General features: G+C 42.2%; 4 protein-coding genes across 5 annotated transcripts in view; all 4 read right to left on the bottom strand.

Moving 5' to 3' along the window:
• e2f2 (E2F transcription factor 2) overlaps positions 1-11,232 on the bottom strand; it is a 16,543-nt gene extending 5,311 nt beyond the window's left edge. For both annotated transcript variants that reach the window (XM_061743982.1, XM_061743983.1), the window contains exons 1-5: positions 11,045-11,232; positions 10,564-10,837; positions 3,597-3,696; positions 1,738-1,957; positions 68-229 (exon numbers count right to left, since the gene is read on the bottom strand). In XM_061743982.1, the coding sequence (XP_061599966.1) occupies positions 68-229; positions 1,738-1,957; positions 3,597-3,696; positions 10,564-10,824 (743 nt within the window). In that variant the 5' untranslated portion in view covers positions 10,825-10,837; positions 11,045-11,232. The remainder of the gene's footprint in view (positions 1-67; positions 230-1,737; positions 1,958-3,596; positions 3,697-10,563; positions 10,838-11,044) is intronic.
• Positions 11,233-16,049: 4,817 nt separating this feature from the next.
• id3 (inhibitor of DNA binding 3) lies at positions 16,050-17,892 on the bottom strand. The gene is made up of 3 exons (XM_061742928.1): positions 17,510-17,892; positions 17,180-17,253; positions 16,050-16,770 (listed from the first exon to the last, which is right to left on the bottom strand). The coding sequence occupies exons 1-2, from the start codon at positions 17,807-17,809 to the stop codon at positions 17,200-17,202; spliced, it is 354 nt and encodes a 117-aa protein (XP_061598912.1). The 5' UTR covers positions 17,810-17,892; the 3' UTR covers positions 16,050-16,770; positions 17,180-17,199.
• Positions 17,893-48,080: 30,188 nt separating this feature from the next.
• On the bottom strand, positions 48,081-92,756 carry msrab (methionine sulfoxide reductase Ab). The gene is made up of 6 exons (XM_061743281.1): positions 92,594-92,756; positions 80,130-80,198; positions 79,852-79,971; positions 73,247-73,351; positions 59,922-60,028; positions 48,081-48,594 (listed from the first exon to the last, which is right to left on the bottom strand). Exons 1-6 carry the CDS (start codon positions 92,754-92,756, stop codon positions 48,421-48,423), a joined length of 738 nt encoding a protein of 245 aa, XP_061599265.1. The 3' UTR covers positions 48,081-48,420.
• Positions 92,757-120,595: 27,839 nt separating this feature from the next.
• ythdf2 (YTH N6-methyladenosine RNA binding protein F2) lies at positions 120,596-129,765 on the bottom strand. The gene is made up of 6 exons (XM_061743042.1): positions 129,565-129,765; positions 129,345-129,369; positions 125,833-125,912; positions 123,156-124,847; positions 121,846-121,911; positions 120,596-121,630 (listed from the first exon to the last, which is right to left on the bottom strand). Exons 1-6 carry the CDS (start codon positions 129,589-129,591, stop codon positions 121,607-121,609), a joined length of 1,914 nt encoding a protein of 637 aa, XP_061599026.1. The 5' UTR covers positions 129,592-129,765; the 3' UTR covers positions 120,596-121,606.
• Between the last annotated feature and the right edge of the window lie 14,414 nt (positions 129,766-144,179).

The raw sequence follows: 144,179 nt of genomic DNA, 5'->3' as shown, positions 1-144,179 counted from the left end.
GAACTGTGTGTGTACTTGTTTGACGAAACGCAGAAGACAGGCAGAAAAGCGTGTGTGTAAAGGATATCTTTGGTTGTCCTTGTACTCTGTGAGCTGTTTGAGCTGAGCGGTGCTGGATTGAATCAGGTCATCCAGAGACCTCTCTGCTCGTTCCAGCTCTCCCAGCTCTCTCCTCAGGGCACAGGCCTTCTCTCCTCCGCTGGAACCTCCTTCAAACACATCTCCCACCCTGCAGAAACACAATTACAACAATGCTTTGGACTGCTTGAACTCGTCCACGTCCAAATATAAACCCTAGACTGTATTGACGAACAACTTGAAACATCTCCGTAAAAGAATATAAGAAAGAAAGGCATTTTAAAAGAATGCAAGTGTCTACATTTTCTAAAGCCATCCAATATTGAATCTCTTAACTCAAATTTTTATTGTTTCTGGTGTAATATCAGACTACAGTGGAGCTGAAATGAAATACTTTATACCAGAAATAAAACTCCATATTTGTGAATGTACTGCATTTCTCTTAATGTATTGCAATAAAGATTTAAAAACCGAGCAAAATACATGAGAGACCGACACAGATCCTGTGATGTTCGGCCCTGCAGCAGGAAGCCCATGCAAGTTTACCCAGATTCACATCTTCATGCCAACAAAGTGGCAATTACTGAAGGGATGTTCAGTCATTTTTTGAAAACTTTTTAAAATTTTTCCAGTGCTCTGTCCTGAAAGGGTTACACTTCCGCTATCTTTAAAATACCCCGTATCAATGCTCTTTTGGATACGAGTTAGGCAACATACTTGACTAGTTCATAGTTGTAACATTTGTCACAGCTAGAAATACTTGAGATGTATTCTTACTTTTTAAATGTCTTGACCTCATCATGTCCCATTCTTTGAATACCGGTACAATAAATACGCATTTCTTTACTCTTTAAAATAAAAAAGAAGTCGCTTGATACTGTGTATAAAAGAGGAAGCACTTTTTTCACTCCTAGCTGCTGAGATTATGCAATTGTACTTCCCAACATCCAATATTTCACAGAAACTGTGAAAGAAATCTGAGAATTAGACTCTGTGCCAACTCTAAAGTTCTTGGCACAGTTTCTGGAGTTAAATTGTGCAAGTATTGTCTTTCTGGTCATTTGTAGTAGGATTGCCTGATCCATGCTGCATAGACTTGGTCTGCGCCTCTAAATTACTACATATTAGATTAGTACATATTTATTTATGTACTTTTGCTGGTGGTTGTCTATTATGTTCCTCTGGTTTATCTGGCGGTGCTCCATAATCCAATAATGAAAGTTTCTCAACTCAGACATGCCAGTAACCGTCATGTAGAGTCAAGATGTGCATTTGTGCAAGATTTGATAGTAAATCAAATAAGTCATATTACCTAAGAATTTGTAGTGTTACAGTTTGTTTTTCACATTGTGTCGTAATATTTCAGATCATTATGACTTATGTACAGTAGTTAGTCTAAAGAAAACAACAAAAAATCATTGCAATGGTGTATGGAAAATGGAAAGTGTGACTTTTCATTTTTAAAGCTGCTGAGCAGGAGTATGGTAAAACCTGATGACCACCATACTGCTATACTTCACTGAGTCCCTATAAAGCTTTCGCTTATTAAAATCTAACTTTCGGGTCACTTAAACCTTTATGTTTACATTTTTCACAGACCTCTTCCCAAAATGACCTAATTTCCTAACACTTCCTTGATAGGTCTGTATTGGGACTTACAGCCACTGGATGTTGTTCTTGGACTTCTTCCGAATGAGCTGCACTCCCTCCAGGACGTTTGTGATGTCATAGATGCGTCGCTTCTGGACTTCCAGGATTTCAGTGGCCCAGTTCAGATCCAGAACTCCGTCGGGAGACTCGGCAATCAGTCCCACAAATTTCTTTGTCAACAGGCCCAGCGAGGTGTCGTACCGCGTCCTCTCGCCGGGAGACTTTGGAGCTGAGAGCAACGATACAAACAATTAGCTCATAAAGACAGAAGAAAACCATATAGACCTGCGCTTCATGCACACAGTTCTCATTTTTATGCATTCGTTTTCATATTCATTCAGCTTATCATCTGATATTGACAAACACTTCTTGAACTAGTCATCCAGGCTGTTGACAAGCGTCTAATACCAAAACAAAATGATGCAGTACGTCGCATTGACAGTTATTTGTACCTGAATGTGAGTAATACTGTATTTTACAATTGACACTTGAATCGCAATATCCAACTAATCTTTCAAGCACTGATATTATTTCCTCTCGATATCAAATCTACAGTACGACGGAGTATTAGGGCCAAACTAAGACAAAAAAAAATTGGAAATTACGAGAATAAAGTCGTAAAATTACGAGAATGAAGTCATAATGTTGCGAGAATAAAGTCGTAATATTACGAGAATAAAGTCGTAACATTACGAGAATAAAGTCGTAATTTATGAGAATAAAGTAATATTACAAGAATAAAGTGGTAATTTATGAGAACTCTAACAGGAACAGTGTGTTAAAATGTTGAATATTGAGCATCTTGTGAAGTTATATTTATATATTTATAATATATGTAATATTACGACTTTATTCTCGTAATGTTATGACTTTATTCTCGTAATGTTTCGACTTTATTCTCGTAATGTTACAACTTTATTCTCGTAATGTTACGACTTTATTCTCGTAATGTTTCGACTTTATTCTCGTAATGCTACGACTTTATTCTCATAATGTTTCGACTTTATTCTCGTAATGTTACAACTTTATTCTCGTAATGTTTCGACTTTATTCTCGTAATGCTACGACTTTATTCTCGTAATGTTTCGACTTTATTCTCGTAATGTTACAACTTTATTCTCGTAATGTTACGACTTTATTCTCGTAATGTTGCGACTTTATTCTCGTAATGTTACGACTTTATTCTCGTAATGTTGCGACTTTATTCTCGTAATGTTTCGACTTTATTCTCGTAATGTTACAACTTTATTCTCGTAATGTTACGACTTTATTCTCGTAATGTTTCGACTTTATTCTCGTAATGTTTCGACTTTATTCTCGCAACATTATTACTTTATTCTCGCAACATTATGACTTTATTCTCGTAATTTTACGACTTTATTCTCGTAATTTCCTTTTTTTTTTTTTGTCTTAGTTTGGCCCTAATACTCCGTCGTACTACAGATATAGATCAAGGTATTTTAAATCTCAAAGCAGTTATAGTCCTGCCAGCAATGTCCAGAGCATTCGTGACAACAACAACAGATTTCTGAAACATTCACTCACTGCTTTCCTCTCTGGGACTGGGACCTACACTGGACAGCCTTTAAAGACACCTTGCAACCTTCTGTAATCTTATTCCACTGAGGAATCCTCCACACGGCTCTATCATATCACCTGAATACACCTGACCTGGACTTCACCTCCCCGTGGCTCACTATTATGGGTCAATACCACTAATTTTAGCTTTTTCTTTTTCTGCACCGCGGTCCCTCTGAAGTTGGAGCAAGTGCAGCCCTAACCTTGACTGTATTGTACTCACCTCTACTACCAGTGAAACTCACAACAATAATCATTCTCCCCACCCTTGATGTAGGAAGCCTACTCACTCAGGGGGCTGGGTATCCTCGCTGCAAGGCTGCCTTTGCCTTTAGGTGTGCGGAACTCCGGCAGGTACAGAGGGTCTTCTAGATCCAGCTTCCTTTTGGCCTGGAGAACAAACGTTTTGGGTAAATCAGAACAGAGGCATGTCTCATAGTCTCATAGTCTCATATCCGCTGTGGAGTTAGCCTCCTTTTCATCCAAGTGAAACGCTGCGTGGTCCTACCTATCCAGCCCATCCATTTGATTTGTTCAAAACGTATTGTGAAGGACAAGCCAAGGCCGTGAAACAAATGCTGGCAAAGTGGAGTGAATAGGGGTTTGTTGAAGCCTCCCGTGTCGTAAATGTGCCAACAATCCTCAAGTGCAGGAACAAAGCACCCCCCTCACACTTTCCCAAGCACTCAAAGAGGGGCTTGATTGTGTGTGGGCGAACAGGAGTGGAGGCTGATTGGTTCTCGGCCCGCTGCCTGCCAAGCGTCAGGAAGTCCCTGAAATCACTCAATGACCTCTCCTCCCCCTCTCAAGCCGTCCATCTCTTTGCCTCTTTCGTTCCACAGCTTAGCACTCGAGTCCTCCAAACAAGCCCAGGATTACCTGGCTGTAGCTGTAATGCATCATGCGCTTCTAAGCGGGATCTTTGAATCATAGTCACACGCATGACCTTTGGACTGCAAGACGAATTAACAGTGCACCATTACTTTCTTGTTTTTTTTTTTTTTTTTTAAATGGCCCAAATGGCAAAAGCGAAAGTCACAAGACTGGAGAAAACACCTAATTGTTGTGCAAATTGGAAGCCCCCTTGAATTCCTACCAGAGAATCAAGACACACAAATCCTCACAGACGAGGAGAAGGCTTGTCAATCCTTCCTCTCACAATCCTGCCTCACCAAAACCCTGTGTTGTGAAAGGTAACAAGGTGTGAGATTTCAACCCGATCCTTGATTTTACTGGGTAATCTGTTCCGTCTGGTCGCGACCTCACCTCTCGGTGTAGTCTCACACCCTCCTTCTTTGGGCCACAAACACTTTGGCAACAAAGAGCTCTTTGTTGCACAGGCACACATGAGGCTAGTGAGCTGATTTAGCTAACAGGTTTAGGCAACTGACTTCTTCACAGATTAGAAAAGTTTTGAATTCAATTGACCACGTGTGGATGTGCTAATGTGAGAGAAGGCACTCAAGAATGCTGCCATTGTCCCCATGTGCTGCATGACACGTCCACCTGTTGACCGGCGACATCTGCAGCGGTGCTGTCAGTGTGTGCGCTCTTGGTGGATGGATTTTATTCTCTACAGATATACCAAGACACGGAGGCACACATAAAAGGACTTGAGTCACAAAATACTTTCCAGAAGCAGTCACTAAGGTTTCTCGAAAGGCTAAATGTGCAGTGAAAAGATACACCAATCACTTAGTTTGTGACTAGAATCACGTTATTTTTGAGGTTCACCAGCTTTGACTAGTGGTTAGCAGATTGTAAACAGAGGTTTTCTAGTCAGTAAATGCATCGTGACACTGCAAGTTCAAAATATCCAATGGTAGTAATCTGAAGAAGCTGACAAAAGCTAAGGAGGCAAAAGAGAAAGTTAATAAATTATGTGGGACAATTGTGATGATCACTCATTTACTTTGGTTGGGGACAACGGTTTCAGAAAAATGACCATAGCCCAAATATATAGAATATACAGATGGAGAACCTCCTCTAAGGTTGCTTCATCAGAACGTTTGAAGTTTTGTGCCGCACAATCAACCGGTTCAAAGTCAGAACCATCACAGGAATCGTTTTTAAAAAGAGACGTTTGAACTTCTATCGTCACCTTGATGTTAAAGTTAAGTCTGACTGCAGTTTTTACTGTTGGTTGCACCGTTTTTCATGTCCTAAACTACAAGTAAAATACTCAAGTTTACTTTTTTTTTAATTCTCTTCTCTGATTCAATAAAAAAAAATCTTGCTTTAATTAATTTTTTATGGGATTATGAACAAATACTTTTATCCAGCAAACTTAGAACACTGTTTTATTTAAATATCCACTGAGTGAGTGAATATCTTTTGACATACTGCTGCTTTGGAGAGAATGCAAAAGCAATTATGGTGAAAAGCTGAATCAGACCAGATTACTGCAGTTGGTGCAGCTCTGGACCGACAGTAGCTGTCACACACCAGCAGCCGCACCGAGGGCTCAGATGTTTGCTGGCGTGTCTCCAGGCAGTGACAGCTGTGCGTTAAACAGAGGGGAGATCTATGGGGCACCAGTTGACTTTCCAGTCTTGGGGGGGGGTGTCAATGCATTAAAAAAAAGCATTAAATACATGTACAAAATGTACAAAAAAACACCTGAATGTACAAAAAAAGCTGCACCAGGTTGACCTTTTCAAAATGATACATGTATAATTTGAGTCAGAGCCACAAGCAGGTGAGACGTTGTAAGAAAAGCAACAACGGTTTCACGGTGCAGCTGTATGAGTTAGGGTGGGGGTTTGGCTTCTCCATTTTTTGCATGAGGGATTTTTCTGGTGAGTCAACCATATTACACAAACGTGGCTTCATCTACAGGAAACAACCAGTCTGTCTTTCTTCCAAATCACTCAGAATAAACTGCAACTCTTAACAAATTTGAACTGCATTCCCCATTGGCTCTCTATCTCCAAGACTCCAGTATCAATTCACTCTTGTTGCATGTAACCTCACCTTGTTTGCTCACCTATTTACACCCAAAGCACTGCACGCAGCTTCCTGGGTGTGCTGTTCATTCTTTCACTAATTCCCCCCACCTTTGCTGCTATGTGAAATCTCCTCATTGGCACTTCACACACAGTCACGTGAAGGATTTATGCAGCTGGGCCTCTCCTCAAACCAACACGCCCTGCAAGTTAGGCCGCAGAGCATTCAGATTCCATGTAAGTCAAGGGCATGTTACAGTGTGCCTACAAATACCTGCGATTCTGTGCAGAATACCTTTGAGCACCGAAAGGTGAAAACGAGCCGCACCGCATTGCTGATTATCAACACGTCTCTCAAGCCAATGGTGGGCTGCTAATGGGGTAGGGGGCAATGAAATAATAAACTGTCACTAGGACATACAGCTCCTAAACTAGAACTGGTAGGAATAAAACAAGCATGCGTACAGGTGGCAGTATGACCGGGGCAACACCCAAGCGTCAGCGTGAAGGAGGGGTCGACCACAGGAGCTGAAAGGAAGTGGTTCATGGCATCATCAGAGGAATAGGAAACCTCATGGTAGAACTGCACTTTCCCACCAACTCCAAAGGCCGATGACAGTAACCAACGCTGGTGTTGGAGCAGTTGTAGTAGATTATCCACACTCCATCAATGCACATGTGTTTAAACCAGCGATATGTGAGACTGCACTGTTTCTGGTAAGCAGCCAAACTGCCATTTGGTAGTTAGAAACCCTGCTGATGGCATCTTAAACAGACCCATACATTCATCTTTGATACGGCAGAGTACTGGCTTTTATCTGAAGCAGTCATTACAAATGTTATTAAAAAAGGGATTTCCTGGACTTTGAATGGAGGCCCGAATGCTGTAACACATTTACATCACTGTCAAGCCTGAAGGAAACAGTGTGTCACAACATTATCATCGACCCACACACCCTGGTTAAAATGTACATACTCATCTCTGATATGCTGTCTTTTTATGATGCTTAATGTAAGATATCTGCAGCTGACAGTAACATCAACTGCACTGTGGTTTAAAAAGCTGCTGCTTCAGACTTAAAATTAAGCTTCTGGTTTACAATGAGAAAAAAACATGCTATGGAGTGGTAGTTTTAGTGTTAAGTCAAAGGAAGAGAGCCGTATGTGAGAAAGGTTGAATTCTGGATTAGGTTCTAGGTTAGTTAAATTCTGGAATGATGCCAACATAAATTTAAAAACATGTCATTCTATTGTTGTGCTATTTTTGAAGTTATAAGTGCAATTGACCATCTGTGAAAGTTTCTTTGCTTTTCTATTGTTTCTTTGCCTTTTGTTTTTTCTTTGCTTTTCTATTCTCTTTTTGGTTTTCTGGAGGTCGGTAGCCAAAAATAGAAAAGTTGGTACTATAGGATAGGCTTTTATAAGCATTTTGCTTCAGCCTATGCCTTTTCAGTTATTGTTCAACACATTTTTTTGGTTTTGTATGAAATGTTAATGCTGTGTACAATGTTTTTTTGGTGTTTTTTTGTGTTGCAATGACTGAATAAACTTCATTCATTCATTCATTCATTCAAAGGGCAACCCTTTCCTGTAAACATAAAATATAATACTGAACATGCACCAAAGCTGCTGTGACACCAAGCCCATGACGAATACCCCACTATAAGATAAGCCATGTAAATGTGAATGTAAATAGTCAGCAGCCTGCAGAGCTGCCTGGAGAAAGCCTGAGTAACTCTTCATTTACCTTTTTTATGGTCAATTTAAACATATTCATTATTAAAACATGATCCCATCTAATGTTATGGTTTGTGTTGCAAACGTCAGGCAAACCGGCCCATTACAAATCGTGATCTTGATGGAGAAATAATATCTTTTTTAATTCTATGATAAGGATAGTGTACTTACTGTATCTTATGCACTGGAATCAAAAAGGATTCGGAGGCAGGTTTTTGCTTTCTTTTTGGACACAAATAAAACAGACAACATAATTCAGTCCATGAGCTATATCTTGCATAATATTAGTTAGTTTCATTTAAGGTGGCATCTTTCCTTTGTGAAACTTACTAAAACGTATTTGCTTCCCTCTGAATCCCTTAAAAACAGAAATGAATGGGATGGCAACAGATCCAACCACACGACTACGGCACAGGGAGCACACAGACCCCAACACTATCAGTGTGAGAGCAATGAAAGTAGAACTGGGCCAATCTGATCCCTGTAAAAGTCTGGCCTGGCTGTATTACAGCTCCTGTCACATGATGTGGTTTTAATAGTGTATAAGGCGGGAATAACAGCTTCATGCCTGAATAAAAAGTCCCAATTTTACTTAGTGACATGTCCAAATCCAAGAGTACGTATAGACTTGATTAGTGCGTTCACCTTAGCATCTGATAAGCCAGGTGGTAGCCTCGTTCTAACTGCCCAAGTAATCCTCTTGAAAGGCCTATTAGTGGACATGCTCTGAGGGCAGGGGGTTAACGTGAGATTTGGAAACCCTGCACACAGTCCCATAACACCTTTAGTCCTAATGGATAACAATTAAGGAAACTTGAAAGGGCTGTCATTACAAAGCCAACGAGGGATATTTTCACTGAAATGCTCAGGAAGAGGAAGCATGCCGTTGACACAAACATGTATAGCATTTTCTTACTCATGCATGATGTTTTTGTAATTTGCAAAACAGTAAAGGTCTTTTGGAAACACAGCAGTTGTGTGGTGATGACCTCCGACCTGCAGCTCCTTCCTACAGTTGTAGGAACAGGTTACACAGGTCCTCCGCTGGTTAATGACAGGTGCAGATAGAGCAGCTGCCTGCCTGGGTGTAATCATCAAATGCGACTGTTAAAGAAATGATGTGTCTGCACTTTTCCAACCAGCCTGGTCATGTCCTGCATTATCTGCTTGCGTATGAGCGATCCTTACTGCACTGTGGGGGCACCCATCCTACTTTTTCACAGGAGAAGGGGCCCCAATCACTATCTACTGCCCCCATTGTGCCCTCATCTAAACCATCAATGCACACATGGCGTCTGCTGTTCTCCAGCTACAGCTGGACTGCGGGAAAAGATGTCACAGATATTCACAGAGGGGGGGGAGAAAAAAAGAGCCCAGCATTCATGCAAGAGCTGCTACAGCTAGGGTTGCCACCCGTCCGGTAAAATACGGAATTGTCCTTTATTTGAGAAAAAAATGTTGCGTCCCGTATTGAACTAATACGGGACGCGATTTGTCCTGTATTTTCATTAACGCCCCATACACACGTCTGTCACACACACATCAACACTACATTTACCAATACTGAACAAAATAAAAACACAGGAAACATTAAGGCCAGCAAAATCTTTGTGGCAGGACAACAGGACCTGCTGCGCTCTGTATATTATAGTTGAATTATTGAAATAAATGAACTTTTACACCATATTCTAGTTGAATTATTGAAATAAATTAACTTTTACACCATATTCTAGTTGAGATATTGAAATAAATTAACTTTTACACTATTTGCTAGTTGAATTATTGAAATAAATGAACTTTTACACCATATTCTAGTTGAGTTATTGAAATAAATGAACTTTTACACCATATTCTAGTTGAGTTATTGAAATAAATGAACTTTTACACAGTATTCTAGTTGAATTATTGAAATAAATGAACTTTTACACCATATTCTAGTTGAGTTATTGAAATAAATGAACTTTTACACAGTATTATAGTTGAATTATTGAAATAAATGAACTTTTACACAGTATTCTAGTTGAATTATTGAAATAAATGAACTTTTACACCATATTCTAGTTGAATTATTGAAATAAATTAACTTTTACACCATATTCTTCACCTGTAGGCTATATTATAAATCTGGGCTGATGTGGACATACAGAGCATAGGAGGATATTTCAGTTGCTAAATGGTTGTCTCAACTTGTCTGTCTGTACAGTCATGCAAGTTCAATGCTTTTAAAGCACTTTAAACTTTAAATTAAAGCATTTAGTTTTTTCATATAAAATAAACACTTTTTTATGCAATTTAGAAGTTTTGGGGCTTTTTTTGGCTCCTGCGCTGCTGAAATCGGGTGTCCCTTATTTCTATTTCTGAAAGGTTCAACCCTAGCTACAGCAGCAGCAGCAGCAGCAGCAGCCACAGTGGCCCCACTGTGGCTTATCACGTCAAAACATATTTGTATGCGCCCTGCTAGAACATGCATACCAATGGAAATCAAGAATTATTCCACCCACATCACACACACACAACAGCCCCCTTATGCTGGCTGTAAAACAGCAGTGTTGTGCAGCAGTGTGTGCGTCCTTACCGGCAGCCTCCCGGAGGATGATCTGACGGGCTTAGCCTCGGGTCCGTGGGGGGTCGAGTACAGGCTGTTGCAGGCTCTTTGTTCGGCGGCTGCGGTGTTGCAGATCTGGGTGAAGTATCCGGCCGGTACCGTGTGCATCGGCGGGCTGGACATGCCGGGGAACGGCTCGCTCTTGGCCGCTGCTGCTCCGGACAGCAGCCGCATCTTGTGCGGGGGGCAGGAGGACAGCCCCGCCGGAGAGACGCCCTTCATCCGCATCATCTTCCTCTGCAAACTGCAGAATAATACCGGATTGGTCAAAGAAACAAAGAAACAAAGGGAAGCACGTAAAGCTAGAAAAAAAATGACATATTACATCCCAAAACATGGGTGCTTTTGTCTGATAAATAAATAAAGTTGGTTAATACATTCACTATAACAAGACTACTTCATGTTATCTTTTGTTATTTTTTTAGAAAACTGTCGAGGAAACCTGCCTTACCAGTTAAAAGCAAATGTCGTTTAAATAAATAAGCACACTATTGTGAAAGTCCAGCACTTTAAAGTCCAACCCTGCGGGTTTTCCAGGTGTGTGTGGGGTCGGGTTCCGGTGTGCTGTGGACTCCGGCCTCCTCACTGCTCTCTCTCCACACAAGAGACACAAGAGCTGGGGAAGAACTGTCTTTTTAGCGCCAAACTTCCTCCCGCGAAATTTAGATCTCCCGCGGTTGGAGGTCGCCTCTGATTGGCTGCCGGCACGCTCGGCTTGTCATATTTACATAAAACAGTTGTAGCGGGCGGGACTTGTCTTCTTAAAGGGACAGTGCACTCATTCTGGTGGAGACAATAAAGCCTTAAGCAGCACAAACTATGTAATAACTATACACATTATAGAGCTGTAACTCTGTTGTTACCTCATTTCTTCTGTGTTTAGATGCTTTGTATTTGAAACTTTCTAAACTTTAGTTACATGCCTGTCATTTAACTATTAACTAACTCATGATGTGTAGAAATAAATGACCAAGACATTGATTATAACTGACAGCAACACTATGCAACACTTGTTTTATATTTGAATATTTAACTCAATGTTTATTAAAATTTGTTATAAAAATAATGTGTTTACTGTACAAGTTAGAATATGACACTAGGGGAAGTCTGATGTGCATTTAGGGATTTAGTCATTAAAAAAATGTGTTTTTATATGGATAAGAAAACCATAATGTATATGTTAAGACGTTTTCCTGGAACAGCTCCACTCAGTAGGAAGTATTCCTTCTTTAAATTGTGATCCATATTTTCTTGTTATATTTTCTTGTTATTAAAGCATATTGAAGTCTGCAACAAGGTGTTGTCTGTCTGTAAATGAAAATTGGATTCACCACACTTGCTTATTGGCTCACGAGAGATATTGAAAGAAAACACCCCCTCCCCCATCTGGGCGACCAAACCCAAGCCATATGACCTGACCCCCATTGGACAAGACACAAGACAAAGTAGACTACAGCCGTCGCCGGCCTGTTGTTCCTCAATCTGAATTATATTTCAAATGAAATCAGTCAAAATGTTCTAAGGTTTTCATAAATAATTGTGCTTCTTAATAGCTTCTAATTATAGACATGCCATTGAATGTTTAATAGCAGGAGGGTGAGGGGAATAGCTGACACAGTCGTTTGCTTATTACTCTGGATTAGACGAGAAGATAATTCTTGTATGTCAGTTATTAAGAATGACTGACTTTGCTTCTAACATATTATTACTACAGTAAAGACAAGTTGGCAACAATAAATATTAAGTGTGATTAGATCCTTAATTCTCTCCACCCTCCATGTTTCTTCCTGTTTCATACTGCAGTCTGCTGAAGAGATCATTTCTTGTTTTATATAACTCAGAATAAAGGGCTTTCAGATGCGTGTTTTCTTCAGATTGTAAAACCAGGATGTTGCACTTCTCTCAGTTAGTCACGGTGTACAGTTTGTTGTGAATAACAGTCTTGGCTTCTTCCCTCTTTGTGTTCTTTTGAATACGTTTCCCATGTTGTCATTCCTACAGATCGTGGGCTGATTGAGGATACGGTTAGATACAGAAAACACAATGATATGTTTGGGTTATACAAATGAACTTGACTTGGCGTATAATTATAATACTCCAGGGGCATAACTTTGCGGACCACATGTTTCATAGTTTTACTTTTCATTCAACACTGTTTTCTAAACTGAACCAAAACTCACAGTGTAGCGTTGTCATAGTCAAGTCACAACTATATCCTGTTGTCACATTAAAAGTGCTAATTATGACCACAAGGGAATGCTGTGAGGAAGAAGGCACAGCCAAACCCGTTTATTATTATTTGGTTTTATGCACACATCCTTCCCTTTGACTTATTATTTGACATGAAACGACCAAAGACTATTACATAAAACATAACTGTGTGAATGTGTGTGTCTACACACTGCAGTACCAGGGAAACATCAAGAGAGCTGTCACACCAAGATGTTCATAATATAAGATTCTATTGGATTTGTTTGTTTTTGGTATCCAACTCCAATTTGAAGTCAGTAACATGTAACCCGTGTGACTGATTATGTCCTAACAGAATTCTTTTATTGCATTAAAAAGTGACATATTGGCCAGGATATCTTCTTTCAAAAACAGTAATTTCCTTCAAAATACAGCTTGAACAGTTCAGTGGGTTCCTTTGCACTTCCCCTGCAGGAATTTATTCCAGCCTTTAAAGCAATGACCTTATCTTGTGTTTAATGGGTTTGCATTCCTGAGACGTCAGTGTAACATATTTGGCGTATTCTCATCCAACACCCCCATCTTGTGGTGAACACAGAAATGCAATCGTTTTTACTTGGGTCTGAAGAATTTGTTTTGGCTTAAAACCTGTGAAGCAGTAAGTGCAAGTGTGATACTGTTTAAATCTCACCACCCACTTTCAGTTACATAAACATTTACCACCTTCTACAAGGATACTGTCAAATTTCTTTCATCATAGTCTCCATTTTTCAACCACATAAATAGAGAATTTTTTTTCTCCTTAAGGGCATGGAAGGTATAAAGCACTCGATCACATGATTGTGCAAAATGCAGTTAATTCGGGGTAGCTGGGAAAACCTGCAGAGGATTGCAAGGCCTGGATCCCCCATACACATGCTAAAAACAGCAAAAACAGTCCTGGTCAGAATCATTGGTACCTCTGAAATTTAGGCTAGTCAAAATATGTTCAAAAATACATGTTGTTGACAGTTCTGCATCATTCAAATATTTAAATACCATATCAAAGGATTGTGGAAAAAAATGGTACACTTTACTCCATTAAGCCAATACTTACTTTCTGAATGCAACTGACAACTTGTATTTTTTGTCAATTTGCTATGTGTTTAAGCTCCACTTGTGCAGGGAACCTGGTTTACTTCAAACCAACTGTCATTTTTTGACACTGAGTGCTACATTTCGGTCTTAAATGTCAACATCAGAAATCAGACTCTGTGTGTGAGAGGTTTTCTTGCTTCTTTGAACAAAAAGACCTGGGATAGGCTCCAGCAGATCCCTGGGACTCTAAAGCAATAAGCAGATACAGATGATAGATGCTTTATTTTTCCACAGCAGTTGCAATGGTTAAGAACAATTATAATACAAAGACTGCGACCGATCCATCTTTTTCTTCTTATTGTAAGTTTCTCACTGTCTCACTGACCTTCACTCTTGAATACTATTTTTGGTTTGACTCCTCCGGGTCAGTCTGAAGTTCTGGAGCTCTCTTTGCAACAAACTTTGATTACTTTTTTTTCCCCAAGTGTTTTATTTTTGACAGATTCTAGAAGCATCTTTACTTGAACAAACTTTGAAAGAAGAAAATATATAAATGTATGTATATAAACTCCACCCTTGCCCATCCCTCTGTGTGCTCTGTGTGGTTTCCCTCAGGTCCTCTAGGCCTGGGAGCTTGAGGGATCTTTGCAATGCTTTTACTGTTCCTAGTATTGCACACTTCTGGACCGAAATCTCTGATTTATTCCTGGGATCTGCTGATATAGAGACACTCTCCCAATTAGGGAACACTCCTACTTCCACATCTTCCCCATCCCATCCCTTCCTTTACCTTTGATATTAATCCAATTTCTCTTCTTCTTTCTTCTGGATATTGCTGTTGCTTGGGACTGCTTCAGAAACCAACACTTTTCTCTCCTGAAGTTTGTCAACCAGCACATTGTCTAGTTGGTTAGCCATCACAAGTTTGTCAGTCTGGATCTGAAAGTCCATTAGGATATTTGCTCTTTCATTCTTCCCCACCCCTGGAGGTATCTCTCACCTTCACTTTGGGACTTCCAATCCATACTCAGAGCAGATGTTCCTGTACACTATTTCACCTAGCTAGTTGTGGCATTCCTGCCAGCATCTAGTATACTGCTAATATGTGTTGGATTTGCCTCTGAGGCAGCTGGGGTCTTGTCTGGTGTGGTAGACCCTGACCTCTAGCACTCTTGTGCTCAAGGCCTGTTTAATGATTAATGCCTCGTGCTGTCCTTCAGACCAGCTTTTTCCTGCCGCTGGCAGGAATTCTCAATGTCAGCCGCTTCCTCAATCAGTTGATGGTGCATGCAGTGTATTGACTTCTCCTTCAATGATGGTTCTTCCACCAAATCATCTTCCTCCTCCCTGGATTTCTGGTTGATTTCTGATGTATGTATACTTACCTGTACAGGGTTCACCCTGCACATGCAGTATAAAGTTGCACCGAATGACTGTGGTCGTTACTTCTTTTGGCCACTAGATGGTGCTGCAATTCTATTATTACCCAATACTCTGCTAGAACTGGGTCTACTTTTTTCTTCTGCGTTCAGAAGAATGAACTTTGTATTTGTTGGCTCCCTTTTACTTTTAGAAGTCATTAAAAAAAGAGCAGTAAGACCAAACACTTCTTCAAGGTAGCTAATATCTAATATCCAGAATTATATGGCAAATAATGTCTCCTCTTTTTGGGATGATGATTTGAAGACTACTGTCATGTGTTATTTATTTCCAATGTGTTTTTGGATCATTGATTCTAAACTTAATGTAAAAACCTTGAAACTTACACTCTTTTGAAAAAAAGGTTCTCACAGGTAGTTTTTCTTTTCTGTGCCATTCTGAGATGATGTTAATCAGCCTGTGAGGTCAGGGTCATGTCAGATTAATGCTGATCTCTGGCATAATTCATAACAACAGAATTTGTGAATGATCAGATAGGTTGCTTTATGTTTCTTTTTTCACCAGGAAAAGGAAGTTCAACCGCTTAATAGATACTTTTGCAATGGAAAACTAGACGAACTTACAAGAAACTCCCTTGGTGTGATTTCCAGCCACACAACCTCAAGATCATTCTGAATACATCCTGTTGTATCAGCATTTAGTTGTCATCCAAAGCCGAAGTCACGTCAGCATCAATCCAATCCTCAGAAGAACACTCATTCATTATTTCATACGAAAAAAAAAAACCCAACAAAAAAACTCCACAGCTGTCAAACTGTCACATAACCTTTTATTTCTTTACATAACATACATACAAAGCAAACTTTATTATAAGGAGTTTATGAAACTCATAGCATTCTGTCTGTAGAAATTACACAATCCCCGCAAACATTTATAATTAACTCTAGTATAGAGTTTGGATTATACCAAAAAAAAACTCCCATTAAAAAAAAATTACATACATCCAAACTGACTCGCACCATACATACACACAGCAGATAGATGCACATGTCTTTAGGTTTTAACACATTCCAGATCACTCGAAAACATTGTTTAAGGGGTGATAATTATGCGATACAAGACTTTGTGAAGGGTGGGGATCAGTTTGTGAAAACTGTGTGTGGAATGTTCAACAAAAATGAAATAAAATAAAAAGGACAATGTAGGAATGTTTTTACTTCTATCTATGAGGAATCCCAGCGTTGCGAGGAAGACATACACAGTTGGTTGCTTTCAGTTCAGTGCATTCCTGGCCTTTGCTTTGGTGTGTTGATTTGTCTGTCCAGGAGCCAAAAGAATGAGTCTCTGTTTTCTTGTTCATGCACTACTGTTGATCCCCACTCATCTAGGAAACAGACGGCGTTTTCCTCTTTCTTTAAAAATTGCACCTCCTCCTCTGTCTTCTCCTTTTTTCCCAAATACCTATCCCACCCTTTCTGCCCCTCTTGTCCTCTTGCCCGGAGTGAAGTGGAGACATGTGTTTCCCTGCACCTGCATGGAGAGAAAGGAAGAAAAGTGAAGTCAGATCTCTCCCTCTCACCCTCCCTCCTCCTCCCTGCAGCAGGGAGCAGACAGACTGGCGCCTACCATGGAACTTTCATTAACCCCAGGCAGATAGCAATGAATCCGCTTCACAATCACTTGCCTGTCTAATTGGCAGTACTAAGAAAGTGGAGCAAAGGGGGAAGCCTTTTCTTTCATTTTTTTTTTAAACAAATAAGGTTTATTTTGTATTTATTTTACTTTAAAAGTCAAAACCACACTAAACAGCCAATTTCACAACAATGTCTGTCAGATGTGGGTTTCCTTCAGGCAGATTTGCTCAGATGGACACTTATTGATATATTCAACATGAAAACTTTTACATCAGTGAGATCAGAATTGATGGACAAATACGTACCACAATGTGTCATCCTCGTCCTAATGGCACAACCGCCCATCTTCTGTGGAGAAAGTCCGAGTAATGTCCGAAGTCTGAACAAAAAACAGAAAAAAAACTATTAGTAGCTGGAAATGACAGCCCTCTTATTGATATAAATACCATAGGACATAGGAAGTGTAATATCAGATCATTATCAGCTACCACAAAAGTGTAAAAACAGAAACACCGGTTGATCGAGGTTGTAGGAAACAAACTTTTACCAGCCTGACATGAACTTCAGTTCAACTAGAATATGATCTGCTATGGATAAAGGTGCGTGTCTGCACAAGCGCACATCTCCAACCTCACCTTTATTGACAAAACCATCTCCGGCGTGGCTGTGTCCTCCGTCTCCAGAGCGATCTGCAGGTCAAAGATGTAGTCGATGACGTGCTGCAGGATCTCCACCTGACTGACGGACTTGTTCTGCGGGATGCTGGGCACCAGCTCCTTGAGTTTGGAGTAGCAGTCGTTCATGTCGCACAGGGCGCCCACGGGCTCCTCCAGACACGAGTGTTTATTCCGGCTGATGGCGAGACTCTGCTCCGAGATGCAGCACACGGCCTTGTAGCAGCTCCTCACCGAGCGGACAGGACTGATGGCTTTCATGGTATGAAATCACGAGCGGAAAGACGGCAAAGCGACGCGACTTGTCGGTTAAATTCAAAAAAACACACTTATCGTGAGCAGCAGCAGCGCTGTGACAGCTCCGTACGGTTTTACACGTTTTATACGCTGCGCGCCTGGACACGCCCCCTTTTTCGCATCGCACTCTGATTGGCTGATATCAAATACAGGTCCGCTCTCATTGGCCGATGTCACCTTACTGAAGGGCTGGAAAGAATGATGAAATTAGAATGAGATGCCGAAGGGGAATGTCAATCAACTATCCAGCTATCTTTCTCAGGTAATGGTATTTAAATTAGGGCACTATAAAAGTTTAAAAGTAAAAGAGGCTTACATTGTTAATGTTGTTCACTGGAAAAACAGCAAGGAGAGTGATATATATTACTTTCTTCTATCCAACTTTGACTAATTTCTGTGAAAGTTGCTAAGACAAGCTTCAATACATATCTCGAAAATACTATATCATAGATATAGATATATTTATTTTCCATTTTCTTTAAGATACATGTCACTTCCTATGTAATGGTGTTATGACAGGGTGATGACTGCACTGATATGAAGGTAATTGAATGTCTAGTTGGTTGTTTCAAACATGAGCATTTGTTATGTTGAAAAAATACTGTCTGTTTATGTTTACATCTAAAAAATATAAATAAAAACTTGAATGACAAAAAAAAGATACATGTCACTGAACTACATTATATGTAAAGTTTGCTAAATTACAGGTAAGGGCACAGTTTTTCAACATACTCATAGAAAACATAACAAAAAGCTCTGCTTTTATAACAATGAGTCTTTTTGTTGGTATTAAGTATACTTTGACTTTTCATTCAGCCTCATTTTATTGTATGTAGATATAATACCCAAACTAAGTGAGCTGAACCCGATAATGGGTGTTTGCTGCTAAAATCTAAACTCTTCTGCGTGAAACTGTCACAAAAGTTACATTTTAACAATCCAACTGTTGCTCCCTTTTAGTTTACATGAAAGCACGTCCCGTTCTGCTCCTATTTGGGTCTTATTTTCCCCTTTTCTCACAATCCTGTTTTGTGGAGGAATGCAGGCCCTAGCCAGCTGTGTGTCCTATCCCGGCCCAGCTGTGTTGATCTAACGCGCCAGTCCCAGACTTGCTGGCGCCAGCCTCCCGACGTCATCCATTCACCCCAACTCGCACTCCCCTCTCTGGCAGACGGCCCTCCCTCCCCCGTGGACCGGCAGAGGGAGAGAAGCAGAGGCGCTCACACTTCTGATTGGCTCACGAGTCGTGTCGGTCATGTGGAAAGCCTGAATTATGGTTCTGCGTTAAATCGACGCAGAGGCTACGCCGTAGGGTACGCGGCGACGCGCGCCGTACGGCGTAGGCTCTGCGTTGGTGTAACGCGGAACCATAAATCTGCCTTAAAAAGGCTCTGCCCCTCCTCACTGCTTTTCGTCTTAGGTCTGCAGTTGTACTCAGTAGAATTAAGAGGAAAAACTTTCCAAATAGTCCACAACTTTAGCAATGATGAATCCACTCAAACTCGTTTTTGAACACTTAAGAAAAAATAAATGTAGGATAACTTGTCGGTGTAGACTGAATACAGTAGCACAGTTGTGTGGTTGCACAAGAGGTTGCCCGATTACAGACAGTTTTAAATGTTGCAACCACCTTGACAGTCTCATTCACTCAGAAATGAGGGCGTGAACTATTCGTCTTTATTGTGAAATGCTTGTTTTTAATATGGCGAAACTATCAGCCAATTTAAATGAACACCCTCACAGGTAGAAGTAAAAGATGGAATATAATACAATGTAAGCTCTGTGCAAATACAAATGCACTGTATTCTTATCTTCGGCCTGTTCACATGTGTGCGTAAAAGCGCACGGCTGGATATATCCTCCTAATTATGCAAAAGTTAAACAGATGTTGGAGCCACAACTGTGGCAGCTCCCCCTCCTCCTCACAACCACTGACCCCGTGTGACAAGTCACTCAGCGACCTCACTTTAAAACAAACCATATTATTGAACTGTGAGACGGGACTTCGATCCAGCGCTGTTTTAAAGATATATTATGTGAGTGGCGCCAAGTATCCAAACAAGACTTTGACCTTAAATAGCTTTCTTAAATTTGTCAAGAGGAGGGCAATTATTGCTTCACTTTTTATCTTTTTTCCCAGATCTGGTGGGAAAATAATCACACTTCTGGCTTTACTGACGAAACTATAATGGAGAGGAGGCACAGAGAGGACAACGACTTGGGATTACAAATTACTCGTAATCCCAAATCGAAGTAACTTGTGTTTGATGCCTAACAAAAAGGCTGCTCACAAACTGTCTGAGTACTGTATTATGAGCCATTTCTATAAGAAATGTGTCCAACAGAGTATTTTGCTGTGGTAGCTTCCCCACTACCAGCGCCTGTGTACAGATTCCAGAGTTCCCAGTGTGAAACACACACGCGCTAGTGTGTCTGGGCAGGGATCAGGTGCTTGTCGGAAAGGCCCCGGACACAATCGGCTCTCTCTTTCAATGGATGGGAGAATTCGAAGGCCGGCGTCAGTGAGTCTGCCTCTCTCCCCGCCCTCCCTCTCCCTCTCCCTGCTCCTCCGTGCAGCTGGACGCAGACAATCAAGCCATCAACAATCGTCACGCATAAGTAGCAACACCCCTCTCTTTGCTCTCCCCCCTCCCTCTCACTCAATTAAATTTCAACCCTCTACATTTTATCTGCAAGCACTTAACTTCCAAACGGGAAAATGCTATTCCAGGATGATAATAACATAATAATAATAATGATAATAATCCCGAACATCAGCTCATGAATCATGAGTATTTCCCTTATATTTTCACCTCCTCTACTCATCTATGTGTTTCAAACACTTTGTTTCAATCTAAACAAACTATATCTTTATTTCTGGTAACTGATCTTGTGAGCTGAGATGGAGCCAGACTGTCATGGGGAGAGCCTGCGATGAAAACAGAAGAGTATTTGCAAGCCCATCATGGGGGGGATAATTAAGTAGCAAGAAACACAGTGAAACTTAATTCGTTGAATGCCGGGTGGATGTGTGTCAAGCAGGGTTCCTCCTCCTCCTCTACTCAGTGTTTTCACTCATTCTCTTCATCAAAGACGCTTCAGTCTTCTCTGTCAGCTTTGAACAGCCTACAGACCCCGAGCTTTTGTTCCATGTGACCCGAGGAGGAACACAACATTTTATGCACATTGTTGTTCTGTAGTGGGTCCTTGTTATTTTTGTTAGGGATTCTTGTTCAAGCATGCACATGATTATTTTGCTGGGTTTTTAGATGAGATAACTATCAACAAATTAGCTGACACATGTGTTACTGATCACTTGCACACTATGGGCCTTCTGTGGCTGTGAGGCAATGCAAACTTTACACATTAGGATCACTGTTTTGCATCTATCCTGCAGGTTTTCAACAACTTATACACTGATTACATAAAGTGACTGTAAGACTATGTTGACATATGGGAATCAAAACAAAAAATCTAATATGATAAAGAGATATTCTCTCAAGAGTATGCATGTCTTGATTTACTTCTGTTTCTCTTCTGTGTATCTTATATTAACTGTTTGTGTAAAAATACCACTTGCACCAGTACACAGAATACAAATGATCCTCATATCCAGTGATAAGAAATTGCAGAGTAAACATACACTGGCAGAAGTACAGCAGTAACATTTTACAGTTTAGAAACAAAAATCAGTTACAAGGTGACTGTATTACAGTACTTGGCGCTGCCCATTCTGGGAACTGTGTTGTTGATGCTATCACGTGTTCAGGTGGCCCTGTGCATGTCCTTGAGTGAGAGGATTTGACTGTTCTCTCCATGCAGGACAAAAACGAGGCTGTGGAGCTGTACAGCAGGTGGGGCGCAGCCCACAGAAGGACATAAAACCCACGGTCGCCACATAGGGGCAAAACAAGCCGAGTGCAGTGTTCAGCGTGATTAGACTGAGAGGGAGGCTGCCAGGTGCTGGTCACACTTTTGTTTTGTCGTTTTTGTCAAGTGACTGGAACAGATGGTTTATGCTGTACCCATCCAATGAGGATAAACATCTGGTTTTGTGTAAGCAAGGCCAGACTTGGTGACTGCGGTCGGGGCCGGTTGGTGGCGGCAAGTGTGATCTGTTTAGTCACAACACCTTCCATCATTTCTCTTAAGCAGCCCAGAACTGGTTTTTATATTCAAGTGTAATTTAGTGATTTTGATTTTTTTTTTTAAAAGGAAAAAGAATGCTGCCTTGCGTAGCCTCACACCCAACTGACTCTCGAGAAGACAGATCTGGGAAAAAATATTTACAGACACGATTGGGTGACCAGTAACAGAACGTAAGGCCCAAATCAACCTTAGTGATCTACAAAACTACAAAACAAGTGTCTGCAGACCAGAAGACGACCAAGTAATGATTATTACAAATGCTCTTTTGTAAATGCAGCATCTCTCGCTGTTTTGCACGCATTTGTGCCTTTGTGGTGAATTTGAGTCACTTGAAGAAGAGTTTTTGACCTTGCATTTAAGGACACGGCCTGTGTAGATCTATGCTTTGCAAGATCCCACACAGAATGGCTTGTAAATAAAGAGTCTTTGAAAGCGGGATCCAGATCCGGTCCGGTACACTTCAAACCTCAGCTTCCAAAGTGCAGCTGGTTTCGCTCATTTAAAGACATCCAAGTTGGAGGAGAAGCCAACAAGTCGCGGTTTGAAGAGGAGACTCAAATGAAGATAAACCGGTCTCAACATATTTGATCAGACAGAATAGTGTATAATGTCACGGTTAAAGAAGTCAAGTGAATGTTTGGAGACAAGTTTGAGTGATCAAGCCCAAACATGTCTCTTTTTTTTCTTCTTCCCACAGACCTAAATATAAAATAATAATTCATGCATGAACTTCTGTGAAAAAGAGACAGGGACTGTACGAAAAAGATGGAGAGATAAAAGCAGGAAATTGGTTTGGATGATCAGGAAGCGGAGCCCAACGAGGAGAACAGAAACAGAGAAAAGTGGAGAAAAGTGAGGAGGAAAATGACTGAGGGTAAGACTTGAGGGGACGTGACAGAAAGGAGAAAGAGACACTCAGACTGGGGAAAAAAAGGGAAGGATTGAGAGAAAGAAAGATGCAAAGAGGTCTCACACTATGGTGGCTGCTGCAGGGGTTCAGCTGGTCCAGCTTCACAGAGACGCAGGGGCCGTTAGGTCCTTGGTGAGTATCTTTGCACCTGTGTGTGTGTGTGTGTGTGTGTGTGTGTGTGTGTGTGTGTGTGTGTGTGTGTGTGTGTGTGTGTGTGTGTGTGTGTGTGTGTGTGTGTGTGTGTGTGTGTGTGTGTGTCACTTGTTTCTAGGTCAAGAGGGTCCCAGAAATCTAGTGATTTTCTCCGTCTGTCACTGACGTATTCTTCTTTTCTCTGCCCCTGGCATCTCCCAACACACACACACACACACACACACACACACACACACACACACACACGCACACACACACACACACACACACGCACACACATGCACGCTCGCCACCCCTCCTTGTCTCTCTTGTGTCTTTTCCTTTTGCTGCTAATGAACTGAAACAGTGCGGATGAGGCATGATACACAGCTAATACACCCCCCCTCCGTACAAACACACACACTTACCCTTTCCTAATTTGGGTCACTGATGTCCCTCTTGGTCACCCCTGGCAGAGCACTTCAGACAGAGGGGGCACAGTGGGAGAAGAGGGGTCTGGGCTCGCTGTGACCTGATTAAAAGCACTTCTATACACTTCTGAGCTCTATAACTGGACTATTTTACTCTAAATGTCAAATACATAGATGTAATGTATGCACTGACCCCCTCCCCAATCCAAAACGTCAACATGGCATGTTCCTTCAGAGTGACTTTATTCAGGATGCTGTGATGCGAACACCATCTGGTCGGCTCTGATTATTGTTATAGTCACACATGAAGGAGTAAATGCACTTTGCGTGTGAAAGCATCACAAAAAAATATCCCCTTTTCAAGTTTAAAACATTCCAGTCCATCTCAAACTCACGATGTGGGATTTTTAAACTTATCATTGGTTTTGTCTGTGAACCATTTCGAGAGTGCACCCTCCCACTCTGTGACCCTTTGCACCTCCACTACTGTTCTTCTAACCGCACAGAAACCAAAAAATGCTTTCAAATCTTTACTGTCTTTTATTGCTGAGAATAAAGGCTGAAGCAACACAAGCACGGGTGACTTCCAAAGAGAGCAACACTACCAGGAAATTCCTATATCTGTTTAGCCGTGCCTGGCCTGTGTGTATTGTGTTATGGACGTTTCCTGCTAACATTCCCTGGTTACTGTGTAATTACTGAAAATATCCTTGGTCCACTAAGTTAAGAGCCTCCCCGAAGTGGACGATGCAAGCCACTCAAGATTTCTAAAAATGCTGCTTCCTCTGATCTCCCAAGATGGCCAAAAGAGGAAAATGGCATTTGGGAGCAAGCTCTCGCAAACTTGAAGCTCTTAAGTTTAAAAAGAAGGAGCAGCAAAAAGAATGATATTTACATTCTGTATTAAAAAAAAACGTGATGGCAAATTTATTTGAGTAGGATATTTCATCACACATAAACTCACCATGTTTTACACAGATACAGTACATTAATATCAACTAAACATGAGACACACCCCACACTAAATATAAATGTCAATATTCTGATTCTGGGCTGGGGAAGATGACCTTCATGATCTGAGAGTCTTGATGAACTTACAGAAACTGTTTAAAGATGCTGCGCGAGTCAGAGACGTAGTGGAAGGCCAGACCATGAAGTACGTTTTGCTATATCAGGATTATGAGGGTGATTCTTTATTGAATTGGAGCAAGTAAAGTGACTTCAGTGCAGGAGTAATATGATCAAATTACTGTTTGTATGTGTGAGCCAGAGCTGTCCCACTGATTGTTTGGATAATCCTGCATTTAGAGTGTTACAGAGGTCCAGCCTGCTGGAGTTGCATGCATGCACCAATGTCTGGGAACCTGTTTGGAAAATCCTCTCAATGATGAAAAGGTGTGGAGAGACTGTATAAGAAGAACTGGACAAAGCGTCTGTGATTACACCTATCGGTGTTCAGTGGAGTGTTTTTAACCCTTTAATGCCTGACATATGGAATAACATCCCCACAATGTTTTAAAATGTTTTATTTGAAGTGTTGATTATATATTGAAATGAAAAACCCTTCCAATTTTGTATTTAACAATTTTTAAATAATAATTTTTCCTATCATTATGAATAAGTTAGGTACGTTTATGTACTTTTTATTTAGTTGTTTATATTTATTATTTATTCTTTTTGGTTTGTATAATTTTCTTTTCCTTTTTTTTTTGATTATGGAGGTGGTTCAGAGGTCTCAAATATGATACATCTATTGAGTCAATTTTGATCAAATCTGTCCATCTGTCCTAATATTCGATGTTGCTCCTGAAAAACATCTGAATCAAGGACTGCTGGAGCTCTGACCGAGCTTTGCCAGGACCCTTGATGAGCACATTAAGAGCCTGGTGAGATCTGATCTGAGTCCTTGCAGGGCCCAATTCAGTTAGTGAACGTGGAAGGGTGCAGACCAACCTGGAAGGTGACTCAGCTCCAGGCTGCTCTGCGGTTACCAGGATCCTTAGGCCTTTGGTCTGGGGCGAAGCCAGCTACTGCTAGCTGCTTAAGCCTGAATTAAGGTTCTGCGTTACACCAACGCAGAGCATACGCCGTTGCCGTGACGCTGTCGTGACGCTGTCGTGAACCCTTCAGACTTCTCCGTCACTCCATTTCGCCGCGGTGCAATATCCCCCGAGAGCGCTAGTTGATACTTTGTTTAGCTTCCGTTTTTTTCCGGTCACAGTGAATCAAAGAGATAAGGACAACTATTGTGCAAAAAACCAAAACAACCCAAAAAAAAAATAATCACACACACACACGAAGAAAAGAGCGCTGAAAGTTCATTACTGCTTCACGAACCGAAACCGGAAATGCGTTGCTACCAAGCAAACCAATCACAGCCCTCTCGGTCTGCGTTGGGTCCGCGTTGCCGCAACGCATATTTACATTTTTTGGGAGGTGCACGTCAGACTACGGCGCAGGCTACGGAGAGCCTCCCGCGTAGCCGCGTACCCTACGGCGTAGGCTCTGCATTGATTTAACGCGGAACCATAATTCAGGCTTTAGCCTTCAACCAAAGACCCTTCCAGACGCTCATTGTGGTCTCTTAGTACAATTATCAGCACAGCGAGCCATATAATCTTTAAAATAATATGCTGTTAGGTCTCGGCCAGCTAGGGTTTCCCCACAACCCGATCACGCTGCAGAAGTAGTGTCAGCGCAGCGCGCAGCCAGAGATCTGCACGCCCGGCGCCGCGCCTGGAGATGCGGCCGAGCCGACGCTGGAACGCGCCTTGACACAGCTGCATCAGATCAATCCAGGACAGATAAAAGGGTCAGAACTGCCCGGTGACTCTTTGTGAGTTCGTTGTCATCACTAGTGTGCATGGTCGTGGTTTCTTTTGGAGTACTATTGTGGATTTTTTTGGTTGAGGACTTTTTTCCTGTAATACTTTACAGTAAGTTTACTTTTCCCCTGCTATTTAAAGGAGGCAGTTTTTTCTTTGGAGATAATTAACTACGCCTTTTTTGGGGCTAAGTCTTAAACCTGTCTGGTGTCGTGCGCTTGGGTCCGAGGAAAATAATTCCTAACATATGTTCTGTTATGTGTTTGTTCATGGCTCAGGAATGAAAACTGAATTCACTAAGTTGCTAAGTAGGTAAAGTGACAACTAGTCATTTGACATTTTAGACTTCAATCCAGCAGTCACTTAAAAACCTAATTATGGCTAATTATGCATACATTTGTGGCTTTAAATAATTTAACCTTACTAAATAGATAAAAATGAATCCCCAGTTGTAAAACAAATTGTCTGTATTATTAATGTTAATAGGTTTATTTCTGCTAAAAGGTTGGATATTTTATATTCAGAGCCTACCCCTACTGGTCATTCAACAAACTGCAATTTTCTCGGCTTCTGCACACATGTCAACTCTGAAATGTGGATGTTGCCCTTTGGGTGTAAAAGGCCTTTCAGGTGATTTACAAAACTAAGATCCGAATCAAGGCCAACACAGATGTTTCTGACTTGTGTGAATAGATTTCTGTCTTGCTGGTGACTTTTCCAACAAACCTGATTATCTATATAAGGGTTAGCTGATTTTTTTCCCCCCAAGTTTTCTTATATTGGTCTCAGATATCGTAATTCACTCAAGTAAGACTGAAAATAATGAAATTCAGTTTGTGTTGCTCACTGCAAAAATGTTTCTTTCAAAAACATGATCAATTCTTGTTGATGCAGCACGTTTTCAACAACTCTCTCAAAAGACTATGAGCAATAGATGCTGTTGATGTAGATTGCTCAGTTATCTTTTTGTGGCGCTCGTGGCCTTTATTGAGAAAGTAGGTAGAGAGGAAATGGGTAGACGGGGGTAGACATGGCAGTACAGATCGACAGGCCGGGACTTGAACCTGCGCTGCCCACACGAGGACTACAGCCTCCACAAATGGCGCCCGCTCAACCCACTGAGCTATCCAGGGCCTGCTCAGTTGTCTTTTAATTGTCTGTAAATCCAATCTAGCAAATATATCTTGGGAGTTGGAGATATGAAGAAAAGAAAGTGAGAGGGATTCCTTAAGGTTGCATTCAAGATGGTCATACACATTTATTCAGTACTAAGACTCTTTTTTTCATTTGTGGAGAAAAATCCAAAACAGGCTTTGCACCAGACATTTATGTGCAAGTTCACATTCCTGATATATAACCATAATCCTGTAGTTTTATCGCTGCATGTGTTAATCACGCATCACATCATTTTAAAGCAAGTATAAAATTGTACATTTTAAAAGCCTTCTCCTGACATATTTTTTACTTAAACTGGCCGCCCTCGATCCGATTTCATATTCTATTGGGCGCCCAGTAGCAACACACTGAGAACATTGCAGCTACTTGCCTTTTTTGAAGTCGCAGTGCTATTTTCAGTTTTAACAACCACACAACATCTAGAATGTTCCTAGTTCAGTTTGGTCATAAAATTCAAAGAGAGGCAGGAAACCTTGTCACGTGCCATCATCATCTAATCTTTCTCACTGGTTCCATATGTTTCCTATCATCCTATCAAAGTGGAGGTAGAAACACCACAGGGCGTTAAAACACAGAAGTGTTTTAAAACTACTGCAATATGGGTGAATGAACCCTTTAAATACAGAAGGTTCAGGCCCCCAGTGAAGGCATTTCACTGTGGGTCCATCACATGACCTCAACACAGTGCAGTCTGATAAGGACGAGCACTTCAAACACCACGGATAAGCTTCTCTGTGAAGAGCACAGAGCAGCTCTTTGGGTCAAAACAAGAGATAGGCCTTACAAAGCACAGTTTATAATGGGCGAGTGGTGGAGCCAGTGGTGCACCCACGTCTCCACTTTGTATTCAAAAGAAGGCAAAGCGTGTAATGTCATCTGTTCAATGTGACCTGCATAGGACAGAAATGTGGAGATTTCAGACCGATGGGACATCTCCTTTATCTAATCAGTGTTAAAAACAGTCAACAGCGGCATTTTGTGACTGAATAGGCCTCTGCCTAATGTGACAGACAAGGTAAGGACAAAGTTAGAGGTCACTCAGTGTGTGTGTGCATTCACATCGCAACAGCCCTATAATGACTGTTTAACAACTGGAGTAGTGCTCACCTGTGTCAACGTGTTGAGTGACTGAGTTAATTATTGGCCTCCAGACGTCTGCAAGGCCTCGGAGAGACAGAGAGATTACAGGAGACAAACTGAAGATTAGATAAACGGAGAAGCTGCCTTTCTTTTCAGCGCCACAACAAAACAATCTTAAGGCTGAAGCGCCGTTCTGCTGCTTAAATAATCAGCGATAAGCAGTGGCATCGACGTTGTCATCCACACTTCTTCCAGATAATGCTCATAAATTGCTTTTCTGTTCACGCCAGATGTGTGCCCCTCCTGTTAGGAAGGCAGATGATTCCACCCTCCCCGACCAAAAACAACACTCCAGTGTTAGGCTAACCTCCCGGTGACTCAACCGCAGCATCTGGCAAACGTTAGGCTTCACCTGAACCCCCCGTTTATGGTGTAACCTGAGCAGCGCTCTTACAGATGCGTCTCCGGTAGGGGAAACCTCGGCGCGTGCATTCTGCGAGTGCGTGATCATGCGTGTGCTCCCCGGGTTCAGCCGGGCTCACAGAGCCGTGAAAGACAATTGCCTGGTTCAGGCCAGGATGCGAAAAAGCCGGAGCAGGCGCAGCAGGGCGCAAAAGGCAGCAGTGACAGGGTGCTGTGCACGTGGCTGAGACGATGTGTCCTTTTGTTAGAGGTGACTGATGGACAAAAAAAAAAGAGGAGCAAAAACAGACAAAACCTAATAGACAATAATCCCACACTCCCTGCACAGCTGGCATATTTTCTGAGAAGCTATTTCCTGTAAAAATTCTGACACGGGAATAATGATGGCTTTGATTGGGCCCCAGCTAACGGGAGGCACTTCCTGTCCCTTTGTATTGGTTTCATTGTGAAGCGATGGGATGGGAGGGGGAGGAGTGGGCGAGGCAGGGTTTGAGGGAAACAGCTGCTGGAGATGACACAGTCAAGAACATCCCTGTGACCTCCCACCCCTGCACACACACACACACACACACACACACACACACACACACACACACACACACACACACACACACACACACACACACACACACACACACACACACACACACACACACACACACACACACACACACTGCCACCTCTCTCACTGACAGATCTGCAAATTTGGGTTTAATTCTCCAACAGCTGACCTAGTTAAATATAACTAGCAGTGTAAGTTGAGTCAGTTAGGGCTCATTAGAAAGTCGGGGCGTAACTGTGAAACATTAAGTCGCAAATCACAGGAGAACCCGTTCCCAGAGCTTTCCGGCCATCACGGCGTGTTGAAGTTCAAAAACATGACACATTAGTCTCCGGAAGCTGTCATCTCTTGTCTCTTTACTAAATGATAATGACTGTATCAGTACATGCATGTGTCTTTGCTCTCATTTATAACCAGGGGTTATCGCTACTGCACACAGTTCACAAGACATCTGGGCCAGGGTGAATTTTTAAATAATTCTAGGGATTTTTTTTTTGAATCCACCAGAGTTGGTATGTTTTATATCAACGAGACCTCTCAGAACCTTTGTCATACTGGTGATATCAATGTTTCCTGTGACTGCTGTGACATTGGAGCAGCTGCTGTATAGTCTCATGTGTCACCAATTTGGCCTTTCAGTAGTGTATAAAAACAATATTAAGTCAGTATGACCTAGATTTCAATATTTTTCAGCAGTTGCGATAATTTTTTTTTTCTTTTTAAAATACAGCTCCATTGTTAGTAAGAGGGTTCTAGTTTTTTTTTTTTTCGTGCTTAGAAAAGCTGCCACTAAATGTTATTTAAAGGTTAGGGTTTGCAATCAAGCTGGTGTTGTTTTCACATTTCTAAGGGAAGTCTCACTTGTTATCTGTAAAGGAAAGACTGCGGTTCTCGAGTTAATTGCAGCGACTGCAGCTGTACTTTGCATTTATTCTTATTTTGGAAGGCCTAACAAAAGCACGGACTGTGTAGTCTTTGAGAATAATTATACTTTTGAGAAACTATGTCCTCCAGTCATGTGAGGAACACACACGTCTTAACACACACTTGTGCTTCATGCAAACACTCACGCATTTTCTATCTGAGAGGTTTCCCATTAGTGTTTTTGCAGAGATCACAAGTTGTTCTGTTTCCTGCCACACTGAGTGTTTCGCCACAGAAGCTAACCAGCTTTCATGTGCTCTTTGCTCTGCAGTGAAGATGATCACTGGAAAATCATCAGCAAAACACACAGACACACACCTGCCACAGACACAGTTGCATGAGCACAAACACAGTAACTGTTCAACCCGGTTTGGTTTTTATGTTTAATTTGGAATGGATACATTTCTAGTCGCTTATTCAGTGTAAAATAAACCATAATCCTGTAATGAATAATTACATTCTTGGTTTGCTTTGCCCATTTTTTTTTCTTTTCTTTTATAGTCATTTCCTTTCCCTGCTTTTTTTTAAATTTTACTTTCTCCAGCAGTGGCAGCATCTGCAGAGAGTTGATGTGAGCCCCAGATGTTGAAGTAGACTAACTGGAGACAGCGAGGGCACTGGGTGATTCCATGCATCCCCCTTTCCTTGCGCCTATATTTGTCACTACATATGTTCAGTTGGTATTTTTGTTGGTCTTTACATTAATGTTGACGCATGTTTCAACTTAAATCCTCTTTCTAAACTATCAGTGGGATCTGAGACATCACACATTTAAATCCCTTGAGTCTTTTTTTAGTTTCAGAAAACACTCATTGTGGCAAATAGAAAGAAGAATATGTTACTTTGAATAGCAAAGGGAGAAAAGTAAAAGCACCTTGTTTGAGTTTGTTTCCCTTGTCAGCATCGGCACTGCAGATCATTGTATTCTGATATGATCTGACCAGGGACTTCCTTCAGGTTAAAACAATGTTTAAACTTTTTAAATATGATTTGTATACGTCCAGAGTAAATAAAAGAAAGAAATGTAAGCTTTCAGATAGCTTTCATAAATGGATCAGGCTGTGAGGGATTCAGATGGCACAGTTGTCCGGAAAGGAAAGGTGATACAAACTGTATCTTTTTACAGCAGCTGTGTCAGCTGATTGGTGACTAGTCATAAACAGAGAGTACATTAATTCCCCATTCCTGTATGTTGTGTAAATACAACCAGAGAGGAAGCCTATGAATGCTGTCCTTTCAGGAAACTACTTCAGAGAGATTGCATTGATTGAACATTAAAAAAAAAAAAAAAAAGTCCAGGAGAACCGTTGGTACAAAGTCAAATCAAAATCCTTGTCTCCATCTTCAGGAAGCTGCACATATGGGAGAGTCTTTAGAGGAAAACCTTTCCTATGTCTTCACCAAAACGCCAGTACTTTCAAATGAACATGGATACAAATCAGAAGTATTTTTAGGGAACAAACCTGTGAACTGATTGACTGTGAAGTTGAAATCGACCTTTGTGGGTGCAAATTGTAAAAGTATGTTGGAAGAAGCTGTGGAGTTTTATTTAGGAATACCTCCCCAACCTCTCCAACTAATGAGCGTAAGAGGTTTGTGGTGCCAACACTGGGACTGGGGACAAGGACAAATGGGTTCACTTAAGAAAATTGTGGAAGCAACCTCATGCTGCCTGCACAGATGATGACGATGGAAAGAGGCCGTCGTTTAGAGAAGTGTCTCTAACTGCCTTTTGGACAACATGGAGTCAGAATACTGAAAATAGAGCTGCAAGAACCAAACAGGGGAGGCTTCTGTGCTTTTTATCAACATATGAAGTAATCCTGGATATATTTCAGTAAAGGGGTGTTTCTGAAATCCACATGTGTTCACGTGTGTTCCCTGCTGATGCTACATGTGACATTGTTAATTCATCTTTTGTTGCTAGGCTACAAACACAACTTTCTTGATGCATTCATGGCAATCTTTGGAAATTTCACACCTCTGACTCTACACTCCCAAGTTTCCAACAGTTTGGAGGCGCATTATTTTCTACTTGCCTACCATGGACTTCCCTCATATAAACTTTTACCCAAACAGAACTGGAACAAGCTCCAGCAGACCCCCATGAACCCAAATAGGTTTTTTTTAAGGCCATAGCCCTGCATGTTTGATAATTGATGGATGGATTTTTCTACTTAATTTTTCTCAGATTATATGGAAACAATATACATTTTTTACCTCATAAAGAGTTTTTGACTTCAGTTCAGTTTGATTCAATTCATTGCAGTTCAATTCAATTCACTTCAGTTTGATACAATAATCAATTCATTTGATATGACCCTAAACATACATCAAACTTTACTGTGGCTCTCTACAAAACGAACAAGATTAAGGTTTTGCTTCGAATATGATATTGTTAGCAAATACATCACAGCGTAGATTGCTGTAAATTTATGAGAAGTGCATTTAGTTAAAAAAAACAACAAATCATCAGCTTTTATATTTGTATTGTATTGCACCAATCACCACAACAAATTCCTTGTGTTTAACAAACTTGGCAATAAACCCTTTTCTGATTCTGATTCTGATTGAAGTTCTTGTCTTCCCTTAAGGCCTTATTGCTTAGGTCAGAGGTCATATTTTAGATATGGTGTCACCTCCATATCCACGAGGAAGCATTCTACACCTTTCCTCCTCCCCCTCCTCTTCCGATTCCCAGCTGCGCTTTCACCCACTTGGATCCTGCGGTGGCTCATCCCCTCTCTCGATCTCCTGACTGGTTTTACTGCGTGTCCGTGAAGCGACAAGGATCACACATTGGAATTAGGCTGCATGCCGAGGCTTATTGAACTCGGGGTCACCAGCGTGCACCACTGACCATGCACGTGAGTTAGCACATCTAAGTGTCCTGATAAGATCAATTGTGTGTGTGTGTTGCAGGTAATTTGATGTAAAATAACAAATCGTTTGAGAGGGAAGCTCTCAGACAAGAAATTGAGAGTTAAGTGTTACTGCTTTAGACTGCGTGAAAAGCCATTATTTGCAGCCATTCAAAGGCAGCGTTTACGGTTTGCTGCCATAAAAATCACTGAAACATGATGATTTGATTTACTGAAACAACAAACCACAATTGCCTGGCTGCTGCTGGTAATAGCACAAGAGGTTTGAAATTGGATGCTGCACGTCAGTAAACAAACCATGCATATACTGTACATATGAAGGGCATACAAATGTAAACTCGTAGGGGATTTTTACTCTATTCCTGTGAAGAAAGCATGAAGACTTGTATATCATTTCATGAAACGACTTCGAGACTGCTCTAGATTCTTTCTCCCTGCTGTCATAGATGTTATACACGTATAAGAGAGCCACAGGTTTTCTATAATTCAATTTAATTTACCCCTCAGAATAGAAAAGCCATCAGTAACAAACTCACATATACATGCAAACGTCTAACTATTTAAAGGTCGCATTAAGTTTTGACTGAACTTTTAGAAATAGCTGCTAAATCCACTTTGCTGTAATTAGAGCACTAACTAGAAGACCAACTTGTAGCGCATTAGTCGAGTCACCTCTATGTAATTAAGATACCTCATTTCACCTGCTGTTCCCCGACGCCTCCTGAATGTTGCTGAAAGACAGCTATTCTTTTGATTCAAGTGGGGGAAAAAAAAAAAGCCCAGGGATAGCAGCTCATTATCCACTATGTACCAAAAAAAAAACAAACAGAAAAAAAAGAGTTGAAATGAGATGATTAGATTTTTGTTGAACAGCTGCCACACTGGCTGTGAGCGAGAATGAATTAAAATAACAGGATGATATAAATGGTACAAAATTGAGGTGGATTAACAGTTATAAATGTACAAAACAATCACCTTATTGAGTTGAACCTTTTCTATGCTGGTCAGAGCCCTGTTAACCCTGACTTTTGTGGGCAATGGCAAAGTGTTTCAACCCATTTCAAATGAAACTGCAGTAGCGGTGGTAGCTAATACTGAGATTCTGAGCTGAAGCTACACATTTCAATTTATAGAAACACATATTTACCTACCATTAAGGCCCAATCCAAAGACACCCCCTACTTTCTACCACTAGCCCTCCCTCACTACCACTACCCCTAAAAAAGAAGGGACAGATTTGAGGGCACTTGAAATCTTCCCTGTCCCAATACTCCCCCTAATCCTACTTCCACCCCTAAAATCAGGAAGCTGAGAGCCAAAAGCTGTTTTGATTTCAGCTGTAGCTGTTAATATGCCACTTTATTAAGTTTTAATATTTTTTCAGGCGTAAAAGTAACCATTGCGATCCCCAACCTGGGCTCAGTAATTTGACCCAATGTTTTCGGAGATGAAAAGAGCCGCCGGTCCGGGGAGCAGCAGCAGCTCACGTACAGACGTGATCGCCAGGTCAACCTGCGCCGTCGTCCCGGGGTAGAAACCTGCAGCTCTGTTGAGAATTACCGCTGGCTAAAATAAATCATTTAGGAAGATAAATGTTGGTTTAATAGATGAAATCTAACAGTTGTAGCTACGCCTGTTAAGAAATTTGCTCCGAAAATTTCGAGATTTCTGCCTGCCGGCTCCGGAGCTGATTTATGGGTCTGCGTTCAATCGACGCAGAGCCTACGGCGTAAGGTACGGCGCGCGACGCGCGGTGCGGCGCGCGTTACGTAACCTACGCCGTAGGCTCTGCGTTGGTGTAACGCAGAACCATAAATCAGCCTTTATTCTGGCGTGATCTTCGCAACAACGGGCAAACGAGTGATTATGTACATTCACTGAGGGAATATTATGAAAGTAAAATATATATTTCTCGCTAGAAATGTAATCAAAACACATTTTTATGCAGAAACTAACTCAAAATATTGATTTTATTCACTAAAAAATAAGAAATTTCCGCCATGTTTTTTTTTTTGATTCAGTCCGCAAATGACGACGAAAAGCATTCTGGGAAATTTTTATGGCCCTAGATTTACTAGTGAGCATCGGAAATCCCTCGATCCGTAGGGACAGATTCATAGCCACTACACTAGTTTTCTTCACTACCCCTAGGTGGAAAGAGGAATTGGGACACCACTACCCTCACGGGAATGCTCAAAATTTAGGGATAGGGCTGAAAACTATAGGGGTAGTGGTAGTATTGGGACAGGGCCTAAGTCTCAAGTGGAGGCTCTGAAATTATACAAATAATTACAGACAAAATAAGACAAAAATGTATCATTTTATGCATCAGCATGATGACTGTTAGTTCCATCTCATCCTGCTGTCTAGGATTACTTCCTGGGGACAATCAACAATAATAACCATGACCGATTATCTCAGAAATATGTTTTTATCTGAACTGTAAGTCCACTACTAGTCCCTCATGGAACTGGAAAAAAAGTTTAAAAATACTACTTTTGCAAATCAATCACCTCACTATTGTACAGTATATTTACATATTAGCCACCATGTGCTAAACTTAACAATGCAGTGAACTCAAGGAAAATGATATATTTTTAGGTATTTTTGGGCAGCACGGTGTCTTGGTGGTCAGCACTGTTGCCTCACAGCAAGAAGGTTCCCGGTTCAACTCCCTGGCCCGGCGGGGGTCTTTCTGTGTGGAGTTTGCATGTTCTCCCTGTGCTTCCGTGGGTTCCCTCTGGGTACTCTGGCTTCCTCCAACAGACCAAACACATGTGTAGTAGGTTAATTTATGATTCTAAATTGCCCGTAAGTGTGGATGTGTCTGGTTGTTTGTCTGAATGTGGCCCTGCGATAGACTGGCGACTTGTCCAGGGTGAACTCTTGCCTATTGCCTGTAATTAACTGGGATAGCAAAGGATAAAATGTTTTTTTTTGTAGAAATTCTAATATTTTACAAAGGATGTTTCTTCCCTGGAGTCTACGTTAAAGCAACACTATGGAAAATTACAGCTTTGGTCCAGCGCTGTAGTAAATGCAAGTTACAAACTGATCCCTGCACGCAGACAGTGGTTCATATAGATTTGTTTACTAGCTGAATATCAGTACAATTGGCAAAGATAGCAAAACCTACAGAGCCAACATACACTAAAGAAGAAGTACTTAAGTTCACAACAGCAACCTCAATTTTCAACGCAGCAATATGGTTAACTGTAGTTTAGCAACAATTAGATATGCATCCTCTGAATTTTTTTCGTTGCTTTGCGGCCGAAGTGCAGAAGTCATAATAGCTTTGATTCTATCAAAGGACGGCTGGTCAACTAAAGTTACTTCAAAAATAAAGAAATATCTCACATAAAGTGAACAGTGCTTGGCACTTACACAGCTCGACGCGACACAGAAAGCAATTTGAGTTGAACACGATGTTAATCTGAGTGCAATGTAGCATGTTTGCGAGATGGCGAATGATAGAAGAAATGGGCAAAAACAAAACTACAGCGTGGACAACTTAACCTGCACATCAACACAAGAGATCACAGAAACGAAGCACTGCAAGCCGCCAATGTTACAAGTCCAGGGAGGGGAAAGCGTGTTTAGCGTTGATCTTGCACCCTATTTCGTCTCATAGCTCTCGACGACTAGCACACTGTCAGAGATTTACACTTGCACTGTCTCTTGCGTGATCATGCCCTCTTTTACTTTTGTAAATTCTTGCTTCCTTCGAGACTTCTGCCACGGTGAATGCACTGAGAACAGTTTGCTGCTTAGCTACTTATAGCTGTGCAGAGGTGTAGATGTTGGTGTGTGAAATGTTGCCGTAATGCGATACGGACCGCAAACATACATAGTGCAGGTGAGTGGGGGAGGGCTCCTACTCACGCTTATTTAAGTCGATGACACGAGAGCAGGCGTTTGAAATTTGGAGGTAAAAAAGTTACACAGTGTTGCTTGTTAATACTACTACTACACATGTAAGTTTGTTTTCAGAAATGAATAAATCAGGTGTTGGCTTCAGGGCATTTCATTCAAAGCTGTCGTTAAAACACCCTTAATGTTGCCAGTGTGTAATCTGAGCTAATAAAAATGGATGTCCGGATTAGTTTCTCATCAAACTGACAAAGGGAGTGATGGACTGGGAGTCTTGTTTTATGTGTGTCTCTATAGGATGTGCTTGACGTCCCCGCGCTTCTCTTTCCTCTGTTGTCGTTTTCTGTGGCTTGACCTTTGACTCGACCATTTGGCCCCTTCCAGCGCTGAGCGCTCCTTGGTCATCCAGCTGTGAAAGGGACTGAAACTGCACCGGCACATCTGCACCCTGGTTGCATCCTGAAGAAGTTCTGCATTACATAAAAAAAAAGTCCTGACAAGCACATTTTGTTTGTTTCCTCATTGTGTGGGTTCCTTGGTGGTTTCCTCTCGTATCATCATCTTATTTGTTCATGCTGTCAGTCTACAAGGTAAAGCCTGTTGCTCTTGCTGCTCCTTCAAACTGTTTTTTTTTTTCTTTTTCCTCCCGATTCCTTGCCCCCTCTGCAGAGGACCACGGGAACTACATTCATGTGTAGACCGAGACAGTTTCAAGTGGTGCCGTGGAGGCTGGGTGAAGGGAGGAAACCAGATCTGTGTCATTTAACCAAACCATAATAAAGCTTTTCATGCTGATTATTTAAAGATGATAACCAACTTAATGAAAAGCTGTGCAGGTAAAACTTAGTGTTTCTTTTTTTAAATGTATTAATCATCTTCTCTTGCAGGAGGGAATGTTTCAGACGGTGATACTCGTGTAGGAGTGACACATATGCGCAGCTGATAATTAGCAGAATTAGTTAGGTGTTTGGATAACTGTAAAAGTTTTACCGGAGACAGGAAACAGGGCACGCTGAGCACAATTACACCGGTGATGCAGAACTTTCTCATTCAAATTTCACTGGAATAGACTGGATCCTAATAAAATTACATCAAATTTTAGAGGCATTTCATTAAAATTTGAGCCAAGATTTTACAGTGCGAGTCTCTGTGATCTGAGACACTGTCGCAGCCTCTATTTCTCCTCATGTCTCCTATTTTATCGAACTTGTCGGGTCCCCAGTACAGCACACAGGGTCCCCTTTTCGTCTCCTCCCATCCCATCTTTTCTCTCCTTCTATCTCTCTCTTTCTCTGTCTCCCCCCTGCTAAGATCCCCACAGCTGCGCGGACCAGGTGCGTTCCGCCCCGACACACACACACACACACACACACACACACACACACACACACACACACACACACACACACACACACACACACACACACACACACACACACACACACACACTTTACACCCGCCAACGGACGCAGCAGGAAATGCCTAATACCAGTTTTAGAATGATGCCACTATGCTGGTTTGACAGGGAGGCTGCAGGATCTGTCACTAGAGACGGAGACAGAGAAAGTGAGACAGATGGAGTCAACAATTTCTTGCAGAAAGAGATGAAAGAATGAAACAACAGATTTGGATAGTTTAAAATTTAAGACAGTTGACAAAATCTGAATTTTATTTGATATTTTTGCCACAACAGCATCCAAGCACCGGTCCGTTTCCATTTACACGAGTCTTTCTTGGATGGCTGAAATGTATCCAGCGATGTGCATCTCCTGGGATCTTCACGTGACAAAAAAAAAGGGACCTCTGTGCACGCGGGTGTCTGTGTGAGGCAGCGACACTTGTGTGACTTTGTGTGTGGGTGGATGCACATGTTTTTATAAAAAAGTACCAGTTATTTTGGTCTGTGGCTCACCACAGCTCACTCTCCTCTGTATCGTACTCATCTCATAAGGCCCCAAGTGAGGGGGGTGGTGAGAAGTCAATATGCAAGACAAAGGCAGATCAGGATATGCAAAAAAGATGGGAAAGGAAAGTTGAGGAGGATCATAGAAACATACATTTAGGACTTCTTCAGTGTGCTGCATAACTGGAAAATGCTGAAACTGGGTCATTTCCGCCATTATTTCCTTAAGACATGCGATTGATTATTGGTAATAATGATGAATTGAATGGTTGAGCAACACACTTCCTACTTTTAGGCAGAAACTAATCAAACATATCTCCTTCTGTACTGCGTTAATTATTGGAAACACATGGAACTGACGTTACTTCAGTCCTAGGAATCAACAACAAAAGCCCCATTTCAGACTGGCACTGCCGTCTGCTAGTCTGAGGGTGTGGGTGTAATATCTGAATGACTTTTCTGACGCTTTCCTCAAGCTTTTGCAATGCTAATCTGATTTGATCAGAACTAGGAACATATGTACATGTTCTTCAGCATGACACGAGTCTCCAGATGCAAACACAAGTTGATTTGTCTTCGGATCAGCTGTTCAAAGGAAGTCGACAGACCATATAAGGAAATATATAACAGCAGTTTTCAAACCTTTCATGTCTTCATTTTTTTTAATCAGGTTTTTGGGAAAGGGGTAACTGCTTAAAAGTATTTGCGCTACAGATATAGCTTCCTGCTCTGAATGAATAGTGATCAGTGTTTCTGACTTTTCCTACTTTTTCTTCTTTTTACTAACTCCAAAACTAATAAAACATAGGTCAACCTTGAAACTTTCTTTTGGACCTCCTACACATCTAATTAAAGCAACACAAAATATTAAAATATGGCTTTCAACTTCATTTGAAGGAAGATTTGATTATGTTAAGGACGCGTCATGTTGCTCTCCTGGTTTCCCGTCCCGCTGCCATCAGCTTGCGTCTCGTCTCTTGTCACAACTGCACATCTCTTTACTATGTCACACATCAACAACGATGGATCTGGTTCACAGAGCGACAGCAGAGGTGAAATACCGCACCGAGCCGACTCAGTCATGTCATCCACCCTTCCCACCTTTATCTCCACCTGTCATCTACATCTACAGCTTCACATTGTGCTGGATTTGCTGAAATTCTGGATTACTTCTGTAATGCTTTTTGCTTTAGAAAGTTCTGCTGCAGACTGTGGAGAAGTGGAGCTCCACGGAAGCCCGGAAACACGTGACCCCTGCAAAGTTCCTTACCCTGGTCGATAGTGGAGGTCATGTGTTTCCGGTCTAGAGCTGAGATTCACTTTTTCCACATTCAAAAGCCAGATCTTCTTGTTTCTGCTTTGCTCTCAACAGCAAATTCCCATTAGAAATGATGTACTTTCCCGTAACATTCAAACGATCCTTTTTTTTTTAGATCTTAACAAGAAAATCTGATTTCTACGGAAGAGTATTAGGGCCAGGCAGGAGAAAAAATATTTGAGAAGGGAAAATTTTCTTTTATTGTGCACTTCGAGAAAAAAGTCGAAATTTCGTGAATAAAGTCGAAATTTTGCCATTTTTCTCAACATTTCAACTTTATTCACGAATTTTGACTTTTTTCTCAACATTTCAACTTTTTTCTCGACATTTCAACTTTTTTCTTGAAATTGTACTTCAACATTAATCTCGACTTTTCGACTTTTTTCTCAACATTTCAAAATTTTTTCTCGAAATTCTACTTCAACATTAATCTCGACATTTCGACTTTTTTCTCGACATTTCGACTTTTTTCTCGAAGTGCATAATGAAAAAAAAATCTTCCTCCTCTAAAATATTATTTGTATTTTTCTCCTGCCTGGCCTTAATACTCTTCCGTAGATTTCTGATTGGTGTTTTTTCAAATTTTTCAGAATAGGGAAACTAACATAATAGCAAAAATATTTCTGCAATTACAAGAATAACTGTGCAAGCCTTGGTGAAAGATGGTAACATGAGTGAAAGTTTGTAACAGTAGCCTAAAGAAGTATCAGAGAGGGCTGGAGTTTATTGAGCCTGTAACTGATGGGACAAACTGTAATGTATAATCATAGCAGACACATCTGGGCTATTTTTGGCATTGCAGCTCTGGCAGGTGCTGTGCGGGCCAGGTGTGCCCCAAAGTTCAAGAACTGGGCCAAACTTGGGTTTTGGCACGTCTATTATGAGCCACCTTTGGCCCAAATTGTACAGGCTACTTTTGACATCGGGTACAGCAAGCGCTGCAAGGGCGGTGCGTGGCCCGAACGCCTAAAGAAAAGTGTTTCGGTGAAAGTTCAAGCAGCATTTACAGTGTCAAGGCCAAACGTGAGCGGATATGTAGATACGGGCCAGGTTTGGGCCAAACATCCTTTCTTATCTGGGATGGATGTTACACTCATTCAATCTTCTATTTACAGTGTGATGAAAATAAAATGAACATCTAATCAGTTTTGGTTGTGAGAGCACCGTTCTCAGCGCAGGTTCTGTTTCCTCTCTCATACGGCGCTGTCAGGGACGATCGAGTGTAATCCCAGTTCACTACCTTTGCATAGTATCTTGATAAGGCACATCCCACGGAAGACTGGGTGGAGAAATCCTCTGAAACCAGCTGTGTTTCTGTCGCAGTATTTTGACCAAAGCCTTTCCCAGACATCTCATTAAGACCTCAGTAAAATCAATCGACATGCTTCTGGGTTTGTTTCATCAAAATGTTATAAGAACACTGTAACTATCAGAGGTGGACAGAGTACTCGACCCCAGTACTTGAGTAAGAGTACAAATACTACTGGTCAAAATTTACTCCGTTACAAGTAAAAGTAGCTCAGTCAAAATATTACTCGAGTAAGAGTAGAAAAGTACTTGCTTTTAAAGGTACTTAAGTATCCAAAAGTAAATGCTTTTAAATGTACTTTAAGTAAAAGTAAGAGTAAGAGTAAATTTCTTATTTTCCACATCAGTAAATTACTATATTTTTTATAAATTAATTTAAGGATCTTTTAACTCTTGTTTCTGAGAATTCGATGTTGAGTTGTTGAAAGTAGAGAGGTAGTTCTGCTTCGGCAGACACAATAAACATTTGAAAATAAATGTCTGTGGTTTGTTTGTGCCCTCGTTTTTTACTCGGTCGAACTCAAACATCGAGTTAAGATACGGCCAAGGATTTTGTGAAAGTCCCTGCTCCGAGTCCGGCTCATTATCAGACTCAGACGACTCAGCAGATTGTCTTTCTTCTCCTGACGCAGGCGTAGCCATTGTTGCAGCTCTGTCTTGACTTGTTGCGGCTCTGTCTCGACAAACGCAGGCTACTTTGGCGGTATCGTTTTGAGGAGGCTTGACGTATTTCCGCTTTACGTACATCCCAGTGGAGAGCGTGCACTGTGATAGGTCTCCTCCTTTGACAAAAACAGCTTGTGTCCAATAGGATTTTAGGGAAGAAGAAAAAAGAGCAGACCTGAAAGTAACGAGTACTTTTCAGCCTTCCTAGAAATTTACTCGAGTAAAAGTAAAAATATTTGTCTTGGAAATGTATTCAAGTAAGAGTAATAAGTACCAAAGAAATCTTATACTCAAGTAAAGTACAAATCCTCTGGATATGTACTTAAGTACAGTACTCAAGTAAATTTACTCCGTTACTGTCCACCACTGGTAACTATATGTGGGCTTGTAGAGCTTGAAGTTCCCATTTCTTAAACTGCAGTGTTGCGACATGCTGTAAATAAGTCTAATCATGAAAGAAATGGGATGTTTTCTGTTACGACCACTACCATACTCTTACACATCCGCTGCACGCTTGAGATGATTATTTAAACTGTTAAACAGAAGGCTGTATCATTAAAATGCGGGATTTTAATCACAAGCCCTGCCATCTGATCTGTCCAGATTTTGATTTCATTCAAATAAAGGCAATTTAACTTGATGTGGCATGATTATAATCTAATGATCCATCAGCCAGTTTAGGTTCTGAACGGTCTCATCATGACGGGAAGAGGCTCGTGCTCAGCGCCTTGCACCAGCAGCATGTGGAGGAACATGCAAGAGACATCCCTGCAGCAATCATAGTATATTAATCCAATTTGGAGTCTCATTTTTTGGATATATCCATATATTTATATACACATTAAGACCTTCACTGCCACTGTTGTCTTTATGGAAATTGAAAGTGCGTTTTAGTTGAGTTAAGTTTCTTGAATTTATTTAAAATCAGAAACAAAGCCTGCGCTTTCAGAGGCACCGGTCTTATGACTCAGAAATAACGTCACTGATAAAACATTCAATTTCACTTTAATTCAATTTGCATTAAATATTATTGAATTATATGGGCAAATTGAGATGTCATCAAGAATCTGCAACATGTTTCACTATATTTAATCTTAAGATTTCGTCACATTGCTGACACGGGCACAGAATCTGGGCACAGAATAATATTTAGCACTTCATATCAAGACTCATGTCTCGTTTGCAGAGTACAATGCTACTTTGAAATCGGGCGGGACATTTTAGAAGGCTGTCTGGATGTTCAGAGGTCATCGTGAACAATGGTGCAACAAAATGCATCAGTTAAAACTGCGATGTGGTTCATGAACCCAGTTCTCTCAACATTTCATTGTACTGGAAACTTAGAAAGCCCGCCACACACGCACATTCAGCACATAAACAATCGCACACCCTGCTGACACTTCACTGCGGCCACATTCTCACCTCAAACCTTTCCATTCACTGAATGACGGGCCAGTGTTTCCACCAGCGGATGTTTTTTGAGGGCAGGGTTTTGTTTGAAAAGAAACAGAGGGCCCCAACCTGGCAGGAGTACGCTGCATCTTCATCAGGATACCTGAAGATCTACTTTTAGTCAAAACAACGCGGTCAACTGTATATTATGGTAGAAAATTAAAAAAGTTAAAAAAAACTCCTGCTGAATGGGAAAAATACAAGTTTGACTTTCGTTGATTGGAAATAAAACACCAAATGCATACCACAAAAAGTGAGCTCTCTCTGTCAGACACTCGTACACACACATGCACACACATGCACACACACTCCAACAGGAAGAGTGTGGGTGTTTGGGAGCAGCTGCATGGAGAGGCATCAGACCCAGCTTCCTCCTGGTGCAGCAAGCACCATCTCTCTTCCCTTCTTCTTTTTTATCCCCTCGATCTACTCATTTCCATCACATTTAATTAGTCTCTTCCTTTCTAATTTTCTGTCTTCCTTTCACACAGTCAGAAAGAGAGACAATATCAGAGAGCCGAAAGCGAGTTTCAATCTGCACCGCTGATAGGGATTAGCTGGTGTGGCAAGTGCGCGGAAAATACAATTTGTACACGCTGCAATACAAACACCGTGCGTGCTGTGTCCTGTTTGTGTCCTCTTCGCTTGTAATGGTGAAACATCGACACATGACCACTTGAAAGCCTTGAAGTTGTGCAACATTTTCCTGCGCAGAGCTCTAATCGAGGTCTCGGTAGTTGCGTTAGAGTTTTACTTCACTTGCACAGCTGTGGGAGGTGATGCTGAGATGACTCGAGAGGCAGATGGACAGCGCAGATAAAGCTGGAAAACGAACATAAGAAGAAGCCGTTTTACGGCTCTGCTATCGATGCCTGAGATCGTCTTTGAAAATGACAAACGGGGTAACGTGCCGTGGCAAGCATGTAAATATGAATAGTTCTGCACCGTTTGAATCAGGCCTGGCGAAATCTCCCTGCACAGGTGCAAGAGCCTCAACAGCTTGCTGTTTCACTTTCCTTTCCTGTTCTCTAATCTGACTACCTAATGTTACTACACACCATTCCAGCCAATACTCCTGCTAGCTTCTTTCTTTTAACCCCGTCTCCGCAGCCCCTCTGCGTCAGCCCCCACTCTCCCCTCCAGCACACGGTGACAGCGCTGAAGACACTGAGCAGTTATTTCTGTGTTTCCTGTGTGTCATGTGGTGGTAGGTTGAGCTAGCTAGCATGGCTGACAACACACAGGGTCCCAGGTGCAGGATGTCACAGATTGGGCCGTCAGCCAGAAAGCCTGTGGACCAGTTAGCAGTCAACCGGGCCTTGCAGAACGAACGTGCTGCTCTTCATCCCCACCTCTTAAGGCTAATTTCATTCCCAAAGGAAAATAGAAACAATCTTCTGATATTTCTACTTTGTGTATTTTCTGTTTAACCTAGAAACGGCTGAAAGACGGTAGCATCTCCGGTTGTGTGCAGATCTACTGTGTTTGCCGAAGTGCATGTGCCTCCCCCTCGGAGTTAAAGGGTCAGGCTGCGCTGACAGAGCAGATCTCGCGTAAAAAAAAGCGGCATGCAGGGGCACCAGGGTTTGCCCTCTTCCCCCAGCTCGCCCCCAGGCCGCAGATGCACCGGCCGAGACAAGGCTGCGCTTCTCTGGGCAGCACAGAGAGACTGCTGTGCTCTGGTTCCTGGAGCCCTGACGCTCTGATTGAGACCCTGCGCCCCTGCAGGAACCAGAGGGAGGGGAAGAGAGAGCACGGGAGGGGATGCGAACACATCTGGCATCTGCAAAAAACCCTGCACACAACCTCTCATATCACCATGAGATAAATGTACAAGCCCCATAGAAAAGTGACGCTCTGTTTTCACTTGCGCTGCCAACGCACACGCAGAAAACACACACAAATATACCTAATGTGAGTATTCCCGCGCCGCAATCTTGAAAGGTAATTATGTAGCCTAGGGAGAAAGACAAGAAGGCACAGCCATTCTCCAGCTGGTAGGATAGCACCACTCTGTGCTATTGTTCTATTTATAAAGCTCACCAAACAATGCCACTTGGTTTCTAAAGCAACAAATTATGTGCTGCATAGCATCCTAACAGGCAATGTTAGGGGGGGAAAGAAAGAGAAAGACTCCTACTTTCACTGATGTAAACATACACAGTACTATATATAAATACGTTAAAGTGTGATGAAGCTGCTAAATGAAAAGATGTGAAAGGAGGATACAATAGAGAGCATATCAGTGCAAAAAAAATGCGTGGGTGCACGACTCTGCAAGGTGTCTTGTTTCTTTTGCGTGGGCGGCCTTTTGCATTAGGCGGCAGTACAGGACGGAGTTTGGGTTAGTGGTTCAGAAGTGTGTTTATGCGAAGGTGTGTACACGTGTGGGTAAGAGTGCACGGTACCTCGGATAAACAACCAACACCTTTATCTCCTGCCATTCCACCGGTGCCACCCGTTTTCAGGAACCCCAACTTCTGTTTCACATATCAGGGGAAGACGTCTCCTCGATGAGTTCATGTGCTCCCGACTTTTAGATAAGGATGAGCATTAAAATGTAAAGACGGTGCCCTGGTGAGCATGCAAACTGCCTCCTCTCGCCAGCCAACTGAGTATAAGCCAGTGAGAGGCATAGCAGCGAACTGGAGCGGTACGCCAGCTGTGGGGCCATTAAAGGCCCATCTGCAGACAATAGGCTCTGTCTGAAGGGCAAACACAGCCTGGTTCCTGTCCTGCTTTGCTTCACTGTGTTTGTGTATGGATGCATATATGAGAGTACCATGCATTCCCATGCCCCATTTTAATCTATTACAAAGGAATACACAGAAAGCATACACTCACTTGTGCAGATAATCTAAATGTCACTCATCTTTACATGAACAGCGTTAAACGCTGACATTTTCCACAGCATATCTCTTTGCACTTATTATCAGCTCATAACCTCAGAGTGTGATAACGCCTTCTCTGTTGTGTGGCAGAAATAATCATTGGTTTACCGAGGTCTCTCTTGTTCGAGTCGGCCATCGGCGCAGGTGGCGGCTAACTAATCTAACTGTGCGATTAAAGCCTTATTGCCAACCTCTCATCAAAGCTGGGGGAAATTAAGATCGGTGTATTAAAAGGTTATCTACTCTAACACACTTGAAAAACAAAGCAGAATGCAAAGTACAGGCAGGCACTGGAAAACAGCTTGCCGGCCCAACCGCATACCACTCAGAGCAGTTCGATCAAGCAAGCCACAGCTTCACATGCCTCGACACACACACACACACACACACGCACACACACACCAACACGGCTGCTGCATGCAGACACATGCAAAAATATCTGCCCCAATACTAAAATAGGCCCGGAGAGGTTGCACCTGCACCTGTGCCCTGGTCCACACCTACACACAGGTGTCAGGATGTGACACATACACACAGGCAGAGAAAGATAGAAGAGAAGGAGGGGGAAAACAAGAGCGGGTTGAATCACACTACTGCGGTCGAACCAAAAAGCTTTTTCTAGATATCATCTCTGTATCTGGAGTATAACCATGAATGTGATTTTCATTTTTAAATACTGTAACAACAGTGTGTTTCATTTTAAAAAGTACCGCACAGAATACTTCCTCTGAATGCCAGTAATTATACGATGGATAATAAGGCTTTTCTTTTTAATTGTGGGTTTGTAAAGTGTCGTGGGCTAAAGTGTACATCATATAATACCCATGAGTGCCTTAGGTTTGTCATACTTCTGTTCACAATGAGTGGGTTTTGAACGTGCATCTGACTCATACCCGTTTTCCCACTCGAGTTGCGGTCCCGTCTGAAATGTCCCTTTAGACACGGGCAGAAAAAGACACACTAACACACATACACTCACATTTATATTGAAACAACAGCTGAAAAGCTGGCACATACTCACACAAACACACCAAAGTCTGAAAGAGTCAAGTTTTATTGTTTCAAAAGTGATACATCATTAAAATAAAGTGCTTATAGTAAAACCATAGGAATAACAATAGTATTGATCACATCAAAATCTTCATTTAAGTCTCAAATAAAGATTTGAACATAGTTTTATTGGCATGTATTTTGATTTTTACTCTGCTTAAACATTAAGATGTATCAAAAATATTCACTTGAGCTTTGAAATGAAAGCAAAAAGGATGTGGGTTTGTAAAAACATATAGATGTGCTTATTTCTTCCAGTTTACCAACTTCACCCAGCCAACTTTGTCATGTTAAAAAAAAAAACCAAGCCGCTGGAGGTGCTGGGAAATGTGGATTGCTGTGAGAAATGTCGCCACCACGTGAACGATGACAGTAACTGCAGTCCAAAAGAAATGGCTGGACGGCAACTTCATTTTTTAAATGAATGTACCTAGTTTTACTTCACATTTGAAGTAAAATTATTTTATATCTTATTTACGCATAATATCTAATTGCATACATATATATTGTATACATAATTTCAGTTATCTCCAAATACACCGGAGAAGTACAAAAAAGCTTTGAAAAGTATTATACAAGTCAGAAAACAACGGTAGTGTCTTCTCTTTCTCACCCTGCATCCTTCACAGTTCCTCCTTGTCGGCTCCGATGGGACAAGCGACCCCAGTGCCTTTGAGGCCACAGTAGCCTTTGGGCACCTTCTTCAGGTACTGCTGGTGGTAATCCTCAGCGTAGTAAAACTGCTGCCCCTCCACAATCTCAGTTGTGATGGGACCATAACCTTTCTTCTCCAGCTCCTAGGGAAGACATTCAAACACAAAGTGCTCCAGTTAAAACGTAAAATTTGCTTCCAAAAAAACTGTACGCAGGAAACAGAAAAAGGTTGATTTTCTCTAGTGAGCTGGGATTCTGTTTGGGATTCTCAGGAGAAGAATCTCAGTAGTCAAGTCATTTTTCTGCACACTTATCTGGGACCGAGCAGCAGGGCCAACAAAGATCCCAAGGCCTAAATGTGATCAAGACCTTGAGATACTTGATCTCCTCCACTGGAAGCAGCCATTTCTGACAGAGCATCGTGGCCTCAGACGTGGAGGTGCTGATTCTCATCCCGGCTGTAAACACCTCCAGCATCTGCTGGAGCTCGGACCTCTCAGTCATCCAGATCACAGTGAGTTCAAGTGTTTAAATAGAAGCCAAGTGAGCCAATTAAAAAGCCTTGGTGTCTTCTATTTAGGCACTTTCTTTGTTTAAGAATACGACACTTGAACCACTATTTACTGAGTGAAAGGAAATGTCTGACTGTCTTAATGAAGTGATATGTCATGATCCTCGTCTGTAAATTATTAAAAGCACAGAGACGTTGTCATATTCTGCAGATTTCCCTTTCAGCTACAGTCATGATCCACACGCAGAACTATTTTTTCCCAACAGAGTGAACTTCTTCAAAAGTCAGAGCTCTCTTACGTGTCTGTTTTATTCTCTATCAGTTCCGATACATCTCACCGATACGTTTGAGAGTTCCTTCTCAATTACACGGCAGGGCGATTGAGTGTCACAAGAAAGGAACATCCTCATCTTTTTGTAGCGCAACAGGCCTGCGTGGCTCTGTGGGACGAAGCTTCAAAGACTATTTGCTCTCTTTGAAAACTCTTTATGACACTCTTCTTCTTTCCTTTTTCCACACACCTTGAGAGAAGTCTTCAAACGCTCTAAAGTAACAGACTATTTCACACAGATGCACACGTGCACACGGAGCACCACTGACAGATGTATCAAAGGTTTTCCTGATGTGCTGAGTGGTTTTCTCTTATCTAATAACACAAGTGCTCGGCCCTCTCTAGATCACTGCACCTGGAGCAGCAAAACAAAAGCCCTGACGTGTGCCGGAACTGCGGGTAACACGTAGTTTCCATGAGGCTCTCCGTGACTCTGAGCAGCTTGTAGATCTCACGAGTTTCACTTTGTGGGGACGTCGGTGAAAGTTGAAAAAAAGGAAAAAAAAAAGGGGAGTCAAGCTGCTCTCGCAACACATACTCTGCCTCTGTATGATTTTAAGTAAATTTACAGTATTTTTCCTCATAAAATCACGAAACACGCAAACTTTTTTGGTATGGTCATCAAGTCTTCGTTGGAAATTTACATCAGTTAGTTAAAAAAATAATTTTAATGAAGAGTTTAGGAGCTATATCAGTGATACTGACTTGTAGATAGGTTTTCCTTTCAACTTGTTGCCCATGTGCATATGAGAATATTAATTGTCAACAATCTGACTGTGGTTCAAATGCAGTACTTGCACTTTCACTTATAGGTGGCCAGTGCATCGCAGTTCCACGTGTAGAAAAACAACCACACACAGTACCCCTAATGCCACTTTAAAAACAACAATTAGCCCAAACATGCATGTTTTCCTTTCTTTTTTTGAGACTGTGAGAGAAAGCTGGAGCCCCTTCTGGCTGGGAGGGACGGAGTTGTGCTAACATCCCTTGTCTGTAAAATGTAGTCGCTTCTGAAGGAGGAAATAAATGTTAAGTATTAAAGTAAAGTACAAGTACTTTGAAAATGTATAATGGAGCAACTTCAGTAGATTAACATCACATAAACATCCATCCATCTATATCCCCAGATCAGGAAAGGCTGGGCTGATATGTAACTTTCATTCTTTTGCTGGCAGAATATGAACCCAAGATATGTCCTGTTGTTGCTCGACAACTTAATTTCATGAGTTAATGTACTTTTTTTTTTTTGCGCATCAGGCAGCCAAACACTTTAACGCTCCGGGATTCTTCCTGCATGCACATCTCATGGCATGCAGGAGTACAGGATTGTTGTTGAGATGTTAGGCAAGTCGGTCCAGCACGTGCACCACCTTCTTCCTCATTCATGTCTTCGCAGTATTTGCATAATGTGGTTTTAGACTGTCTTACTGAAAGATGCACTGATGCCGCTCAAAAAGGTGTCATCCTCGAGGAAGCTTATGTTGCATTTATCTTTTTTGCATGACACGTAAAGGAACTGCGTCAGCACCGATACAGCTACACACCATCACGTGGCCTGGCTTTCAACTTCTTGCTGATAACAGCTCAGATTATCTCGTGTCTCTGGTCCAGAACACACACAGCGCCAGATTATTTCAACGGAAATAAATAAACATTTTTGGAGTCCAGTTTGACTGACCACAACGGAAGCCTTCTCATCTCAGATGCCTCCAAGCCCAGAAATGTTGACGTCGCCTCTGGGCAACGTTAACTGCAGGATCTCTGGGATCAGAGGTCGCTGTTGCTCAACAAATAAATAAAACAGGAAAGTAAAAAGCTTAGAGTAAAAAAACACTCAACATCTCAGATATCTGAAGTGTGATGAGCAACATCTGTAAAGAAAGTGCAATATTTCCCCTGAAAAGTGGAGAAGTGGCAGGGTGAAGCACCGGAACATGGAGATGCTACTGTACAAGTGGCTCCAGAAGTGAGAAATGAAGATTGATGTAGTTGAAGGGGAATGCAGCAACAGCTCTCCGAGGACCAGACGGCAGGGTAATGGGGAGATCTGTCCACGTGGTGGCAGTGTGGCACCAGTTCTGCATGTGTGTGTGTGTATGTGTGTGTGTGAGCGAGAGAGGGAGCTGATGCTGATGCAGTGGAGTCTGTAAATCAAAGCTTTGGGCCCCACAGAGAGGCTGAGGCAGCAGCTGACCTCTAACTTCTCAGCGGCTGCCTCTTTAATGTGCGGAGTGGCATCTCCCGTCAGGAAACAACCCTGTCCGAAACCTAAAGACACCGATATGCAGGGTGTCTTTAGGAAGAGAGACAATTTGCACACAATCTGACAAAAGAAAACCGGTGTTTTCCGTCGGCGTGCGCCAGCTCTGTGGTGAAACAGCCGACTCAAGCGTAGAGCTTTGTACATCACGGCCTAATTAATCAGTCATCACCACCAAACCGCAGAAGTGGGGAGCCCTCCAGGGCGCAGGGCGCTCCGAGTGAAGGGAGCACGGCGTCCAAGGAGATGTCTGACATTCCCAGTAAAGGCACACCTCCACCCTGACGCCCCCGCACCGATCCCCTCGCTCTCCATCCAGCCCTCTACAGCAGTCACAACACGGCGGCCATTTTAGATCTATAAATCAGAATGCATGGCGTCACGCCACTGTGTATAACCTTACGTGGCTTTGGCTTTCTCTCTCTCTCTCGCTCTCTCTCTCATCCTCTGCAGCAGCTGCATGGAAATAAAGGGAAGAATAAGGAAGGTAAAAATGGCCAAAATGGATGGAATAAAAGCTAAAGTCGATGCTAGCGAGGCATTTTTTTTATGTTTTTGATAATGATGGAGCATGGAGATGGAAATTGACGTGCATTGTGCATTTAATTGTGCGTAGATAAGAACGCACGGCTATAAAGGGACAGATCGGCGTACATGTATGTGCTACTCAAACCGTGGAGACGGAAATCAATTCACAAAGCCGCTACAGGGAGCGTGTGTCCTGATTATGAGCACGAGGCTGATCTCCACTGGAGTTCAGGGTTAAGATGAGGTTTCTGGTCAGAGATAGACTAAGATACGGACTCATTAGTTTGAATTTAAAGGTTAAAAAGAAAGCAGAAATCCTCTTGTTTTGATTGTGTGTGTCCGGGGCTAAGCTCACTCAGCCCAGTCGGCCCTGCCTCTCTTCACGCCTGTCGGAAAGACTCCCATGTCAAAGACATGGCTGAATGGGTGCGCCTCTCTCCTCCTCCTCCTATCTGACACTCTCCATCACCTCTGTTGCTGATTCTCCTGCTTTCTCTCTCCCATGCGAAGCACAGTCCACCGCTTCGTTCCTATACCCAAGTCCTCCCCGCTTGCCAGCCAAGCGAGAGAGCCCCCTCGCGACGTCGCCATCGCCAGAGAGGCGACCCTGGGACACAAATAAGACGTGACACCCCGAGAGAGGGGTAGAGGCGGCGGAGGAGGAAGAAAAAGAGGGAGAGGAGGAAGAACATGCACTCTCTCCTCCTCCTCCTCCTCCTCTGCTTTACCCTGCAGTCTTGTCTCCCCGCGTCGCCTTCCCTCAGAGGGCCCACGGCGGTGGAGCGGTGGGGAAGAGACATGCGCTGACATAGAGTTTGTGACACCTGATGACTCATGGTGAAGACATTTGAAGAGCGACGTGACCTCAATTTGATCATTTATGTAATTATCCCAGAGTCAATTGCTGTTTTCTTTAGTTCCCATCCTAGTCTTGCTACCAAATCATTTCCATCACTGCAATTAAGTCAACTATTGACATAACATTTTGCATGAGGTTATAAATAGAAATACCACAGTTCAAGAGACACTCAAGAGACATTTTTAAGGCCTCGGATGAAAAAAAAACTGCTACATGACACGCTAACATTAAAACTTTATTTAAGAAGGGAAAAAGTATTAGCAGCTAACGTCACCAGTCAAAGCAGGGCAGTGAATAAACGGTTATGGTTCCGGGCGGTAAAGGGGCTTCTCAGCGCGGAGGATCAGTCGGTTCACAGTTTCAGCCTGCAGCTCAACCTCTGCAACCTCCCATTATTTTCGGCTGCTGTTTAAAATTCTGATCCGATTCAGTGTGGACCGTTGAACTCCTGCGTCGCCTGCTCTGACACTAACAGCTCTCGTCCAGAGAGCAGAAAATCCCACAGATCAGAGGATTCTGTTTACCTGTCCGTAAAAAAGCAACAAAAAACCCTAAAAACTGTGTGGGGGGGGGGGGGTATCTTCGTCTGAAGCGGACGGAGTAACCCTGAATTTTATGAGAAAGAAAGGCAGTAATTCTATACGTATCATGTCTTAAAGCACAGCTCTGCAGTGTTACAGATTTATAATTCTCATTATTGATGACTTACCGAAGGAGCAGCCTTTAATGTCGTATCAGCTGTGATTAAAATCCCTCAGACGGGGTTGTGAGCCTGAAATGTCGTGTTAAGATGCCTATCTTTTTAGGTGTAAATTTATGATGCGTTAAAGCCGAGAAATGAAGTAACACAAACAGTAAATGTGAAAGTAGAAGCATGTCTGAACACATTATTCTCATCAAATCTAAGTACAAAAACGCAGAGACAAAAGCCGGCGACAGCCGCTCATCCCTCTCTCCCCTCCGGATCCCGTTTGCTCGGCTTTGAAAACAGCGACGCGTTGACTGCAGCTGCAACACCTGAACTCCGGAGGTCAGAGAAAAGCCCTTCAACATCTTCATCATGTAAATACACTTTCTAAGTACTGCAGACATCAAAGCCGCTCCGCGCTGAAGCGCCGGTAATAGAGCGCGGCTTTCCCTGAAAAACGCATGAGAGGGCCTGACACGCCGGCCGTCGACTGGTCCGCGGCGCTGCGCTTGCCCTCCGTGACCTCGGAGTGGAGACAACGCGGGAAAAAGCGGGCAGAGACGGGGACAGACGTGGGGGACAAAGAAGAGCAAAGTAAAGGATTAAACAGACGCCGACTGCAAGCGCAGCAGACTATGATGTGGTGCTAATAAACAAATCTAACAGATTATGAAAATGCCTCCACATTTGAGAAACATTCACCGTGCTTTTATCTGCGAGCATGGGCGAATACTGGATGGATCAGTTAGAAACTTTACCGATATCGTGAGATAATGTGTTTTGACTGAGCAGCAAATAGAAGAATATAGTTAAACAACAGCACGAGAGGCAAGAACGTCATTTTTCATAAATAAAAGAATGGATATCGGCTTTTCGGGTCTGTCTCTGCAGAGAGGATCAAGAGGTTGGTTTTTTTTTTCCCCCTGCCCTGTTCTGTTCATCTGTCTCTCTCTCCCCCAGCGCGGGTCGGGCATCCATTTTAGCTGGGCTCTAATCTTCAGTGAGCCCTCCTACATTTTGTGTGCGAGGAAGCCAACACTCCTACATTTTGAGAGGAGAGACGCTGCGAGCACTTCAGTCTCGGAGTGAAGCGGTGCGCGCTCCCACATTTTCTCTTTCTTCATTTTTCGCCGAGGCAAAACAACAAGTAGCCCCACGTGAAAATGCACGAGATCAAACCCGCCTTCTGCCGAAAAGCTGCAAACTTGACAGTATGGAAGCTGCGGTGGAAACCCCGACGCGGCGTTGGGCTGTTCACCTTCTTGCAGCCGCAGAACTTATTTGTGAACAATAAACTAATGATGTTTTTATTATTCCTTCAAACGCAGCCAATAAGGTTTCGACATAAGCAAGACGTCTATGCACCACTGATGAATTCAGCGCACAGCAACAACTTTGTAAAGACTTCCATTTAAAGCGCAGGCAGGCGAGATAAACGCGTAAAAGCTGAGGCGCGTTTGGAAAGAGAGAAGTCACTTTTGAAGACTTTCCAAAAGAGGAAAGCGTGAGCTTGTGTGGCTGGAAGCCTGATTACAAAACCTGCTGATGTTGTGCCCCGTTTTAACAACCATCGGGCTCCTTCTCACCACTTCTAGCCCCAAATGCCTTCCACCACCCCCCACCTCCCAATCTATCATCCCAACCTCTGTGCCCCCCGCCTCTTCATCCCCTTTTCAAGCTCATTAAGTTAGGATGCTTTATCAGAGGGCACACTCACCCCTCCAAGGCCCTACACACACACACACACACACACATGCATGCACGCACACACACATGCATGCACACGCACACACACACACACACACACACACACATGCACACACACACACACACACACACACACACACACACACACACACATGCATGCACACACATGCACACATGCACGCACGCAATATTCAAGCTGGCTCGATAAAAACCCATTGTTCATACATTCACGCACACACACATATATGCAGAACCCCCGGTTGATCCATTTTTCTCTCCAAACCCTTTACCCATCTCTAAGCCACCCCCACCCCCCACTCTTCTCCTAATCAACTCTTCCCATCCCTTCTCTCTCACCCTCCACCCCACCCAGCTCTAGGGAGACACTTTCCAACAGAGAGAGAGAGAGAGAGAGAGAGAGAGGGAGAGAGGGAGAGAGGGAGGGATGGAGAGAAAAGGAGAAGGGGAAGAAGAGAGATGGGGGAGACAGAGAAAGAGATGCTCTCCTCTCTGCTCTGCTGCCACAGCGGCTTGGCTACAAAACCCTTTGATGTTCTGCAAATTTCAAATTTCATTAAAGAGAACCCCCTTCTCTTCTCTGCTTTACCTCCCCCCCGCCTCTCCGCTCTCGCGCTTAAACAAGCTTTTCTGCCTCACCCCCCCCCCCCACCCCCCACCATCCCCTCCAAACCTCCCCCTCAATGCTGAAGTTAAGAAACTGAAAGCCCTGCAGAAGAGACTCTTCATATGGGTTAATTATTCATTGGGCTGTGCCTGTATGTGCCAGATGTATGTCTGTGTGTGTCTTGCATGTACGTGTGAGCGGCTGTGAGTCATGGGCTGGCAACGGGGTGGAATCTGGATTTCGTGATGCCTGTCTTATCTCTGGTCGTCTCAGATCGTCTCCGCCTCCTCCCTTGTCACTCTACCGAACACGCGTTTACTTCTCCCGCTGCTCTCCCAGAGCGCGTTGGCCTTTCAGGATAAAACGCCACAAACACGCGTGCAAAAAGCCAGAGCCACACAGCAGGCAATGCCTTCCTCTGTGGCGGCGCAGCTTTTCAACCAGGCGCTCCTTGGACTCAGCGTCGTTGCAGCAAGGAAACCATTTCAGGGCAGCAGGGCTGCCATTTTGGTTCAGAGTGTGTCAGCTGCTTTGAGAAGATGCGAGTCCCAGGAGCCTTCAGATGAAACCGGGGTGGCTCTGACAGATTGGTGGTGTCAGCAGCGTTGGCAGGGAGAAACAGTCTGACTTATTGTCGTTTGTAAAAGTCTTTGGTGAGAATTTGCTGTGAAGTGGGTTTAAGTTCTCAGCCTTCGCCTGACTTGAACATGACGGAAAGATAATGCTCAACGTAGCAGCCTTTTCTTTACGCTGTGATATGATCCTCGTGAACCCTCAGATGTTTCTGTAGACTTTCTTTTCTTTTCAAACACCCTCGTACCACTGCCATCCATACCACATGGAAGACATGCCCTAAGTTAATATTTTCTGAATCAGACAAACCAGCAAATCTGCTCCCCGTTCACATTTGCCTTTTTTCCAAAGATTTTTTTTTTTCTTATTTCTGTTCTTTTATGTTGGCATCTATGCACTAAAACACAAACAAAATGCTAAACAGATGCAAAAGGTTAAAGCTATGCATCTTTATTTATTCAGTGTAAAATTTTGATTTAACTGAATATTTTACAGAATGAAATAAAAACATAAATGATGGCACCCTTAACTAAATATTTTCTTGCAAAAACCTAACATGCAAGAGCTATTAAATAGATTTCAAATCAGGGCTCCCGTGTATATCCATATGCACATTGTCTTTTTTCCTCATCAGCCATTCATTGTTGCTTCTAATCACATTTGAGTCATTATCCCGTTGGAGGACAATAACCTACGACTGCAGCTGAGCTTCCTGGGCACCAGGCAATATGTTTGGCTCCAGGATATCTCCACAGTCTTGAGACTTCATCACATCCTGCACCGACTGGCGGCTCCCTGCGGCAGATGTAACCAAGTCCCCTCCATGCTCCACAGTAGGGGTGGTGTTCCTTTCTTTAAAAGCTCCATTTAGCTGTCTGTGAACATTAAAACTAATGCCACTTAACACATACTGATTTGTGGCCTGTCAATATGTATTATAGCATATTCAAGTTTGCCTTCTTTTTGTTTTTATTTTAATACTGGGCCTTCACGTTGTTCAAAAGGTAATGGATGGCGCGATCAAACGGTGACGGACGTTGACCTTGGAGATCAGGTTGACGTTGTTTGCAATTGGTGAATGATCACTACAGCCTTATTTCTGCCTTTCTCAGACAACTCTCTCCTTTGTTTACTCTGTGGTGCAGATAACGATAACAAACACACACAAACTCAATATCTGTAAATCTCTGGCATCCCTTTTAAAACCAAACGTCAACGACTTGATAAAACGTTATATTATTCTCGGACAAAGTCATATTTTTCAGTTTCAGAGTTCAACGGTACAAGAGCCAAAAAAACAACAACAAACAAACAAAAAAACAACCCTAGACGTGTAAAAGAGATCCTGTCTTATGCGCTCCAGACGTCTTCATGCACACGAGTCTTCCTGATCACTGCTTGGGTAATTCTGTTGATCACTGCCCACTCAAATCAACAGACTTTTTCAAGTTTGAGCGCTGGAGACCAATAGGTGCATTTACCAGCTCTTGACTGCTCATTTCACACTGATAGTCCACCTTGATTGATATAAAATCACAGTAAACCCAACCCAAAAGTTGTGGGATATTTTGTAGAATAAGTGGCAGCAAATCATGATTTGGTCAATGAATATAATGATCTCCATCCCAAAACTATCAGGGCTTGAGTGAACAGAAATCAACACCAAGAGTAGAGTTCCTCAAGAGGGTACACAATGTCTTCTAGTAGTGGCCAGGTTGAAACTGTTACGCACATGGAGAGGCCTTGAGTGTGCTTAGCAGGTTCTGCTGCACATTGAGGCCCGATCTCATGTGTGCATGGCTGTTTCTTGCATCCACAGTTGAATTTGTTGAGGATTATAGGATTTACCGTATTTTTCTGCACTATAAGGCGCACATAAAAACATTTAATTTTCACAAAAACCGGCAGTGCGCCTTAAAGTGCGGTGCACCTTATATAGGATCATTACTGTAATTTCTGTTACCGTAGTCAGGGGGATTTTGGGTACTGTAGTCGTGTCACCGAAGTAATGCCGCTAAAAACAGCAGTAACGGCAGTTTCACAAAGGCAGGAATGGTCACAGATGTTCAAGACAACAGCAGCGACGCTGACTCGCATAATGGCGACTGTGATGAGACGGAGCCGGGACCATTGGATGCCGCACTCGCCCAGCTGTTCTATTCCGACACTGAAGAAGATTTTGAGGGATTCAGGGATGGGGAATGAACTGGGAAAGTTCCCCTCTGCGTTTGTTTTGGGGGTGAATGAAGTTTTCAGAAAGCTGGTTTTTATTTTAATAAAGTTTGACTTACAGTACTTTTCATCTTGTTTTTTTTTTGCATTTCCTATAGCATTTTGTAGCATTTCCATAACCCCAACCACTATAGTACGGTATCTTACCGTATATTCCGTGCGCCTTATATATGAAGAGGTTTTTAAAATAGGCCATTTATTGAAGGTGCGCCTTATAATACGGTACGCTATTTATAGGAAGATAGGTTTATGGTAAAAGCTGTTAAAGTTTCACTCTTCATCCCTTTGCCCCTTGGTGGTCCCCCCCCCCCCTTAGATGGTGCGTGCTCCTAAGTGTATGCGTGTGGACTCGGGTCATAGTCAGTTGACATCCTGCCGACTGCAATCCTCTGATAGTGTCTTCTGCTTTTACTGCTTTCCTTCCCCACCTCATCACCCCTTTGGTCTCAGCTGCCATACCTCCCTCACCTCTGACCCCAGCCCAAGGCCAAGGTTGGGAGGTTGTTGCCGCAGCAACGCAACGTCCCCCCCCCCCCCCCCCCCCCCCCAGCGGCCCGTGACTGCTGACCCCAGGAGGCCAAAGGAACCATGATGATTAGAATTTTCCCCCCTCTGTTCCTCACCAGATCTTCCATGAATAACATTTAGAGGAGAGAAAGAAGCTAAAGAGACGCAGGGATCAACGGATGGATGGATGGATGGACAGATGGACCGCAAGAACAAAAGAGCGACGCGTGTGCTGCTGAAAGGGAGAGCCTCCAAAATCAGTTAGGGTGACCTCTCGACCTTTACCTCTCCATACGCTTAAGCAGGAGATTTCACTGAGTGGATGTAGTAACACCATCTTAATAAAGCTGGTTTTGTTTAACTAAACACAAGAGGTCACAAACCCCGGCTTTGGTGTTAATTATCGTTTAAACAAGTGGAATAACTCCAAACAAAAGCCTAGACCCACTCACCAGTTAAAAGGTCAATTATTAATTAACAACAAACCCAAAATTACAAACATGGCTAGACATTATTCTCAACTTTTACCGTGTTATCCACAAATACTCTGTCACAAGTGCTGGACAGCATGGATTTGTTTAAATGCACAGCGATGCTTGAGTGCTTAGTAAACAAGCAGTCTGATACATGTGTGGATGGAGTACGTTACCTCCTGGAAGGAAACTTTACTCTTCAATGCCAGCTCCTGGTGAGTGGGGTTGGACGTGTAAATGGCAGAGCGGTACTGAGTCCCGCGGTCATTGTGCTGCCTCATACCTGCAGAAAACACATGCGGAAAACAAAAAAATAAAACACACCACATACAAGCGTAAGTGCCACAATCGGATGTCTGAATTCAAAGATCTCAGCAGATCACAAGAGCATGCGAGTGCAATTACTCTTCTCTGTCATTAGTGCTGCAGTGTCAAAATGTTCATTAGCTTTATGTGGGTGTTTGGAGGGAGTCCTTCCTAGCGCACCTCGATTAAAAGGCCAAACAGCTGCCATAACCTGAATGCTTTTCAGATGCTACAATTATGAGCAGCTCCAGCCTCTCCTTGTTATCTTTCCCCATTTAGCCCTCTGTGTTTGTTTCTGGTCTTTGCTGAAGAGTGTCATTTTATTTCACATTTATTTCTCTGAATCCTTGTCTTTCTCCATCATTGGCCCTTTTTTTATGGACTGGGGCCAGCGGTGCATGTGTGTGTGTGTGTGTGTGTGTGTGTGTGTGTGTGTGTGTGTGTGTGTGTGAGTTTGTTGGAGGCTGTAACAGAGATGCCTTTCAGCCCGCTGGCAGCGCCAGCAGCTTAGTTTATTTGAACCACAGCTTCTCCTTCCTTCGAACCACAATCACTGAGGTGGTCCATTTTTGGCTACCAGTCAATAAAATAGTACCAACCCAAAAGTATATAATGTTATATTCATAGAAGACATTAATGGAGAAGTTCAACGCATTTCAATCCTGTGACCATTTTTGCACGCCGCTGTTTCAGCATTTCATGTCAGTTTCTCGTTAAGTTTCCTAAAATTAATGAATTTTCAATTTACTTAAGAGCAGTAAAACAAGCTGTAACCACAACAGCAACAACTAATAACCTGATAAAGTTGATATGTGAACATATTGGCAATCAGTTGCTTGTTTATACATCAAACACAGGGAACCATTGGCATTCATTTGGAGTTATGTTCTTGCCAGTCCAACAAATTTTCTGTTTCAGTTTCAATACTCTTTTTTTTTTGTAGCCCTATTCTGCTATCAACCACCTCCTGAGGGAGATATGAATGCTCCATTATATTCACCAGATAGCTGCTCACTGTGTGTCTTTCTTATGTGCTGCTTGGCAGGTTGAGTTTGCTGTGTTTTTATTTATTTATTTACTTATTTTCTCCCAGAGCTGCCTTTGCTGCCATATGCTGGGGCTCCAAATGAAGCTGATGAAAGCAGTGACGATGACTCCAAACAGTCAGGTTCTGTGCAGCACAGATGATAATTACCTGTTGGTCTTCCACCAACTGTGACACTGGATCCATTTTTTTTATTATTTAAGTAAAAGTAATGATAAGTGGAGCCTTGAGTGATCAGCCTCGTAGAGGTAAACAGGAGAGGTAAATACTCAGTATCATGTATAGATGAGTTTTTTGCTCACAAAACGGCAAACGGTAAAAGAGCAGTTGACACAAGATATTATTAAACTGTGTCGTAAAAGTCATTGAATTGTTGATGAACCGCTGTTAACTGTGTTTATGCTCTCCTTGTTTGACAAATTCAGCAGTAACCTGACAGTATTGTTATCATTAGGCACAATTAACTGAAAAAAACCTGCCTTTTGATCAGCCGTATAGTTTGCAGCGATTACACTTCACAAAATGACGGGTCTTAATCTTGGACAACAGCTGACACTGATTCCCCGCAAACCTTCAAAGCTCACCTCTGGAGATCACATCAACATCCAGGTCATTAAAGCAGAAATTATAAGATCCACTCTTCTAGACTATACTGATATATTTCTGGAAGAAATCCAGCATCTAAGGAAAATGTGCATGCAGATGAATCCTTATACGTGTAAGTCCTTTGCTGTGATGTGTAAGAGTTTTGTTTTGTCAGATGTAATGTGGGCACTGCAGAGACTTTTGCTGCCTTCAGGGCCATCTGGACGCTAATTTGCCCTTTTTATTAGCCTGAATCCACAGTCTTTTTCTGGCTTTGGCAACACAATCCGATCGCGTCGGAATATTGAACATTTTTAAATGTGTCCTTCTGGCGTTGCTGCAGTTTCAGTCTTGTCATCTCTGCTCGGTACTGCGGCTCTGACAAACGCTGCCTCTCGCCCCATGGTTGTGCCAGTACCCCTGTGATGACATTGCAAAGACCCATCTATTTGGTGTCAGTCCCTGTAGACCTCATGCTAAAATGCCCAAATATTACAACAGTGGTTATATTAAGACTTTTAAGTTAGACATTATTAATGATCAGGCTGCTTTCAGTCGCAGGAGTTACTTAGAGGATGTGCGAAGGGCTTCTTCTAAGCTGCATCCCTTTGACATTACTTTTGGCTACAAAGATGCCCTGCAGCAGAACGATGAATAAACTCCAGCATCCATCTTTTACATGCAGTTATGAATATTAACCAATCACATGTGACTCAAAAATCTGTAAAGCTCTATCCCTACTTACAAGGTTTGCTATGCATACACACTTTCAGCCCTCCGTAAGTCACCATCGTGCTAATGTGTCATCAGTAGTCATTTGTTGGCTTTCTATTTGCATCATGGGAGACTAACCGTTTCCACTGACAGTACAGACGAGGCATCTCCCTGACATAGTGATCTGCATATCTTGTTCTCTTTAGATTAAATGTTACCTGACATCACAGAGTGTCACAACCTATCTACGACACTGCCTGTTCAAGCATAACGGCCATAAGTATTCATCTAGTCTTCATTCAAATCAGAGCAGACAAGCAGAGATCGCTTGCTCTCCAATACACACACACACACACACACACACACACACACACACACACACACACACACACACACACACACACACACACACACACGCACTAACTAATGTTGCTGCCTCTGAGAATTTGTTTCACTGAACATTTCCACAGCAATATTAAATGCTTGTGGAGTTCAAAGATGATTAGAAACCGTCATGGGGGGGAAATACTGTTGAAATGAAGGCATCCGTATTGTCTGTTTTTAAAAGCAAACATTATGCAGATGCTTGTAGAAAGGGACAGCTCAGAGGAATAATTCAGAGAGGAGCAGAAGTTTCAGGTTGGGTATTTCTCCGCAGTTGTTGGCTCACTGGTGCACGCCACAGCAGGGGAATCCATAACATTTTGCAATAAGTCCCAAACAAATGTTTCAAACATTCACAATTTCACAAGCGGCCCGTGCACAACGCGTCCAGGAAAACTTCAGGCCGTGAAAGCGGCTCAAGGGGATCCTTTTCTTCTAAAATGTATTTCAGTAAGAATTCATGTTCTGAACTTTTTTGTTACTTTTGGAGGCAGTCATGGTAAAACAAAAGCAGAACGGAACTAAGCTAAACAAGTTATCAAGCTTTTTCGAAAAGCAGCAAAATCCCCAACCAGCATATAAGTGCATTTTTGAAGATTGATTTTGAAAAAAACAAACAACCCCCCCCCCCCCCCCCCACATGTACCGTAATGTGTTTACATTATCTATATATATCTCTTTATCTTTCACACGTTTCCACTACAACAAGGTTGTCATTCAAACAGAATTAACATATTCTGTGCAGTCATGACTCCTCATTGCTAATTTCCTTTCTTCCATCTATAATATTATTTCATCGTCTGTCATTCAAAGCCATTTGTCTCCCTTATGCCACTGCATCCATCTCCAGCCTCATCCTCTGTCTCTCCATCCACATAGCTGGATGTCGGCCATCTTGCCCCCAGCGCTGTTGTTCAGTGACGAAGCTAACTCCATCAAAGGTCGCGAGTCACTCTGCCATTGGCTGTCCACCAGATCCTCCGCTCTTATTGGCCGGCTGGCAGGGGAATTGTAACATCGCCGCTCAACCGAGCTTCCACGCTGACCCGTGGATCTGACCACCCCGAACCCACCCACGCGCAGCTTTACATGCTTCTGCATGTGCAAGTTCATGCATGGCAATCCCGAAGCCCAACAGAGCCGTTTAACAACTTACATGTGAAGAAAAAAAGGAATTTCATCACAAAGAACTGGATGATGATAAGGAATATCAAAGGAAAAGGCGAGAGACAAACACTCTGATTGGTAGCAGCTTCTTCTAACATAATTAAGTTGACCCAGCATCAGAACTGGGGTTACGCCCTCATCAAAATATGAACACAATCTGAAATGTGGGCCAGGCTTTCAAGTACACTAACCCCAAATCCATCCCAGCAAGCACTCAGAAGTACAAGAGCAAGAAATACCACCCAAAAACCTCTGGTTCTCGCCTCCCCGCCTTTGCCGCCTCTGTCTTGCTCTCTCCATTTTTAACAGCTCCCTTCGTTATTTTCTCCATCCATCAAAGGCGGCAGTAATTATTAATGAGAGCCTCCCTGTTCTCTCTGCATTATGCATGAGAGCCTTGCCTCTGAAAGCAGAGGGTAATGGGGGTGGACGGAGGAGGAGGGGAAGGGGTCACACATGTGCACACAAATGCACACGCTGCCTTTAGGGGTCACTGACCTACACCCGCAAAGCTGAAAATATTAATTATTTGCCCCTCCCCAAAATGGGAAATCTTAATGTAGTCCCTTTAACACAAATTGAAGCCAAAGTCGCAGAAAACAGGAGGGTGGTGTGGGGTATCTTAAGTCTCTGAGGGAGTAGCTACTCTCTCAAAGAGACTTTCATGCACAAACCTGCGGACCTAAGTGTACACTCATCTATGCTGTGTTCAAACCCGCTGGGAATAACCGCAACTCTGTAAAATCTCTTCCCATGTTTCTCCTACTCAGAAAAAAATGTCTGCACTCAGCTTGTCCCTGTTGGCTGTTGGGGATAAAAGCCTGTCACCCCCCCCTTCTCCTACTTCCAGCTTTACCTTCCCTCCTTGCTTCTGTAATTTGCATTAATTCAAATTTCTTCTCTTGCTTTTGCCTTGTTGCCTGCTTACTTACAGTATTTCCTTTCAGATTTCATTCATTACTCTGCTCACCACATCTGCATATGCTGAATGTATGTGCACTTGTTGGACCGTGAGAGATTGCTCGGCTTGCATAAAGCATGCCCGGATTTTAAGTTGCAAGAAAAGAAAACGAAACATGAAACATTAAAAGCATAATCTGAATAAAATATTGCTGATGCCTATAAAGAAAAAGTAAGAAGGAAAAAGAGCAAAACTGTAGAAATCAATGTCTGGAAAAGAATTAGTGGTTTTGAATGAATGTTTTTGTGCTTGAACATGTTCATCCCCTCAGGTCCTGTATCTGGAGCTGGTAAACGGAGCCCAGCTTGTTCTCTTTGGCAGCTTTCTACACAACATCCATCCATTCATTAAAGAGTGTGAAAGGTGAAATTGACCTCTACTCTCCACTATGGTACTTTATGAGCAAAACTACAATGTTATGCGGTGATATGCAAAATGAATACATAAATCAATGAGTGAATAAATAAATGCTGTGACTTTTTTCATTGGCTTTGACCTTTAATTTCTTTGGAGACAGTTTAAATCATTTTCAGCAATTCCGATGATGATCCCTCAGAAAGAACTGCATCAAGATCAGCAACTTATATAAGTACAATAATCAAGGGATTACCGGTACTTTGGAAAGCCTTTGTCCAGCACTACGATACAGAGCAAAATTTAAAAAACGTAAGTAGAAAAAAAGTATCTTAAGACTACAATGTGGAAAAAAGAACCTTTGGGTTCACCTTGTCCGGAGGCAGCATCGTCTTCAGAGTTCACAGACATCTGGGATGGGGAGGAAACATCTGTTGTGGTCAAGAGGATCAGTATTCCAGATCTTTATGGAAAAATGGGCATTGTGAGGAGGGCCATGTAGGTTGCTAACAGCAAAACGTAGAACAGCCAGGTTTTTTTATAGTGTGGGGTTGGCACAATTGATGCGGAAAAATACAGAGAGAGCATCATATAGTGTCTTCAAGATGACATCTTCTCTGTGACCATGCATCTTTCCAACAAGCCAAAGATTACCCTGTTTTTGTAAATATAACAAAAGGCATAGCTTTGGAAGAAGAGGCCAAGGATAGAGAATGTGTGGAGGATTACGAAATTAAGAAGAAAACAAAACAGAAGAACAATGATCTTACATTGTCTGCACACTTTCAGATGCGTTTGAAGGAGTAAAAAATAAAACAACATGTAAAGCTGTTCCTTACTCCCAGAACCTTTTCCAGAGTTGAGAGAATAAACAACATCACAAAGGGGTTAAATCTTTAGTGTCCTAATTAATCTTTGAAAACTTTGATGAAATATAATGCTTAAAAGGGAAAAACACATCATATGTGTATATCTATATATATATATATCTCTCTCTCTCTCTCTCTCTCTCTATATATATATATATATATATATATATATATATATATATATATATATATATATATATATATATATATATATATATATATATATATATATATATATATATATATATATATATATATATATATATATATATATATAGAGAGAGAGAGAGAGATATATATATATATAGATATACACATATGATGTATATGTATGTATGATGTATATAGATGTACATACATCATATGTGTATATCTATATATATATATATATCTCTCTCTCTCTCTCTCTCTATATATATATATATATATATATATATATATATATATATATATATATATATATATATATATATATATATATATATATATATATATATATATATATACATATATATATATATATATATATATATATATATATATAGAGAGAGAGAGATATATATATATAGATATACACATATGATGTATATATATATATATATATATATATATATATAAGAAAAAACCCACTTAGAATATGTTGGCTCCCTACTGTCTGCTAACCCCCCCCCCCCCCCCAAAAAAAAAGTCCAAGTAAATATAATAGGATTACATTTTTCCCATAATGCAAGAAATGTTACGCTTACCCCACTTCTTTTTTTAAATATTCCACATCACAGGCTTTACTGATTTGGTGTAATATTTCTTTTTGTCTTCCTTAAATACCTTTGTATTTCAGAAGTACAGTTGACACTGGAATAGATGTAAAACAAAGGAAATCAAAATGAATAAAATGAAGCAAAGAGCAAAACAATATTAGGAGAAGAAAGAAGACTTTGAACAGTCAAACTACTGACAACGTCTGCAACTCGGAGATGTTCCTCCATAATTCTTAGGCTGAAAATAAAAAAGAAGAAACATCTGGAGTGAGTTCAGGAATATTGCCGTTGGCGGTGCCGTCCAGTCAGACTGAGGCAGTGACCACGAATGAACAATCTAACGCTGGCCAATAGCAGCAGTGATACAGATCCTGTTCTTACATCATGTTTTTCATCGTGGTAAAAAAAACAACCATTTCTTAGCATTTCATACGTTTCTAAGACTTTTATTGGTGAAGAAAAATGATTTATTCAAAGAGATATTACTTACAGTGTTGACCCTCCTTTTTGAAAACTGTATTTTACTCTGGCTTGCTGATAATCGATTACCGGGCCAGATTATGATTTATGGAGATCCATTCTTGCTGTACTAGCTCCCTGAGCTGACCAAGTTTATCCCAGCTTCACCAGCCAAGAGGTGGAGGTTACAGTCCAGTCCAGGATCTAACACAGAGCTGACCGTGCACACTCCTACAATTTAATCAGAACTGTTATGCATGCTTTAGACCTGTTTGGAGAAAATGCCAACTCCCCACAGAAAGGCCCCTGCTGGTATCTGAACCCGAGCCCTTCCTGAGCAATTACACCAGTGTGCTGCCTTCCCACTTCATCTTCATGCACTCCCAAGTAATATTAACTCAATCGGGTCTGGAACGAGCCTAAATCCTATCTTGAACCCGTGCCAGGATCAAGAGACAGTCATTTGGTGCTGATGGATTTGTATTTGTTTTATTATTTTAGGAAGAAAGTACACAAAAACATGCATAATGCCTGACAATTACAGTGTTCCCTCGTCTGTGTGATGGTACTCAGGCTTGTGCCGTGCCCCGCGGGCCCGTTACGACAGTGTGCGTGCCAGCAGAACTCTCTCCTCCTCTCCTATCTCAGCTGCTATTTTTGCCCTGTTCTTATGTAAGCTGCTCCTGACACGCTGGAGACAGAGGCAGAGTACGGAGTTGGGATGGTGAGAGCATCCCCAGCGGACACACACACACACACTCACTCACTCGCCTGCACATGCACACACGTGCTCATCCGCCGTGTACACATGCATACACATATACAAAGGGAAACAGATAGCGATGCACCCCTGGCTGTCAGATGGTGACACAACGCATACAGAAGCAATCTGAAATCAGAAATGCGTGTTCCCCTGCAAACACACTGTGACTGAGTAAGATGCATTATGCAGCAATTATCCATTGTCCAGTAGTGCCAGAGCATCTTGCACGGAGAACCTCTCATTGCTTTTTTACATCTGTAAACAGACAACAGTGGACAGGGTTCAGACCTAGCGCTGCAGACGTCGTCCAGAGAAAACGGCTCTGCTTTCTGTTTTACTTTCACTGTATTAGAGCAAAGCTCTCTTACATGATCACTTCATGGTTCTGGGCATGCTGTCAGAGCCCTGTGACTCTGGCCCTTAGCTGTTTATTTTTAACTCGGTCTAAATCCAACAAGTAGAGCTCGCCCTATTGTTGTACACAAATCAGTGCAGATGAGATCATGAGTTGGATCCCTCAGATTATACCACGGTCTACAGTATTCAGCTCGGCCGTTTCGGTAAATGATGCAAACATATTTTCATCAAAACCTCGAATTATTCACTCAACAAACACAGAGTGTTGGAATTTAATTACCATGTTATATAACAGGAATACATTTAAGAAGTGTTCAGTTGTTTACTGCTCCAAATTCAATAAACATAACACAATCATAACTTCCTCAATCTGAAGCGGGCAGTTTCCCTTCCTGGAGGGAAGTTGTTTGTAACATGTATGCAGATTTTGTATTCCTCGGCATCTCATTTTCCTGTAAAAATGTAAGATACAAGCTGCTGCCAGAACAAATGTTCGGGCCTGATGCTTTATCAAAGCTCAGGTTGAGATTACTTATTTTCTTTAGTTTATTTCCTTTTTATTCGTGATGACGTAACCATTTTACCTTTTAGTTTCCTTTTCCAGTGGATATTTATTGCCCTTTGATTTGATTTTCCAATTTACCTTCAATCCAGTCCTTATCTGCGAGTTTATTTCATATAAATAAGTGATGTAAAGTCCATTGAATATGACACAGACTTGATTTTCCAAAAACAACACTTCTTAAAAAGAAAGTAAGTTAGGAAATGCATCACCTAAATAAAAACGGACATGCAGTGTTCAACCCCCACGCTGCGCACACAATGTGCCGCAATCTCCATAAATTAAAGCCGTCAGCATGTTTGAGGTGCAATAACTGACACCTGGTAATGAGCATGGCATCATCAGCCAACCCCGTTAGAGGACGGGGTTCAGATTAGGCGTGTGGGGGTGGTGGAGGCCATAGGTCAGAGGTCAAGGTGCCTATCTTTCTTGGCGGGGAGGGGGGGGGTATTTTAAATGGCAGGGGCACCCCCAAACACAGAGGGAGGCTGTGACACAGGGGAATATAGGGGTACCCCAACAGGGAATTGGCGTGTGTCGCAGCCAGCTGGTGTAAAGATATTGCATAAAGGAATATTCATGTTCATTTCAGCTGTCAGAAACTAACTGCCAGCAGATGGAAGACAGCTTGATTTATGTCCATTTGGTGATCTGAACAAAAATAGCTTAAAAATTCTAAGCAACGACAACACAGCACAGACTACGTGCATGCTGTAATATGTTGTTTTCTTTTAAAGGAGAAATCAAAATCAGCTCTCAAATGAACAAAAATGTGTGGCATCACTCTGAAACTACTAGGGACTTTTATTTTTCTTCTTTAAATTGTGAGGCTCCACCGACACTCACCTAGATGGGTGCACGCACGTGCAGACGTTATGAAATGAGGCCAGCTGCGTCGGCCATTTTAGCGGTGCATTTGTGTTTTTTGTGTCTAGGATATGCCCGTGATGCCTGTTCACTGACGCAGCATCAGCAGCCCACACCATGAATACTGCATGGCCTCAAAAAATAGAGGGGGATGAAAGGCATGAGGGGAAGAGGAAGTAAAGTAGAAGAAAAGAGATGAGGAGGAAACAATAGGGATGGGAGAAAAGCCTCGGTTGTTAAGATGAAGGGCGGTGGGGGTGGGGTGGGGGGGGGTGGGGGGTGAGGAGCAGAAAAGAAAGTGACTAAGAGATAAAAGGGGAGTGAGTGCATGTGAGTGTGTTAGTGTGATGAACGGATGGCCTCAGGGAGCAGTCGACTCGGCGTGCTGCTCTGCGGATGTACTGACGGTCTCGGGGCCGTTTGCTCACTCGCTCGGCCCTCTGCTCCCCTCACTACAAAGAGGACAAGGGTGTGTGTGCGTGTATGTGTGTGTGAAGGGGGGGGGGGGGTTCAGGTGAAATCCATGATGCAGGGGAGTCTGGGAAAGAGAGGAAGCAATGATAGAAAAAGACTGAGAAATAGATGTGTCTGTTTGAATAGAGAATATAAAAAACAGTGACAGGGTGAGTGTGTGCAATAAGGAAAGATAAAGAGGTGCTCCGGGAGGGCGGCGGACTGAAGAAATGACCAAACAATTTAGGAAATGAGACCTAGGATTTAAGGGGGCACGGAAACCAGTGAGGAAAACAGGCCTACAAGCCCCATAACAATTTATTATTCCATTTGTGCTGTGGTGTGCACCCCTAAGCCAGCTCGTGTATAAAACTCAAAGAAAGCTGCAAAGCTATTTGCAGGAAACAATCTCACCTGCACGTGCATGAGGTCAACAATATGCTTCTGCCATTTTATCACATATTGACGACACAAACAAAAAGATCTTTGAAGCAGCAGGGTGTGAAATAAAATGATTCTTTTGGATGTTTGCAGGTTTTTGCACCAAAATGAAGTTTTAAATCCAGTTATCTTTTCAAACATAATGATAAAAAAGTGCTGTGGACCTCTGATGTGCAGAAGTCACTTTGTGGTTGAGCATTTTGCATGCGCTAATGTAAAGGTATGCTACTGAGGAGGTGTCTTAACGCAAATGTAAGAAACTTATGATATGGGAGCATGTTCAGTGGTGGGGGGTTTATGCAACATCCCAGGGAAGCCAGCAGATTGAGACTACTGTGACTGAATATGGAAAGAGGGCACACAGCAAAGGCTGCTGGGAGTTTCTGATTGGCTCTTAATGTTGCTATCCACGCCGGGATTGGCTGAGCTGACGCAGCCCGACATCACGTTGTCGGGACTAAACCCTTTTGAACTGAGGCAAAGCAGGGAGGCACAGATATCAAAACACATACACATACGCTCACACATACGTCCATGCACACATTCGGAGATGCACACTAATATACACGCATTAGAAGGAATCATTACAAGCCACTGAATATGGACCGGTGCATAGTTGCACATACATGCCAACAGAGTATCAAATAAACTTGAGCTCTGTGTTGATACAAGTCAGGAGAAAACAGAATCCCTAATGCTCCCGGGCTCGTCTCCATGTTCCATCTCCAGTGAATCTGCACGGTTAAAAAGGAAAAGAGTGAACTTCCTTAATTTCTCCATTCTCTTTTAAGCCCAACTCTAAGGTGGACAGAATAAATTGGAGCTTAAGCATGCGTGAAGGCACAGCCAGCGGGCCCCTTTCCACCCCTCCATGCTACATTTGTCAAATCAGAAGAATTTCTGCTACACGTGAAGCCCATATCTGAGGAGAGAGAAACTGCATTTATTCACATTTAAGTCACGCGAGCAGCACTCAGATTGAAGAAGCAACCCAGATTAAAGAAGCAACACTCCATTGAGTATTGTACAAGTGATAGTTATTTAAGTTGGTGATTATTTCAAAATATGTTGGCCGGTTTTAACTGTGACAAAAAAAAAATAATTAAAAAAAGAAGAGTGCATACACAGTAAGCTGCATGCCATTAATAAAACATGAAACGACACAAGGCGGTGAGTCAAGGGGAAATGTATGACTACTCTTTTGGCCTCAGTGCCTTCGCCCTGTGGTGTGTCAGCTCGACTCTGCTTGTGCCTTTGCCTGTAGTAAGGCGTGTCTACGCCCTCAGCTACGGTGAAGAGAGGATGCATCGCTGCTTCTTCTCTGTCAGACCTCCAAAGTCTCATCTTTTCCTAACTCCTCCCAAAAACAACTGATTGAACAGTTGGTCGCTAAAGCTAGAGTATGCATTTATGTGACCACTGGCGGGAGATGGAAAACATAGCTGATGTTTTGGTGTATTTAGGTCACACAGAATATGACGGAGCAGTCCTGAGAGTTACTGGATGACTAGGCTGCTGTAGTCAACGTCACTGAATGTTGCGCCTGCACTTGTTTTAAGGCTGAAGGTTGGGCCTATGAATCTTTGATTCGTCTGTTCCCAACTTGTCATGCCCCTCCCTACGTTCGAGTGAGCAGAGAACCACTTTGCCCGTCCTTTCCCACTCACACCTGCACATACACACACACACACACGCACACACACACACACACACACACACACACACATCTTCCATGTGTCCTCTTGATGCATTAACGTTCTTACATCACCACCTCCAGTGAGCACAGAAAACAAGAGAGCAACAGACTTCAAGAGATGGAGAGATGGGTTGCGGGGTGGGGGTGGGGGTGGGGTGCTCTTGCAAAAACTGTGTGTGCGTGCGTCCATGTGAGTGAGTGGCAAATATGCGGTTTGCTTTTTAGAGTATTGCAGGAGTATGCTTCATAAGCCAAACATTTCAATTCATTTGGTAACAATGTTACACCACTGTTTTGAAAATACATTCATCTCCTGTAATTGACAGCTTCAAGGGAATTTGGCGCAATAAAAATGGAAAATCAAGTGCCATAATAATAATAATGCGGCAGTCAAAACCCCATATGTGAAAAGAATGACAAAAAGGGGGGTTTCTATTGGATAAATGGCGTGCACATGCTCAGTGAGAAACTTTCACTATTGGTGCATGAATGTGCACCACACTGGTGCGTCCTTCCATGGATGGCTGGATCTCAGACACATTAACACTGTCTGGCGTTGACTTACACCCATGAGACCTCCCCCCACCACACACACACACACACACACACACACACACACACACACACACACACACACACACACACGGGCATCATCCTTCTGCTCTAATACACTTTTGTGCCCTATGGGACAAAAGTCTTGTTTGAGGGTGACTTTAGGGTGTGTGTGTGTGCGTGCGTGTCCGTGTGTGCGCGCTACTACCTTGTGTAGGATCGTGATTCTCCCAAAAGCGTTTGAACAGTTCCTCGATGCTGACGTCTTTCGGGGGGAAGACCACCCTCACCACCTCGGTGTGGCCTGTATGACCTGGGAGGAGGCGGGGGAAATCATAAACTTGCATTAGAAAGTATAAACAAAAAATAATTGATCTTATATCCTTCTTCATCTCACTTTAAATTCCTCGATTTCAAACACCGAGACATAATAACTGATTAACAAAAATCAAAATCAAAGCAACTGCGTGTTAAAAATTGCAAAGGATGGAAAAGGAGTAGCATGCCGAGTGTGTAGGCATCGTTGAGGACATGTGCCACAGGTAGAGAGCACTCAGACAGAATACATTATGAGTTACGTTATTGCTGGTGGCATCATGGAGGGAAGGGAATAACAGAAAGACAGGAAAAGGAGGCACAGTAAAGACCAATGCTTATGGAGGTTGCCTAAAAGCTCACTGACACTTGTTCTTGTCTGCAGCTGCCAGGACCCAAAGCTTCAGCAAGCTGCCTGCAGGCATTCTCAAACTAGAGCCTGCTTTAAATCTCACATGTACCATAAGGGAATCTATACATGCAAACCCATTTATAGCAGAAAAACTATACTACTATATATCATCACAAACATGTCTTTTCTGAATATATACTGTATGCAGGGCAGGTACCTTGAGACTGCATGGGTTAAAAGCATGCAAACGCTTGTGAACATGTATGGAGTAAACTACACAGCACTCCCACTCAGGCAGATGAACCAGGTGACCTGAAGATGCTAGAGGGATTTACAATATCATGCACCTTGTTTAAAAAACAATTTCTGACTTATTCCTGGATGACTGAAAATATTTGTAAAAAGGGACAGCCAATGAAGACTGCCGTATTGGTTTAATTAGGGACATGGTTGGGTAAACAATTCTATGCAGTTTCTGACCCAGAATATCTCTTCAGTATCCGTTAACTGTCACTCTCATGAGGTTAAAAAAAAACAAAAAACAAACTAATTCCGACCTCGTATACAGCCAGCCCTGGCTCTGTAAACTGTGGGAAGAGTGGGGGAAAGCCAGCTCCCCAAACACTTCTCCACTTGATCCCTGACAGGGGGAGGGGGAGCAGTTAGTTTCTCTTTGGAAATATACTTTCATGATGGGATGTATTTTCTCTGGGACCACTGGAAGGATGCCTTACTAGCTTGCCATGTTTTGTTTATGTTTTGTTCATCAGATGGGAGTTCATCCAACAATTGTGTAGCCTACCTTTAAATATTGATTAATGAACAATACAATAAAACTGTAACGCGATCTTTCACCGTTTAAGAAAAATCAAAGGACTCTTTAAAAAGCTTTTACCTAGTTCAAAGTAGCATACTTTTATGGGGCTTCAGCTGTCTGTCATGGATATCTGACTATAGATGGTGTATATTCGGCATCGATTTTCACATATATTGTACTAAAATAGCAATATCATAATGATAATCAGGTTTATTGGCCAAGTCAGGTCAAAATATGCACAATATGTGCATATTATTCTTTACCACAGACAGCCCCATGGCACTGCTTACATGTTGCTGTTCTCACAGACAGCAGAGAGATGCAGTGAAGTAGCAGAGAAGTCAACAAGAAAAGCAGAAAGCAGAAAATTCAATTGGATCAAAGTCCAATACCTGTTTGAAAAAAAAGGCCACTGTGTGCCATGACTCTCCAGACTGAGGACCAACAAGGATCAGCATCACTAAAGCTGTCTGCCTGAAGGGCCATTCAACAATGTGGCTGGCCTTCTAGCTGGTCACTACTTTTACATTCTGTTTGTCAATTTTGGTTTTTATTATTTCCAGTTGAAAACAGGAATGGACGATGCAGCACCGGCCACAAATTAAAATGCTGAAAATGAACTCCCCTAACTTCCCTAACAAGCGGCAGTCACAAGAGCAATTATTGTCATCTCTAGAGCTTTTACTTTTCTGTTAAGAGGTTTTGATGTTGATGCATGGGGTCCAAAGCTACAGCAGTGCTGAAGCACAGGGACCACATCATTGTCACTGGCTTCTGCTATTTTCTTATTCCAAATGCCAGAACTGGAAAAGCATTCAAAGGCACACTACATTTTCTTCCATTCCAGTGACATGCACACAGCAAAGAAATATTAATTGCAAACCCAACCTTCCACTCTGAGGGATCTTTGTCATAGTAAAAGAAAAAAAAACAACATGCAATGACCCTAAGGAAATCTAAAACACTCAGTAATGCAAGACTGACCCTCTCATCACTGATCACGACAAAATTCAGTAATTAAAGATTGTAATTCATTATAGTAGTGATATGAGACGCAGGAGTTTCCTAGTCATCGAGATGCTGGTTAACTCATTTTTAGTATGATAGTGAAAAAGTAAAATAATAGCAATAAAATGAAAAGCTGTTGGGAAAAGAAATAGAAAAAAGCTCACACAGACGAAGTGCTGTTTTGTGGTAGTTGCATAAGTTGTGGAGGGAAAGCCTGGACAGGTGTTACGTAGAGTTCTACATGCCTGCTGAGAAATCTCTCTCTCCCTGCAGGAACGTACACCGGGGGATGCAAGGAACATGGCATTAATCAAACCCAGCCTCAAACCCGTAATATCAAATTAATATTCTTAAAGAAACTCGTGTAAACACCATCTAAATATTCTTCTTAGAAGAGGGTTAATAACATCAGATTGTTGCTGTCCGTGAGCGTGGTCTCTATTGAGAAGGGGGAATTGCATCATTCTGCCTAGCTGTTACGTTACTTCAGCTTTCCATCTGTGGTGTTTTAACAGCCTGGGCCAGTTCAACACATGATTTGTTAAAGTGGGATCAGCGCGATCTGTCCGCTGAACTATAAAAGAGGTAAATGTATGAATTTAAGAAGGGAGTACGTATTTACATGATAGCCCAAACATAACATGTAAATAAATAATGCAGTCCTTCCATGCAGATGGGTGGAGTGGAGCTGTGTGGTTTGACAGCTCCCATGAAGAAGGAACTATATTGCATCTCATTTTGTACAAACTCATCACACACATTTAGCTAAGTCTCAATACTCCCCCAACCCCTACTTTTCAGCCCTGCCCCTAAAATTTGCGCGTTCCCGTGAGGGTAGTGGTGTCCCAATTCCTCTTTTCACCTAGGGGTAGTGGGGAAAATGAGGGTAGTGGCTATGAATCTGTCCATACAGATCGAGGGTTTTCAGATGCTCACTAGCTGAATTAGGGCCAGATAAATTTCCCAGAATGCTTTTCGTCGTCATTTGTGGACTGAATAAAAAAAAAAAAAACATGGCGGACATTTCTTATTTTTTAGTGAATAAAATCAATATTTTGAGATAGTTTCTGCATAAAAATGCATTTTGATTACATTTCTAGCGAGAAATATATATTTTACTTTCATAATATTCACTCAGTGAATGTACATAATCACTTGTTTGCCCGTTGTTGCGAAGTCTTTTTCAAACCTCGCCAGAATAAAGGCTGATTTATGGTTCCGCGTTACACCAACGCAGAGGCTACGGCGTAGGTTACGCGGCGACGCGCGCCGTACGCCGTACCCTACGCCGTACCCTACGCCGTAGGCTCTGTGTCGATTTAACGCGGACCCATAAATCAGCTTCCGAGCCGGCAGGCAGAAATCCAGAAATTTTCAGAGCAAATTTCTTAACAGGCGTAGCTACAACTGTTAGATTTCATCTATTAAACCAACATTTATCTTCCTAAATGATTTATTTCAGCCAGCGGTAATTCTCCACAGAGCTGCAGGTTTCTCCCCTGGACGACGGCGCAGGTTGACCCGGCGATCACGTCTGTACTCGGCCTGTGAGCTGCTGCTGCTGCTGCTCTGGACCGGCGGCTCTTATCATCGCCGAAAACATCAGATCAAATTTCTTAACAGGCGTTATTTGAATAAACTGAGCCCAGGTTGGGGATCTTAACGCTTACTTTTACGCCTGAAAAAATATTAAAACTTAATAAAGTGCCATATTAACAGCACTACAGCTGAAATTAAAACAGCTTTTGGCTCTCAGCTTCCTGATTTTAGGGGTGTTGCTGAAAGTAGGAGTAGTGGGAGTATTGGGACAGGCCCCTGGGAAGATTTCAAGTGCCCTAAAATCTGTGGCTTCTTTTTTAGGGGTAGTGGTAGTGAGGGAGGGCTAGTGGAAGAAAGTAGGGGGTGTATTGGGATTGGCCCTAAGACTTCAGGAAAATTCAGTCCATTTTTGTAAAAGGTTATCTCTGCTTTAACCTCACACAACACTTTACGGCTAAACCACAAACGTTTATGGCCTCAGCTCCCCGATTATGTACTATAGAAAACCTCACATCATGGGCTGGGCATGCGATGTAAATTAGATTATATAAAATATGCTGAACCTGAAGTTCTCTCTCAGCTATGTTTGCATCTGTCTCAAGAAAAATGTGACTGCGCCTCCACTTCTCCCGTTTCTGCCCGTCAGACCATCCACCTATCTGCCTGTCCAACTATTCTTCCTCTTCTCTTCTGACAGTTCAATCAACCTCCTCTGTCTGTCTGTCCATCTGTCTGCCCTGCCTTGCCTGTGTTGACAGCTCCTTGGTCTCATGCCGTCGCAGTGTTTTTCTCCGTCATGGCCACTGGAGCGACGCCTGCACCCTCTCAGCCGATGGACAGGTAACCATTCTTTTCTCACACTTTTTCCTTCTCATATTTTATTTCCCCCACAAAAGTTTATCTGACCTATTCCCTGACTTGCCGCAGCACCCAGTCCATCTTTTTCAGTCATCTGTCTCCATCTCTGTCATCCTCCCCAGCTGACCAGCTTGTTGCTGGGGAGCTGATGGAAACAGGGACTGAGAGGCTACTGGCAGAAATCATGTGAATCCCTCGGTTCAGAAAATCTGCCAGCTGATCCCCGAACATCTTTCCCCCTCCTCTGCTCGTTCCCCATGCTGTGTCTGCATCTCGACTCCAATGATGTGCCCCGAGAAACGGAGAAGCCCCAAACTAACAGCTCATGACTCCTACAACACAAGAGAGGAACACGCAGCCAACATCTTCATTTAAATTATACATCAACTCCCTACGAAAATCTATTTGATTGCTGTGATGAATAAAATGGAAAGAGACGAGTAGGCAAACATTTTCAACATCTTAGATCGCAAGCACACAGAATCTGCACTTGTGTTTCTTGCATCACGTTCGCCAAATTACATTCTCTGGGAAAGAAGCCCATTTACGGAGCTTCGTACACATTAACTTCTTGGTTAAAATGCTGCAGTACAGCGCAATAGAGCCCAATCCTTACAAGTAGGTCATGGGGGGGAGGTGGGGGGTGCAGCCCATCTGGAGCGGTGCATTCTGAGTAGTTTACTGCAGATGAAGGAAAGAAGCAAGAGTCTGAAAGATCTGTACATGTAACAAACATTCTATGTATCTCTTTATCTTTTTTCATTTGATGTGTCTTGAAGCTTCGCCTGGTGCATGTGCCAACCCACTTCCCTTCATCATAGGAAGGTGGCATGAGTTGTTTATACATTATGATTTAATGACAAGAAAACCTATGTGGACCCTTCTTAATTTACTGGTTTATTGCATTTCTGTGCTATAAAATATTATCTGATCTTTTTCTAAGTCACAATAAAAGGCAAGCAGAATGTGCTTGAACTGAAAGCACACAGTGTCTACATAAAACAGATGGATAAATTATGCTAGCATGAGTTATATTTTATTAACCTATTTTATTTAGATTTCTCCATTATTGCACTGTTGTGGTGCCACTGAAAATGAAATTTCGTACAAGTCCCCTTCTTTTTTATTCGACACACTTATCAAACATTCACAAGTTGTGCTTTAGGTTCTGGATCAGATCTACACAGTGTTCAGGAGGAAATTTGTAGCATTCCTCTTTACTGGGCTGCTTCAGCTCAAACATCTTTAGGGTGTCTGGCATGTATTAAGGTCTGGGATCTGACTGGGTCACTTTAAAAAGGTGTTCTGTGGTGAATTTAATTCAAAGCCTGGGTTCACAGTCCTGCTGCATCGCCCACGTTTTGGTGGACAGCCACCCTGAAAAGTGGCCCAGGCTCTAAGGTAATGAAGCATGCACAGTGCTGAGTCTGCATCACAAATAATTCAACTGTTTCTCCATTTATAGTCAATGTATTTTACTGTGTACTTATGGATGCTGAAACAGTTTGAAAGGGCTCTATATCCAGCCTGATGACGATGACAACTATTCTTGATTGTATGCCCACAGAAATCTCATTCTTCCAAGTCATGGCAGATGCTGCTTATGAACAGCACACTTAACATGTCTAAATGTGTTTGATGCATCAAAGCTGCTCTAAACTGCACTTCCAAAATAATTTCACTAATCAAATTCCAGGTGTGTAAATGTCTGACTCATATTAGATTTTGTTTTGAAAATGTTTAAGGATTAGGAATAACACTGACAATTATACACATTCTGTTTGTCTATGTCTGTGACCTGGATGAAGATAAGATCATGTTTTATAGTGAATCAATGCAAGAAACCATTCCGTTTCAAAAGATTCACATGTTTTTTGTGCCACGTGGGATGTTTAAGTACATGACAGTATGCGAAGAGCAGTACCTGAACAGACCTCATGGTAGGTGGGGTTGGGTGTGAAGCCACCGGCGTAGCCCACCTGTGTGGAGTAAACTCCTGGAAGCCGCCAGAAAAGTTTCTCAGCTCCCCAGAAGCAGCCCATTCCTTCAAATATGCACACAATCAAATGCAGAATTGGGGCTTCTGTGTTTACATACATTCTTCTGATGAACAAACGTTTCAAAACGTGTTACAAAAGCATAAACTGGGAAGATCCCATATTTGGTTGATTCTGATCTTGAAGTGTGATCGTGCCATCTCACCAAACATGATGCTCTCCATGCCTTCTGGGAAAGGCTCCACAGTGAGGTTCCCATTAACCGCATGCTTGTCTGTGGAGGATAACAGTGAGAAAATATTTTATCAAATCACAACATTGTGATGCAATAGTGCAAATTACAGCATATGATTAAAGAGGCCGATTATCAGCTTCACAGGTCCTCACTTCATTACAGGCTGAACCTGAGCAGCAGATCAGAGCCAAAGGCCTCTGTGCAGGAAGTCTTTAAAGGATTACACAGCTTTGACCACTAGTCTGAATCTCCATACTGTCCTCTCCTTAATGCGCACAATTAAAAACACTACAGTTACACTACAGAGTTAAAAATGCTAGTTATTTTTGGACATCTGTTACTCCAGCGTAAGGTAAATGCATTTCATGTTCAGTTTGCCACCATAGGAAATCCAGGCAGATAACATCTGATGACACCTCCAGACGAGGGACTGCATAACCTCGTATACACGGGATAGCCTTGCAAATAGATTAGATGCAGTGCCATCCTAATGTTCATCATGTTGAAAATATCTATAAATAAAACAAACTAGAGCTGAGCTGTGGTACTCCCGACCAACTGTGCTCTGTGGTGTTAGTGTGCTAAAAAGGACGAATGTGTGTGTGTGTGTGTGTGCGTGTGTGTGTGGGGCCCACAGATGTGTCAGGAGGATTATGGTTTAAGAAGACTGAGGTGACTTAGCGTGCAAATCTCCACTAAGAAAGGCTGGTTTGTACTGCAACTCCTAATATTAGTCTGCAGATAAACAGGGCACAGGGTACGCCAAGAGCTTAGCATATACCAATAATGGATGCTTGCCTTAAGTTCAGTGAGTAATGGCTTTCTGGCAGTGGGGAGATGTTATGTGTGATACCGCCCGCTATACCAGCAAACCCTTAATCTGATACAGACATAATAGTTCAATTCCTAGATAGACCTGAAATGATCCTTAACTGTAACGAAAGACGAAAGACGAGCAGCGACCTGCAGTTTACTTCTGACTAGATGAGATAAACATTCAGGTCGAACAGATGTACTGAAAACAAATTGTTTGGCCATGCACGAACCCTTAACATAAAGATTTTGAAGAAGAAAAGGAAAAGCATGACAACATTTGAGATGATAATATCAAATCTTGGTGTATAAGGGCACTTTTTGATATTTGACAAAACTGTTTTGTTTTTTTTTGTACAGTAACAGATTGCAGAAGCATAAAGGACCAAAATGTCACTGAGGCCTGGCTGCCTCAGGCAGTCGCTTCCTGCCCTCCTGTTGTGTGACAGTTCTGTCTTTTAGCAGCAGGTTGTTTGGCACTGCCAGGTCATGTTCACGGGCACAGTCAGCTGCAATCAAAGTATATCCATGTCAGTGACTGTGCTTGCTGCATTTTTCCTCAGTCCAGTAAGGAGGACTAAAGGTGGGCAGACGATGTCTTCATCTTTTGTATACCGTCTCTATGATTTGCTTACCCTCACCCTCTTAACTCTGTTTCTGGCCAAAGTGATAAAAGGAAGGAGGAAAAGAAGCAGGAGGAGTAGAGATTAGTGATGCACCGATTGTTCGGTAACCGAAATTGTTCGGCCGAAAATGGCAAAAAAACACTTTCGGTGTTCGGTGGAATAAGTGGGGAAAAAAATTAATAACGGCGTTGTAATATAAGGAAATAGACTGGCCGCTCCGTCCCGTAACGTTGCGCACTACAAAAATCGTTGGCCAACCAAAAACTAACTCCATAAGAATTTTACCTAACATTTACCAGGAGGTGGAACAAAAACAACATAATGCTGGGAAATTAAAAAATCTTCATTTTTTTATGTTCAATAAATATTTTCTACCTTGTAATTTTGTAAAAGATTTTTTTCTTTGAAAAGCATGCCTAAATTAAATGTATTTGATTTATGCAATGGTGAAAAAATTGGCAAAATAAATGAAAAACTGCTGAAGAACCATGTTCGGTATTGTTCGGTATTCGGCCAAGTGTTTATTATTATTTTCGGTTTCGGTTTCGGCCACAAATTTTCATTTTGGTGCATCACTAGTAGAGATCAGCCTGCCACAACAATGAAAGGAGTAAATAGCCAGTGAGAAGCAACAGATGAGGGTACTTGGGAGGTAGTGAAGGATTCTTTTGGCTTTTAGACTGCCCCGCTTTTCAGTGCTAAAACAAAAGAAAAACACACCATTAAAAAAAAACACAAAAAACATAAAGGAGAAGTGAAACTAAAGTTGGCCAAGACGTGTCAACATAGCTTTCTCCAAAGAAGTCCAGTCTCCTTGTCCCAGCTCCATCTCACTTCACATTCTCTTTCTCACACCACCTTCCCATCATCCATCACTCTTTTTTCTTGGCAGCATGTGCACGACTGTATGCGTGCGCACAAGAACACCGTCAGCTACACAATCATTTGTACATCGACCCCTGCGGTCGGCATTTCTCCCATGGAGCATCTGGCAGAGGTCCAGAGAGTGCCAGACTAGCTCTGCCACTGTGGCCGGTCCAGAAACCCCTCCCTTCCCATCACCGGACGAGCACCCACGCTCCATTCTGCCAGAACTACCCCGTCTAACAACGGCACAGAGAAAAGAACTGGCTGAATACCCTCACAGCGCTGCCTAACTTCGCCAGCGAAACAAAGAATACAGGATGACTAAAAAAAAAGAAGCAGGGAGGATGACTGACTGTGATTATAAAAAAGGAAACGGGCTGAATATGGGGAAGGATTCATGGAAGGATTGCTTTTTTCCAACTTGGAAGAGATGTGGGCATAATTTCTTTTTGTGCAGCTTTGGTTTAAAAGGATATCTGGAAAGCACACTTCACTATATACAGCACACCAGGACTGAAGCAGAACTCTTTGGTTACTATTTGATGTTTAGCATAGCAGCTGTTCCTAGCTGGACCAGAACCAAAACATCGGACCGGACAGACTACCATTTTATTTGAAACAAGTGGATAATAACACGCAGTGTGAATAATTTTTCATATTTTTGTGAGTTTTTTCTTTTTTGTTTAAAAAGTCGTTGTTAACCTTCAGTTCCTCTGTGGTCTTTAGTTTCTCACCCATAAAACTGAAGTCCAAATGCTGCTCCCTCCTCGCACAGAGACATGGGAGAGATACTATCCCTGGATGCCAGAACTCGTGATGGAAGGTTGATTTCCAGGCTGCTCTGTTTATTTCCTTCCCAAAAATAAAAAAATAAAAAAAATCCTCTCTTTTCCTCTTTCTTACCCTCCCTCCCTCTTGCTATTCCTCTCTCTAGCTTTACACAGTTTGGCTGGGAGTCAGGCACGAGTCATCGGAGGAGGCTGATGCTTTATGTGGGTGCCAACTATCCTCTGCTGAACGAGGGGATGGGTAGGGGCGACAAAGAGTGGGGCAAAGAATGGGGGGAGAGAAAAGAGGCAAGACTGTGGGGGAGTTAATCCAATTTAAGAAGAGGTAAGCAAAGAAAACTGCCACTGTGGCCTTGAAATGGTCAACTTACCTCTAGTGGCACATAAAAAACATTTTAAGTTGTCAATATCCAGGCTGGGAAAAGCCATGCATACTTAAAGAGCACCACATTCAAGTCAATCATTCATTCTATGCATTTAATTTTGTTAGCAAAGGAAATATTTGCCACAGAGAACACAATCCACTATGGCATCAGGGCCATTACGTCCTAACAGCGCCCTGTTCAGAGAAGTGCAAGCTGATTTGGGAAGAGAAGAAGGGGCTGCATCTAACTGGCGCGCAAAACTAAATCAATGAATCTTGGTTTTAATCTTACAGTGAAATGCTGCAGTTAAAAATACTTTGGCACACAATCCCTCTGCACATAAATCAGAACAAATTGACTCCATTTCTACAGAGACCTTGGGTCTATGCAAGCACTGGACAAGATATAAACATATAAAGATATAAACAAAACATATCTCCCTTACCTGTGCACATTTTACTTTTTACACTTATGACTGCCTGCTGTCAAGGATGCAATAAATCAGATGGGCGCTACTACCTGCAGCAATGTCCTCCCCCTCAAACCTTCAAATATAACTGAAACAAAAGCAGTTTTAAAAGGAGAAAATGGATGGTATATAGATGCAATTGGTGGAGGATGACAGAGCCAAATGTGTGGAACTAAGGCTACATCCACGCTACTCTGTGTTTGTGCCAAAACAGCATTTCAAAACAAACCCGATCCACATTCACATTATACCATTATACCACTGTAAACTCGTTATCACACAGTCATCCATGCTCAGCAACAACAGGCTAAAAATGGAAATCACCTTTGCAGGAAATCTTTCGTATAATAGCTCATAATGGCTTTCCTCCTTCACACATACTGCATGTAGTTGCAGTATTAGTGTATGTGTACTCTTATTAAATACAGACACACGGGCTATACAACAGCTGATACCGAGGACAACAACACCTTCACTACCAGAAGCTGATGGTAACCATGGCAGGTTTCCCACTTCTTTATGAAGCTTGCCTATCCCGACAGGGAGCTGAGAAATGAGGCTTGAAGGAAGTTGGAGGAGGTTGAAAGCAGCACTTGTGTTTGTTAGGGTAATCTGGTAAAAATTGTTGTTTATATTTATCCCTTACAACAAAATAGGAAAGTTGATGTGACTGTGAACTGAAATTTCGAGTGTATACGCCTCTACTCAACAAAACAGGGGAAGGTATGCTTCAGCGCACAAAATTATTCACGGTACAGTAGACACGGCCTCATCCTTTGGTTATGGTCACATGATACAGGCATGGAAAATCAGGGAAAAAATACACGACAATACAACAACGTCATTTTGTCCAAAGTCATCTTTCCATTAAAGAAAGAAAAGCCTAAATCGGTCACTGCAATGATATAATTAATAATAATAATAATAATAATAATAATAATAATAATAATAATAATAATAATAATAATAATAATAATAATAATAATAATAATAATAATAATTTATTGACGCTATATAACACTAGTTAACATATTTTACTCCTGAAAGTATTGATGGTCTTCAGAGTTCCTTGTACCCTGCACAGATTCAGAACACCCCTGGTCAGACGTGGTAAAAGTAGCCTCAGAACATAACTGAGTCTCCTCCATGTCTCACATGAAGTACAATATTTGTTTGTTTTTTTAAACTTGTATCTCTGAACATAGAACTGATGTGACTTGCGTAAAAACCTCCACTTTTGTCTCATCTGTATCAAAGACATTGTCCAAGAGGTCTTGTGTTCGTCTTCCACCGACTCTAGAGATAGATGGTGTGAAGACATCAATGTATCTTGACCTTGAAGTTCACCTTGGCTCTAAGTTATCCTGGACTCTTTCGTCACCATCTGCATTATCCGGCCTTTTCTAGGGAGGTTGACTACACTCTGTGGTCCATAAACTTCTGAATAAAATTTGTACTGTAGTCAGTGCCATCAGGCTGCTTAGAGGTGATATTATAGTCTTTAACTTCATCATGATTGCCAATAATTTTCTTACAGATCTCCTTAGACATCTTTCTCCTCTGCTTTCTCTCGCAGATAGACTGACTACAAGAGTGAAGACACCAGTTACAGAACACACTTTACTTTAACATGTCACTATGGCAAAGGTACCAGCTAATTTGTCCAGACCAGTTTAATTAGTTTGTTTTGTTTTTTTAATAAGTCTGTTGAACCAAAATTCAAAAGTCATGTCTGATTTTCAATAGTCAGTTGTCAGTATTTTTTAATTATCATTACTTTGGGCAGTTTCAGTTGTTTTAGTGACCATTGTGGGTTCTTTATCTCTTTAGCCTCAAAAGACCCCGTCCATTTTTATTTATTTTTTGTTTTGGGCTTACGTTAATAAATTAAGTATTATGATATAGACATCAAAATATGTGAAGTCCACATATATGTACACCAGGTCTTAGGAAGTTAATAGAAAGGTCTTGGACACAGCACTGCTGGGCTGAAAAAAGTCCTACTCCACAACTAGAGGCAACATGTTCTTTGCTGTGGAACAATCGTTTTTTTGCTCCAAACCAAGTAAAAGGACCTGGAAGCATCTCAACGGCTGCAATATCAACATAATAATAATAATAATAATAATAATAATAATAATAATAATAATAATAATAATAATAATAATAATAATAATAATAATAATAATAATAATAATAATAATAAGTGCTACAATTCCTCAGATGCTATGAAAACGTGCTTCAGTGCCTTCTTTCTCATTTCCCTTAAGATGCACTGATTCCTTCTTTACAAAAGGAGTTACTAATTTCCCACAATTCCTTGCAACTGCAATACTACAGGTACCACACTGTCGGTATAATGTTAGATCTATGGGCGAAAATATTATTGAGTGTTGGGGAGAAGCAGGACAACAAACAAACAATTCTGTTAAGAGCAGTGGCAGCAGTGTTATCCTTATCGCTGTGTCCTTGTCTCTTGTACTGTTATTTGAAGTCTCAGACTTTCTTACTGATACTGATATACGTTTTGTTTTTCTTAAGCAGCAGATGGCTATTTCTTTTTCTTTTTCAGTCAAACTGCAAACATGCAGAATGTACATTCAATTATAAAAGCTTGGTATGGTTATGGAATTTGTATAAACAAAATGAAAGAAAAACATCCATATAATTAGCAGATGTAATAGAATATGATAAAATGGAAATTAAGAAGAAGAAAAAAGAACATGCTTTCAGCCTGACTAGGACGGGTTAATCAACAAAGTGGCAAAATTATGTTGGATGAGAGTTTTTGATTTGATAAAAGGTTTAAGTCCTCTGAATATGTGCTTACATTTACAAAGACAATTTGTTTCATAAGTACCTTTTGATATAAAAAAAAGAATTATGTAATCTTAATGAAAGGCAAGTTATGATGATTTCATGTGTATGCACCATCAAACTACTATGAAGAATCAAGGGGTATGGGTTCAATATTTCAAGGTTTTCTACTGAACCCCTTTATGATTCCTGCCTATGTTGAGACTCGATTAAAATATTAACCACGATAAAGAATTCTGTCTTTCAAGAGGAACGGATGACCAACGTTTTAGCCACATGATGATTAATTTAGCGTAGTCGGGACTTAAGAATTATATATCTAGCAGAACTGTGGACCCAATAAGTCCACTCTTCTTTATATAAATAGACCAACAGAGATTCACATACCGTATATTGACAGGAGGGTGAGTGACATACACAAAACGATTGATTCAATTTTCTGACCATTAGTGTACATATTATATTTCAGTTGCAACCCTGATAAGAAGGAATTGTTGTTAACAGGCTTTTCCACTAGTATTGACTGAATAAAATAATAATTTATGAACAAAAAAGTGGTTATCCATTATGGATTTTTTTCATGTTCAGTGTTGAATATTTAAAGAGGAACAGGGCCTGGAGCCACGTTAAAAAGCTGACATCATCTTATTTTCTGTATATTCTCCGCTAGAAAAATACAACCCCTAAAAAAATGAATTTGTGATAACAGATAGATTACAAAGATGTTGAACTGAATTGAGTTCTTAACTGAAATGAGTTATTATGTTTCTTACATCTGCTCTGCACTCTTACTGCAGCCAAATGTGTTAAAAGAAATGTTCAAAATAATCTTACATATCGTTTAAAATCATCTGCAATAACTAGGCTTTCTTCACCATTTGTCTGAATTCTCCTGTTGTGAAATTATCTCAAAATGTTAAATAATCAGCTTAAGGTAGTAACTGCTCTCATACTGTACTAGAACAAACGGGGCAGATTATCTTCAATGCGCTCTTGGTAGTAAATCTTCAGTACATTGCATCAACACCGCCCCCCAGTACATTCAGACTCTCAACAATCTTCTAACTAATTTAAGAATTGTTCTTCTTCACATCGCTCCTTGATCTCACCGATTTCCATCACACTCAAGGAGACGTGTTCAGGACCAGACCATGATATTCTTGGCTCCTGGAGCGTAACTAGGGTCTCGAAATCATTTTGACTAAAAGTGTGGCACAGAAACAAGACAGACTCGCACAGAAAAAGCAATCTTCACTTTCAGGTTATGTTCCCACCCTGAGATACCAGTTGTAATCAGTGAGCCACAGCAGTGCCCATGAGCAAATCCCTCTCATTTATTTATCTCATGTTTATATACATAATTTGCATGCGTTCTTACTTCCGAAGCCCACTTTTTCCTTCCCCTCTAAACTCTCTCCAAAGCTAAAAATGCAAGGGCATCTGTAGATAACAGGAGGTTAAAAAAAAAATAAAATAAAAAAATAAAGAGAAAATGGTATCAAAAATATATCTTCGCCATGCACCTGCTTTCAGGAATTACAGTGAAACATGTACCAGAGATTGATTTTGGTCAGCTGACCTCCACCAACCTGTTTAGAAGAATTATTGGCACTCCATCCTACCCTGACTCAAAATAATAGCTACTGTGCCCCTACCATGTAGCAATCTGCTACTGGATCATTCTCGCCAAGGTCACAGAGTAAATCACACACACTCGAGTCGAGGAAGAGCACAGGACAACAGGATGTGTGAACAAGACAAGCAACGTGGAGCGTCTTTAAAGGGTCTGATGAAGGCTACAGGCCGCTTTGAAAATTAGCAATTTTCACAGAGAGGGAAACACACACACACACACACGGGCAGGACTGCATAGGGCATATGTGGAGACAGTTCTTGCAATCCTTAAATTACTCATGCTTACAGGCCCACACCGACAAACACCATACCCGATCTAAACCGCCCCCCCACCCCCTCCCATGGTGAAAGGGGAGGAACAGATTTCTGCCATGCCGAGTCTCCGAGCTGCTCTGACAGACGGAGAAGGAACTTACGACGGGGCGGAGCTTTCATGCGCATAATGCCCAGATGGGCCCCTGGTCGCTGCGGCACCGCTTCTTCCTATGCACTCACACTCTTCTCCCACAATGCACTTTGAGGATGCTACTGCTTGAGTGCGGGGATGAGTACAACTACCAGGTTCATATCGCACCACGCTTATCATTTGTGACATAACAGTCAAACTAAAGGATGTGAGAGGTGCATGTTTGGCTCTGTGCTGCATGGCACCAGTGCAACTGCGGATAATCACGCAAAAATCAAATATTAAAAAAAATGAGTTTGTGTCATGTAATAACGGTTCAAGTAATAGAACTGATCATTTGATTCATATCTTGTCCTGCTGTATGGACACAAGTCAAAACACTGTTGACAGAAAGTAAGATCCCGCTAACATCGCTGGATGATGAACGCGTGTTTAATGCGCGTTGGCAATGTAAACGCAAGGGGTGTCATTTGTCACCTCGGGCCTAACGGCGAGTTGAGGGGAGTTATCCACGAAACATAACGTAACTTTTGTGGGTGTGTGGAATGACGTATTGTCCCAAGATACATACACCGTCAGACAGGTGTTGTTTTCAAAACAAAGATGGAAAACATCGGGATGAGTGTTTTAGGACGAGTTTTGCTTCTTACAAACTCCTGGTTTGTCATCTTTGTGTCCAGTTGTTCAAATAATGGACCATCCTTCGTGGTTCCGGACATACGCCAGTTTATGGCGTCCTCGACTCGAAGCTGAGGACATGATACAACAATGTTTTTCTTTGACATTAATACAACGGATGTCTTTAGTGCATACACAGATATGTGTGCCAGGACCTCCCTCCAAAGTAAGGATTGTCCACTGTTTGCCATACTGACCCTTCTACATGAGAGTCATACAGCTGCGTGAACTGCACTGTGCAAAGGTCTTATTTAATGTCACTTTAATCAGCATGAAATCCTGTCTTTCTTGTGTTATCAGTCAGCCCCGGACATGTTTGGAATTGATCTCTAGATGCTCTGGGTTGTGTCAAAATCATCTGAAGGGAACAGCCAAAAGGAAAAGAAGGCCTGAAAGAGGAAAAAGCGGCTTTGTGGCTTCTGAAGTATAACCACAGACAAGATTCAGCGTGTCACACACATATTTGCAGTCTATTGTCACATATTTGCAGTCTTAGCTTCTCACTACAGTTACTCCTAAATGGTTGGTGCACATCAAAAATTCTAAATGGTGTATGAAAGTAGAAACCGAGAGTTGTACAGTATGATACACTAGACATTATTGTAAATGTAGGCTGAGCCACCACCAGCAGCTCTGTGTAGCAAGTTATGGAGAGTTTTAGAGAGGATTTTTTTAGATATTTGGGCCTTAGTCTCCAAAAAAAAACACACCAAGCATATTTTTGGTCACACGTTTACAATCTCTTATATCGCTTATATCGCTCACGGCAGAGTTCTTCCCCGGTGCCCTCAGAAAGACACATGCATGAGCTCACAGGTGAGATATTGCTACTAGTGGATCATAGGCTGTAAAAAACTATGGACGAAGCATTAGGTTGGTTTCTAAAGAGTCATTTGATGCTTATTTTTCTTCATACGGGGCGCAGCCATGTCACTCAGAAAGCTGACGGAAACATGCCCACTATGCCAATTAAAGTTAGCTCCGTTAAATACGTTTATTTCTGCTCTAAAGTTGGACATTTTAACATAGGATTCAATGGAGACTGACTAGCAGCCCCCTACATTGGCTAGTAGGGGCCCGACAGACGGCTGATATCGCTAAATATCAGCGACACAACTTGAAACCCCCATAGACACTGTAATGACAGTCAGGAATCTCCCTAATGCGGTAGCTTAGCTCAGACTGCGATCAGATCTCAAGATTTAGGTCGATTGCTGTTATTGTTTTGGTTGGCTCCGTGCCGGTTTCGTGCTTTGTTTGTGGTTTTTTGTTGCAGATTTCCAGTGCTTGACGTGTGTTTCCGTGTGTTCCTGCTTCCTGGATTGGCAGTGGATGTCGTCACCCCCCCCCCCCAAAAAAAAAAAAAAAAAAAATCACTGGGTTGGTATGTGTATATTTATGTATGTGTACGCATATGTATGCGTATATATATGTATATATATTAAATATAGTAATAATGCACATATATATACTTTTGGTTTCTACCGTCATGGTATCAATCATTAATATGTGTGCAGACAAGGGAAAAAAAAAAAAAAAGGAATCTCCCTAATGGGACCCCCTTACTAGCCAGCATCGACATGCGGCAATAGTGATTCACATTTTGAAAAAATGAACATATCCCTCTGGGCACACAAAAAGAAAAAAAAAACAAGAAGAGGATGAAAAGAAAAAAGTGACAGTGGTAAGTGGGAATGGGTAAACTATGCGTGTTACATTATAAAAAGTAGCGCTAGCCAGCCTGCCACTTAATCCCAAACTCCCAGTCATCCACCAAGCAGGTTTACTGCACATGAAAGTCTGTGTAAAGTGAATTCAACCATTTTCTTCTAAACACATTCATAGCCACTAAATAAGTAAGTGTGTATGTAAAGTTTGCATTAAGATAGTTATGTTATTTATTATTTATTTTATACATTAATTGTATAATAAAAGATTCCGTTACTGGTCTGTGGTCCTGGACTTCATTCATCATGACCCCCCCCCGCCCCCGGAGTGGTCAAATGTCATGTTTTTTTGAACCAGGCTGTAAATATATTTATTTCTCCAAAGCTCCACAGCTTCTAGCGACCCGGCAAGGAACTGCAACAAAACTTTGTTCTGCATGAACGTCAATGCTTAAGTAAAAGGTTTTATTTGTTTGTTTCATTAAACATGTAAACACTATAGTTACAAACAACAGGGCAGAAGTAGCTACAATAATAGAAACAAAAGAAAAAAGGAAAAAAAACAATGAAGTAAGATGGTTGTTGCTTGGCTGAAAAATTTTACTAATTAAAATGTTGATTAAAGACTAGTGGGGCTAGAGTTTTGCACATCTATTAAAAGAAATGCATTAGAAAACACTGCATTTCACAAAAGCAATGTTTTTGAAATCATATGAAATGGCACCTTTTTTATGTTTCTTTTGGTTTATGTTAATACATTCACTGAACTGCTTTTTGTTTTCTGTGAAGACTTTTGACAGCTTCACTCTCATAAATGTCACCTCTAAAACTACCATATTGTAGAATATGCTGACGCTGATTTTTCATCATTTTGGTTTTGGAGAAAGAGAGAAACTTCCCAGTTCAACAGTTCAAGGCTGTCAGGACTCAAACACGTGACCACTACACAAACTATTATGTCCAGTTCTAAGGGGGTAAATACCTCAGGAGTGTAGTGAAACTTCAGACATTTGAGCTGTAAAACACGACTTGTAGCCCACGTGTCACTTTTTTTTCCACACCTATGTATCTTCTCAAAACTTTTATGACACATGTATAAATGTATCGCATCATATTTATTCATCTCGTGCTCGTTTGTCAGCTGCTCTGGCATCAGCTGTTCTGTAAACGAGTCCCCTTTTAAAGCCGGATTTTTGGTTCCACGTTACGCCGACGCAGAGCCTACGCCGTACCCTACGCCGTAGGCTCTGCGTCGCTTTAACGCACAAAAACATTTGGCAAAACTTGACGTCGTGTTATTTACCTGCCACGACCATTTTCTCCCCTCTCCCCTTCAGGGCGCGCTCCCTGCTCGTCATCTGAGTCTTATCTGCCATGTTATCGGCAGCAGCGAGCGACAAACAAACTACAGGCAGCCAGACGGAGAGAGTTTGGAGAAACGACGGACTCTTCCGGGAAGCTTTCATAATGCTGATTTATGGTTCCGCGTTACACCAACGCACCGACGCACACCGTACAGTGCGCGTCGCCGCGTACCTTACGGCGTAGGCTCTGCGTCGATTTAACGCGGAACCATAATTTAGGCTATAGCGGATGAGAGACGCAGGAGGAGGAGGAGGGTTTGCTTGGTGGCAAACAACGCCATCGATATGAATATTCATCGCGCGTGGGCAAACGCCGTGCATGGCATATTAACTAGGCGCGGGGTTAATATGACTTTGGCACAAAAGCCTGCAGAGCACCCGTGTGCGGGAACGAAATTAAATTTAAATACATATCCACCGCATCCAGCATGCAAATGAGCACTCGCCAATTACCGGCCCCCCGCGCGAGTGGGAGGCGCTTCTGGTGCACCGGGCTGGGATGTGGAGGGAAGGATGGAGGTGCTCCGTCCATGGGGCTGCCGGACTATCAAGGAATGTGCGTGTGGGTGGATGGGTGGGGGTTAATGGGACCCAGGAACAGCTGGAGGAGTCCACTGTTAAAGGGGACCTATTATGGCATCTAATACCTATTTTAAACAGGCCTTGAATGTCTTAAAAACAAGCTTTTGATTGTTTTTGCTAAATAAATTAGAAATTCAGCCTCTAAAGCATGTCTTTATTATCCCAGTTTCTAACCTCATTATCTATGAGGGATTCTGAGTGGGCGGGGCTATGATGATGAGGCTCTGTGCTGATTGGTTGCCTGAATGACGCGATACACCGCTACGAAAAAATGGCGGAAGCTCCGGCCGGCGGAGTTCATGGATGTATTATAGAGCTGGATGGGAGATTGAAAATGGCCGCCCATTCATTTCAATGCGCTTGCTCAGCCAGCGCATACGCCGAAAAAATCTCTGACTTCCGGGTTTACTTCCGCGTTATCGGGCCCATAGAGCATGCGCAGTTGAGTCACCTCCCATGATGCTCTGGGGCCTCCCATCATGCCCCGGGGCAATGACGCGAATATTAATATAATATGTATTAATATAATATATTAATTAATGTATATTATTACATGTATAGCATTACATATATTATTAATGTATTAATATAATATAATTACATAATACATATTAATATAATACATCCGTGGAATGCACGGACACGGCTGTGACGTCAGCCGTGACGTCAGGCCCAGAAAGAGACTTTTCTTTGACTTTTCTGGCCGTTATAAAACATTTTTGACGGATATAAAGTCCATGACTTAAAAATATAGAATACAAAGATTAGTAATTGCCGGTGATTACAGCTGGAGGTGTCCTGTGAACAGTTTTAGAGGCTTCTCTTTTACTATTGCGGTCTATGGGAAAAAAGCTTTCTGGGCCCCATGGGATTTTTTGTTGCAGTACCGTGGCTGGCCACTGGGAAAAATCGGCGCGCCTTCTGAGTGCGAGATCCGGGGGCTGGCGGAGTTACACCGTGTCCTAACTGCATGCAACGCGAGCAAGCGTCAGCGTCAAAAACAATTCCATTGCTTTATTTTCTATTGGACTGTCCAAACTGGCTGCGAGCGACGCAGCGCGACGCAGCGCGACGCAGCGCGCCGTTTGGAGCTGAACATTTGTTGGACGCCCTGCCTCTATTTTCTTCCTGTCGCTCGCGTTGAAAGCCGATTGAAAGCGCTGTAGGAAACAGTCATGGATGAGGAACGGCTGATCCAGTTAGTTGAAATGAGAAGTTATCTCTATGATTCCTCCTCATTTCACTACAAAAACCTCAATAAAGTGGCAGCTGGCTGGAGGGAGATGGACAGAGAGCGTCCGATGTCATGCAGTGCGATGCGATAGTCGGACGGTCGCAGGCAGTTAGTTGTGGGTGTGGTTTGCATTTTGGTTACGTAACGAAAGGGAGCAGAATCTGAACGGCTCGTAGAAGCCACATCACACTGGATGGCGGGCGGCTGTACAGACACTGCAGAATTTGGTTGCTTTCCTCCTTCTCTGAGTTGGCAGGCTGAGGGGAGACCACTTTATATAAGTTAAAGCAAGAAAAAACGCGTTTTTCATAATAGGTCCCCCTTTAATATGCAATGATACAGCTATAGTCCTTGTACTTGTATTAAAAAAAGCAAAAAGTAGTCATGTTTCAATTCAAAAGCTCCTACAGGCTCCATGGTTTCTACAGTCACATAAGAAAATGACGTCTCCCACTGTATGACTTTGATTTGCTTCATCTTTGATAAAGCCTGGGCCGCACCAGCTGCTGTGAATCGCAGTTATCCTACTCAGTCAGGCTGGTCCCACTTGATCGTGCCATGGAACAGTTAAGAAGCATCCCAGAGCGTCTCTGCTCTGTTAAAAGACGCTTAAAGTCTATTTTGGTGCTTGACCGCTGCTAGATCGTGTCAATTTGCGCCGAGTCCTTGATGACCACTGTCCTGCATGTTTGAGAAGTTTCCTTGCCTCAACACACCTGATACAAGTGACTGTCTCATTAACAGATTTTGTGCAGACCTGGATGAGGAGCTGCATTTGAATCTGCTGGGTTGATACAGGGAAACAGCTTAAACATGTAGGACTGTGACTCTTTGAGGACTGCAATACGACACCAGTGTTATAGAAAATCCAGTGAATTGTAAAAAATATAACACCAGGAGTGAGTTTAGAGTCATACGTGGACATCACTTTAACCTGTGGAGGTTGTGGGTAAAGAATTCAGAGGGTTTTAAAAGAACTTTGTTTATCATTTTCTGTGGCAAACACATAAAAAATGAAAAGAAACCACTCTATAGTAGCTTTTATGTTTGCCGAAAGTCCTTTAAAAATAAGTGGTTGTTGTTAGAGAGAGGGGGCCAACTTGGGATGCCTGCAAAGAGTGTTTGAGATAAGTGGTTGTCATACCATCATGTTACCCAGTCTGAATATCCAAACAATATGTGCAATCATTTTTAATGCCTTCCTAGCTTGGATCTGTTGCCACAACTCCACCAAATCTTATTCTTTCCCAGAGTCCCATAGAGCTTTATTTCTTTTACGGTTTATGTTCTTTCTTGTAAGGAGTTGCACTGGGTTGCATGTATACTTCATTTCAAGTTGCATTTTAAGTGGTTAGTCTGCAGATAGACTAGGACATCTGGCTCTGTCAGAAAATTATATTGAGTAGTCTTTAGTCACAAGACCAGTGGTCCTCGAACAACTGGCATTGCATGACGTTGGACAAATGATTTGAATGTACGATGAAAGATGTTTAGACGATTCTTTCACAATGGCCATCTTTCATCTGCAACCTCCCAAAATGGTGCAGTGTGTAGGAGGCTTAAAATGAAAAAGCACACGCTTCAGTCCTAAGGACATAATTAAAAAGTAATTTTATGTTTATTAAGTCTTAAAAAAAGCAACCTCAGATGAACTTTAAAGTGATATTTTACAGTGTGTCTCTCTCATATATATATATATATATATATATATATATATATATATATATATATATATATGAGAGAGACAAATAAAGAAAGAAAGAAAGAAAGACAATATAAATGGTTTTAAATCCTTTTTTTTTTTTTTACAAAAAAAAGAGCCCCAATACTTAGAATAAGTTGATGGATAGAAGCAGGTGAAATTAGTTTTTCTTCGTAGGGTGGCTGGAGAGACCTCGGAGGAGTCGGAGTAGAGTCTCTACCCCTCCAGCTGAGGTGGTGTGGACATCTGGTGCAGATGCCCCTCTCACAAGGTGTTTCAGTCATATGCAACGGGGAGGACGGCTGACAGCCAGGACACACTGGAGGAATTATATATCTTGGTTGGCCGGAAGAGCCTCAGGAGGTGGCCAAGGAGAGGGAGGTCTGGACCCCGGCTCTTGGGCTTATGCCCCCACAACCCGACCTCAGATGAGTGGAAATGAATGGATGGTTGGAAGGAGTCACAATTCTGAAGCAGTTTGTGGAAAAACTAAGTACACCTTTGAGAAATTAATAGCTGGGTGCTGCTAATAAAAGCTCTTGATTAACTGATTATCAGCCATTATTAGGGCCTGAGCACTTACAGTGCGGAGGCCCTATTGTATCTGTAGGAATTCTTTTTCTCGTTTTTTTTTCTCCTCGTTTTTTTCCGCCTTCTTCCAATGAAAGGAGGGCCTTTTTGCCCCCCTAAACCTGCCCCAAAAGTCACCAAATTTTGCACGCAAGCCAGGCCTGGTGAAAAATGTGATATTTAATGGTTTGCATTAATGGGCGTGGCCTAATAGCTCAACAGCGCCCCCTAGAAAACTTTGTGCCTCAAGCCCCACAATACGGTTTGACGTACATGCACGAAAATCGGTACACACCTGTATCATGTTGCAAATTAAAGAAAAGTCTCTTGGCACCATGGCCGAAACCGAACAGGAAGTCGGCCATTTTGAATTAATCCTGTAATTTTGGTGCAATTTATGCCATTCCTTCGGCAGTTAATGCGGCCCGAACCGTAACGTGCACCCAGGTGTGTTATACATCAAAATGTGCGTCTCGATCCTGCGACGATGCACATTACTTTTCTCAGTCAAAAGCGTTACCGTTGTGACGCTAGACGTCAAAAAGCATGTCCCCCCTTCATCTGATTGGTCCATATTTGATAGTTCCTACTTTCTGCCATAACTTTTGAATGGTTGGACATAGAGAGTCGTGGGTGGTGTCATCTGACTCGGTTTTGAGTCCTTGACCTTCATTGGTATGAATTAGCCCCGCCCCTTCTTCTGATTGATCGATATCTGATAGTTCCTTCTTTCTGCTATAACTTTTGAATGGTTTGACATAGAGAGTCGTGGGTGGTGTCATCTGACTCGGTTTTGACTCCTTGAACAAAATTGGTGCAAATTAGCCCCGCCCCTTCTTCTGATTGGTCGATATTTTATAGTCCCTATTTTCATCCATAACTTTTGAATGGTTTGACATAGAGAGTCGTGGGTGGTGTCATCTGCTAAATGTCCAGGCCTGAAGAATCTACATGCAAGTCATACAAGCGCTTCCACTGCACACGCCTGAACGTGCACAAGGGAGCGAGGGCCCGTTCATCGCTGCTTGCAGCTGTAATTTCGTTTTTACAATGCCAGGAGACTTTATATAAAAGCAATACATTTATTTCTAATATGATTGATTTACAGTCCCTCAGCTAATTACTAGCCGTTATCACTGCCTCATCCGTTATCGTCATGATACCGTCCTTAGCGAAGCAACCACCCGTTTGTAATAACCAAGTGTCGGCTAAACGTGATGGCCATTCTGGTTTTCGCGGTCAAGTGGATATGTTAAACGGTATATCCAGCTGTAAACGTCTGACAGCGTGGTTTGGCTGCAGGATCTGGGAGCAAAGCTGACTTTGACATACAGTGGGCGTGTTTCTGCTGGCTTCCGAAGCAACATGGCTGCACTTGGCACGAAGAAAAACAAGCTTCAAAACCAGGTCACGTGACGGTATGCATCAACCATTGTTTTATACATCCTACGGTAGTGAACTGTTATAATCACAATGGGTATGTCCAACACGGTCTCTGTAATCGATGTGGGGCACAAGTACAACGGCCCCATGCGGAGACCATCCCATAAAAATATTGGGATGATTTACGTTGGTACGTATTGTATGAATGGAGAGGAGTAGACTATAAATAGTCAGAAAATGATCATATTTATGGTCTGTATAGTATATGCTTTTATTTTGGTGTGGTGGTGCGCCATGATCATTTACATGTGGTGAAACGCTGCATTTTAATACTGAGCAAATTTGGGTTGTAGGCAGCATCACAGAAAAATGAGAGGCTACGTATAACTGCAGAGTCTGTCATGCCCCACTGGACTTGCCAGAGACGCCACTGCAGCTAAATCTTGGCTGGAATTGGGTCATACAACAGGGCAAGTACCAAGCACTCCAGCAAATCCACAACAGAATCTCTGAAAAATAAAAGAATCTAGATGCTGCGATGGCGCTGTCAAAGTTCAGACTCTATCCTTATTGAAATACTCTGGTGGGACCTTAAAAGAGCTGCCTGCAAGCCTCAATAAACTGACGCAGTGTTCTAAACAAGAGTGGGCCTAAATCCCTCCACAACAATGTGAGAGGCTGCGATCGTCATACAGAAAAGCATTCCTCCAAGTTATCATTGCTAAAGGTGCTTACACATAACAAATCATTGCATATACTTTGTTTTTCAGCTCCTACAGCTTGCTTATTACTGCTCATCTTATTCATGCAGTCATCTTTATATGTTTCATTGGACCTGTACCAAATACGAGATGTGCCAACATTTCCTCGCCCAATGCAGATCCATGAATCATTACTGAAAATCGCTTTCATCTGATCATCAACAGTCCATAACTGCTGCTGTTTTGCTCCCTGTAACCTGTTTTCTTCTGTTTTGATGTTAAAGATGCTTTATGTCTGGCTGTAACTGATTTGTAAATCCCACTTTCTTAGTTAAGTCATAAACATGGACTCCTGTTTTTAATTTTTAGTGCATATTCTGTTTTTTTTCAGGGAACATTAATTTGAGTTTTCTGCGGTGCTTTGATGTCTTCCTTGGTCTACCTGTAATGTTTCTGTTTCTGTCTTATCCTTATATTTGTACTTGGTCCAACTTTTATTTTAACTGTAGCCAAATGGGAACAGCCAGTGTCCTTTACCACACTCCATGGTGAATTAATTACTTGACAGAGTTTTATAATCTCTTCCACAGTTTCAGCTGACACTTCTCTTGTAGAGCCCATGTTCCCCCTCAGCGTGTCTAGTGCAGCAGCTCGTTAAGGTCTCAAAGTACTCACTTGTATCTGCTAACTCATTTTCAGATTCAGACTTGTGCAGGTATTTTTCAAAACGCAATTTAGATGGCAGTTTGGTCCATTTTTTTTTCTCTCTGTCTCCCTAATTGATCTGAAAAAAAGAAAAAAAAAACGCATGGATCAAAACATGCAGTTGTTACAGAAAATCTCTTTGTGATTTTTTTTTTTCTTCTTTCAAATTCAGACAGCTGAACAAATGTTCCAAGGCTTGTGGTTCCATATTTTATTTTCCAGGATTGGTAGTATAATTTCATCCATCTGAGGAAAAGAAAAAAACACCTATTTACTTTCCTATTTATACCCAACACAAGTCAAAATTGGGTTTCTTTCTGTCTGCTGTTGATCAAAACAGTTTTTGCGATATATATTATCTAGCTACATGTGTTATTGTAGTTTGGGGTGAATTATTATCATTATCATTATTATCAGAATTATTATTATTAAAAGTACCTTTTATTCTGGCCGGAGATTTATTTCATTGTGATTAGACTTTCACATTGTAAACTATAAAGCTACACTGAGTGGACTTCGTATGAGTTTAAAAGTTACAGATCCATAGAAACTCATTAACGGGTCTGTTGGGGCCAAGAGAAAGAGCTAATAAATGAGCTTGTGTTGTGTGGAAGTCTGGAGAATCTGATGCTCCTCTTTGGTCTTATTTATTAAACTACACTCACTGTAAAGCTTCCCAAGACATTCAGTTCTGTGTTCAGTCGTCTATATACAGAATACAAACAAAGCAGTGACCCACAATTACCAACGTTTAACCTGATGTTAATTTCATATCCTCTATGTTCATAAAAATAGAAATGGTAATTTTCTTTCTTACTTTTTCATGCAGACATACACAGAAACCTTCTATAAGAGATTTTCATGTTTTTGTCAGAGACTATTATGACTATGATGCTATATGATTCATTTCATTTCATTTTGACACTTTTGGCAGCGTTTCCGTCAGATTAGGTGCAAAAACACCTGCTTCGCTTAAGAAATTAAAATAGATTTAGCTGCATTTAGAAACTCATCAGAGCTTGACCCAAGACAAACTCTGGCAATATTTACATTAAAAATCAATTTTCTAAGATTCCTGTGGGATGAAATGGAGCCTGCTTGTGCACAGCACGTCACATTATACATTTCCATCTAGGAAAAAAAAAATAACATATTAGTGTCCATCTACATGAATAACATTTACTTTCATAAGTATTTCTTAGGTCTGGCGGTTGCACAGAAGAAAAAGAAAAAGGCCTTTTTGGTACTTTTAACCAAATAAATCAACAAGATCCACTAAGCATATTGGAAACCAACTTGTCAAAGACACTAAGCAGCGTAATGCCCTTGTGGCAGGGTAAAACGCACCCTTATTTCATTTCTGTCTGGCTTGCTTCTGGTACTCCCAAAATAAAGGTAGATCCCACAAAGTGCTTCGTTCCAAAAATCCACTCTCATTCACAGGGCAGCCCTTTTCAGAATGCAGACCTGGCTGCGTTCTGACTTCGACTTCATCCAGACCAAGAGGTGGAAGAGTAACGACAATGATTATTTACGTGTGGGAAAGTGAAACATGCAATGAAACATTCTTGTGCATGCTGTGAACCAGATGATGAAAACAAAAAAGAATCCAGGGCATTGTTCCCACATCCTGCAAGCCAGAATAGCATCACACCCCGCTGCAATCCCCCTTTCCTCCCTCTCTTCCTCTTTCTCCCTCTCTTATCTGCTGGGGAAATGAAGCTCAATCACCTGCGGAGGAGCTGAGGGCGGCACAGGGGACTTTGCAATGCAAATGCCAGGTAATTACCCGAAAGCAAGGAGAGTGCAAGCACACAGATGAAAATAGAGCAGGCAGAGGGAGAGCATGAAGCAGAGGGAGGGATACAAAGAACACTGGGTTCACATGCCTGTTGATGCAGGATGATTGGGGTGTATCTGTGTATTTGCGGGGGGGTTAAGAGAATCACAGGGATGGATGGGAACGCTGTTAATTTCCTACTTGTGCGTGTATGTGGATCTGTTAATGTGAATTTCTCTTGCAAATCAATAAATGTACTATTTCCCTGAGCTTCTTTTGTTGCTGTGATGGTGGAATAATACTTATGTGTGCTTAAGCGTGTGTATATGAGTGGATACGATGTGCATGAATGTATATGTGTGTTGCAGCAAAGGATTTAGTGAGCATGCCAGCTTGCAGCTGTTTGTCAGTGAGTGAGAGCGAAGAGATGTGCAGATGTGAGTATCAAAGAGATTATGAAATGACCTGGAATTAAAGACTGCAGCAGATTTTAACTGGGTATGGTTCCATGTTAAGCCCCTCTGTTTGACTGGGGGATGGTTTCAGAGCTGTTTCACATAGTCGGTGTGGGCAGAATCACGCAAGTTTATTTAATATGCTTATTTGTAATTCAATACAGGACACAAGCATTTGTTTGTTTGCATGTTTGCACAAGATATCACCAAGTGATGGTGTGACTTGCAAATACTTTGCACCTCGATTCAATAGATGCGTCTGATTAACATCATGACAGAAGTGGAGCCGGCCAACCATAAAACTATTTTGGCGATTGACTGTAATTGTGGCTCTGCTAAAGTCTCACTTCGGCTAATTAGAATGATAAATCATGCCGCCTCGTTGTTTCTAAAGGACCCTCCATCGTCTCGCCAAAGCAGGTGGGATTGTGGGATGGTGTGAAAAAAACAAAGGGGTTTGATTGCTCTGCTGAAGCTACAGGCAGTTAAAAGCAGTGCGGTGCTCTCTGGGGATTCATATTCAAAAGTAAGCTGTGCTAATTCACGGACCAGAGTGGGAAAAATGAACTTGACAAATTTTGATTCATATGCTGGCCCAAGCTTGACTTCACTTGACATAAATCACTTGGCTCATTGGAAAAGGGAGAGAAGGAGCCTTGTTTGAATCCATGTAAAGGCTGAGTGACGATTGCTTTTTCCAAGACGGTTGGACATTTCGATTGTTTCCACCAGCGTATAGTCAACAGACATTCTGCACAGCCCATACTGCAATATAGAAACTTTATCTCCCTCACCTTCTCTTTGAAATCAGAAAACAAGCTTTCCATTGAAGTGAATTGCAGAAAATTTAGGTATAAAGGATGACAAAAAGTAATCTGAGTTGTCAACAAGATGGAAAAAAAATACTGGCAAATGCACAATATACAGTATTTGGCAGCCTGCAGTGATGTCCTGCAGGGATCATCTCATTAATCAAATAAAAAGTTCAGCTCTCATAACAAAATGAGTGTTACTCTTTAATTAATTTAAAAGTACACTAATTGTAAGAAACAGAAATACAGCAGGCATATAACAGTATTACTTACTTTAGATTCAAAAAACATTACCGGTCACAACATAAATGTAAGTTCTTGTGAAGTGTGTTTCACACCAAAGGAGACAGTGTGCCTCTGTCTTAACTGTCCTCGTTCAAAAGTGATAACATTTGACAGTCAGTGAGTCTGTATACTTACATATGCGTGCTGTACCTGTGCTTTTGGAAAGGTAGGCCCGGATTTCCTTTCCCGTTACACCTGCAGTGAACCTTGTTAAAGGTTAACTGTCAAGATACAATATATCAATGAGTGATCGAAGTGTGGACACTAATTTCTGCACTTGTCACTTATGTATATATAGGAATTTCCTTGCAGTTTGCAAAATCAGGGAGAGGGTGATGATTTGTGCACAGTGTTTTGCTAAATTTGCTTGATGTAATTCGTGGTTGCAGTATTATTAACCATTGAAAATGAAGTGATAGATGCTGCAAGGAGGAAACAGGTTTCATGCAACACCTGCATGGACCCTCCAAGTTTCACCGTCAGATTTGCACGATTAAATCAAACGACTGGTTCTGCACGGTGCAGGCCGTACAGTAAATTTGTATAAACAGATAATATTTTTTTAAATTACTAATTATAAAACCTGTTTTTTTTTAGTAAATGCATTTTTGTTTTTTTTTTACCTTGAATTCACTTCATTGAACATTTGTACGTTTATGTGACCTAATCTCATATTTCTATTCTTCAACAACATCCCTTTTGTATGTTTAGATGACATTTAGTTAAAAAATGATAATAAAACAGTTATAAATTGCTCTTGTGTTTTTTTTACGGCAAACAGTCTATACGGTATTTACATTGAGTAAACTAACTATAGGGTCAAAGGCAAGGCAAGGCAAGGCAAGTTTATTTATATGGCACAATTCAACACAAGGTAATTCAAAGTGCTTTACATCGACATTAAAAGCAGCAAGACACAATTAGACAGTAAATAACAAATAAAATTAAATAAAATTATGAGAAAAGAAGGTAAATAATAAAAAGCACAAGTTGCTGATTTAAGAGTACGCTTAAATAACAAATAAATGAAATAAAATGATAAGAAAAGAGGTAAAATAATAAAAAGCACAAGTTGCTGATTTAAGAGTACGCTTAAATAACAAATAAATTAAATAAAATGATAAGAAAAGAGGTAAAATAATAAAAAGCACAAGTTGTTAAAAATAAGGGCAGTAGAATACAGCAGGTAAGTATTTCATTTAGGAGTACGCTTCAGTAAACGTAATGTTTTTAGGCCTGATTTAAAGGAGCTGACAGTTGGAGCAGACCTCAGGTCTACAGGAAGTTTGTTCCACCGGTGAGGAGCAGAATAACTGAACGCTGCCTCACCTTGCTTGGTTCTGGTTCTGGAACCACAACAAACCAGATCCGGATGAACCTCAGGGGTCTGGGAGCTTCATAGGAACTAACAGATCCAGCATGTATTTTGGTCCAAGACCATTCAGTGCTTTGTAGACCAGCAGTAGGATTTTAAACTCTATCCTTTGACTCACTGGAAGCCAGTGTAGTGATTTCATGACCGGTGTAATATGGTCCAGTTTTAGTTTAGTTTAGTTTATTTCGGTCATGACATCACAACAAAAAAAAAGAATAAAAATGACAACAAGGAAATGAATACACTGTTCAAAGAAAACATTACAAAAAAGTTTCCAATATACAAATAACATCTAGACCGAAAAAGGTGTAGGCGTTTCCTTGTGTTTGTAAGGACTCTGGCGACAGCGTTCTGGATCAGCTGCAGCTGCCTGATTGATTTCTTGTTAAGGCCTGTAAAGATGCCATTGCAATAATCCAACCTACTGAAAATTAATGCATGAAAAAGTTTCTCCATGTCTTGTTTAGACAGAATCCCCTTAATTCTAGCAATGCTTTTTAGGTGGTAGCAGGCAGATTTAGTGATAAACTTTAGATGGCTGTTGAAGTTCAGGTCTGAGTCAATAATTACACCAAGATTTCTGGCTTGATTTGTAGCCGTCAATGACATGGAGCCAAGGTGAGCACTGATCTTTTCCCTTTCATTTTTAGGGCCAAAAATGATCACCTCTGTCTTTTCTGCATTTAGCTGGAGAAAATTCTGGCACATCCAATCATTGATTTGATGAATACAGTTACTCAATGAGAGTAGGGGGGCTGTAGTCATGTGGTGACACTGAAATATAAAGCTGTGTGTCATCGGCATAAGTATGGTAGGAAATGTTATGATGTTCCATAATCTGAGCTAGGGGTAACATATAGATGTTGAATAGAAGCGGTCCGAGAAAGGACCCTTGAGGAACCCCACATTTGATCTTGGTTCAGACTCATGGTTTCCAATTGACACAAAAAAGGCCCTATCTTGCAATAAGATTTGAACCATTGAAGCACAGTGCCGGTAAGTCCCACCCACTTTTCCAATCTGCTGAGAAGAATGTTATGATCAACTGTGTCAAATGCAGCACTGAGATCCAGTAATACCAGAACAGAGGATTTGCCTGCATCATTATTCAGATGAATATCATTTAAGACCTTGATGAGTACAGTCTCAGTTCTGTGGTGTGGCCGAAATCCAGACTGAAATGCATTGAAGAGATTGTTTTGCATCATAAAAGCATGGATTTGCTGGAAAACTACCTTTTCAATGATTTTCCCCAAAAATGGCAATTTGATATTGTCCTATAGTTGTAAGTGTTGTAGCATGCAGATTTGATTTTTTAGAAGAGGTTTTATTACTGCAGTTTTCAAGGCCTGGGGAAACTGGCCTGTTTGAAGAGAAGTATTTATTATCTGCAATTCATCCGGAGCTATGCAGTTAAAAACTGTTTTAAAAAAGTTTGAAGGCAGAATATCAAGACAGCCTGTTGTGGGCTTTAATTTTGAAACCGTTTCCGTTAGGGTTGTATAATTTAATAGTCTGAACTGTCCCAGATTTACTAGAGTACGAGAAGGCCGAAGTGTTATCATTCCTGCGTTGGAGCTGCACATTGCTTGTCTTATCTGTAATATTTTGTTTGTGAAAAAGGTAGCAAAGTTATTACAGGCCTTTTCAGACAGCAGTTCAGGGGGGATTGAGGCTGTGGGGTTTGTCAGTCTGTCTACCACAGAAAACAGTGTACGAGCATTATTACTGTTTCTATCGATAATCTCTGAAAAATACGATTGCCTTGCATTATTCAGTTTCTGGTTATAGTTGCGAAGACTCTCTTTATAAATGTTGTAATATACCTGAAGTTTGTTTTTGTGCCACCTGCGTTCTGCTTGTCTACATATCCTTCTCTGTGCTTTAACCAGTGTGGCGTTTCTCCAGGGGAACTTTTTCCTCCCTGACAGAACTTTGGTCTTAATTGGGGCGATAGAATCAATAACAGTCATAACATTGGAACTGAAACTGTTAACAAGGTCATCAACTAGAACTGAGGGAAGGGTTGGTGATGGTGTAAAACCCTGGGTGAATAATGCACAGGTGTTATTATCATTTATATAACGCTTTCTGATTACCTCTGCTTCACCTTTCATAGGATTGGCATTGGTGGTCATTTTAAACAATACACAGTAGTGATCAGAGAGAGCAACATCGTTCAACACAACCTCTGGGATATTAAGACCTTTGGAAATAATTAAATCTAAAACATGTCCTCGGTTATGCGTTGAATCTGTGACATGCTGTGAAAGCCCAAAATTATCGAGAATATTTAAAAGTTCCTTAGCGCACCCATCTTTGGGATTATCAACATGAATGTTAAAATCACAAACAATCTCAGAAAAACACAACATTGTGGTTAAAAAAAAAGAACAAGAGCAAGGATTTCAAATTGTTAACATACATTTAAGGGGATAAATGGCACCAGTGTAGCTCAAAATGGCAAAAAAAAACCTAAGGGTTAAGAGGGAGGATGTGAAGACCAACATGAGCCTATATTTATGCTAGTCCATATTTGTGATAAAGGGCCATTTCAAAATAAATCGATCTGCATTCATATTTGTGTTTCAGTTGGTTTCAGTAAGCACTGTAGTAGAGGCGTGTCCATATGAGTCGTGGTGATTGTATGGTGTAGGATGAGTCCATATGACAACAAAACAAAAGAAAATAGAAGACAAGAATAGAGCGTAGCATCAGGTTTAGCAAGCCCAAACAAAAAACCGGGGCACAAGCCAGGATGATGTTAAAGCAAAAATGACAAATTTTTTACTGCAACCGAGGAAAAAGCCAGCGTCCTGCCGGAGGATAGCTTGCCAGCTACCTCCATAAATGAAACGACATTGACCCGACCGCCGGGGGGCCAGGTGGCCAGGTGGCCAGGTGGCCAGTCACAGCGTTGGCCTACATGGCGAATAGCAGTTCTCTATAGTGGCAGTGCATGTGTGGTCAAACAAAAAGCATATTTTAAAGTTAGAAATGGCACGAAGAAGGTAAATACACATGTGCATTTATCATAAATTCTTAATGTCGTTTTCCAGAAGAGATTGTAGTTATCTCGGGTCTTGTTTGTGCTGCTGAGGTCTGCGGCATCAATATGCAGCAAGTTCTCTTGGGCCTTCAGAAAAAAAAGGCTGCTACTGAGTCTCACAGAGGATTGTTTAAGCCAAATGATTTGAGATAAATCATACTCTTCCATTCGTTCTTCAGACCCACCTTGTGGGGTCAGGGTCACAGAGGAACTGTATCCTATTTCAGCTGTGGCTGGACTAGAGGCGGCCTACATCTCGGACAGGTGGCCAGGCCAACACATGACCATGCACACCTTCTTTCTGTGAAGTGGCAGAACTGTGACAGATATTTTAAATGATTGCAAAACTCCCAACGAACAGATGTCTTAAAGTCAAGTTTATAAACATCCATTTCTGCTGTTCATGAAATATACAGTACATTATAAATTCTCTAGAAGTTCACTGAATAAGAATTCTTTCAGAGCGAAACCTATCCCCACATGCCATTTTTAAAATGAATTTATGGTGGTTAACTGATTACAGCAGGTTAGACAGAAATACAATCAGAAAGATGGAAATAGGTGGATAAAAGCAGAGAAAACGATGGGTAATTTGAGTGAGCTGAGTGCTGCTGTATAATGCCAGTCCACTTCCTCTCCCTCTCGCTCCAGCCATGCTAAGAGCGGCGGGGCTAAGCTACTATTGCCCTACATACAGCCTAAACAGCAGATTACTGACTGTCCCTCTAATCCCATGCACCAGGGCATGTGCCACTGTCACCATGCACAAACCATCCAATCACCCTGCAGCCACCGTCACAGCCCCCCTGCTGTTCTGTTCGCTATGTAACCCCTCCACCCCCCCCTCTACCCCCTCGAATCCGCAGCATCGCCTCTTGTTTCTGTTTTCGTCACTCATTTTGGATTTTCGGTTTTAGTGCATTCTGCAGAAAATAAAAATCTTGTTGGAGAGATATAAAAAAAACACCCAATTCTGTTTTTTGTCTGTCTCGCTTGCACTCCCTTCCCTAGCAACACCCTGTCCCATCCTCATCTTCCCAGAGCATCCCCCACCCCCCTCACCTCCCCGCCCCACCCCCAGCCCCAGCCCCTTCCAATTTTAACCTCCTCATGACCACCTGGCATGGGATAGCTTCCTTCAGTCTCTCAGCCTCACCTAAACCACCAGACCTGAGATTAGGGTTAATCTGGACCTTGTGTCATCTTGTATCTATCCACCACCCCCACAGGCCCATTCTTTGCTCCCTCCCTCCCTCCCTTCCCTCCTCTTTACCAAAGAGGCTTTGGTTTAAAATCCTTTATTGTGAACCCCCGCTCCCTTTGCAGTGTCTTTCTGCATGCTGCCAACTGCAACTTTTCCTCCCGCACCACATCCTCAGCCAATCCTTGAACAGATACCGGTAGAACCTGTCCCCAAGCTACGCCGGTTAAGAGATGCAAGCGAAGGATTTCTTTTTTCTTCCATTGTCACTCCCTTCAGTATAAATTTGGAATTAAGCAGGAACTGTCAAGTTGTGCACACGCACTATGCTAAAACGAAACGCTCGGTCGTATGAATGCATATGTGAGCATGCAGTACCACATGTCTATATGTATAGAAAGTGTACATACTGTGTAAAGCTTTGCTGTCTGTTTGTGTGCAGGTTCATGCCTGACAGTGATTGTTTTAGAGGGTTTTCAATTCATACGTACAAGGGAATAAGATGAGAGAATTCATCTTCCACTCCGCTGTCACAATCTCCCAACCCCCAGTAAATTCAGCCAGCCGCGCTCCTCTGCTCCTCTCACCCTGAGGACAGAGTGAAGGCATCGAGGCCTGAGCTGGATGAAGAGACTCTCCAATGGTGAAGAGAGCAGGGATGTGTAGAGAAAGAAGACAAAAAAGGGGAAAAAATACAAAGCGCAAGTGCCCCTTTTCATTTTTTTTTTCTTCTGCGGAAATAAATGGCAAATTCTCCCTCAAGGAAAGTCTCTTGTCTTGAGTTGAAAGGCCAGGAAAAAGCACTTGGCTGACAGATACTGGGAGAAAAGGGGAGTGAGAGGTAAGGAAACAGCGACAGATGTAGGCCAATGACGAAGAATAAAGAAACTTAATCATAGGGGGAAAGAAAAAGGCCCTTGAGCATTAGAACCTGCATGAAGTGGATGCTTTAACGATAACGCAGCGTGGAATATGCACTGAAATGATCAGAAGATGCTGAGCTTATAATCTTAATGTCAAATTCCTTGTATAATCATAATTAGTCTATTCGCTGAGCACTGTTTAATTTGTTCTGATTACACACTGTGTGTTCTGTTATTAAAAGTGAGTATACATGATATAACGACTACTTAACGGGGTTTATTCTTATGATTACCATCAAACCGAAGATTCCCCAAACCTCAAAAAGACACTCGAAGACACATTACATGAAGAAAAAGCCCTCGATGATGCTGTTTATGTGGCGCTCCTTCACAGAGATATGATGGGATGCTTCTAAAGTGGTTGTTGAATATGGAGTCCAACTGCATGTTCAAGTAGCGGCTGGCACGGCGAGAGTGCGTGAATAAAGGACAGAAAACATGCTGAGGGAGGAAAAAGTCTGAACGTGAGGGGAGAAACTAAGAACGTTTGAAACGATTGTGTGAGAGTGCAAAATGTCCACAGAGAGCACGAAGGAGAGAGCAGGCGATGTGGTTAATGGATGTAAATGAATTGCTGTCATGTGGATTGATCCACTGATCCCAATAAATCAGGGTCAGTGCCATCTCTCCGGTGCCATCTCTCCATGGCTGTGAAAAGGCAGGAGGGAGCCCAGATCTGATACGCTGAAACACACAACCGCACTCACATAGACACGTATGCAAAACTACAAAAAACACACACACTGGCTGAAAGTAAGTCTAAAAGCGCTGAACAAGAGCTGCAGGAATTATTTATACAATAGAGGATCCTGTAACTTTTTTTTGACAAATAAAGACAAAACATTTTCATTTAAATTATATTTATTAGTAAATAAAAGTGTCGAAAATGCAACGAGGTTCGTGAAACACTACGAACGTATGCAATTGTTATTGCCCGATGTGATATTTCAGATGCCGAGTTTGGTGCCGCAAGATCCTCTTCATCACGGGGAGCTTTTAAAAAATGCACCTCAAGTTAAAACAGAATATACTGGATGCCAACTAGGGCAGACTTAACTGGGTTATAAATGCAATGTGGTTCAATGAATTAGCAATGCTTATTACTGAAAATTACCACTGTGCTTTCTGCTTAGCTAGGCTGCAAAATTGATTTACCTTATTTCCTCAGTCTATGACCATCACAAAGACATCCTGTTATTATGAGGGCTCCGAGAATTATTGTACGTGTTAATCAGAAAATACTTGGACCATGTATTTTAATTACAAATCGTACAAGGGCAATTTTAAAAACAAAAGCCTTATAATGTGTTGCCCACACATTAACAGGAGCAGCCACAGTTGCAACAGTACCGAACCCAAACTCTGAAGAAGAACCCGTCCATGTTGTTAACATTTCCATATTTTTTTTTTTTAAAACATGCATTAGCACGTACACTTACAGTACGGTACGCCCATATTGTATACAATAAACAGTTTTCTTTGATACTGTATGCCCCGAAGCAAATCACTCATGTTCAAACAATAATAACTGAACATGAGCGAAATGGTGCAAAATGAGAAGTAGGTCACATAGCAATTTATTTGACAAAAAGGGGTGGGGGTGGGGAACTGGGACATGGTGTATGTCGAGGCAGCAGCAAAAAGGGAAGGTTTTTGGGACCACAGATCCGATAGGCAGAGGTTTCATGTGTGTGTATCGTTGATGAACTTGCTTTCAACCTGGGAGTGAAGTTACATACAACCGAAATTCATACAATAACTGTTTAACTAGTGCAAAACAGCGAGAAAGGCTTCAGGATGACAATAATGTAATTGTACATTTTAGGGAATTTAAACTCATCAGAGGCTTTTTTTTTTCTTTGTTTTTTGCCTACTCTAGTGAAACTGAAACTGATATTGCAGTCACTGGAGCATATCAGCACAACTGACATGTGGAAGGTCAGCAGCATTGATCAGTAATCAATGAACAGCCCAACTGACCCTACTGCTGACACAACTATATCAGTGACGCTACGCGCCCAGCTCAGCTGTGGGTGTATCGTCACTGATGTTTACAGACCAAACACCCAAAAAACCTCCTGACAAAACCTCTTGTATGCACCGGTATTCCCCGGCATAGACTCCCACACACCCCGGCATCCTCTCATCCTGTTCAAATCCTGCCATCGCTGAGCATCACATGTGTTATTTGTAAGTGTACGAAGGCCACGCACTTCTGTGCTCCTTCCTGATCTACAGTAATAAATCCTACAGTTGATCAAAGGATACATCTAAGGATGGTGAAGATGTGTTTCCTTGTGGATTCAGGTTCACAGAGCTAGAGGCAAGAATTGTGTCTAATTGCTGAAAAACGTGGCAATGAATTTCTTTTTTTTTCTTATTTTTTTTTTCAGTAGATGCAAAAAAATATTTTCAGTATAAAAAACAAAAAAACATAAATAGATAATTTGGGGTCATTCTAATCTGATAGTTCTGCCCAAAATATTCCTGCATCGTTTGCAGCATTGCAATGTCAAACTTTCAGATGCAGAAAAAGTCAAAACAAAATAAAAAGAAAAATGTTAGTGTAAATTTGAAAATAGTTCAAATTGGTTTAAAAAAATTAACATTTAAAAGAATAAAAACACCCATTACACATACATGAAACAAATAAACGTGTAAAAAAGGAGGTTTATGTGAAGCATTTGCATTTTTAAAGACTATGTAATGTACATCGTCTCGATCTTCACAGACTGCGTTAAGGACCCATAAAGCCACATTAACACATGAGAGAGGCTCTGGAGCACCAGTCTTTTCTAATGACTCGATAATCCGACCCAAATGCTGCCTGCTTGCTAATCTCTCCATCAGATTACCCAACTTGGGACAAGCACTGCCTATTTGTCCCTGCCTGTCTCTCTGTCTTTCAGCCTGTCTCTCTTTTTCGCGGCTTGTCTCTTTGTATAATCGCATGTCTCTATACTCCTGCGTTTCTCTGTACGATAAAAATTCTTCGCTTGCTTCTTTCTGATCTTCGTAGCCGCCTGATTGTATGTTTGCATGCCCGTATCCCTGCCCTCATCCTCACACGTGTAAGCTTTAAAATTCAGGCCGAGATTGTAGGACATCACAACGCAGTTACAAATCTGTCTGCCATCATGCCGACATGCACAAGCATAAATATACCCAAAGTCAACATGCATATGTACACAGTATAGTTAAAAATGTATGACTAAATTAATCACCATAAGCAATTCAATTCATCAACTTGAAAAAATATGTAACGTAATTTGCTAAGTTTATTCCAGAAAAAAAAATCTAATAATTTGTTTGTTAGTGATTTCTTTTAAATTGAAACTGTATTTATCCATCCTTCACAAAATGAAAGTTCAGGCTGTTTCCATCACTCCACCCCAAAGCTATGCCGCAACATTTCTGTGCATTTCAAGCAAACACGTCCAAACCCATGTCATATCTGTCACGCGTGAACCATGTCTGAATCTATATGTTAACTTCAAACGTTGCCTTCAAGGCCCCACAAAATGTCCCCTTTGATTTAACAGAAATCTGACTCTGTGCGTTTACATCACCACCGTGTTCACACGTGGACATCTGAACTCGTATTGGATTAATGCATGTAACTGTGTCACATACTGCAGCAAAAAAAAGAGGGACATTTAGGTTTTTCCATTACAACATATTTTAATATTTTCATGCAGCTACAACAACCTGAACATGACTGGAGAGGCTGAATTTTCTGTGAAATTATTCAATTTCTAGAACATTTGTCCATCAAGATATATTATTTTACATGATATCTAAAGGTGATATTTTGCAAATATCTAAAAGGAAGATCAAAGGGCATCAAGGAAGTGTGTGTCAAATTGCTACCGTACAGGCATGCAGTCGTTTAGCCTGCACGATTTTGGGTATGCCCAGCAAATATCATTGACTGCAGGAACCAACCCTTATGATTTCTACTCCTCCAGATCTGAATAAACCTGTATTTTATTTTATTTTTTTAAAAGACAAAGCAGTGCAATGGTATTGAGTGTATTGTAATTGTGTAAGCTATTTTATGACAGTATGAAAATATTATTTCACATTTAAAACACCAAATTAAATTTTATTTGTTTGTCTGTTAGATATTTTACTGGATATAAAATATGACTGTGCTGTGGCAGGGATTTAAACAGCTCTAGGGGTAAAAAGTAAAACTATAACTAACAACCATTATAAGAAAAAAAAAGTAGAAAACAATGGGCTGAGTAAAAAAAAAAGAAAGAAAGAAAGAGCATATAAAAATATACTTGTACAGGATGGATGTCTTCCTGTGTAGTTATGACCGTTGTAGATGTCAACACATTTCAAAATAATGAGAAAGGTTAGCAGCAGGGATATCGGGATGAGCTAAGTGGTGAAGTGAGGCATGAGACGGGAAAGAGCAAAAAAGGGCTGTGGGAAGCGAGAGATGGAAAAGGACTGGTAATAAAAAAAAAGAGAGGTGAGGTTGTCCCCGGTAGAATCAGCGCTGCTAGTGGACCCCCGTCTGCGTGCGCGCGTGTGCTTGACAGGGTGTTACTGCTGCTGCCCATTCACAGGAATCAGCTGATAGCCGGGGATGATGGAGCGAAGCAGGGTCAAGGGTCAGAGCCTTGCATTGTCAGCTGAGCCCCCTTCTCTCCCGTGGGGTTTCCTCCCTCTGTCAGCCCCTCTTTCATCCATCCCCCGCTGCCTCGTGCACATTTACATACATTTATCAACACTGTGCGTCGCCGTTACTGTTGCCGGGAAAGAGGATGCGCTGCATGCATTACTGGCCGGGCCGGCCGGCCCCACAGTCTGCGCTGCTGCAGCTCCTGCATTACTTGCGGACTCATATTTGTTAGCATTTTATGCTGCGTTCAGTCACCAGAACACGATGTGTATGTGCATCTACGTGAAGTGTGTGTGTGCCGCATATCCGGACTAATGTGTCTTACCATGCACATCTGTGCGCATATGTGTGTGTGTGTGTGCCGGACAAGACAGGAGCTACCATCCCCCCCTCCTCCTCCCCCCAGTATTAGGCCTACCCTCATCCCATCTCCTGTCCCCCCCTCCCCCACACACACACTTCCCCCCACTTTGCCTGTGTAATCCCTGCCAGCTGGCCCTGTTGGCTAATCCCTTTGCACTGATCAGCTGGGCCACGCATCCAGTACGGGACAGGACAGGGACAGGGGCAGATAGGGGCGGGACGCTGAATATGCGTGTGTGTGTGTGTGTGTGTATGTGTGTATGTGTGTGTGGTGTGCCTGCATGTGTGTTTGCGTGCATGTATATGTGAGGTGGGGGGGTGGTGTCGACCAGAAAGCATAAATTGAAGCCCGTGCAGTCGTCTCTGCGCAGTGTGTCAGTCCGTGAGCCAGTTGCCTGTTCCTCCTCGTCCATCCATCCCTTATCTCCCTCCTTCTCCTCCTTCTCCCTTGGATCCTTATGCATATATACCTACGTGGCTTATATATGTATATTCTACATCTTGGGCTTTTTCGTCTTCCTTTTTTGGTTTTGTCTTGAGCAGATCCAAATGGATTTTTCCTGCTGGTGGTGATGGGGTAGAATTTAGCTGAGTCCTTTTTTTTTTTTTTTTTTTTTTTCCTGCTGTCCTCTCCTCCTTCCCCCGACTGCATGCGTGACACCTGCCTGCCTGCCTCCCGTCCCTTCAGCCCCCTTGTTTGCCATCCCATCACCCCCTGTGTGCCTGCTCCCCCAGCTCTTCCAGCCCAGAAGGACCACCAGAGGATGGAGCTGCGTGGTCACGGCTACAACTACAACAACAATAACAAAAACAGGACCGAAGACCCCGGAGGAGGAAATACGCCGCAGCTTCTCTATCTTTATTATCATTGTTACTGTTATTAGTTTCCTTTTTTACTTTGTCTTTAGAAAGGAAGGATATATTACATTTGAAAAAAAATGTTTGTGCTGTAGTGTAATTTATTGCAAAAATAGAAAAGAATTGATTACAGCAGTCAAGAGTTTTCAAAAAAAAGGTGGGGGGTTATCATTAGCAGTTTTTCTGGAGTCTTGCGCAGTGGCAAAAAAGCTAAAATTTCCTGTCATGTTTTTGCTTTGCAACAAACTAAAGTATTTACTATTTGCTAAATGATCTAATTGTACATGTTGTTATTATCCACAAGGTTGATTTGTGCTTTAGAGCCTGTTTTCCAGTCCGTACATGTCTATAGTTGCATGCGCAGAGTGCAGAGAGTGAGAGAGAGAGCGAGAGAGAGAGAGAGAGAGAAAGAGAGAGAGAACGGTAAAGAGATGGAGAGTAGGAGGGAGGTTGAGGGGGGAGATAACGACACAGCTTTAACAACTGTAATGAAGAACTGCTTGGTCTGGTCAAACCGTACCAAGCTCTTACACGGGAAAAGCAGAGCCGGTTCTTGGGTGATGATGAAGCACTGCGGTGCATCGTAGTGTGTCCTCATAAATATCTAGTCGTCATCCTTTGTTTTGCTCTGAGGGGGAAGATGGTCTGCAGGAATGGTAGCAATCAGGTAGCCGGGCTGCTGCTCTCTTTATGGTGCAACAAAGGTAGCTTTGCTTGCTTGCTCTGTCTCACTCCCTGTTTCTCTGCGCTCTCGTCTCTGTGGTGCTCTTTTTAATGATGTGCTGTACCATGTTTACACCAAGAATGTCTGAATGCTGTGATAATTACTAGATGTTTGGTTTTTTTTTTCCTCTTCTTTTTTCACATTTTGTTGCTGGAAACCCTTTCTTGCACCGCCACGATTGCCTGCATGTATCTTCCCACTGCGGGGTGTTCGGATGTTTTAGGAGGAATCACAGTATCGTTGGCTTTCATCATGTTTTTTGTATTTTTTGTTATTGTCATTATTTTGTATTTACTGTACAGAAAATATCTCTTTGTTGCAAATGATCAATGCTTGCCTGTGTGGTGTTAGCATGCAATGCACTTTGATGTGTGAAAGAACCGCATAGCTGCAAGGATGTCGGCTCACAGGTGAAGAGAGAGGAATGAGGAAGTCAAGCAGGGATGGACTGAAGAAATGCAATTATAAGACATCGACTGCATTTAGCAGATGCTGAAGATTGCTGTAGAGCAGCGCCACAAAAGATGGAGAGTGCGGTTAAAAGCATGGTAAGTGACAGATCAGAAGAGAAATGACAAGTAGCTGAGAATGCACTGGAAGTTTGGGTTTGAGCTCTTTGTGTTCACAGTGGACCTTGATTTAATTTCAATACAATTAAGGCACGCGGTGAATGCCAAGAGAGAAGCCACTGTCTTCGCTCACCTGACAGAAGCTATAAGACAAGAGAACGGCGACGACGACTACACAGATGGATGTTCCTTGCAGTCCTATGAGATTAACAAGAGACGCAGAAAAATGCACAAAGGGCAAAGTAACAGAGCAGTGACCTAAGCCCCATGCACACATCAGTCAGTGCAAACCAGAATTGATATGCATTTTATTGATATACATATACATAAAGGGGGTGCAGAGTGGAGAATAGGACACTATGATCACTCAGTACCAGTCTGCTGATATACTGGTTTCCATAACGTCAGAAGAAAGCTGCAGGCGGTCTACGAGTGTCGCTACTCCGGCCAAGTGGACAGAGGGATCACACTAGGGGGATTCGCCATGTGGTGACAGTGGGCCACTTCAAAGGTCTATGTGTTTACGCTTGAGAGTGCGCTCGCTTTATCTGATAGGGAGATAAAAAATCATCTGAAAATGTTACAGGAGAGTGACGTGCTGCTGGAGAGCTTCCAGTCACTTCTGCTATTAAACCTATAAAAAAAAAATGTAACAACCTCCTTAATCATTTTTTTGCATGCTGATTTATATTTCCAATGAACAGATTTCCATTACCATCAAGGGTCTGAAGATGCTCTTGTATTCATTTCAAATGATTATTATTTTATGTGACTTTCAGTATCACACATTGCTTCTTTTTTTTTGTTCTGCAAAACATCTCAATAAAGAAGTCATTTCTTGGACTGCATTTCTATTTGTGGTATCTAATATTTCTTTTCAAAGTAAAAAAGCCCAAAGCATCAAGTCATTTAAATAATGAGCATCAGTTCTATCCTTATAATCACAGCACTGCATCAAATGATTCAAGCTGTAAATTGCTGCAGGCAACAGAGATGTGAGTTGACCTACATATCAGTTGATGGAGGCAGAGAGGGAGACAGAAAAAAAACAGCTGAAAAGAAAAAAAGACAAACATTTCTTCCAGTCTTCATACGTGCTGCGTATTAAAATATATGCTGCAGCTTTAATTCTACATTTCTGAGGCTTTAATCAAACCACAATATAACTGGGTGTGTTTATAACAGAAGGGATGGATGAAAAATATGTTTAGCAGACTGTATACTACACAGATAGAAGGCACATTTGCTCCTTTTCTGCTGATATAAGCTTGTCCCCACCACGCGTTTAAGAGCGGCGCGTGTGCCACATATGTTGAGGCAGAGGTCATCAACTGTTTTCAGGCCCCTTTTGCCCGTCTAACCATTACGCATTTTCAAAATGCTCAATACAATTAGGAGGCTGGGTGAGATGAGGGGGTAATACTCAACACATCAACAGTGCGGGACCCCTGGTGATGGAGAGCAGGTGACTGCATACAGCCCCCCCATCCCCCTCATAGGATGCAAACATTCATCATCGTGACATAGTCGTATTCTTAAATAGTCAAAATTGCCTCCTTATTCAGCTGTTACTGTTTTGCCTCATCATGCCGAATTAGGCTGAGAATTCAATGGCAGGTGTAAAAAAGTTAAATATATTTATTTTAATATGGAAAAATAAATAGGAAACATATTACGTCGATGGAAAAATAAAGGCAGTAAAGTATCAAAGTGAAGTCCTTGAACATATGTAGTTTATACTGAATACAGGCCTTCGTACGGCCTACATTTTTTTACTTGCGCGGTGTGTGTTTTCAATGATACTTGCGTGTCCTTCACTCCCTATTTAAATATAGGGAGTTTTTTTTTTTCCAAGCAAGACGCACAGAAATTCAGACAAAATCTAATTTAGTCATGTAAATAGAGGTTGGGTTGGCGACATGGTGAAGCGTCACTAATGGAAGAAAGAGATGGATGTCTTATGATAATGAGAGGGAAAATAAGGCAGAACCATGACCTTGCAATGAGATATTAACCCAAAGACAATACATGTTTAATATGCAGCTCCATGACGGAACAACACCCTTTATGAGATGTAATGCAATAGACTTTATTGTAAGATTTTTTCTTTACTATGTGGAAGTAAAGCTGGGCTATGGACTTGTCATAATTAGGAATATCTTATCTCTTGAAGCGGTGCTCTACTCGCTTTTGTACCATCCTTATAGATCGTTTTCACGTGTTTAATCTCCTTAAATGAGGCTAAATTAGAGTTTTGTAGTGGAGTATGTCGAGTTTCTGCACATGACAAAAGTAAAACGTGCTCCATCGCCCCCCTCTCCCTCTCACACAATAGTCACCCCTCTCATTTTTGCATCCAGCTCCATGTGCGCTCCCAGATACGGAAGGCTGATTTATGGTTCGACGTAGAGCCTACGCCGTAGGGTACGCGGCGACGCGCACCGTATGCTCTGCGTTGGTGTAACGCGAAACCATAATTTACCTAGACTCTCCCCGTGTCCTCCGCCGCGTTCCCTTTCTTCTCCTGTGTCTCGGCGGCGGCGTGGCCTCAACACCCCCTCTGCTTTATGGTCGCTTATTTGCATCCCAGGAGGAGCTAAAAGGCGTCCCCGGAGACAGGGGTCACAGGAGATCCCCTCCAGGCGGCGTGTTGGCCCCGCACCCGCGACACGTGCCGGCGGCCTCGAGACACACACACACACACACACACACACACACACACACACACACACACACACACACACACACACACACACAAACCCTGACGGATGTCTGCACGATATTCAGAGACTCGATCTGTGGTTTTAAGTTATTTAACAGGCTATTTTAAGGCTATCCCATTGCAAAGTCACTCTTTAAGCAATAACTGAAGTTACTGATGTCCCCGATTTGCGTGATTAATTTTAGAATGAACTTGTTAGGACCACAAAGTAACTAATAGAAGAGTGTGTCGTATCCTTAATGAGATAACACAACAGAGATGTAAGTAAATAGTCAATGATGCAGACAAATCTAGTTACTTACAAAAAAACAACCCCCTCCCCGTACATTTTGTTCAATATTAAAGTCAATTTTAAATTTAATAGGCTACATAACGAGCATGTACACTTGTTAAGGCCACATACAGGTAGCCCTGAAAATTGTTCATTACAATCTATAAATATTTTTTGAACGGATGACATGGGATTATCGTAATAAATTTCTAAGAATTAAATTCAAAAGTGTAATAGGTCTATTTTAGACCAAATGTAGTTGGTGAAGGCCCTGACGCAGGGTCCATGTTGGAGGCGAAGCGAGCCTGACACGGTCCTGTGGCGCCCTCTTGTGGCCGCTCGCGGCAGCGGGCTGCAAGTGTAATTACCAGGACAAAATGGCGGACTGCAGATACGGCACACACATTCAATACGCGGCAAGACAGACGTATGTTTTCTAAGGGGGGTGTCGCATTACAAAATTAGGTCCAATACATCAGCTTTAAATTCATACTTTAACCCCCCACACAATACCTAGTCTCTCCAACTCGCACCCAATTGCACCAATATCCTCTCCACTATATGAAAAAGGACATCAGAGAACATATTAGGTCACAGTCAAGACTAAAAAGGGTACCGGTAATAAGGAGAAAAACCCACAATACTTTGTGGAGCATTTTTATTATGCCACAAATAAAAGCCAATAGATTTGAGAAAGAAGACCTCCAAATTATTTTCTTTTTTTTTCCTTTTTTTTTTTTTTAACGCACCAACAATGAGACTCTGAAAATGGTTGCAGCTGATGTGGTGATTATAGCACGTATGATTGGCTAAGGAGAAACTAGAATCCGAGTGTGGAGGACAAGGAAGGACAGGAAAATTAGAGTTAAAAAAAAATAATTCAGAGTTGAGGGGCATTTTTCACTAGGTGGGGATTGCAGGCTAAATGTAAAGGCGAGCAGAAAAGTAAGAACCAATACCATGTGAGGAAAAAAAAAAAAAAGTACAGACATGCATGACAAAAATCATTTTTGAACAGTCAAACAAGGGGAATTCACACCGTTCTGCTGAATATACCACATTTATTACTTTTGAACTGAATAATAGAAAGAGTGGGGGCAAGGCCACTCACATCAGTCTTAAGAAAACAGAGAAAGGGAGGGGGGAAAGAAAAATAAAGATACCCATAGCAACATTGAATTAACTTGTCCAAGAGATGAAAAGAAAAAAAAAGGGGGGGGTGTAAATTAAGTCTGATAAAGATTAACAGAGGGCCCCAACCTTTAGGCTATAAAATTATACTGTAAAGTACATCAACTTAACATGCCCTCTGAATTCACTTGACTCCGTCCCCTACTATTCCTCTCTAAATCCTCCCGACTCAACCTCCCCCACACACACTCCATCCAGTACATGGGAAAACAAAACAGAGGGTCTTTCTGAGCATCTGCAGTCCTCTTAAAACAAAAAGATGGGAAGCGTATGCAAAAAGATGGAAAGCGTAGTTGCAAACTGTCCAGCTGAAAATCCATCGAAGAGGAAGAAGCTCCGCTGCGTCCTGGTTCAAGGTTTGAGCATGCTCTGAAGACGGAGGTCACGGTGGAGAGGGTTACAAAGAAAAGGAGACAAACTGCCCATTCTTCACTTTGGGAGACTTATCAGCCAACACTACAAATTGCTATCGGATTTGTGTTTGTGTGAGAATTACAGACTTGCTCTTGGATCATGACACATGATGATCCTTTCATTAAAAAAAAAAGAAGAAAAAAGCAGCATACAAAGGGGGGAAGCACATGTAGTGGAATGGGGTGGGGCAAAAAAAAAAATGATGTCACCTAAGGATGCTATGCATTTAGTTGTCCTATGAATAATCGTTTCCTTTTTACTACAAGTTCCAAGTAAGTCTTTAAAGTCAAAAGAAAATCAAAAAGTCTTCATTTAGTTTTTTTTTCTCTTTTCGTCCTTTGTTAATTCTTCACCCCTATTAGAATTTCTTAGAGAGATCTGGATGTAACGGGGCGGAGGGGATTTGGGGAGGGGGGCATTGCAGTCTTTAGACCAAAGCACCAACTGTTACTTGACTCGTCCTTGGCGCTCCTAGAAAGAGGACAGTGAATTACACAACAGAAATAATATGCACAATAGTATCTTTCATTTATATATTGATGTTTATAGCCCTCCAGGTATGTGTGGGTTGTTTTAAAAAATACTTTTTATCCATTATACCAGGGCTCTAAAAGATTACAGCAGAATGTGAGATAAACGATGAAGAAACGTTAGAAAGGCTTCAGAATATGACTGAGGCGAGTTACCTGAAGCCTGTAATGACTCCTGTTGCTTGGGTTGCTGGGATATGGCTCACTGCCTTGGACCTCCACCTGTCACACACAGGAGCAAAACTGAGCACAACTGCAGAATGCCAAATTCAACACCCACAACTCTCAATGATCACATTTTCATCACAAGAGATTGAAATGACCAATCCGTTTAACAAGTCTTAATTAACAAAAAAAAAAAGTATCCAATATTTCTGAGAATTACATGTTCAGACTTGAAAATAGCTCATCCTTGGTGTTTATTACAGAGATAAGACATACTAACTGCCACCACCAACATGGCCACAAGTTATTTCAAGTCTAAATGCTATGGGGGAGGGTGGTGATAACCCTTTAAATTTACCAGTTTCAGAAAATAGACGTGTGATTGCAAACACAAATACATAGTAAAAAAAAGGTATTTCAAAGGGGACGAGGAAATAAATCCCAAAACCAATAAATGCTCAGTGTGCATGACCATGCATCTATAGATGCTGTATTTGCGTAAACATTTAAACATCTGAACCCCCTGCCCTCTCCCCCAAAAATATATATATGCAACAGCAATCATCTCCATTGTTTCTGTAATTAATGCAACCTGGTTTTCAACAGCAAATTCCAACCTGCTGCATAGTGTGTGTTTAGGAAGCTACTTTCCCCTCTTATACAAACTTTCATACACAAGAATTTAAAGACAAAAATCCCACAATGAATTTCCTTAAGTTATGACAATTCACAAAATAAAGATTTAATTGAATTGTAACTGAATGTTTAAGGGTATGTATAAATGTTGCCCAATTCTTCATATTTTAAAAGGTCAATAAGTCAAAATCAGCAATAAACTTTAAGAGCTACAAAAAAATTTGAAATAAATTTGAAAAATAATTCCTGTAATTTGATAGGTATATTTAAAAACAGAACAGTCGATGAAAAACTAAGCCACAAAAGTTTGATTTGCACTGAATATTTATCTTGGAGAATTCTCAACCATTATTGAGAGTCTCAATAATGGTTATTTTTTTTAATAAAAAAAAAAAGACAAAAAAAAAAAGGTATCACAGGCCACTAAAAGAAAAAAAGCAAAGACCTAAATGAACAGGCAAAATATCCAGATGTTTATGAACAAATCAAATCTTTTCAAAAACGTTACTCAATTCACCTGTAAATTCCCTTGCAAGACAAAAAGCAACGTTATTCACCCACAAATCCCAAATGAGGCTTCATAAAACTGACACTTTTTCAATATGCACACAACTTACATTTTATGATCACACACACTTTGAGAAACTGTTTTTATTTGATTTTACCTTTTTCACACACTCTTCCTCCTCCTGACGCTTCTCGTAGTGAGAAAAGTCATCGAAGATGGAAGTGGTGTGTTTATATCCGGCGATGATCTTTAACACCTGCCTGGCCTTATCCAGCGGCACCTCTTGTGTGTCCCGAGAGTTGGTCACTGGCTTATTTTCGTTGTTCTCCAGTCGAATGTGCCTCAGCTGACTGTTGGGAACGTCCTTAACAAAGATCCAGCGCACATCAAAGCGACCCTTCCATTTGTCCTGTGACCACACGCCAGCAGATGTGTTGTAGTCCACAGGTGAGCGCATCTCTGCCACACCACAGAAGTGACCACTCCCGTTGACACTGAACAGGAGAAAAAGAGGCCCTTTGCCGCCCAGAGAACGGTAAGCTGCATCAAGCCTCTTGTTGCCATGCTCTGTGCTGCACCAAATGTTGTACTTGATGGAGCGGTGGATGTCATCCTCAGAGTAGCTCTTGATGATAAACACACGGCCCTGCTTGAGGTTCCAGTCAAAGTCCTTGGGGTTATAGTTGTTGACCATGCGCAACTTCTCTAAAACTGGGTGAGGCTCAGAAGGGACACCGGGCACCATGCCTACACCTGAAGAAGTTGGAGGCGACTGGCCTGTCCCGCCCGCTTCCCCAAACCCGTTGACCCGGTTCCGTGGAGGGACCCAGCGATTGGGTTGAGAAGTTTGCTGCTGTTGGCTTGGTGGTGGAGGAGGACCCTGGGAGAGAGGAGGTTGGGGCATTAGAGCCATGCCTGGCTGACCAGTGGGTGGAAGCTGATGCTGCCCCATCTGGGAAACAGGTGCGACCAGCTGTCCATTGCTCAGAGGCATTTGTGGATTCCCTGCAGCCATAGCTCCAGGTTGTGGTGAAGCCTGGTTAGGTGGCTGCCCGTTGCTGGGTATAGGGGGCACCTGCTGAGGAGTGGCAGCTTTAGGCACTGTGCCCTTGTTGTCCCAAGTGCCAATGTCCATGTTGTGTTTGATGGGCGGAGGAGGCAAATTGACTCCTGCCATACCACCCTTGGTTTTAAGCTTAGGTTGAGGCTTGGCTGGTTTGCTGGCAATATCAGCCCAGGACGCAGGCTTGGCAGGAGCAATTGAGACAGGAGGCATGCTGGTAGGTCCAACAGAAGATACGGGCCCCAGGGGGCCCCCACCAGGTAAGCCAGAGCCAACCACTTTTGGGGCCATTTCCCCATTACCACCCGGAGCAGCACCTCCAATCTTAAGCCCTGCCATGCCCTGGTCCAGGCTGTTCATACCAGGTGCCTTGTTGAGGGGTTCGTTGGCAGCAGGTGCAAATGGAGACTGTCCATCAATCATGGCACCCCCAAGTGAGCTTGGAGCATAAGCATAGCTGCTGCTGTAGCCAGAGCTCTGCGGTGTCCCCGACTGTCCCTGAGAACTGCTATTGCCCCACGCAGAGAAGTCGATGCCACTGGGGAAAAAGTTGAAGCCATGCTGGCCAAGGAATGGGTTGCTCCCCAGGGGGCCTGGCTGGCCAAACATAGCGTCCGGGAGGTAGTGGGGTTCCCCATTGCTCAGCTGTCCATAGGAGGCCAGGTAAGGCATAGGAGGGTCCCCACCTGTGGACCATGCTGCCTCGTTTAGTGAGTACGAAAATCCTATGGAGGGGCTGTAGTAGCTGGGCATGTAGGAGTCTGACATGGCCGTATAGGCATTGCTCTAAAGAGAAAGAGAATTAGATTTAGTGACAAGATGCAAAAAACACAATCAAGTGCTTTGATATAAGATTTTTTTTACATGTGCTTATTTGATTATCAGCATTAACAGCTAAAGTTAGTTTTGTTTATTTTTACACAAAAATACATTTTACTGCATGTGAAATATTAACAAGGTAATCAAATATCTATATGAACACTGCTTCCATAGCATATCTTTCTTTAAATGCATAGGGACCAAACAAAAATACACAGCAGCACTGAGCTCTGCCACTCCCCCCTCATTTGCAGATCATAAAGGTTTCTGAGTGAAAGAAAATACAGGGTCAATTTTCCCCCTGTATTGACTACTTCACAGGATGTTTCTAGAAAAAGGGGAACACTATCTACCGCATAGTTAAACAAAATAAGAGCCAACAGTACTCATCCATTGAATCTTTCAATATTTCCTAGTGATGCGCACACACAAAAAGCAAAAACTCATACAGACACAAATTAAAGAGCTCAAGGCCAGTTAACTACTAATGTGTCTACTAAACCACTGCCTGATGGAGAATGCTCTTCAAGTTGTTTACCAAAACAGCAATAACTTCAAGGGCTTGTGTGTAACATCAAGAACATTCTTAAATGAGCTAATCTTCCTGGAGTCGCTCTTCATTCTGCACATACATAGAGACTTAAAAAAAAAAAACACAAAAAAACACTGGGGTAAAAATTTTCCACTGGGGTAAAAATTTTCCACATCAATGCCACGGCAACTCTGAATAATCAAGGGATAGGAAGAGTCCTTGGTGATTAATATATAACTCATACAAATTGTCAACTAATAAGACTTAAATGGATGTTACATCCTGTTGATTTCATTTATGGAGTATTGCTTCAATCAGTGAAGCATAGACGAGTCACCAAAGGTGAATCTTGAGGATTATGCAGCCAGTCAGTCAACAAGGTGGACAAGAAACTCAGATAAACATTCATCAAAATCTCACCTGTCTGGCCTGAGTATTCAGGTAAGGCTCAAACTCATCGTCATTCAAAGTATCCTTTTGGGTCACAGCTCCGTTTTGCACTGAAATGAAAAACAACAGCAGCATAAACAAAACATTCATGTTTTTCCAACTCCAGGGATGTGAGTGGGTAGACATCAGCATGATCACCTGTTACATAACAAGACCACTCCCTGACATTATCAGCCTCACAGGAAGGACCTGAACATGATAACCAGATCACTATGCTTCACTTTAGAAACCGCAATAAAGGTCATTCAACCCCAGTGAAAAATTAAATGCGTTGTAAGTGGTAATAATTTACAGCTATAATAAAAAATAAAACAATGCCAAATGAACATTAGAAACAAGTTATACTAATTTGTTAGTTAGTAGGGAGAGGGTTGTTTTATGACCACCATGTACTTTTATTTTATGATCTTTTATTGGTATTGTTTTTTTTATTGTTTTCAGAGGGTCGTCACAACGGCCCAAAAAAATAATCGGCTGCCCTCTCCCCTCCCTGGAGGAGCTGTACAACACCCGGTGTCTCAGGAAACCAGGAAAATCATCAAGGACCCATTTCACCCCGTACACTCACTCTATGAACTGTTGCCATCAGGCAGACGTTTCAGGACACTGAAATCACGCACAAACTGACTCAAGAACAGTTTCTATGCCAGAGCCATAACTACACTCAATACTGCTAAATAATCAACTGACTTTTTCCATGTGCAATACTGACCGAACCGTGCAATACCTGCCCACCTGTATGTTGTCTTCCTGTTTGTGTCCTTTTAGAGATTATTTGGTTTATAAGCAATCCCTATGTTAAATTGAATACCAATTTAATACCTTTTTCACTACCTTCAGATTTTTTTAAAAAACTGTCACAACATTAAGTGTTAATCACAAACCTTTTAATATCAATACAAATTTTGAACTATATAACACTATACAGAACAGATTTATAGACTCATTGATGTTGACCAGATGTTTCACATTTATTTCACTTTGTGAATGACAATAAAATAGACTGCTTAAAATGTAAAAGGTAAAAAATAATACCAATTAAAAAAAAAAAAAAAGAATACCTCTGACAGTGAATTTAACACTTTTAATGGCCTTAAATTTGGCAATTTTCATTTATCACTTTTTAATACTTTTTAAAACCCTGCGGAAACCCTGTTATAGTTGTTGTTTTAATATATCTATTTCTTTTAAACCATGCACCTTAAAGAAGATAGCATCCAATTTCGTTGTACCTGTACAAATGACAATAAAGACATTCTAATTATCGTATTTCTACTTTTATTGTAGTGTTTTATTTGTGCCATTATTGACGTTTTATTTTTGGTGAAGCACCTTGTGACATCTCCTTGTCTGTGAAAGGTGCTGTATAAACAGTACTGGAGTTGAGGGGGGATGAGGGGGGATGGCATCCCCCCCTGAAATAAAAACGGTCCAAATCATCCCCCCTGTAAAACTGCCATTCCTCCTTTCCATCCCTTATGTCATTTTCTCAATGAATGTGGTTTTACTGCTATTTCAACATTTAGAGTCATCACCCAGAAAAATAACAGCAGAAAAATAACTTATTTGACAATTTTCACCTGTTTCGAGTATATTTTCACTTGAAATAAGTAGAAAAATCTGCCAGTGGGACAAGATTTATCTTCTCATTACAAGCAAAAAAATCTTGTTCCACTGGCAGATTTTTCTACTTATTTTAAGTGAAAATCTACTTGAAACTGGTGAAAATTGTTGTTTTTTCCAGTGATGAGTCTTGTTTTAAGTGTAATGAGATTTTTTTTACTAAAAGGATACATTTTAACTAGAAATAAGACAAATATTCTTGTTAAGATTTTGAGTTTTTGCAGTGATCCATGTTACTTATCCTGTGAAGGAGTCATATTGATAAGTTCAGAAAACTGTTTATTGTTGTGTTTTGATGTATTTGATGTAAGCCCAGTGGATATTTAAAGCTTACAGAAGGCTGCATTTAACTGCTGCTATGTCATTCCTGCAGTATTTCTGCAGGTGTTTTGGTCACTGCTATTATTTGTAATATATTATATTATTTGTAATCAGCACAAATGATCTGTCCCCATATGATAAAATCCATCATCCCCCCTGATTTCTTTTTACAACTCGAGTACTGTGTATAAATACAATGTACTTAAAAGCAGATCCACTAGTTAATTACAGGTGGAGCAGCTGTGTCACAGGTGAAGTCGCTGCGAGGACACGAGGTTCCTTGAGGGAAATTACACTAGAGACGAAGGCATGACCAGGCTCTCTCTCAGCTCAGATTCCCTCGTCTGGGAGCTGATGTGAGGGTGAAAACACGGGAGAACCGGGTCGGAGGACGTGTCATGTTGGGGTTAACTGGGCTCATGTTAGCGGGGATAGCAGCCAGGGTTGCCACCCGTCCCTTAAAATACGGAATTGTTCCGTATTGAACCAATACAGACACATATTATGCTCTTATTTATTGATGTAATAATATACAGGTGAAGGTCTGAAAATTTGAATATATTGCAAAACTTAATTCGTAGTAAATTCAACTTAAGGTGAAACAAATATATTATTTCCCACTACATGCAAAGTGAGATATTTCAAGCCTTTATTTGTTATAATTTTGGTGATTATGGCTCACAGTTTATGAAAACCCCAAATAAAAAATCCCTCAAAAAATTAGAATATATTATGAAATCAATAAACAATTAAATCATCAAAATTATAACAAATAAAGGCTTAACATATCTTGCTTTGCCTGTAATGAGACTATGTAATATACATGTATTAGTTTCACATTTTAAGTTGAATTATTTAATTAAACTAACTTTTACACCATATTCTTCACCTGTAGCTTTATTCTACATCTGGGCTGATGTGGACATACAGATCATAAGACTAGAGGCTATTTCAGTTGCTAGTATGGTTGGCTGTCTGGACAGTCATGCAAGTTCAATGCTATTAAAGCACTTTAAATCAAAGCGTTTTGTTTTTTCATATAAAATAAATACATTTCTATGCATTTTAGAAGTTTTGGGGATGTCCCCTTTTTTTGGCGCATGTGTTGCTGAATTCGGGGCATCCATTATTTCTATTTCTGAAAGGTGGCAACCCTAATAGCAGCCAGGATGGCACCTGTGGCTCCCGACCAAAACGCCTGCTCATGCCTGACGCAGGTCGTGGGGAAACACCGTAGAGTTCAGGTTTAGTGCAGCACAACCAGGAACTGTTCCCAGTCCAATCAGCTGCAGCTCGGTAGAGACCTGTGGGAGCTTTAAAGTGTTGCTGCAGGGATGTGAGAGCAGCCCAGTCAAAGAAAACAACCCAAAAAAACACCTCAGACTCGTTTAACAAGCACACTGTTGCCGGGTTGAGGTTTACTCGCAGAAAAGGCACCGGTCGGGGTTGGGGGAGCTAACTCCATTTACGCAGTCGCACGTAAAAAAAAAAAGATCCGCATTCACGCCGAAAAACGTCAGACAAAAACTCGCTCTTACCTTTATTAGCTTGGCCTTTCGGTCTCTGGATTGGGTCCAAGTGATTCATGAAGGTTTGATTTATGAGAAGAGAGGAAGGGGGAAAAAAATAGATGAGGAGATATGTTTGAGCAGTCAGATCCTTTAGCAGGTGGTCAGGCCTCGTTGCTCGGAGCTAAGCTATCCGCCGCGATGCTGACAAATGGCCCTCGGAAATGTTTCACAAAATACCTCTCTTTACCTGTTCAAGGAGGCTGCTGGCTGACATGTCTTTCCCCCCCGGAGCCTGGGTAACTGTATTTACTCCTTAATAAACGCGACAGGGGTGTCGTGGTGCTCTAGCTGCTGGGGAGTTTACACCAAACGCCCTTATCTCTACAGAGCCTGGCTTCTACACAATGGCGGGCTGCAGTTCGCCTGACAGACTCAACATGGCTGGGCGGCCGCGTCCACTCACCGCCGCATTTATCCGCGGCGAACACGCGCCCCCTAGCGGCGCGGAGGGGAACGGCGGTGCTGCTGCTTCGTTTTCAGTAGGCTGGATTACTGGTTCCCAACCTTTTTTCCCCAGGCAGACCCCAGGTTGGGAGACACTGGGCTGGATTATTGCAATGGCATCTTTACAGGCTTTAACAAGAAATCTATCAGGCAGCTGCAGCTGATCCAGAACGCTGCCGTCAGAGTCCTAACAAACACCAGGAAACTGGACCATATTACACCGGTCATGAAAACACTACACTGGCTTCCAGTTAGTCAAAGGACAGAGTTTAAAATCTTACTGCTGGTCTACAAAGCACTGAATGGTCTTGGACCAAAATACGTGTTTGATCTGTTAGTTCCTTATGAAGCTCCCAGACCCCTGAGGTTCATCTGGATCTGGTTTGTTGTGTGTCCCAAGAACCAGAACCAAGCAAGGTGAGGCAGCGTTCAGTTATTCTGCTCCTCACCGGTGGAACAAACTTCCTGTAGACCTGAGGTCTGCTCAGAGGCGATTCTAGGGTCTGTTGGGGCCCTAGGCAAAAATTTCTAGGGGGCCCCTCAAACCAGCGTTCATCACCGTAATGTTATAATAAACTGACACCAACGAAAACTTTATGAAATTTATATTTATTTACACTGCTAATTTACACACACGACACTGTGTGTAGTTTTTTTTTTTTTGACACTGCGTACAGGTGGATGGCCGTGATCATGGGAATGACAACATGGGGCCCCTTAAGGGAGGTTTCTTACTGTCTACTGAGATGTCATTGATAATTGCCTTATGTTTGTTTGAGGAGGAGGATGTGGTCATTGCGGTTACCACATTTTGAGATCTGTACAGTAAAAACAGCCTTCAACACTTTTTTAGTCCTCAAAACCCCTGATAGGAAACACTTTTGTAATAAAAGTAATTATAAAAAAAGAAAAAAAAAAATTTTTTTTTTTTTTTTTTTTTTGGGGCCTCATGGGCCCCCCAACAACTCGGGGCCCCAAGCAGTTGCCTGCCTTGCCTGTTCACAAGCTGCGCCCCTGGGTCTGCTCCAACTGTAGATCCTTTAAATCAGGCCTAAAAACATTACTGTTTACTGAAGCGTACTCCTAAATTAAATACTTACCTGCTGTACTCTACTGCCCTTATTTTTAACAACTTGTGCTTTTTATTATTTTACCTATTTTCTTATCATTGTATTTCATTTATTTGGTATTTAAGCATACTCTTAAATTAAATACTTTCTGAAAACCACGAATGAGATGTGTACCTGTGGTCCTCTACTGCCCTTAGTTTTCAGCAACTTGTGCTTTTTATTATTTTACCTTCTTTTCTCATAATTGTATTTCATTTTATTTGTTATTTACTGTTTAATTGTGTCTTGCCGCTTTTAATTTTGATGTAAAGCACTTTGAATTACCTCGTGTTGAAATGTGCTATATAAATAAACTATATAAAACCTGAATTAAAACCAACTGTATAAATAAATAAATAATCACTTTTTGTAAAAAACTACTGCAGAGATTGAAATTTCAGGGCTAACAAGCACTTTAAACTTCACTAATGCAAACCATGTTAGTGGACCTAAACACAATCCTCTGTGTCAGAACACCAAAAATGCCTGATCATGACTGACGCAGAGAGGGAGAGAAATACCGTGGAGTTCACACTTAGGGCCTGATTTACTAAAGGTTTGCGTGCGTAAAAACGTGTGCAAACTTGACATCACCCGCAAACCAATGTGCAAGCTGATCTACTAACAGCGTGCAAAGAGGACTGCGCCTCTCAAATGAGCAAAATAGCACACGCTGTTCATTTAGTACTTTTGCCCTGATGAATAATCAATATGGGGCGTACCCGCCAGAAAGTGCTAAATACTGGGAGGGGAAAATGCAAATAGGTCCATTTACCACACGCAGTGAGATTTACCAAGCCTGAAAGTTTTTGCAGGGATTGTGATTGCGTCTGTATTTAATACGTTCAAAAGGAAGGTGCTAATCTGCCCAGCATTACGCAGGGATGCTTGTTGGTGCCTGATTTGAGGACTGGGGTGGGGATGGCTCAACTTGTGGTGAGGATTCTCCACATGCAAAAGGAGAAATATTTTATTTGAATGTTAAATCGAGTATTATTCAGCAAAAGGTTGCCACAGGAGGCACATTCATTTTTTTATTTGTGATACTAAATAAATCACGTGTTTTCATGGAGAAAAAAGTGTTTCTTATTGTGCGCCTGTTCTGCAGTTGGTTCTAGCGTGTCATACCCCGGTATCCCAGTTATCTGCTCCTCGCAGAAGGTGAGCTGCACCTGCTGCTGCTCAATGCTGGTTAGAGGCATCTCTTCCGCAGGCCCTCCACCTGTCTTGTTTGCCAAAGTTTTATTAAAGGCCACTTTTTCTTTAGTTCTTCGCCTTATATCTTGCCACCTTCTTTTAACCTCATCTGCCGTTCTTTTTGTCTTACCAACTGCATTTATTCTATCGCAGATTTTCTCCCATATTGCGTTTCTTTTGGTAATGTTTAAATTTCTTTGCTGTAGTTCATGAATGTGTTTATTTGCCTCTTCCACTAATATCTCTAACTCCAACTCGTCAAATTTCATTTTGCGCTTGCAACTATCCTGCTTTCCATCCAGACTCCCCATGGCGCAAACCGTAAGACACGCAACACCTCATTTAAATACTGCGGTTTGCGCCTGTTATCAATTGCGCAAGCATTCTTAGTTGATCACCCGCAAAACACACAACAACAGCACGTGCAAACTTTTTCAGTGCACACGCAATTTAGTACTTTTTATTTAGGATCTTAGTAAATCAGGCCCTTAGTGTAGAGCACAACCAGGAAAACGACGCCTGTGTACATAATTTTGCCTTTTAACATTAGCTGGTCAAGGGACGGCTAGGTGCTGCTACCTGTGGGAGCCTTTAAAGTGTTGCTTCAGGGATGTGAACAGCGTCTTGAGGCTGGCTGTTCAAAAAAAAACAACAACAAACAAACAAACAACCCCAAAACACCACAGACTCTCTAGGAGCTTGAGGCCGGATTGTGGCAGGATTTATGAAAAAAATCCGTATACATTTTAAGTTTTCTAGTAATAATGTCAGATGAAGCGTTCCAAACCCAAAAGAATGATTCCTCTAGTGTATCTCTCCTTTGCCTTGAACAGGCTGTGTGCTGCAAAATGTGCTGCAATTCGGTCCCGAATTTCCCGCGCTGGGCTGCGGATAAGCACAAAGCTTACCATGGATAACAAAAGATCAAGGACCGTTACGTCGCCCGGATCGGCGTCACCGGGGCCCCGCCCTGGAGCCAGGCCTGGGGTCGGGGCTCGTAGGCGAGCACCTGGTGGCCGGGTCTTTGCCCGTGGGACCCGGCCGGGCTCAGCCCGAAACGGCGACGCGGGTCCGCCTTCCAGTAGGCCCACCACCCGCAGGAAGGACCATGGCAGGCCGGTGCATTGTGGGCTGGGTAGCAGTCGTGGCGGGGTGCCTCGACGACCCAATCCCTGGACATCAACCCTCACAGTGGGGACATGGAATGTCACCTCGCTGGGGGGGAAGGAGCCGGAGCTTGTGCGTGAGGTTGAGAGATACCGGCTAGAGATAGTCGGGCTCACCTCCACACATAGCTTGGGCTCTGGAACCCAGCTCCTTGAAGGGGGCTGGACCCTCCACTACTCTGGAGTTGCCCAGGGTGAGAGGCGGCGGGCTGGTGTGGGCTTGGTTATAGCCCCCCAGCTCAGCCGCCATGTGTTGGAGTTCACCCCGGTGAACGAGAGGGTCGCTTCCCTGCGCCTTCGGGTCGGGGATAGGTCTCTCACTGTTGTTTGTGCCTACGGGCCGAACAGCAGTGGGGAGTACCCGGCCTTCTTGGAGTCCCTGGGAGGAGTACTTGATGGTGCTCCAACTGGGGACTCCATTGTTCTACTGGGGGACTTCAACGCTCACGTGGGCAATGACAGTGATACCTGGAGAGGCGTGATTGGGAGGAACGGCCTCCCCGATCTGAACCCGAGTGGTGTTTTGTTGTTGGACTTCTGTGCGAGTCACAGTTTGTCCATCACGAACACCATGTTCAGGCATAAGGGTGTCCATCAGTGCACGTGGCACCAGGACACCCTAGGCCGGAGGTCAATGATCGACTTTGTTGTCGTTTCATCTGACCTTCGGCCGCATGTCTTGGACACTCGGGTGAAGAGAGGGGCTGAGCTGTCAACTGATCACCACCTGGTGGTGAGTTGGATGCGCTGGCGGAGGAGGAGGTTGGACAGACCGGGCAGACCCAAACGGATTGTGAGGGTCTGTTGGGAACGTCTGGCCGAGCCCTCTGTCAGGGACATCTTCAACTCCCACCTCCGGGAGAGCTTCTCTCGGATCCCGGGGGAGGCGGGGGACATCGAGTCCGAGTGGACCATGTTCTCTGCCTCCATTGTCAACGCGGCGGCTCGAAGCTGCGGACGCAAGGTCTCCGGTGCCTGTCGTGGCGGCAATCCTAGAACCCGGTGGTGGACACCGGAAGTACAGGATGCCGTCAGACTGAAGAAGGAGTCCTACTGGGCTATGTTGGCCGGTGGGACTCCTGACGCAGTAGATAGGTACCGGCAGGCCAAGCGGGCCGCGGCTCGGGCAGTCTTGGAGGCAAAAACTCGGGTCTGGGAGGAGTTCGGGGAGGCCATGGAGGAGGACTTTCGGTCGGCCTCGAGGAAATTCTGGAGGACCGTTCGGCGCCTCAGAAGGGGGAAGCAGTACTCTGCCGGCACCATTTATGGTGCTGGTGGGGAGCTGTTGACCTCGACTGGGGACATTGTCGGACGGTGGAAGGAATACTTTGAGGATCTCCTTAACCCGACTGACATGCCTTCCACTGAGGAAGCAGAGGGTTGGGGCTCGGAGGCGTGCTCATCCATCACCCAAGCCGAGGTCACCGAGGTGGTTCGTAAGCTCCTCGGTGGCCGGGCACCGGGGGTGGATGAGATTCGCCCTGAGTACCTCAAGTCTCTGGATGTCGTAGGGCTGTCTTGGCTGACACGCCTCTGCGACATTGCATGGAGGAAGGGGACAGTACCGCTGGGGTGGCAAACCGGGGTGGTGGTCCCTCTGTTTAAAAAGGGGGACCGGAGAGTGTGTTCCAACTACAGGGGGATCACACTTCTCAGCCTCCCGGGGAAAGTCTACGCCAGGGTACTGGAGAGGAGATTACGGCCGATAGTCGAACCTCGGATTCAGGAGGAACAATGCGGTTTTCGTCCCGGTCGTGGAACACTGGACCAGCTCTATACCCTCCGCAGGGTGCTCGAGGGTTCATGGGAATTTGCCCAACCAGTCTACATGTGTTTTGTGGATCTGGAGAAGGCATTTGACCGTGTCCCTCGTGCCATTCTGTGGGGGGTGCTGAGTGAGTATGGAGTCCGGGGCCCTCTACTAAGGGCTGTCCGGTCTCTGTATGATCGAAGCAGGAGTCTGGTTCGCATTGCCGGCAGTAAGTCAGACTTGTTCCCGGTGCATGTTGGACTCCGGCAGGGCTGCCCTTTGTCACCGGTCCTGTTCATAATTTTTATGGACAGGATTTCTAGGCGCAGCCAGGGGCCGGAGGGGATCCGGTTTGGGAACCTCAGGATTTCATCTCTGCTTTTTGCAGATGATGTTGTCCTGTTGGCTTCATCAGACCGGGACCTCCAGCATGTGCTGGGGCGGTTTGCGGCCGAGTGCGACGCGGCAGGGATGAGAATCAGCACCTCCAAGACCGAGGCCATGGTTCTCGACCGGAAAAGGGTGGCATGCCTTCTCCGGGTGGGTGGAGAAGTCCTGCCTCAGGTGGAGGAGTTCAAGTATCTCGGGATCTTGTTCACGAGTGAGGGAACAATGGAGCGTGAGATTGACAGGCGGATCGGTGCAGCGTCCGCAGTTATGCGGTCGATGTACTGGACCGTCGTGGTAAAGAGGGAGCTGAGTCGAAAGGCGAAGCTCTCGATTTACCGGTCAATCTACGCCCCTACCCTCACCTATGGTCATGAACTTTGGGTAGTGACCGAAAGGACAAGATCGCGGATACAAGCGGCCGAGATGAGTTTCCTCCGCAGGGTGGCTGGACGCTCCCTTAGAGATAGGGTGAGGAGTTCGGTCACCCGGGAGGAGCTCGGAGTCGAGCCGCTGCTCCTCCACATTGAGAGGAGTCAGCTGAGGTGGCTTGGGCATCTGTACCGGATGCCTCCTGGACGCCTCCCTAGGGAGGTGTTCCAGGCATGTCCCACCGGGAGGAGACCCCGGGGAAGACCCAGGACACGCTGGAGAGACTATGTCTCTCGGCTGGCCTGGGAACGCCTCGGACTCCCCCCGGAAGAGCTGGAGGAGGTGTCTGGGGTGAGGGAAGTCTGGGCATCCCTGCTGAGGCTGCTGCCCCCGCGACCCGGTAACGGATAAGCGGGAGAAGATGAGTGAGAGTGAGTGAGTGAGTGAGTGGGCTGCGGATGTGACGTCACATGACGCTGCATGCACGTTCTCCCCGTTCTCCCGTGCCGGCTTCACTGTTGGCTGCAGTACCCCCAACGGCCGTCGTGGTGAAGGGTGGCGCTAGAGAGTCTCATTTCTTAAAAGGAGCCTCATGCTCCTTTAAGAAGCACACTGTCGCTGGATTGTTGGTCTCAAAGGTCACAATTTCTTATTACTAATAGCCTACTACTACTACTACTACTACTACCACTACTACTACTACTACTACTACTACTACTACTACTACTACTACCACTACTACTACTACTACTACTACTACTACTACTACTACTACTACTACCACTACTACTACTACTACTACTACCACTACTACTACTACTACCACTACTACTACTACTACTAGTACTACTACTACTACTACTCAAGGGCCGATTTAGCGAGGCCCACTAAGGTCGGCAGACTGAAATATAGGGTGAGCGACGCCAAAAAAATTTGGGGGGGTCAATTTGACCCCCCCAAATTTGACCCGGTCAAACCCCCGAAATCATCATATCAGTTCAAATATCTTCTCCTTCTTTGACCAACAGTATGCCAACCCAATTGCCCTTCCTGACAATACCCTCTGCATTTACCCGGGCTTGGGACCGGCACAAATAGGACACTGGCTTGTGCCCTGTTGAGGCTGCATTTATTTTATGTTTTTTGCTTTTTTTTTTTGCTTTTTTTTTGTTTTATTTTTTATTTTTTATTTTTTTATCAATCAATTGTACCCTACAGCGTAGGCTCTGCGTGGATTTAAAAGGTCCCGCGGCAGGCTGGTGGCTCCAGAGCCTGCACGGCACTGCAGCGCACCGCCACCCGCACCTAGGTCATTTCCTATACCCGCTTCTTCCTATTCAGGGTCACGGCCACGGGTGTTTGCTGGTGCCTATCTCAAAGGTAGGGATTCATCCTAAACATATAGACAACCAACCACACTCACTCACTGGCAATATGGAGTCTATGTTTTTGGAGCCTGGGAGGAAGATGTAGTACCGGTACCTGGAAAAAAACCCATGCACGCATGTGGAGAACATGGAAGCTCCACACAGAAAGACTGAAAGTGGAACCAGGAACCTTTTTGCTCTCAGACAAAAGTGCTAACCAATAAGGCACCATGCTGCCTGTGTCAAAATCACCACATTGTAAATATTGCTGGACAAACCATCTGTGATGTCACCAATACTGCACAGCGCCATGTTGCAAATGGCGGGAACAAACAGGCCCAGAAAGACACTTGGAACACACCCACCTCATGCCGATTAAATTTAGCCGTGGCTACCAACATATATAAACCAGATTTGAATCCTGGGAATCCTGCGAACTGCTGAACATCAAGCTTTATAGCATGACAATGGCTATTGAGAAAGTAATAATGGCTAGCCATTGGCTAAGCACATTTCTAATAAAAAGGCTACACTCCACAATATCAAATTATTTATAATAATATAACTATTAAATTGAAAAAATTGAACTGATATTCAACATGAATCACCCACCTATCTCCTACATCCTCCAGCTATGCCGATGCTGGGAAGGCCAGCGAGGCCCACCAAACAGACAACTGGCCGTCATGTTGTGTAGTACCACTCGATAATGCCCCCCGACTCGTCTTCCTTCCCCTCAGCTCGGCTTCAATCATGGATTTGAAATCTAGTTATGGGGACCATAACAGTTTTTTAAATCAGGTTTTGAATATGTTCATTTCTGCTGTAAAGTTGGACATTTTAACATGGGAGTAATAAAGATTGAGTTGCTTTTGGAGTCAGCTCCTAGTGGTCAGCTTGATGAACTTCAGTTTTTGTTACTTCCGGGTTGACATCAATTCAGAAGTTAAACCCTACAGATGTTATTCTGTACATAAGGTTTCGAAGCACAAGTTGGTACATTGGCATTTACGAATATCTGACTGGCACTGCTCTATCGCTGCAGCATCCTCATGCCATCATTGTACAATGTACGCCACCTGTAGTTTATAAATACTGCTTTTTCTGCCGCCATAGGTGGGAAGTATACATTGGGGTGCAATATGCTTTAAAGAGCGCAGTTTTGACAGATACTGAGCACAAAGGGAACTTCCAAGCAGCATGTTAGCTTGTTGTTGTATTGCATATAACGCTGCCTGTAAATGTCTCTATCATTAGAAAGGTCTTTGGTTATGTCATGTCCCAAGTATTTCACCTCATCACTGACTTGCAGGATGCTGCCAGACAGAGTGAAGGCAGGGAAAGATAATTTAATGTCCTCTTTGCTCCTGACAATCATGATGTTAGCTCTTTTTTGCCTTATCTTTAATATCAAAGTTCAAGCCAAACCTTTAACAGTTTCTGCAGACCAGCACTATATGGACAAAAGATCACAAGATCAGGCATCAGGTGGTTGATGGTTCTATTGCCAACCCGACAGCCAGCCTTTCATTGATTCAACAGCGTAGATAAATCATCCATATACACGTTAAAAATGCAAGGAGACAAAATGCTACCTTGTTGCACACCATTACCCACATAAAAAGAAGATGATACAAACGTCCCCCATTTTACAGACTTAGACTGGTGAGTACCACTACACTAAGGTTCTTAATACATTTTTTTGAATTCCTCTATCGTGCAATTTATAAAACAATTTTTCATATAAAGAAATTGAGACATGTTCAAGAGTGCTCAAGATCTTGGGACTTCTTTGTATTCTTAAGAAAACCACTTATTGAGGTTAAAGAGAGGTTCAATGTCTAATATATCGTGGGATAAGATAAAGATGAGTCTCTGCTGCAAGTCATTTGGTCATGAGTCCAGATGTACACTGTTCCAGAGAGACGGATCCATCATGGAAAGAAGTGTGTAGGATGGAGTTCTGAACCCATTCATGCCTGGTACTTATTATCTCACCATCGATAAATGCGAAATACCATTTCATGGTCGAAAACAACTTTGAAAAACTTCAGTTAGGTTCCCGATGGTAGTAGGAACAACGGTAATTCTTTCCAGTGTCTACATGGCTAGTAGACAGCTGTTAAAACAAAGTCACAGAAAGCCTCAAAACATATACAAGTGAAAGACTAACTAAAGCTGGTGTCATGCATTTAATCTCTAAAAGTGAGTCAGGGAAAGAGTGGTTGTGAGAGCAGTCACTCATTTTTAGTTCTGGATAAAGATGAACTAAAACATTATGGGTCGGGGGAAAAAAAAAATACCAGCAATTCCAAGCTCCTGCCACAAGGTGGACTCATAGTCGTTGTCAAGATCTTTTTTTATTTTTTCTAAGTGAAACAAGTTAAGTGAGTACGAGGTATTTCTTTTGCTTATCAATATTATATGCAGAATGGAAAATTAGCTTTCCAAGAGGTTGTGAACATATATATATATATATATGTTCACAACCTCTGGGAAAGCCAATTATATATATTTATATTACCAAACCCATCAATCAAAGGAGGGTGGATGATATAAAATGGTACAAGTTTGTGAGTCATGTTAGGAACCCACAAAGCCTATACATTCGCATTACAAATCCTTAAAAAGATAAAAGTGGGAAACATTGTACTCTCAGTCTGGTTCATGTTTCATCACATTTGCAAGCCAGATATGACAGATGTTTTCAGTGTATATTTTTTTTTAACAAACTGGCCTGTGTGTACTCACTGATCACTGATAAACCCACACGTGGGATTATTTACTGACATGTTTTGCCTAATGTCTAGGGCAGTGGGGGGACATGGTGATGCCCTCTTTCACACGGCTGAGCGTGGCTTGTGACTGAATTGTACCTATGAACACATGACACAGTGAAGTGACAGGAATAACCCTATCCATGCACAAATGCACGCATACACTGTTGTGTGTGTGAGTGTAGGGACGGGGGGGAGTGGGGGGAGGGGGGTAACAAAGTGTTTTTTCATTTGAAACATAGATAAACATGTAATGCTAAAAAAAAAGTAAGTGTAAGACATGTCACTAGTGATTAAACAATGTGTGCGAGTGTTGACTCCCAGGATACACAAATGGCTGCACGAAGTGTATGAATAACAGGGGTAAATAGGGATGGGAGATCAGTAGCCGAGACAAGACATTTGACTTGTGAAACATGCCTAGGACAGTAGCATGGCATGCGTGTATCATATTCTGCCTTTCAACTCTCAATCATTTTTGGGTGCTTGACTTTTTTTTTTCTTCCCAGGGCCTTGTTGACTGGTGCGGATTGGACAGGTGGCATTGCATGGAGAGGAGCTGGCCGTTTACCAGCCAATAAAAATAGCTGTGGTCTCCATGATGTCACCGGTGAGTAAATCATAGACCCCATGTGCAGTGGGGAATATAACATTTTACAAATGAAAAATGATGCATATTTTCTTTCTTTTTTTTTTAGTATTCATGATTGTCATGTCTGTGATCTACTTTTTTTGTCGCATTGTTTTCACTCTATTCATTAAACCACATCGCTTTCACTGCATTTGTCCTCACTGGTTTTGTTTTACTTGCAGAGGTATCCATACTTTTACAACCTAGAACCTGTTAAAGAAGAGGTCATGGAAGACTACCACATTTGCAACTACAAGTAACACCACCATCTTCAGCCGGACACACTGGCTACAGCTGCCAGAAGGGGTGAACAAACTAAAGCCGGCGTCTGATCTCACTCCCATACCTGACATTCTGAGGCCACAACACCATGCTGCTCATGAGGAACCCGATCAGTCGTAAATCTATGCTGTTTGACCATGTGACATGCCTAATTTGTGATTCTGCCCTCTGCCCAACCTCCCCATCTCAGTCCCTTCACCTCGCTGCCACCTGAACTGCACTTCTAACCCCCCCCTCTAGCTGGCACACTCCTGCAGGAATATCTGTAAGAAGGGCGGCAATCCCACATGCACAAAATGTGAACTGTGTGTGCCAGTAACCCAGCAGGAGAGCGGTAAGAGAACTGCACCAGTAATAGGACATTAGGAATGTAGCACTTGTCAGCCTCTCCAAGGATGCAATTTATTCACATTCTGTCCATTTCAGAAGGTTAGCCTTTCATAAACGGTGAGTATTTACCTCTGAGGAGGTTCTCCGCTGGTAGCCTCATCTGAAGTGTGCAAACGGCTTTTAAACAAGAGAGTTCCTAGAGCTGGACTCATCGATCATGATCTTCTTTTTTTTTTTTTTTTTGAAAATTTTATTTATACGATTTTTTCCAGTATAAAACACATACAAAACAGCAGAGACAGAATATAATGAAAGAAAAAAAACAGAACAGGACAAAAACAAAATGAAAACTAAACGAAAAACTGCGAGAAGGGATATAGTCACGTAATAGTAACACTTATGCATGTCAGCTCACATACAGAGTCAAGGTACACAGGTAGAATAAAAAGTCCAGGAAAGAGTCCACAGTGTCCAAAGAGCAAGGTCCAAGTGTACCCCACATGGAGGTGGGAGTATCATGATTTGAGCCTGTTTTTTTCTGCATCCATGATATTCTTTATTTAACAATTTTCCCATTAAAAACATAGATTTTTTTTCTAAAGTTTTGATCATTTTTTTTCTTTCTTTAAACATATTTTTCATATAACTGATTAAAACAAACAGAACTGTAAATAATATGTTCTTTGCAAAAATATCAGCAATACAAAAACTTTATCGGCCAAATTTCTGGTCTTAAAACGTGGACAAATGAGATCATATTTAGCTACATGAAACATTGTTTGCAGTCAAGAAAAGAAAACGCTCTTGCCACGGCCAAAAAATGCAACTTTCTTCACTGATAGTGATATCAGTTTTGTTAAGCGTTTTCAAGCTACGACCATGCAGGAATGAACAGAGCGCTAGCAGAACCAATTCAGTCTATTTTATTTAGGATTCTTTCATTTGAAAAGTGCTGTAGGTTTTAGATTCATGAAATGTTTTATTTCACCTCCACAGCAAAGTATATTGAAGTACAGCGTGAAAAGAAATCCCATGCTCTTGACAAATGCTTAAAAAAGGTAATTGCTTTCTAATTATAACAACATTTTTGATTTCAGCTGGGTAGCACCATTGTTACAGACTTCTGAATATAGTCATTATTTTTTCTTGGAATAATTTTAAAATAAGTTAATTGAACTGCAGATCACTATAATCTTGGAGGATATCAATTCAAATATATATATTTTCCTCTATGGTAAGATTGAAAAACTACTGAATCAACAATTTTTGATCTCTTTGATCTTAATAAACCGCTCATCCATTCAGTTCATTCAAAAGCATTTAATTTTCCACCAAGTAGGATTTATTAATTAGACAAAACGCTACATTAGCTGTGGATACCAAGCAATACATTTAAATGCGTATTATTTCTACTTTAATGTCTGATACAATTCTTCGGCATTGAGCTGACTTTTTGTGTCTGGGATCCTGGTAGCGTGTGAGGACAATGAGTAGGTTGTTTGAGGAGGAAAATAGCTGCACACTTGCACATTCTATCACAGAGGATTATCACCAGCATTTGTGTAGAAGGTTGAATGAGCCAGACCTGTCCATATGTGGTCCTTTGTGAGTGTGTGTCTGTGTGCCAGAGTGTCTTCCCGGTGACACCCGGTGATGATTTTGAACAGCTGAGGTGAGTTTGTGTGGAACTGGACAACGAGGCAGCTGTACATCTCTCTCGGACATATGCACACGCATACGCGCTGAAGCATATAAACAACAGTGGAATCCCGAGGTCCAACCCCCTCGGGACCAAGCCACACTGAGACCTTATTAAAGCACTTGTTGTTTCAGGAGGTAGCTTATATGGTTTCAGGTTCATATTGCAGCCAGCTCTACTTTATTAACAATCATGAAAAAAGTACTCATCATTTACTGATAAACGCATCCCAACAAAGTTACACCGTGTCTTACAATGTCACTTTAAATTACTCTACAAAAGGTCAGCGGCAATAAAACGCTGTACTTATTTCTTTGATGCACTCTGGTATTTCTAGCAAAGAGTATAAACTATTAATGGCAGTGTTGCAATTTGAATAGTGGTCTAAATAAAACCAGGTTGCCATTACTACCTCAACTGGCCTGCAACATCCCAGCCAATGAGAGACTTTGCCGGGTCAGACCTCGTTTAAGAGAGGTGGGGCCTCCATGTGCTGAAGGGTCACAAGGAGTGATGTAACCAGTGTTTATTTTCAGCATATGCAAGTAAATGTAGACACCTCAACACACTTGCTCAAAGAAACACACTCAAAAGTGATCGAAGGCTCTTGTACATGCTGTTCTTCACGTGCAAATTGTTCTATATGTATTATTCTACATCACTGACAAACCCTGCTTTGGGATCAATTCCATCAATCCACACTCTTTTCTTCACTTGGCACTTTGCTTGCAAATGTTGCATATGTCTCTGCAATCACATGTGGATAGAGTTATAACAGTGTATAAAATGTCGTCTTTATCATAAAGGAAGACAAGTGAGAGGCAGAGACAGAGACAGAGAAATTTAGTCATGGCCATTAATACTAACAGTGGCCTCCCTTCCCATCCGTCAGCTGCAGCTGTTGATCACACTGGTGTAACAGTGAGCTTTCTGGCATTGCATCACTCTTTCTGCCTGAGCCCTGCGCTGCTCTGCATTACCCTGCATGAATATGGATCTAGTGGCCCATATTGCAGATCTTACTCCAAAGGTAATGGACTCAAGCAGGTTTAATGCCCCAATAATGTTACTAACACCCGTTTTAAAGTGGATTTGCATAATTAAAATGACTCATCAGCTTTTATGTAGCCGACACGTTCTACTATGACTATATACAATAGTATGTTAGACAATACAGGGATATACCGCAGACACGTGCTGTTAAATGAGCCTATAAAAACAGAAATGCAGCAGATCAAACTGAGGACTTTGCTATGCTTGTCAGCTTTATCCTTTGTTATTTAAGAGCATA

The sequence above is a fragment of the Cololabis saira genome, chromosome 16 (assembly GCF_033807715.1).
Source record: "Cololabis saira isolate AMF1-May2022 chromosome 16, fColSai1.1, whole genome shotgun sequence".
Taxonomy (NCBI): Eukaryota; Metazoa; Chordata; class Actinopteri; order Beloniformes; family Belonidae; genus Cololabis; species Cololabis saira.
The sequence above is the reverse complement of the archived record's forward strand: the minus strand, read 5'-3'. Positions and strand labels throughout refer to the sequence as shown.

What these genes read in the sequence shown, in the direction of transcription:
- id3 (XM_061742928.1), bottom strand. Translation starts at nt 17,809, where the DNA reads ATGAAAGCCATCAGTCCTGTCCGCTCGGTGAGGAGCTGCTACAAGGCC. An exon ending in AGATGGTTTTGTCAATAAAG is followed by an intron (nt 17,254 to 17,509) that starts GTGAGGTTGGAG and finishes TTTTTTGTTCAG; the next exon opens with ACTTCGGACATTACTCGGAC.
- ythdf2 (XM_061743042.1), bottom strand. Translation starts at nt 129,591, where the DNA reads ATGTCAGCCAGCAGCCTCCTTGAACAG. An exon ending in CCAGCAGCCTCCTTGAACAG is followed by an intron (nt 129,370 to 129,564) that starts GTAAAGAGAGGT and finishes GACCCAATCCAG; the next exon opens with AGACCGAAAGGCCAAGCTAA. An exon ending in GAAAGGCCAAGCTAATAAAG is followed by an intron (nt 125,913 to 129,344) that starts GTAAGAGCGAGT and finishes TTTTCATTTCAG; the next exon opens with TGCAAAACGGAGCTGTGACC.
- msrab (XM_061743281.1), bottom strand. Translation starts at nt 92,756, where the DNA reads ATGAAAGCTTCCCGGAAGAGTCCGTCGTTTCTCCAAACTCTCTCCGTC. An exon ending in GGAGAAAATGGTCGTGGCAG is followed by an intron (nt 80,199 to 92,593) that starts GTAAATAACACG and finishes TATCCTCCACAG; the next exon opens with ACAAGCATGCGGTTAATGGG. An exon ending in CATGGAGAGCATCATGTTTG is followed by an intron (nt 79,972 to 80,129) that starts GTGAGATGGCAC and finishes GCATATTTGAAG; the next exon opens with GAATGGGCTGCTTCTGGGGA.